The 112,900-nt window shown below is 33.4% G+C and overlaps 1 long non-coding RNA gene and 1 pseudogene across 3 annotated transcripts; one reads left to right on the top strand and one right to left on the bottom strand.

Annotated features, from left to right (window-relative positions):
- Positions 1–3,830: 3,830 nt before the first annotated feature.
- On the bottom strand, positions 3,831–72,176 carry LOC139868887 (uncharacterized; annotated as a pseudogene).
- Positions 72,177–82,025: 9,849 nt separating this feature from the next.
- LOC139866080 (uncharacterized) lies at positions 82,026–94,058 on the top strand. 3 transcript variants are annotated; one of them, XR_011765229.1, is made up of 6 exons: positions 82,026–82,583; positions 82,938–82,969; positions 83,153–83,264; positions 83,383–83,430; positions 83,511–84,199; positions 93,816–94,058. It is a non-coding gene; the product is annotated as an uncharacterized lncRNA (long non-coding RNA). The 3 variants fall into 3 exon arrangements; XR_011765230.1 differs by having other exon boundaries at positions 82,938–82,990; XR_011765231.1 differs by lacking the exon at positions 82,938–82,969.
- The last annotated feature ends 18,842 nt before the right edge of the window (positions 94,059–112,900 follow it).

Raw genomic sequence — 112,900 nt, 5'->3', positions numbered from 1 at the left:
GTACATTTTACTTGACTTTTCAATATATTTTTAATTGATATTATTTATTAACAAATATATTAATAATAATAATTTGATAATATTATTATTAATAATAAAAGTAATAATTTTGATAATAATAATAATAATAGAAATAATAATAATAAATAATTATAATGATAATGATAAATTATTATTCATGATAATAATAATAAATGGTATTGTTTTTATATTAATAATAATAACTATATTAATTATTAATGATAATGGTAATAATAATTATGATAATAATATTAATAATCATAATAATAACTAAAGTCAAAATTTTACTACTAATTATAATAATATTAATATTAATATTAATAATGGTATTAATAACTATAAAAATAATAATGCTAATCATGTAATAATTTACATGTATATATACAAATATAGAGTAGTTGATATATATATATATATATATATATATATATATATATATATATATATATATATATATATATATATATATATATACTTAGATTGATAATGTATCTATTTACAAATAGTTGTTCGTGAATCGTCGGAAACAGTCGAAGGATAATTGAATCTATATAAACAGTTTAAAAATTTTGAGGCTCAGTTTAACAGACTTTGCTTATCGTCTCAGAATTATTAAATCATATATAGATTTGGTTCAAATTAAGTCGAATTTTTTGGGTCATGACAGATGCTACAAGGCTTTGGCGTATTAAGAAAGCTTACTCATCTTCGTATTAGGACTAGTCTTTCCTAAGGCTCTGTTCTAGAGTCAAATTATAAATGAAAGGGAATGAAATGAAAGGAAATGAAAGGGAAGAGAGTTGGATCATTCCAATTTGGAAGGAAAGAATTGAAGGAAAATTAGGGGTGAGCAAAAATCCCGAAATACAGAAACCAAACTGGTACCGACGGGGATTCGGTTTCGGTTCTTGGTATTGAGAATTTTCGGTATTGGTATCGGTTCGGTATGGGAAAACCAAATCAAGAACCGATTTAAGGAATAATACAATTTATGGAAACCAAATGCTTGTATCTGCACTTGCCATTCATGTTTATATACGGAGTATAATATACTGGAAGTGAACAAATAAATTATTATATGGACGGTGCAATTTTATCGATCAAAAACAGTCATCTTTTTAAGGGAATTCAACATCAGTTACTTGTTTTGGAACCTCATCATCTCAAGTCTTAGTTTGGTACCTGTGTCATTCACTTTATAATCTATAATTAATCATCTTTATAATTCACATAATGGTTTATTGATTGTGATTAGCTTAGGAATCTATATTATATTACGATTATACTTTTAGCCAAAGAGTATACTTTAAGGGAGCACAAGAAAGCATTGACTTACATGTACGTATCTACGTATAGCATTGTATATTGTACTAGTATAATGACACGTAGAATTACGGGTTTGTTTAAACGAAACAGTATAATGATATATTGTATGTATTAAGTGAATGTAAATGCTAAGGTCATTTAGTTTAATGACCCGTGGGACCTTGATTATTTTTGAATTCTTCTATCATATTATATACCTTCATTTTAAATAGTCACAATATGATATGACGTATGTTATCGATTTTCATATTCTTGTTGTTTAACAAACATACAATAATAAAACATTTAAGGTGTGATAAATTTCATCATCAAACAACACATAAAAAAGAATTATTCTTTGAAAAAACCATTAACAATGACATGAAGGTTTGTACCTGCTTTTTGGAAACAAAAGGTTATTGGATAATATGGTGAAGATCGAGAAAAATAGTTGTAAATGTTTGTACATATTGAGAAAAAGAGTTGTGATAATATATGGTGGAGATGCTCCGAGATATATATTTATAAAACAATAATACCGTATTAAATATTAAATGATATTTTATTAAAAATTGTTGCCTTTCAAATCGTCATTCATATATTATCGGCATTTATTAGTTATTATTTTATATCTTTTTAAATTAGAATTAATATTAACATAATGTAAAAACATCATCATTATGAAAATTAAAGTGTAATTAGTGAAAGGATAACATAATCATTTTAGAGTTTTATATTTATTTTTATTTTGTATTTTTTTAATTAAAATAATATAAATATTAATATAAAATAATGACATCAACATTATGAAAATTAAAGGTAACAAAAAATTACGGAGTAATAATTTATTTAAGTTATTATATCATTAGTTATTATAAGTACATGTTTTTAATTATTAAATAATTAGGATTAATGACATCATCTAAGTGACTTAGATTTTTTTCTTTTGATTTTTGATTTTTTTCTTAACAAAAGAATTAGCCTAATAATAACATCATCATTATAGGATTTTAATAGAAACTATAGATACAATAAAGAGTATACTTCAATTAATGAATTTACTTGTTAATTATGCATATGATTTTAAAGGTGTATTTCCCAGTCTTCTTATAACATTTACTTAAATGTAGCCAAGAATTCGGAACCATTCGGTATTATAGCGAAAATACAGGTACCGATACCAAACCGGTACCGTTTTCTTAATTCGATATGGTATTCGGTTCTTGATTTTGGAAAATTTCAGTTTTAATACTTTCAATTTCGGTACGGTTCAGTACGGTATCCGTACCGATCTCATCCCTAAGGAAAATGCACAAAAATAATCCATCCCCTACATTTCCTTTCCACCGTCTTAAAACTCTGGAACACCATTCATTTTTAATTTCCCCTCACTTCCATTATTTTCTCTTCAAAACAAAACTTGAGAACAAAGCATAAAGCTTTTGACACCCAACTTTATGCTAACAATGAAATTATAAGATCAAATTTAATCAAGAAATTGTTAATTGGAAGCTTCATAACTAACAATGGAGTATTATGTATACTTACTCATCTCTGTTTTTGGCGATTCTGATAATACAAAACAAAAAATAGAACTTCTCTCTCAAAAAATGGATGCTGCCTGATAATAGAATCCAGCGGCTTTTTTTCATAAATTGGTTCATCATGATCACCTGATTTCGATTGTTGGATGATAAGGTTGAGGAATTAAAGGGATAAGCAACGAATTATATTTGAATTTGAATTTGAAATCAATCGGGATGAGCTAAAAAAAAGAGGCGTATAAATTAGTTTCGCTTCATTACCCTTACTGAATTTGTTATAATTTAAATTAGTTATAATTTAATGAATCTTGATAAAAACTCATCCGACAACTACAAAGTGTTCTCACCAAAATATATATATATATATATATATATATATATATATATATATATATATATATATATATATATATATATATATATATATATATATATATATATATATAAACAAGTATAATAAACAACCACTCTAACTACATAATGTTGATGGTTCCGTCCTTTTTAACGCGATATTCCTGGCGTTAAAAACGTGTGGGTCATTAGGTACAATAGGTACTAACCACGTGTATCCAAACACACCCGCAGCAACGCGTTTTTAAATCTATAAATACATAACGCTTTGTTAAATAATAATATGCAACCCGAAAGGCCCCGTAACATCGCGCGGGCCAATCCTACTAGTTTAATATCAAGCATCAAACATTTAAACATGTTACACATTTCAGCCAAATTCTGACCTGTACATTAGAATAGAAATACCGTAACTGTAATAACGGGAATAAAATGGAATTATCACGCCCTCTTAAAATAAACAAAATTAAATTGAATTAAAATGGGCCAAAAAACTATGTTATATTTCCTAAACCACTGTTTAAGCATTTTCTATACCTGGGGATATTAACTATATTATATTAATCAATATTAAAAAGGTGGATGTTTAACAAAACATTTATAATTTATATTCTATACCACTATATTTGCAAATGTTAACTGCCTATAAAATAACATCTTCTCATCACTTTCATCTAATCCAACTGAATCATCTCCACCATCATACTCCATAACCATACTCATTCTATCATCATCATTATCATCATCATCAAACAACCCGTACCTAGGTTTTTGTTCTTCCATTGTTTCCATCTCAGCTTCAATAATAGCTTCCATTTGAGCCCGTTCTTTATCTCTCAGATACGTTTTATACAAAAATAATTAAATAAAGCAACACAATGCCATTAGAACACCGATTGAAACGTAGAGCGCTTTAGCCAATGATGTTGCGTTACCTCGCTCTGTTTCAATACTTTCAGAACCTTTTTCAATTGGTATGTAACCGTACACGTGTTGGGCTAATAAGTCGACAAGAGGAGGAGCAAATGAGGCTAGTATTGACTCGAACGACCTGTCTAATGCGTAGATGCTCGTTCGTGATATCTCTGGTACAATTTCTGCAAAAATAGGACTGTAGATACAATGTTAGTATTACATATCTTAGAAGTGCAGGCCAATCCAAGTTGATAAGGATATAGGGTGACAAGATGGGCAGGTCAGATAACGGGTCAATTTTCTGTACACCATGGGTTGACCCCTTCCATATATAGAAAATCTTTTTTTAAAGTAAAAACTAATCCAAATTGAGCAATAAGTAATTTGGTCAATACTATCACCTCTGTCACAAAACATACATGTGGCAAACTAGGCGGGTCATACAGGTTGGTGCATCTCAAAAGTGAAAATGTGTATATTATTGCTTGCCAAAACAGATTGAATTGGTTTAACCCAAGGTTGCATTAATAGTTAATCAGGATTAATCGACCGGAACCTTGTACGGATTTACCGCCCAAATCGGAGATTAATCGGATTGAACTTTTTATACATTTAAATAATATATTTCAAAATTGTATGCGTAAATATAGAAGAAAAACCATAGACATAAACATGACGCAATTATTCACTTGTCCAAAAACTCTAAAATTTTAATTTGAATTCATATTAGACTTTAACCATTTGACCGACTAAATTCAACTTTGACCAACTAAATCCGATACGAATCCATTGATTTGTTGGCCGATTAATTATACGAATTTTGAAAAAATCTAATCGACCTGCTTCTAAAGAGGATTAGTCTGGGATTTTTCGGATCTTTAAAACAGTTAGTTAACCTAAATGTGCATTTCACAAACAATATTAAACTTATAATAATCATATGTAATAAAGAAATAATTTAGGAGGTTGTCAGCATTTGAATACACATTACTGAGTACAAGCTAACTTTTTTATGTTCAATTAATTTCCCACTTATTGTTCTGCTACTCCTTGACGTTAGTCAGTTATCTCGTTAGATACAAAGTGGGATACTTTAAAGTGATGGATCGAAACTTGTACTTCTAGGAAAACACAATGTCAAGAGAACGGGTCAAGAAAATTACTTGTTTGTGGCTGGCCCATTCCATGAAATGAAAAATCCCATAAGAGTGCTCCCAATGAAGACACTTCTTCATCTTAGTCCTCAGCGACACATCAGCACTTTCTTTCCACTTCCTTCTCAGGACTAAACCCATGACTAAACACTTCTAACCATGACACTCCTTCCTTCATTTTTTTTTTTAATTTTTAAATTTTTTATTTTTTCAAAAATAATATTAATTTACTTATATATATTAAATAATAAATATTTAATAACATAAAACTAAAATTTCATTGATAATTAAAAAAAACATTACAAATAATTAAAATTAAAACATAGAATTTAAAATAAAATTACATAAACACTTAATAATTATTCGTCTTCGTCTTCGTCTTCGTCATCGTTAACGTGTGAAGGTCCCGCCTCATCTTGATTGTTTGGATTTCTTGTTGGATCATGTCGAATTCGATAATTAGGTGGAATATTATAAACGTGTTCTACAAGCACATCTCTTAGTAGTCGATGAATGCCCACATCTCTTAATTCCGCGTCCGCCCGGATACGCGCGTCAACCTTTTCTTGGAATGTTCCTCGTGCACGTCGAATCGGACGATAATTCTCTTCAAGTCCACAAAATGCACGGTCGTTGTCCTCGGTTATGATATTGTTTAATATCACACATGTTAACATAATCCTTCTAATTTTTCGTATATAATATGGTCTTGTCGGATGTTGAACAATCGTCCATCGACCTTGTAGTATTCCAAATGCTCGTTCAATATCTTTTCTTGACGATTCTTGATACCTCTTGAACTTTGATTGTTTTGGATCAATCGGATTTCTGAACGACTTAACTAGTGTGGACCATTCTGGGTAAATTCCATCCGCCAAATAATTACCCTTATCAAACGTACACCCATTCACCGTAAACGTGCACGGTGGAGCCTCGCCGGCTAATAAGTCGTTAAACAAATCATATTGATTAAGTACATTGATATCATTATTTGATCCCGCAGTACCAAAAAAAGCGTGCCAAAACCATCCATCATAAGACGCTACTGCTTCAAGTATAATTGACGGGTAACCATGGTCACCTCGTGTATAATGACCCTTCCAACATTCTGGACAATTTCTCCATCTCCAATGCATACAATCGATGCTTCCTAACATCCCCGAAAATCCATGTATTTGAGCATGTTTAGTGGTCAAACGTTGCACATCTTTTGCAGTTGGTTTTCTCAAATATTCTGTTGCGTACACGTGAAAAATACATTTGCAAAATTTGTTTAAACAATCATATGAGGTTTGTTCACCCATATGCAAATAATCGTCAAAAAGATCGGCCATCGCAGCATACGCTTGTTGACGTATGGCTGATGTTACTTTTTGAACAATATTAAAACCAAGTAGCCCACAAGCATCACGTCTTTGATGAAAATAAGTAAAATAATCAGGAATCGGAGTTTGGAAAAAATTCATTATACCTTGACATATACGAAGAAACAAAGGTTTGCGTGTGACGCCCCGTACAAAACCATCATGTACGAATCGTCAACAACAGGTCCATTACACGGTATAATACTACATGCTGTTTTAAAACGAGTTTTGCATTCATGAAAAGATAACGTTTTACAAAAGATAGCTTGACACAAAGGTCGTTACAAAGCCATTATTCAAAATAACATATGTTGCAAATGAAAAATAAAAGTTCCATGATTGAGACATCTCTAAGTAATGCAGCGGAAGTCTAACACAGTGAGTCTGTAACAGCAAGTCTATAACACCAAGACTATAACAGCAAGTCTAACAGTGGAAGCAACAACGTCTAAGCACCTGAGAAACACATGCTTAAAAAGTCAACACGATCGTTGGTGAGCTATAGTTTGTTTGTAATCAGTAATGTAATGTAGACCACGAGATTTCAGTGCTTCAACCAGCAGTTTAAATCAGTATTTCAAATCAGTATGATAAAGTATATGCTTATCTGTGGGCACCCGGTAACTAACTTAACGTAATAATAATACCCCCTAAAAGTACATTTGGCGAGTGCGTATATTCTCGAAGTATCAAACACCCATTAAATGCTAGCGCGACTTGCCCGAGTGGGGATGTCAAACCCTATGGATCCATATATAATATTCGCATTCACCAGTTCAAAAACCAATGATTAAACGTTACCGTGATAAGGGGAATCTTTGTGCCGTTATATCACCCACACATATATAAAGTTTAAGTACTCGTGTCTAGTACGTAAAAACATAAAAAGCGCATGTATTCTCAGTCCCAAAAATAGTAAAGTAAAAAAGGAAGCTATAACTCACAGTTAATGTGCGGTAAAAGTCGCTATGAAAAGTATGCAAGTAGTAAGTCGGTCCGAAAGGTCCTCAACCTAAGTCAAAGGTTACTAGGTCAGTATATTGTCCCCAAAAGTTTAAAAGTGAATAAGTTAAGCCTTAAGTATCATCATCATCATCATCATCATTCGTAAAAGCTAAAGTAAGTTTTCAACAAGTATAGAGATCGAAACAAAAGGCTGAATTTGGACAGCTGTTACGACCTCTATAGAAAACGAAAAGACGCGTGGTCAGTGGCCAAGGCTCCGTATGTGAGTCCTCTAATCGCTGTTCAATTTTCAGATCCTAACCCGATGTCGTTTGACCGTGGCGACGGTTCAAGCACGAGTAGGTCAGAATTTTCAGCACGTCGTTACAAAGGCGTAGTGACTTTCGGAAGGCTATAAATCCTAAACCATATTTAAAATTTAGGTGAGTCTTGAACAAAAAGTCATCTACTCGAAACGAACTATCTGAAAATCAATTTTCCAGAAGTCCAGGAGTCTGATCAGACTCTGAAAAACAGTAAACAAGTGCTCCGGTGGGTTTCTTGGTGCTTGATGCTCATCACGGTTCTCATCCTTGATGCGTGTAAGCTTCAAGTGTACAACTCTTTGATGTTTTAGCATCACTTTGATCAAGTTTCAACCATCAACACACAACTAAGAGTAAAAGCTAACATTCTACAAGTTTTGAACATCAAGGTTGCCTCTTTATTGCATAAACGCCATAAAGCTTCAACCTTTGTCCTTTTGACACAAGTTTTATGCATCTTCATCATATGAGATGATGAAGACTTGATATTTATCATCACAACAATCACAAAAAGATTCCAAGTAAGTGAGATCTACAATGATAACTTAGATCTCAAGTATTAAGAAAACCCTAAGCTAGAATGCTTGGATCTTTACAAGATTAATGAGACCATAAGCTAGAAAGCTAAGATCTAGTGAAAGTAATGAGACCATAAGCTAAAAAGCTTAGATCTTTAACAAAATAATGAAACCCTAAGCTAGAAAGCTTGGATCTTTAATGTTCTTGAAGATCCTTAAAGCAAATGCTAGATCTACAAGTTACATGAAGATCATAAACACAAGTTTTGATCTTCTTAACAAAATAAAGAGATCATAAGCTAAAAAACTTAGATCCAACAAAGTAAATGAAGATTCAAAGCTAGAAAGCTTGAATCGTTCATGTTTTTGAAGAATTCAAATCAAAGTTTGAATCTACAAGATATAACAAGATCAAGAAGCTAAAAAGCTTGATCTTATGATGATGATGATGATGATGTCGTGTACATGAAGAAGAGAAGAAGAAGAAAATTTAAGACTTACACTTTTTAGAGTGAGAAAGACTAGAGAGAAAATTAGAGAGTAAGTGTGTCTAAAATGTGAATGAGATCAAGTGTAAAATGGAAGGAATAAGCTTGGTATTTATAGTGGGGAGGGTGGTGTTTGGCCGTGGGTATGGGGGGATAAAAGGGGGACAACTTTTATTTTTTGGTTAGTGGTGGTCTAAAGGTGGTGCTAGTTGTTAGGATCCCATGCAACATGTATGGTAATGGTGAACAAAAATGCTAGTATGTTGGCTCTTATTAATGGGTATTTGTCTTTCATATGAGTGGGTAATTAACTTATTAAAATTGGGCTAATTAAATGGTCCATTAGCTAGAGTAGGGTGGGCTAAAGTCCAACAAGGTAAAAAGTCCAACAAGACTAACTAGTATGCATTAGTAAATTACTAAGCATAATTAAGCATCCAATAACCCAAGTAATTGTTATTAGAAAATAACAATTAGTATTATGTAGTCATAATATTCCAATTATGACCAAAGTTAAACGTGTACCAAGTACATAGCTCGTTTCAAACGTCAAGTGACACCAACGGTCGTAAAAGCATTCGTGGATCAAGTTAAGTGATTAACCACTTAATAGCACGTTGTAAGATTTTAACCAAAGTAATTATCATGAAATAAGATCCCAGAGCATAAACTCGCTCAGTACGCACAAATACGCAGTTTCGCAGAAAGTAACAAGCACAAAAGTAAGTCGAAAAAGTCGGGTCGTTACATTACCCACCTGTTAATGAAAATTTCGTCCCGAAATTTTGAGAAGTGACCTACAACGGTACCGAATTTAAAAAAGAAGGAGCGTATCAAAGTTCCGAGAGACTCGTGGGCTCAGAAGTGAACTATTTACCTTAAAAGGTACTTGGGCGTATAAAAGTAAGAATAGGCATATGCCATTAATTAAGTCTCTTGTCCTAAGAGAGCAACAAATTGATTTCGTTTCTGGTTAACATGAGTATGTCATCTGAATATATACCCACCAAACGAAAGATGATGTTTTTAGCCTTATAGGCATCTTCAGTAAACTGGATGCATGAAATGCATCATGAATGTTACAACTCATCTAAAACATTGAGCTTTTATGTCGCAATACAAAGCTGACAGATAGAAAAACATGGTGATCACAACATACTGCGTGTGAACTTATCCTTGGATGGAATGAAAGCACAGTTCCATAATGTAACTATATCCTTTCAGTTAGATGCTGAAGTTAGGGTTAACATCAATTAGAACAACATATAGTTGCAACCAACGAAGGAAGGAATATATAGAGTAACCACATCAGTTTTATAGACGTTTTAAGCAGTCCCTTCCAAGAGGATAACAAGATTCATAGATTCTTAAAGTATTTTACATTACATTTTCGAAAGAAAATCACACGAAAGGTGTGATCTTTGAACGAGAGTGAGCTCTTCGAGCTGGTTGATCTGAATTTATCCTTATACTTAAGTGGATGCACGGATGAGAAGATACGTGAACCCTTGGTCAAAAAGAATGGTTTACTCTAAGTGAAAAGAATCTCAAAAATGATTCCTTGTACCTCAACCTACTGATTCATGGAGATGATGTTTACGAGGGGGGTTGCGATTAGCCGTGAAATATTGAGAGTAGAAACCCACCTAGTGCCCTTCCTACAATGGGGTGACCATTGAGTGTACCTTGGAAAACTGATTTATCGGCCCGCGTTTTTGCCATGTCTAACCTTAAAAGGAACATTTTACAAGAGTAAAGACTTCCTAACAAATTTTTATAAATCTGCCATCCAAAGTGGCTCAAGAGTTTTTAACAAAGATCTTAATAGTAAGCTTCATCCCTAACGGAGGGCGAGAAGAAGTGTGATCCATACATGGTGTAGTCTAATACGAAAACCTTTAATAAAATCAACCACGGAAGTTTTGAAAAACCTTTAAACGTTTGATGTGACAACATATACGGAACGAAGTTCCTAGTAAATTTAGAAGTATGTACAACGTGTAACATTTTGCACAAAACTATTTGACTTAAGTTAAACAACTCAATAAAGGAGCGATTTTTAAATAATTTGAAGGTATAACTTAGTATGTACTAACCCAAAATAAGTAAGGGTAAATTTATTAACTTAATTATATACATACATATATGATTTTATAAATCGCATAAGTGACAGAAAAATTTTATTACTTTCATTTTTCCATAAATCTCGTGAGAACCGCACAATAAACGTGTAAAAATTTTGATAAACATAGTTTTTCGTATTTCAGAGGTTACAAGTTGAAAAAGATAGGGTGAAAAATGTTTGAATCATCGGGTGACATGTTACTAGGTAATGAAAACTAATGGATTAAATGTAGTTTTGATAATTATCAGGACATAAGTCTTTGGGCCAAAAATGTTTACGTGTGAAGCCGAGCTAAAAAGTGAGGTATGAAGGATAGAGCATGAGGACGAGAAGTTAATCGCTTCTTGACTTTGAAAAATGCCAAACAGGTTATGGTTAATATTAAAGTCGGAATACTGATGGTGTCAATATCACTAAATGAGAATCTCCTAGAATAAGTCAGGACTTAGAGTTATGTAAGAAAGAGTATCGTTCCAACAGGTGTGGCAAATAAGATCATTGGGGTGACGCAATAGTTTCGAATGGTTTAAGTGTTAGTGGATGCCCGAAGGCCCTGCATGACGTGGCAGTAAGTGCCTTTATCACATACACACACACACACATGAATCTCTCGATTTTGATGGTTGTAAAGTCTTCATGATGACTTGGATAAGAATAACACGAAAAAAAATTATATAACAAGCAACGAAAATTTTATAGAAATCGTTTAAGGTGATAATGTAAGAAAAGAAACGAAGTTCTTAGTAAACTAGAGTTATGTACAACATGTACTATTCTAAGTAAAATATCTTTTGAATAAAAGAATTGATTTGTAAAAGCGAAAGTAAAATTTCATATGTACTGGTAAAAAATAAGTAATTATTTACTTTATTATATATATGATTTCTAAAATTTGTACAAATGGCAATAAAATAAATTTATTTTTATAAACTTCGAGGGGATCGCATAGTAAAATAGTGTGAGTAAAATTTTGGCAAACGAAATTTTCATATTTCGGAGGTTACAAGTTGGAAAAAGATTGATGAGGATTGGGTAAAAGATTTTTGAAAATTTCGGGTGATATTTGAGGTAATAAAAACTATTAAATTTAAATGTGGTTGACGACTATTAGTAGGACATAAGTCTTTTGACCAAAAATGCTTAAGTGTGAAGTTGCTGCTTATAAGTAAGATACGAATGGGAGAGTATGAGGATGAGAATTAACCACCCATTGATTTTAGAAAATTTTGAACTGGTATGACTAATATCGAAGTAAGAAGGAAGATGATGGTGTGATTATCATCGAATGAGGGATCTCTCGGAATAAGTTAGGATTTAGAGTCGCGTAAGAACGAGTATCAAATAAGACTCTCGGGTAGTCTTTAATATAGAATCTGAATCGCTGAAGTGATGAGATACAATTTATTTTATGTATCATTGTGCAAGTTTGTCCATTGCATCAGTTTCTTTTATGGCTAGAAAGTAAGCAGTTTTGGTGAGACGGTCAACAATAACTCAGATAGTGTCCTAACCGCCTACCGTTTTCGGTAGCTTCGTGATGAAATCCATTGTTATTCCTTCCCATTTTCATTGTGAGATTTTGGGTTGTTGACATGCAACTAATAAGGTTTAGCTTCGGGCTATTTCTCTCCCCGTAAACTATTAATGGCCTACCATTCTCGCGAGGTATACGAATAATCTTCTCACTATAAATAACTTTCACTTTCATCCTTGAAAGCCAGTCCGTTCCAACTATTTCATCAAAGCTTCCTAACTTGATGAGTATTAGGTTAATCCTGGAGTCCATTCCAACTATTACAACAAGCTTCTAAAATTGATGGGTGTTAGGTTAATCTTAGGGTTCATTCCAACCAAATCTTACTATACTACCGTGAAAAATTCTATCAATCTTCTCAAATAACATCTGCTTGTGCGTAGGTAACGAATCCTTTCCAAATACTTCTTTAAAACTTCCAAGTTTTGTTGACATGAGGTCATCTCCAAATGACCCACCTGTTAATTTTAAGTTACCACCTTAAATTATTCCTCTATCTCTGCCAGCTTACCATTAGCTTGTTGTGATAACCCGGAAATTTTCGGCGAAATTTAAACAAAATTTCTTATATGATTTCATTTAACTTCGAACAAACTCCGACGATTCACGAACCATTATTTATAAATAATTACACATTTATTTGATATATTAATATTATTATTATTAATATCCTTTTTAAATAATATATCAATAATTAATATCATTATTGTCAGTATTGTTATTGTTATTATGATTAAAAACAATATTATATTATTATTATTATGATTACTATGATTATTAATATCATTAACATAATTTATATTATTATTACAATTATTAAGAGTACTATCATTACTAATATTATTATTAGTATTATTATTATTGTTACATTAATACAACTTATTTATAATAATATTTATCATTATTAATATTATTATTATTATTAATGATATTAAAAGTATTATTATTATTATTATCAATATATTTTTACTTTTATCATTATACTTAATAATATTAAGAATTATTATTATCAATATTATTATAATCATTAATATTATTATTTTTATTAGTATTTTTATTAAAAAATATTAATAGTATTATTATTAATAATAATAATAAAAAATGCAGATAACAAAAATTGGTTTCGGAATCTGCTTTTATTTTATTTTTTTCCAGATCACGATCTGTTTTCTTTTTATTTATTTTTTCTTTCTTGATCTGCTTTTGATATTTTTAAATCACGATCCAGAATTTTATTTATTTATTCCTTGTCGCCAATTTTTTTATCAAATCATGTTATATTTTTTATCTCTTCTACTGGTTATGATTTTGTATCTAGTGACCACAATAATGCTATAACAATCATCACCTGCAAACACAATTGAGAAAACATATATTTTTTCCCATCGATATCTCTGTTCTTAAACTTTTTTAGCCAAAAATTGATTTCGAATTTAATTACAAAATTTAATATTGCAATCACGTTAGGATTCCTTTACTCAAACTATCTGCAAAAGATGAAGCTCCAATTCATTCTAACAATTCTTAATTTCGAAGTCAAAGTTTAAAAATAAAAAGTCAACCTTTTTGTTCATCAAGAAATTTGTAATCGTGTTAATGTTTCTGTTAAAATTGATGATTCCTAAAGTTTGTAGGAATGATTTAAAGCCTATTTCATTTTATAACTTTATTCTAAAACGTTCGAAAAATAGAAATCAAATATTATTTTTTTTAAAAGCTGCGACAACAGCATTTTTTGTTCTTCTTATTTTTTTTCCTTCTCTCTTTTGTTGTTAATCCAATTAATCTCATAATGTTTCTGTTTCAATATCACAATATAATTCAAACTTTAAATTAGCTGTTATGACTTTGATTTGGTTTTGGGTCGATTGAATTGAGAAGAAGATGAGGAACACATAAATAAATACGGGTTATAAATATTTGAGAGAGTTTTAAAACAGAAAAACGGGCAACAACCCAATGGTTCAAGGTGTTTGCAAGTTAACGAGAGGTCGCGGGTTCGAGTCCCGGCCATGGCGTAATTTTTTTGGGAACCTTTTTAAGGTAGTTTTTATTTTTAACAAAATAATTGTTATTACTATTGTTGTTATTATTATTATTATTATTATTATTATTATTATTATTATTATTATTATTATTATTATTATTATTATTATTATTATTGTTGTTGTTGTTGTTATTATTATTATCATTCATTTATTATTAATATGATTATTAACATAAGTATTAGTTATTATTATTATTATTATTATTATTATTTATTATGCTAATACTAAACTCCATATTATAATTATCATTATCATTAATATGATTATTATTATCATTACCATTATTATTACTAATAATATTGTTAGTATTATCATTAAAGTTATTAGTTTCATCATTACTAATAAAATTATTATTTTTATTACTAAATGTATCATTTTCATTATTACTATCATTATTACTATCATTTTTACTAGTATTAATTATTATTACTATCAATAATATTATTATCATCCTAAAATTTATTATTATCATTACTATTATGAAAATTAATATAATATTACCATTATTATTATTATTATTATTATTATTATTATTATTAACATTAGTATTGTTATTATTAAAATTATTATCGTTATTATCATTTATACAAAAATTAACATTTTTGCTATCATCAAAACTATATTATTATTATTTTTAAAACCTTATTATGATTATTATCATATTTACTACTAGCATTATTATTGTTATTACAAAATAATACAACTATTTATTCATTATCATTATTAAGATCATTTTATCAAACAAATACTTATATATGGAATATATATATATATATATATATATATATATATATATATATATATATATATATATATATATATATATATATATATATATATATATATATATATATATATATATATATATATATATAAGTGTATATATACAGAAATATATATAACAATTGAAATAATATATACAAACTTATTCGATTACAAGTATATGTGTTAATATATATACTTGATATAGGTTTGTGAATCCGAGGACAACTCTGCACTTGTTCAGTGCCATCATACTCGTGAAATACGAAATACAGTATCGTGAGTTTTCATAGCTCCCTTTTTATATATTTTTGGGTTGAGAATACATGCGCAACTTTTATAACTGTTTTACATTTAGACACAAGTACTCAAACTTTTATGCTATATACGTGCTTTGTCATGCTAAATCCCTGCCGTAATATCGTTAATTGCTGAGGTATAAGATGCAAACTTAGTTATTGTAAGTAGCGCTACTGAGAGTGACGTCTCTAGTCAGTTGACCATTGGTCTTTGACTACATAATAATGATTCAACGACACGAATAACAAGTGTCACGAGGTAACTTTTGTTTAGTCGCGATATTACAAACTCAACATTACTTTTAGATTGGTATTTCTATATCAATCAACACTTTATATTGATATTTCTATATCAACTTTATTAAATCTTGGGTCTAACACTATTGTTGAAATCATATTATGATAAACCTATGAACTCACCAACTTTTTGGTTGACACAATTTAGCATGTTTATTCTCAGGTCCTACATGATGTTTCCGCGGTGTATTTGCTAATTGAAAGCAACATTTCAACGAGTCATTCATGGATAATTTGAAGGACTTGCATTAGCTAATTTGATGATGATTGCTTGCTATGCTTGGAGTCTTCATTACATATCATATCAATTAAAGATATTTAATGTGTTGTTTATTAAATACAATGTAATCTATTTATCTTCCGCTGCAAAACTCAATAAAACGTCTCATATAGAGTCGTTCTCGTTTATACAACTGTGATTTGATATAATTAGTCACAAATACCCCAGGCCCTATTTGGGGGTGTGACAGATTGGTATCAGAGCAGTACTGTTGTAGAGAACCAGAATTGCATTTTAAGTATGCCTTATACAATTAGGTACCTTAGCAATGTAGGACTACAACTTTTCTTGACTATAGTGCCTTTAATTGTTGCCTTTAATTGTTAAATGCTACACTATACTTTAGAAACTTTACTTATCTTAGAATGCCAAGCCAATCTAAGAACTCTGTTCACTTTTCTAAGTACTATCCAATTACGCCACCGCGTTTAAATGCGACACTATGATTTCTGAAATTCTTGACATTCCTAAGTCATCTATCATGGTTTGTGTATTACATATGTATTACATGAAATATTATCCATGAATTTTGAAACTCCTATATTTGTTACTATTCATACTCAAACGTATATAACTCCCTATTATATCACGTACCTATATGCCTTATGCCTTTATGCATCGGTTTGTGAACCAGAAAATGTCATTGAGTTATCGAGAATCTCAAAAACATTATAATGTCATCACTATTCATATTCATTACTTTCTATGCTTTCTTATTGTTTTGATCATTGAATTTTCCTGCGGATGACATCTACGAAACTATAGAATAGAAAGTGTTTGGATTACTGATTTAAAGGATCATATAGCTCAAGCCCCCTGGACCTGAATAGGTCATTACGAATTGAAAATCTTTAATCAAAAGATTATCAGATTACATACTTATCATCTAGACACGTCATACTACCAATATTAGAGTATAGACACATCATATCTCATTATATCTTATCGTATCTATCCCAATAATCTTTGTCTAACACTTTTCCTAAATTTCCTCCGTAAATTACGGAAATCTTTTTGCTACATATACATATTCAAGGAGATAAATATATCATCCAGTATTCAATACTAATCTCATATCAAACCCTAATTCAAATCACATAATATGGATTTCTCAACTGATTCCTCGAGCTCCAATGGTAGCGTAACCGGAACAAACGAACCAATCAGCCATCATCTATTTTGGATGAATTGGGGATGGGTTCGTAGTAAATTTAATCAATGGAGACAAGAAGAAGGTAATCCCTTCCACCAACCAAATTCACCTCTTGGTGAAGAACCTGAAGCACTTACCGGCGAACCCGTTCGGAACACTATTTTCACCTTCATTTCCAGGATATCCAGTCACGAATATATAATATCTAAAATTCTAGATCTTATTCATCCACTTGTCCGAACCGCCAATCATCCCGGAATAATAGAAGAAGTCAACGAGCTTCGCGCTCGAGTGGTGGCTCTGGAGAATATGGTGCGAAACCTACGAACACCAGCAGCAGCACCAGTAGCATAACCAGTACCATCAGCATCACCACCAACAGCATCAGCTTCACCACCAACAACATCTGCATCCCACGCCTCAACATCACACTCAGTACCTCGGATATCAACATCATACGCCCCATAAATACCAAAGAATATTAGTAATAATGAGTTAAGATGTATTGACTCATTCTTCCTGAAGAATTATATGTATACTTTATGTATATATGGTTTGGAACAATAATAAATCTTTTTGTACTAAGCTATTACGTGTGAATCTTAACTAGTATGTACTACTTGGTTAATTCATATCACTAATATGCTATGATGTACATCCTTCGTTAATGACTTAACAGTCGTTAATAACTGCTTCAACACAATGAACTCCATTTCATAATAAACCAAGTGAATTACTCAAATACAAGATTGATTGTATACTTCCATTTTTGATATACTCGAAACTTTTTAGAAAAATATTATTCGTGTCTTGTGAATTTCACAAGGATTCCACGAGCACCAACATCATACACCAAGGTATATCTATAACAATGAACGATGAACTATTGAATCATAACTTCATTAGCGAAATATTTCGCGACGATTATTAAATCTCTAAGATTTTGGAGATTATTTATTCTCGTTTCAACAGTAAATTAAATGAGTTTAATATTATATTACTCATTAAACCTATATTATATCTGAAGAATACATATATGAACGTATATCTTCATAAAGATTGTAATTCTTTTGTACAAACTGTTAATTGTGAAAATATTTTAACGGGTAGGTAATACCCGAGAAATATTTAGATTTCACATTAATATGTTACACCGTACATTCTACAAATTCTGATTCAATAACCAGTAACTATACATCCACAAGATATATGTATCCGTTCACTAAAAAGAACAACCATCTTCATACAAATTCAATTACCTATTCTAATTTTGACATATCAGAATTCAAGTAAAGCTTTAGCAGGTGTTATCCTTCTAAAAATCACTACATTCATGAATTATATTCATTCGTATTCTATGATGAATTATCACATCAAACCACCAAAATTATCGTTCATTTCTTTTGAAATCAACAACGCCTATTCATCAACCATTAGATCCATTGACGATTACAATCAGCGTTTAATCACCTAAAAATGAAATTTCTTGAAACCATCTCGGATTGATAATCAATGATTCAAATATGGCTGCATTAAATGCAGAGGAAACAGCAAAATTGTAGATGGTCTCAATGGCCAAAAGTTTGATAATAAAGAATGGTACGTTGGAAAAGCTCAAAAGAAAATTTGGAACTGAAAAACGGATTGAGCTAACCATGGAGGAGACCAAGGACAAATACAAGGACCAAACCCTATATTCAAAGAATCCATGTAATTCTGGATCCGATGAAATCTTTAGAGAATATCTTGCTCCGAAGTCATGTTAAAAGCTTGCGAAAAATTTTTCTTCATCAACTTTCAAACTTAGAAAATCCAAAATATCATCATAAATATCTTCTATATTTCTGAAGATATCTTCATAATGATTCTTGTCCGCAATTAATTATCTCTTTGCGATATCTTTATCACATCATAAAGGAAACTGTTTTAGTTTCTATATTATGTAAAATTCAAGTTTAAATTATAAATGTTTTGAAGAACTGTTGGGAATTGAAGCATGAGTTAGTATAATATAATGACGTCAGGCCAACGTGATTATATTATAGTAAGTCATGCTAAATTTTTAATGGAAGATGATGATTCATAGACTTTATAATCACCATTTGCCATGTTACACGACTCTTACATTCTATTTAACCTTTAAACATATCAAGAAAATATTTTTCTTGATGATTCGGTCTTTTCCGGATATTCTGGTAATTTGACAAATCAAATCATGATATTATGTTCCTTTCTACTTTATATATATTATGATCATTCGAAACTTCATACCTACAAATGCTGGACCATTACTCGCTTTACTTAGAGTCGAGAGGAGAATAAAAAGGCAAAGAGCTCCGATATATAAGGGAAAATACAAAGTCCGATAACAACACGGAAATTACAAACCGTGTATATCAATGCGTATAGCAACATAAAGACACGAGAGAATTAAAAATACTATAACCTCAAGAGCATAGTAGAAGTAAACAGATTCCTCTGGTGGTAAAAGAAAAAGAAGAATGACTGCATATATGGTCAATATAATAACAAGTATCAATACAGGATTGACCATATTAACAAATCTTTTGGAAGTATGAATTCATTAAGAAAGTATAGAAGTGGTGAAGATAATGAAATGGAAGAAGATAATTTATAGCAAAATTTCCAAACACATCAATCGAGGCAATTCACCGCATTTAATCAAAGAAATCTCAAAATTTCGTAAATACCGGAGAATCAAATCTTATAGATTACGAAGATTTCCTTTAATCCCTTGAATTCTGGAAATCAATTGTGACTACGTCAAAAGTTAAGGCGAACATTTAATTTTCTCATTCACTCTTTTACGATAGCTTCGTTTATACGCTTCCTATAATCGAATCATTTTATCCATATTATTCAATAGTGATAAAACTTTATTTTTCAACTTATATTCATCATTATAATATTCTTGTTGTAAACAATGATGATATCTATCAAATTTCATAACTATAATTTTCATAAACTACTCTCTGTTTTGTCTGCCCTAATATTGTGGCATAAACGCTCAAAGTTTTAAATAAGATCAACACTATTCATAACACATTTTATGTATTCAATTTACTGAAATGACTTGTATAACATCATCATTTTGAATGATCTCCGCATTAATAATAAAATGTACTTCATCGAAGAACCTATAGAATTTATGGTTCGTATGAATTAAACGCTTGAAACAAAATAATATTCTATCCGTTGGAATTCACGAAAGGCCCCGAGAATACCTGGGAACATGAAAACCAAACAAAACGTAAATATCCTCGTCTATGTACGAACAACGCCGATTGATGGCAACAACTAAATTTCAGGACGAAATTTCTTTTAACGGGTAGGTACCGTGATAACCCGGAAATTTCCGGCAAAATTTAAACAAAATTTATTATATGATTTCATTTAACTTCGAACAAACTCCGACGATTCACGAACCATTATTTATAAATAATTACACATTTATTTGATATATTAATATTATTATTATTAATATCCTTTTTAAATAATATATCAATAATTAATATCATTATTGTCAGTATTGTTATTGTTATTATGATTAAAAACAATATTATATTATATTATTATTATTATTATTATTACTATGATTATTAATATCATTAACATAATTTATATTATTATTACAATTATTAAGAGTACTATCATTACTAATATTATTATTAGTATTATTATTATTGTTACATTAATACAACTTATTTATAATAATATTTATCATTATTAATATTATTATTATTATTATTATTATTATTAATGATATTAAAAGTATTATTATTAATATTGTCAATATATTTTTACTTTTATCATTATACTTAATAATATTAAGAATTATTATTATCAATATTATTATAATCATTAATATTATTATTATTATTAGTATTTTTATTAAAAAATATTAATAGTATTAATAGTATTATTATTAATATATTTATTATTAATATTAATAAAAAAATGCAGATAACAAAATTTGGTTTAGGAATCTGCTTTTATTTTATTTTTTTTTCCAGATCACGATCTGTTTTCTTTTTATTTTTTTCTTTCTTGATCTGCTTTTGATATTTTTAAATCACGATCCAGAATTTTATTTATTTATTCCCTGTCGCCAATTTTTTTTATCAAATCATGTTATATTTTTTATCTCTTCTACTGGTTATGATTTTGTATCTAGTGACCACAATAATTTTTTTCCCAATATCTCTGTTCTTAAACTTTTTTAGCCAAAAATTGATTTCGAATTTAATTACAAAATGTAATATTGCAATCATGTTAGGATTCCTTTACTCAAACTATCTGCAAAAGATGAAGCTCCGATTCATTCTAACAATTCTTAATTTCGAAGTCAAAGTTTAAAAATAAAAAGTCAACCTTTTTGTTCATCAAGAAATTCGTAATCGTGTTAATGTTTTTGTTAAAATTGATGATTCCTAAAGTTTGTAGGAATGATTTAAAGCCTATTTCATTTTATAACTTTATTCTAAAACGTTCAAAAAATAGAAATCAAATATTATTATTTTTTTAAAAGCTGCGACAGCAGCATTTTTTGTTCTTCTTATTTTTTATTTTTTTTCTCTCTTTTGTTGTTAATCCAATTAATCTCATAACGTTTCTGTTTCAATATCACAATATAATTCAAACTTTAAATTAGCTGTTATGACTTTGATTTGGTTTTGGGTCGATTGAATTGAGAAAAAGATGAGGAACACATAAATAAATACGGGTTATAAATATTTGAGAGAGTTTTAAAACAGAAAAACGGGCAACAGCCCAATGGTTTAAGGTGTTTACAAGTTAACGAGAGGTCGCGGGTTCGAGTCCCGGCCATGGCGTAATTTTTTTTGGGAACCTTTTTAAGGTAGTTTTTCTTTTTAACAAAATAATTGTTATTACTATTGTTATTATTATTATTATTATTATTATTATTATTATTATTATTATTATTATTATTATTATTGTTGTTGTTGTTATTGAAATGTCCCGTTCTTATTGATTAAAAACGTTCCATATTAATTGATTTCGTTGCGAGGTTTTGACCTCTATATGAGACGTTTTTCAAATACTGCATTCATTTTTAAAACGAACCATAACCTTTATTTCATAAATAAAGGTTTAAAAAGATTTACGTAGATTATCAAATAATGATAATCTAAAATATCCTGTTTACACACGACCATTACATAATGGTTTACAATACAAATATGTTACATCGAAATCAGTTTCTTGAATGCAATTTTTACACAATATCATACAAACATGGACTCCAAATCTTGTCCTTATTTTAGTATGAAACAGCGGAAGCTCTTAATATTCACCTGAGAATAAACATGCTTTAAACGTCAACAAAAATGTTGGTGAGTTATAGGTTTAACCTATATTTATCAAATCGTAACAATAGACCACAAGATTTCATATTTCAATATACATCCCATACATAGAGATAAAAATCATTCATATGGTGAACACCTGGTAACCGACATTAACAAGATGCATATATAAGAATATCCCCATCATTCCGGGACACCCTTCGGATATGATATAAATTTCGAAGTACTAAAGCATCCGGTACTTTGGATGGGGTTTGTTAGGCCCAATAGATCTATCTTTAGAATTCGCGTCAATTAGGGTGTCTGTTCCCTAATTCTTAGATTACCAGACTTAATAAAAAGGGGCATATTCGATTTCGATAATTCAACCATAGAATGTAGTTTCACGTACTTGTGTCTATTTTGTAAATCATTTATAAAACCTGCATGTATTCTCATCCCAAAAATATTAGATTTTAAAAGTGGGACTATAACTCACTTTCACAGATTTTTACTTCGTCGGGAAGTAAGACTTGGCCACTGGTTGATTCACGAACCTATAACAATATATACATATATATCAAAGTATGTTCAAAATATATTTACAACACTTTTAATATATTTTGATGTTTTAAGTTTATTAAGTCAGCTGTCCTCGTTAGTAACCTACAACTAGTTGTCCACAGTTAGATGTACAGAAATAAATCGATAAATATTATCTTGAATCAATCCACGACCCAGTGTATACGTATCTCAGTATTGATCACAACTCAAACTATATATATTTTAGAATCAACCTCAACCCTGTATAGCTAACTCCAACATTCACATATAGAGTGTCTATGGTTGTTCCGAAATATATATAGATGTGTCGACATGATAGGTCGAAACATTGTATACGTGTCTATGGTATCTCAAGATTACAAAATATACCATACAAGTTGATTAAGTTATGGTTGGAATAGATTTGTTACCAATTTTCACGTAGCTAAAATGATAAAAATTATCCAATCTTGTTTTACCCATAACTTCTTCATTTTAAATCCGTTTTGAGTGAATCAAATTGCTATGGTTTCATATTGAACTCTATTTTATGAATCTAAATATAAAAAGTATAGGTTCATAGTCGTAAAAATAAGTTACAAGTCGTTTTTGTAAAGGTAGTCATTTCAGTCTAAAGAACGACGTCTAGATGACCATTTTAGAAAACATACTTCCACTTTGAGTTTAACCATAATTTTTGGATATAGTTTCATGTTCATAATAAAAATCATTTTCGCAGAATAACAACTTTTAAATCAAAGTTTATCATAGTTTTTAATTAACTAACCCAAAACAGCCCGCGGTGTTACTACGACGGCGTAAATCCGGTTTTACGGTGTTTTTTGTGTTTCCAGGATTTAAATCATTAAGTTAGCATATCATATAGATATAGAACATGTGTTTAGTTGATTTTACAAGTCAAGTTAGAAGGATTAACTTTTGTTTGCGAACAAGTTTAGAATTAACTAAACTATGTTCTAGTGATTACAAGTTTAAACCTTCGAATAAGATAGCTTTATATGTATGAATCGAATGATGTTATGAACATCATTACTACCTTAAGTTCCTTGGATAAACCTACTGGAAAAGAGAAAAATGGATCTAGCTTCAACGGATCCTTGGATGGCTCGAAGTTCTTGAAGCAGAATCATGACACGAAAACAAGTTCAAGTAAGATCATCACTTGAAATAAGATTGTTATAGTTATAGAAATTGAACCAAAGTTTGAATATGATTATTACCTTGTATTAGAATGATAACCTACTGTAAGAAACAAAGATTTCTTGAGGTTGGATGATCACCTTACAAGATTGGAAGTGAGCTAGCAAACTTGAAAGTATTCTTGATTTTATGAAACTAGAACTTTTGGAATTTATGAAGAACACTTAGAACTTGAAGATAGAACTTGAGAGAGATTAATTAGATGAAGAAAATTGAAAAATGAAAGTGTTTGTAGGTGTTTTTGGTCGTTGGTGTATGGATCAGATATAAAGGATATGTAATTTTGTTTTCATGTAAATAAGTCATGAATGATTACTCATATTTTTGTAATTTTATGAGATATTTCATGCTAGTTGCCAAATGATGGTTCCCACATGTGTTAGGTGACTCACATGGGCTGCTAAGAGCTGATCATTGGAGTATATATACCAATAGTACATACATCTAAAAGCTGTGTATTGTACGAGTACGAATACGGGTGCATACGAGTAGAATTGTTGATGAAACTGAACGAGGATGTAATTGTAAGCATTTTTGTTAAGTAGAAGTATTTTGATAAGTGTCTTGAAGTCTTTCAAAAGTGTATGAATACATATTAAAACACTACATGTATATACATTTTAACTGAATCGTTAAGTCATCGTTAGTCGTTACATGTAAATGTTGTTTTGAAACCTTTAGGTTAACGATCTTGTTAAATGTTGTTAACCCAATGTTTATAATATCAAATGAGATTTTAAATTATTATATTATCATGATATTATCATGTATGAATATCTCTTAATATGATATATATACATTAAATGTCTTTACAACGATAATCGTTACATATATGTCTCGTTTAAAAATCATTAAGTTAGTAGTCTTGTTTTTACATATGTAGTTCATTGTTAATATACTTAATGATATGTTTACTTATCATAGTATCATGTTAACTATATATATATATCCATATATATTTCATCATATAGTTTTTACAAGTTTTAACGTTCGTGAATCACCGGTCAACTTGGGTGGTCAATTGTCTATATGAAACATATTTTAATTAATCAAGTCTTAACAAGTTTGATTTCTTAACATGTTGGAAACATTTAATCATGTAAATATCAATCTCAATTAATATATATAAACATGGAAAAGTTCGGGTCACTACAGTACCTACCCGTTAAATAAATTTCGTCCCGAAATTTTAAGCTGTTGAAGGTGTTGATGAATCTTCTGGAAATAGATGCGGGTATTTCTTCTTCATCTGATCTTCACGCTCCCAGGTGAGCTCGGGTCCTCTACGAGCATTCCATCAAACCTTAACAATTGGTATCTTGTTTTGCTTAAGTCTTTTAACCTCACGATCCATTATTTCGACGGGTTCTTCGATGAATTGAAGTTTTTCGTTGATTTGGATTTCATCTAATGGAATAGTGAGATCTTCTTTAGCAAAACATTTCTTCAAATTCGAGACGTGGAAAGTGTTATGTACACCCGCGAGTTCTTGAGGTAACTCAAGTCGGTAAGCTACTGGTCCGACACGATCAATAATCTTGAATGGTCCAATATACCTTGGATTTAATTTCCCTCGTTTACCAAATCGAACAACGCCTTTCCAAGGTGCAACTTTAAGCATGACCATCTCTCCAATTTCAAATTCTATATCTTTTCTTTTAATGTCAGCATAGCTCTTTTGTCGACTTTGGGCGGTTTTCAACCGTTGTTGTATTTGGATGATCTTCTCGGTAGTTTCTTGTATAATCTCCGGACCCGTAATCTGTCTATCCCCCACTTCACTCCAACAAATCGGAGACCTGCAATTTCTACCATAAAGTGCTTCAAACGGCGCCATCTCAATGCTTGAATGGTAGCTGTTGTTGTAGGAAAATTTTGCTAATGGTAGATGTCGATCCCAACTGTTTCCGAAATCAATAACACATGCTCGTAGCATGTCTTCAAGCGTTTGTATCGTCCTTTCACTCTGCCCATCAGTTTGTGGATGATAGGCAGTACTCATGTCTAGACGAGTTCCTAATGCTTGCTGTAATGTCTGCCAGAATCTTGAAATAAATCTGCCATCCCTATCAGAGATAATAGAGATTGGTATTCCATGTCTGGAGACGACTTCCTTCAAATACAGTCGTGCTAACTTCTCTATCTTGTCATCTTCTCTTATTGGCAGGAAGTGTGCTGATTTGGTGAGACGATCAACTATTACCCAAATAGTATCAAAACCACTTGCAGTCCTTGGCAATTTAGTGATGAAATCCATGGTAATGTTTTCCCATTTCCATTCTGGGATCTCGGGTTGTTGAAGTAGACCTGATGGTTTCTGATGCTCAGCTTTGACCTTAGAACACGTCAAACATTCTCCTACGTATTTAGCAACATCGGCTTTCATACCCGGCCACCAAAAATGTTTCTTGAGATCCTTGTACATCTTCCCCGTTCTAGGATGTATTGAGTATCTGGTTTTATGAGCTTCTCTAAGTACCATTTCTCTCATATCTCCAAATTTTGGTACCCAAATCCTTTCAGCCCTATACCGGGTTCCATCTTCCCGAATATTAAGATGCTTCTCCGATCCTTTGGGTATTTCATCCTTTAAATTTCCCTCTTTTAAAACTCCTTGTTGCGCCTCCTTTATTTGAGTAGTAAGGTTATTATGAATCATTATATTCATAGATTTTACTCGAATGGGTTCTCTGTCCTTCCTGCTCAAGGCATCGGCTACCACATTTGCCTTCCCCGGGTGGTAACGAATCTCAAAGTCGTAATCATTCAACAATTCAATCCACGTACGCTGCCTCATATTCAGTTGTTTCTGATTAAATATGTGTTGAAGACTTTTATGGTCGGTATATATAATACTTTTGACCCCATATAAGTAGTGCCTCCAAGTCTTTAATGCAAAAACAACCGCGCCTAATTCCAAATCATGCATCGTATAATTTTGCTCGTGAATCTTCAATTGTCTAGATGCATAAGCAATCACCTTCGTTCGTTGCATTAATACACAACCAAGACCTTGCTTTGATGCATCACAATAAATCACAAAATCATCATTCCCTTCAGGCAATGACAATATATGTGCCGTAGTTAGCTTTTTCTTCAATAACTGAAACGCTTTCTCTTGTTCATCATTCCATTCAAATTTCTTCCCTTTATGCGTTAATGCAGTCAAGGGTTTTGCTATTCTGGAAAAGTCTTGGATGAACCTTCTGTAGTAACTAGCTAGTCCTAAAAACTGGCGTATGTGTTTCGGAGTTTTCGGGGTTTCCCACTTTTCAACAGTTTCTATCTTTGCCGGATCCACCTTAATACCTTCTTTGTTCACTATGTGACCGAGGAATTGAACTTCTTCCAACCAAAATGCACACTTTGAAAACTTAGCGTACAATTCTTCCTTCCTCAATACTTCTAACACCTTTCTCAAATGTTCACCGTGTTCTTGGTCATTCTTTGAGTAAATAAGTATGTCATCAATGAAAACAATGACAAACTTGTCAAGGTATGGTCCACACACTCGGTTCATAAGGTCCATGAACACAGCTGGTGCATTAGTTAAACCAAACGGCATGACCATAAACTCGTAATGACTGTAACGTGTTCTGAAAGCAGTCTTTGGAATATCATCTTCTTTCACCCGCATTTGATGATACCCGGAACGTAAGTCAATCTTTGAATAAACCGACGAGCCTTGTAGTTGATCAAATAAGTCGTCAATTCTCGGTAGTGGGTAGCGGTTCTTGATGGTAAGTTTGTTCAACTCTCGGTAGTCGATACACAACCTGAATGTACCATCTTTCTTCTTGACAAACAAAACAGGAGCTCCCCACGGTGATGTGCTTGGTCGAATGAAACCACGCTCTAAAAGTTCTTGTAATTGGCTTTGCAGTTCTTTCATCTCGCTGGGTGCGAGTCTGTAAGGAGCACGAGCTATTGGTGCAGCTTCTGGTACAAGATCTATTTGAAATTCAACGGATCGATGTGGGGGTAATCCCGGTAATTCTTTCGGAAATACATCGGGAAATTCTTTTGCAATGGGAACATCATTGATGCTCTTTTATTCAGTTTGTACTTTCTCGACGTGTGCTAGAACAGCATAGCAACCTTTTCTTATTAGTTTTTGTGCCTTCAAATTACTAATAAGATGTAGCTTCGTGTTGCCCTTTTCTCCGTACACCATTAAGGGTTTTCCTTTTTCTCGTATAATGCGAATTGCATTTTTGTAACAAACGATCTCTGCTTTCACTTCTTTCAACCAGTCCATACCGATTATCACATCAAAACTCCCTAACTCTACTGGTATCAAATCAATCTTAAATGTTTCGCTAACCAGTTTAATTTCTCGATTCCGACATATATTATCTGCTGAAATTAATTTACCATTTGCTAATTCGAGTAAAAATTTACTATCCAAAGGTATCAATGGACAACTTAATTTAGCACAAAAATCTCTACTCATATAGCTTCTATCCGCACCCGAATCAAATAAAACGTAAGCAGATTTATTGTCAATAAGAAACGTACCCGTAACAAGCTCCGGGTCTTCTTGTGCCTCTGCCGCATTAATATTGAAAACTCTTCCGCGGCCTTGTCCATTCGTGTTCTCCTGGTTCGGGCAATTTCTAATAATGTGGCCCGGTTTTCCACATTTATAACAAACTACATTGGCATAACTTGCTCCGACACTACTTGCTCCGCCATTACTCGTTCCGACACCATTTGTTCCTTTCGTTCTATTAACCCCTGGTCCGTAGACCTCACACTTCACCGCGCTATGACCATTTCTTTTACACTTGTTGCAAAATTTGGTGCAGAACCCCGAGTGATACTTTTCACACCTTTGGCATAGCTGCTTCTGATTGTTGTTGTTATTGCGGTTATTATTGTTGTTGGGATGATTATTGTAGTTGCTGTTGTTGTTGTTGTTGTTGTTGTTGTTGGGCCGTTTGTTGTAGTTGCGATTGATGTTGCGATTGTTGGGATAATTGTTGCGATTATTGTTGTAATTGCTGTTGTTGTTGTATTGGTGATTCTTATCACCGTTTTCCTCCCACTTTCTTTTGACTTGCTTCACATTGGCCTCTTCAGCAGTCTGTTCTTTAATTCTTTCTTCAATCTGGTTCACTAGTTTGTGAGCCATTCTACATGCCTGTTGTATGGAGGCGGGCTCGTGTGAACTTATATCTTCTTGGATTCTTTTCGGTAATCCTTTCACAAACGCGTCGATCTTCTCTTCCTCATCTTCGAATGCTCCCGGACACAATAGGCACAATTCTGTGAATCGTCTTTTGTACGTGGTAATATCAAATCCTTGGGTTCATAACGCTCTAAGTTCTGTCTTGAGCTTATTGACCTCTGTTCTGGGACGGTACTTCTCGTTCATCAAGTGCTTGAATGCTGACCACGGTAGTGCGTACGCATCGTCTTGTCCCACTTGCTCTAGATAGGTATTCCACCACGTTAACGCAGAACCTGTGAAGGTATGCGTAGCGTACTTCACTTTGTCCTCTTCAGTACACTTACTTATGGCAAACACCGATTCGACCTTCTCGGTCCACCGTTTCAATCCGATCGGTCCTTCGGTTCCATCAAATTCCAAAGGTTTGCAGGCAGTGAATTCTTTGTAGGTGCATCCTACACGATTTCCTGTACTGCTAGATCCAAGGTTATTGTTGGTATGTAGCGCAGCCTGTACTGCGGCTATGTTTGAAGCTAGAAAAGTACGGAATTCCTCTTCATTCATATTCACGGTGTGTCGAGTAGTCGGTGCCATTTCCTTCAAAATAGTCAAATGGAACAAGTTAATCATACAGAATATTAAGAGTAGTTAATAGTATTTCGTAGCATAATATGAACTCATTTATAAAAGCTTTTTCTTCATATTAGCATTTTATAAGTTTAAATTCGGGTAGTACCTACCCGTTAAGTTCATACTTAGTAGCTAATATACAATTCAACTACTACAATTCTATATGAAAAACTGATTATAATAATATTTCGCGTTCAAACTTTTACACAATATTTTACAAACTTACAATACCGCTTATTTTACATATAACATGAAATATAGCACACAATAAATTTGATACAAGATGGTTGTGAAGATAATTCTAGCTAGTACACAAGTCGTTCAGCAAAGGCAATAAAGACACGTAATTCATACGTCCAGAAACAAGTCATGCATTCTGGTTTTACTAGGATTACTTCCCATCCTTGGTCTTGTGGAACATAACCGTTATGGCCGTTGATAAAACAGCGTGTTGTAACGTCGTCAAAGGGACGAGGGTTACGTAATGTCCAACAGTCCCGTAACAATCTAAAAACCTCATTTCTTACCCCAATTACCGACTCCGTCACTTGTGGGAACGTTTTGTTTAATAGTTGTAGCCCGATGTTCTTGTTCTCACTTTGGTGAGAAGCGAACATTACTAATCCGTAAGCATAACATGCTTCTTTATGTTGCATGCTAGCCGCTTTTTCTAAATCACGAAGTCCTATATTCGGATATACTGAGTCAAAATAATTTCTTAACCCGTTGCGTAAAATAGCATTTGGGTTCCCCGCAATATATGCGTCAAAGTAAACACATCGTAACTTATGGATTTCCCAATGTGATATCCCCCATCTTTCGAACGAAAGCCTTTTATAAACCAAGGCATTCTTAGAACGTTCTTCGAATGTCTTACAAACTGATCTCGCCTTAAATAGTTGTGCCGAGGAATTCTGACCGACTCTAGACAAGATTTCATCAATCATGTCTCCGGGTAGGTCTCTTAAAATATTGGGTTGTCTATCCATTTTGTGTTTTTAAACTGTAAAATAGACAAGAGTTAGATTCATAAAAAAATACTTATTAATACAAGCAATTTTTACATATATCATAAAGCATAAGCACACTATATTACATATATTACACCACACGAATACAACTATCTTATTCCGACTCGCTCGTTTCTTCTTCTTCAGTTTTGGTTCGTTTTGCCAAGTTTCTAGGGATATATGATGTTCCCCTAATACGAGCCGTAATTTTCCACATTGGTTTAGAAAAACCTGGTGGTTTAGAGGTTCCCGGGTCATTGTTACAACTTAAGGACTTCGGGGGTTGACGATACATATAAAGTTCATTGGGGTTGGAATTAGATTTCTCTATTTTTATGCCCTTTCCCTTATTATTTTCTTTTGCCTTTTTAAATTCAGTTGGGGTAATTTCTATAATATCATCGGAATTCTCGTCGGAATCCGATTCATCGGAGAATTGGTAATCCTCCCAATATTTTGCTTCCTTGGCGGAAACACCATTGACCATAATTAACCTTGGTCGGTTGGTTGAGGATTTTCTTTTACTTAACCGTTTTATTATTTCCCCCGCCGGTTCTATTTCTTCATCTGGTTCCGATTCTTCTTCCGGTTCCGATTCTTCTTCCGGTTCCGACTCTTCTTCCGGTTCCTCTTCGGGAACTTGTGAATCAGTCCACGAATCATTCCAATTTACATTTGGCTCTTCATTATTATTAGGTGAGTCAATGGGACTTGTTCTAGAGATAGACATCTATCACATAATATCAAACGCGTTAAGAGATTAATATATCACATAATATTCACATGTTAAAAATATATAGTTTCCAACAAAATTTGTTAAGCAATCATTTTTCAAGTAAACACGGTCGAAGTCCAGACTCACTAATGCATCCTAACAAACTCGATAAGACACACTAATGCAAAATTCTGGTTCTCTAAGACCAACGCTCGGATACCAACTGAAATGTCCCGTTCTTATTGATTAAAAACGTTCCATATTAATTGATTTCGTTGCGAGGTTTTGACCTCTATATGAGACGTTTTTCAAATACTGCATTCATTTTTAAAACGAACCATAACCTTTATTTCATAAATAAAGGTTTAAAAAGATTTACGTAGATTATCAAATAATGATAATCTAAAATACCTTGTTTACACACGACCATTACATAATGGTTTACAATACAAATATGTTACATCGAAATCAGTTTCTTGAATGCAATTTTTACATAATATCATACAAACATGGACTCCAAATCTTGTCCTTATTTTAGTATGAAACAGCGGAAGCTCTTAATATTCACCTGAGAATAAACATGCTTTAAACGCCAACAAAAATGTTGGTGAGTTATAGGTTTAACCTATATATATCAAATCGTAACAATAGACCACAAGATTTCATATTTCAATATACATCCCATACATAGAGATAAAAATCATTCATATGGTGAACACCTGGTAACCGACATTAACAAGATGCATATATAAGAATATCCCCATCATTCCGGGACACCCTTCGGATATGATATAAATTTCGAAGTACTAAAGCATCTGGTACTTTGGATGGGGTTTGTTAGGCCCAATAGATCTATCTTTAGAATTCGCGTCAATTAGGGTGTCTGTTCCCTAATTCTTAGATTACCAGACTTAATAAAAAGGGGCATATTCGATTTCGATAATTCAACCATAGAATGTAGTTTCACGTACTTGTGTCTATTTTGTAAATCATTTATAAAACCTGCATGTATTCTCATCCCAAAAATATTAGATTTTAAAAGTGGGACTATAACTCACTTTCACAGATTTTTACTTCGTCGGGAAGTAAGACTTGGCCACTGGTTGATTCACGAACCTATAACAATATATACATATATATCAAAGTATGTTCAAAATATATTTACAACACTTTTAATATATTTTGATGTTTTAAATTTATTAAGTCGGCTGTCCTCGTTAGTAACCTACAACTAGTTGTCCACAGTTAGATGTACAGAAATAAATCGATAAATATTATCTTGAATCAATCCACGACCCAGTGTATACGTATCTCAGTATTGATCACAACTTAAACTATATATATTTTGGAATCAACCTCAACCCTGTATAGCTAACTCCAACATTCACATATAGAGTGTCTATGGTTGTTCCGAAATATATATAGATGTGTCGACATGATAGGTCGAAACATTGTATACGTGTCTATGGTATCTCAAGATTACATAATATACAATACAAGTTGATTAAGTTATGGTTGGAATAGATTTGTTACCAATTTTCACGTAGCTAAAATGATAAAAATTATTCAATCTTGTTTTACCCATAACTTCTTCATTTTAAATCCGTTTTGAGTGAATCAAATTGCTATGGTTTCATATTGAACTCTATTTTATGAATCTAAATATAAAAAGTATAGGTTTATAGTCGGAAAAATAAGTTACAAGTCGTTTTTGTAAAGGTAGTCATTTCAGTCTAAAGAACGACGTCTAGATGACCATTTTAGAAAACATACTTCCACTTTGAGTTTAATCATAATTTTTGGATATAGTTTCATGTTCATAATAAAAATCATTTTCTCAGAATAACAACTTTTAAATCAAAGTTTATCATAGTTTTTAATTAACTAACCCAAAACAGCCCGCGGTGTTACTACGACGGCGTAAATCCGGTTTTACGGTGTTTTTCGTGTTTCCAGGTTTTAAATCATTAAGTTAGCATATCATATAGATATAGAACATGTGTTTAGTTGATTTTACAAGTCAAGTTAGAAGGATTAACTTTTGCTTGCGAACAAGTTTAGAATTAACTAAACTATGTTCTAGTGATTACAAGTTTAAACCTTCGAATAAGATAGCTTTATATGTATGAATCGAATGATGTTATGAACATCATTACTACCTTAAGTTCCTTGGATAAACCTACTGGAAAAGATAAAAATGGATCTAGCTTCAACGGATCCTTGGATGGCTCGAAGTTCTTGAAGCAGAATCATGACACGAAAACAAGTTCAAGTAAGATCATCACTTGAAATAAGATTGTTATAGTTATAGAAATTGAACCAAAGTTTGAATATGATTATTACCTTGTATTAGAATGATAACCTACTGTAAGAAACAAAGATTTCTTGAGGTTGGATGATCACCTTACAAGATTGGAAGTGAGCTAGCAAACTTGAAAGTATTCTTGATTTTATGAAACTAGAACTTTTGGAATTTATGAAGAACACTTAGAACTTGAAGATAGAACTTGAGAGAGATTAATTAGATGAAGAAAATTGAAGAATGAAAGTGTTTGTAGGTGTTTTTGGTTGTTGGTGTATGGATTAGATATAAAGGATATGTAATTTTGTTTTCATGTAAATAAGTCATGAATGATTACTCATATTTTTGTAATTTTATGAGATATTTCATGCTAGTTGCCAAATGATGGTTCCCACATGTGTTAGGTGACTCACATGGGCTGCTAAGAGATGATCATTGGAGTGTATATACCAATAGTACATACATCTAAAAGCTGTGTATTGTACGAGTACGAATACGGGTGCATACGAGTGGAATTGTTGATGAAACTGAACGAGGATGTAATTGTAAGCATTTTTGTTAAGTAGAAGTATTTTGATAAGTGTCTTGAAGTCTTTCAAAAGTGTATGAATACATATTAAAACACTACATGTATATACATTTTAACTGAGTCGTTAAGTCATCGTTAGTCGTTACATGTAAATGTTGTTTTGAAACCTTTAGGTTAACGATCTTGTTAAATGTTGTTAACCCAATGTTTATAATATCAAATGAGATTTTAAATTATTATATTATCATGATATTATCATGTATGAATATCTCTTAATATGATATATATACATTAAATGTCTTTACAACGATAATCGTTACATATATGTCTCGTTTAAAAATCATTAAGTTAGTAGTCTTGTTTTTACATATGTAGTTCATTGTTAATATACTTAATGATATGTTTACCTATCATAGTATCATGTTAACTATATATATATATATATCCATATATATGTCATCATATAGTTTTTACAAGTTTTAACGTTCGTGAATCACCGGTCAACTTGGGTGGTCAATTGTCTATATGAAACATATTTTAATTAATCAAGTCTTAACAAGTTTGATTGCTTAACATGTTGGAAACATTTAATCATGTAAATATCAATCTCAATTAATATATATATATAAACATGGAAAAGTTCGGGTCACTACAGTTATTATTATTATCATTCATTTATTATTAATATGATTATTAACATAAGTATTAGTTATTATTATTATTATTATTTATTATGCTAATACTAAACTCCATATTATAATTATCATTATCATTAATATGATTATTATTATCATTACCATTATTATTACTAATAATATTGTTAGTATTATCATTAAAGTTATTAGTTTCATCATTACTAATAAAATTATTATTTTTATTACTAAATGTATCATTTTCATTATTACTATCATTATTACTATCATTTTTACTAGTATTAATTATTATTACTATCAATAATATTATTATCATCCTAAAATTTATTATTATCATTGCTATTATGAAAATTAATATAATATTACCATTATTATTATTATAATTAACATTAGTATTGTTATTATTAAAATTATTATCGTTATTATCATTTATACAAAAATTAACATTTTTGCTATCATCAAAACTATATTATTATTATTTTTAAAACCTTATTATGATTATTATCATATTTACTACTAGCATTATTATTGTTATTACAAAATAATACAACTATTTATTCATTATCATTATTAAGATCATTTTATCAAATAAATACTTATATATATATATATATATATATATATATATATATATATATATATATATATATATATATATATATATATATATATATATATATATATACAGATATATATATAACAATTGAAATAATATATACAAACTTATTCAATTACAAGTATATGTATTAATATATATACTTGATATAGGTTCGTGAATCCGAGGACAACTCTGCACTTGTTCAGTGCCATCATACTCGTGAAATACGAAATACAGTATCGTGAGTTTTCATAGCTCCCCTTTTATATATTTTTGGGCTGAGAATACATGCGCAACTTTTATAATTGTTTTACATTTAGACACAAGTTCTCAAACTTTTATGCTATATACGTGCTTTGTCATGCTAAATCCCTGCCGTAATATCGTTAATTGCTGAGGTATAAGATGCAAACTTAGTTATTGTGAGTAGCGCTATTGAGAGTGACGTCTCTAGTCAGTTGACCGTTGGTCTTTGAATACATAATAATGATTCAACGACACGAATAACAAGTGTCACGGGGTAACTTTTGTTTAGTCGCGATATTACAAACTCAGCATTACTTTTAGATTGGTATTTCTATATCAATCAACACTTTATATTGATATTTCTATATCAACTTTATTAAATCTTGTGGTCTAACACTATTGTTGAAATCATATTATGATAAACCTATGAACTCACCAACCTTTTGGTTGACACTATTTAGCATGTTTATTCTCAGGTCCTACATGATGTTTCCGCTGTGTATTTGCTAATTGAAAGCAACATTTCAACGAGTCATTCATGGATAATTTGAAGGACTTGCATTTGCTAATTTGATGATGATTACTTGCTATGCTTGGAGTTTTCATTACATATCATATCAATTAAAGACATTTACTGCGTTGTTTATTAAATACAATGTAATCTATTTATCTTCCGCTGCAAAACTCAATAAAATGTCTCATATAGAGTCGTTCTCGTTTATACAACTATGATTTGATATAATTAGTCACAAATACCCCAGGCCCTATTTGGGGGTGTGACACTTGTCCTATAGAATACTTAACTCTCATGGTTGTTAATGGCATATTAGTCATAACACTAAGGTTCTTAGATATAAGGTTTATATCGCTCTAGTATTAAACAACTTCGAGACAATAAAACGTTGTGACGAAACGTACCCTAACTAAAATCAGGATCCATGCGAGTCTCCATAGCTGAGATAACGATTGCTCTACCTCAAGTAAGTCCAAAATTTTTCTTATTTGAGGACTTTTTCCTTAAGTGTCCAAGGTGCCTATATCTATAACAAATTTTCGGGTTATCAATTCTACAATCAAGGGCCTTCTTGTACAGTATCTGGGCTACGCGGTTATTCTTTCCCTACCTCTAATAGACCATAATGCATATACTCAAGTGGTTCCTACCAAAATTTTCTCTGAATCACTTCATATTCCTTATATAGTAACATTGGGACTTCTGCATAATTTACTTCAATATAATCACGCTGGCCTGACGTCATTATATTGTACTAAATCGTACGTTCATTCCAATATCACTCCATATGGTCAATGTAACATGATCACTTCAATTCCTACTCAATTTCACCTAACGGGGCTTTATCTATGCTATCTCAAAACAAATTCTACATAATTAATCTCACAGTTTTTCGGTGTGGGTGTGTTGGTTCCGTAGGTCATGCATCAATGCCTAAATGTCCCAAAATTTCTTCAAAATGTTCTGGTTCAGGTAATGTCGTTAGGTTCCTTTCTAGAAATTCAATCTGGGTCTCGTGTCGAGTTGTAGCAAGTAGTACTACGATATGTCTTGAGGCGACTCCCAAGTCTTTGGATATGGCTGAGCATCAGTGAAAGATACTATGACCTTGTGAAAGGAGATGCCTTCCCGACTTCTCCAATGCCTAAGAGTGTTAGGGACCTAAGTCCAGAAGTGTCGTTAGATCGTCGAGTAGTGGTGAAGAATGAAAGAGATTAGTGACGATCATGAAAGCGTACGGGATACGGGTCAACTTATGGAAAATGAATAATGTTGTACGTAGCTAATTAGGGTGAGCTTGGTGATGAGGTTACTCCAACAAGTCCTCACATATCTCCTTCTCCGAGGATCAACTTTAGCGGGCGTGTAACCCGAGGGGTACTCTTCCTAGATTGCGCGAAGTAATGTTTCAATCTCCGGAACGGTGGAAAGGTAGTAACAGATGGACTACAATACTAGTCCTTAGGGTTAGACGAGTGGGAAAAGGGTTCAGAAAAACATCTGAACTAGGAAAGATAAATTTTCCAAGTCGGTACAGCGAATACCAGACATGAAGCAAGCACGTAATCAGGAATAATAACTACAGCAGCCTAGATCGTCTACAACAGTACATAGCATGACAATAATAACAGTATTAAATAGAAGTATCATGGAAAAGCAGATAGTAGCATGCAGTAGCGAGAATAAGCAATAGCATACAGCAAGTTCACCTAGCAGTAAAAGTAAGCAGTAGCATGCAGCAGGTTCCGTAGAAATAAGTAAACGAGCAAGTTGTAGATTAGTCCTATTAGTAAATCCTACTCGACTCGGTCAAGACGCACTAATGCAACCTAATTCCCTACAACCAATGCTTTGATACCAAATGTGACGCCCCGTACAAAACCATCATGTACGAATTGTCAACAACAGGTCCATTACACGGTATAATACTACATGCTATTTTAAAACGAGTTTTGCATTCATTAAAAGATAACGTTTTACAAAAGATAACGTGATACAAAGGTCATTACAAAGCCATTATTCAAAATAACATATGTTGCGAATGCAAAATAAAAGTTCCATGATTGAGACATCTCTAAGTAATGCAGCGGAAGTCTAACACAGCGAGTCTGTAACAACAAGTCTATAACACCAAGACTATAACAGCAAGTCTAACAGCGGAAGCAACAACGTCTAAGCACCTGAGAAATACATGCTTAAAAAGTCAACACGAATGTTGGTGAGCTATAGTTTGTTTGTAATCAGTAATGTAATGTAGACCACGAAATTTCAGTGCTTCAACCAGCAGTTTAAATCAGTATTTCAAATCAGTATGATAAAGTATATGCTTATCCGTGGGCACCCAGTAACTAACTTAACGTAATAATAATACCCCCTAAAAGTACACTTGGCGAGTGGTATGTTCTCGAAGTATCAAACACCCGTTAATGCGAGCGCGACTAGCCCGAGTGGTGATGTCAAACCCTATGGATCCATATCTAATATTCGCGTTCACCGGTTCAAAAACCAATGATTAAACGTTACCGTGCTAAGGGGAATCTTTGTGTCGTTATATCACCCACACATATATAAAGTTTAAGTACTCATGTCTAGTACGTAAAAACATAAAAAGCGCATGTATTCTCAGTCCCAAAAATAGTAAAGTAAAAAAGGGAAGCTATAACTCACAGTGAATGTGCGGTAAAAGTTGCTATGAAAAGTATGCAAGTAGTAAGTCGGTCCGAAAGGTCCTCAACCTAAGTCAAAGGTTACTAGGTCCTCATCATCATTCGTAAAAGCTAAAGTAAGTTTTCAACAAGTATAGAGATCGAAACAAAAGGCTGACTTCGGACAGCTGTTACGACCTCTATACAAAACAAAAACACGCGTGGTTAGTGGCCAAGGCTCCGTATGTGAGTCCTCTAACTGCTGTCCAATTTTCAGATCCTAACTCGATGTCGTTTGACCGTGGCGATGGTTCAAGCGCGAGTAGGTCAGAATTTTCAGCACGTCGTTACAAAGGCGTAGTGACTTTCGGAAGGTTATAAATCCTAAACCGTATATCGGATTTAGGCGAGTCTTGAACGAAAAGTCATCTACTCAAAACAAACTATCTGAAAATCAATTTTACAGAAGTCCAGGAGTCTGATCATGCCCTGAAAAACAGTAAACAAGTGGTCCGGTGTGTTTCTTGGTGCTTGATGCTCATCGCGGTTTCAAGTGTACAACTCTTTGATGTTTTAGCATCACTTTGAACAAGTTTCAACCATCAACACACAACTAAGAGTAAAAGCTAATATTCTACAAGTTTTGAACATCAAGGTTGCCTCTTTATTGCATAAACGCCATAAAGCTTCAACCTTTGTCCTTTTGACACAAATTTTATGCATCTTCATCATATGAGATGATGAAGACTTGATCTTTATCATCACAACAATCACAAAAAGGTTCCAAGTAAGTGAGATCTACAATGATAACTTAGATCTCAAGTATTAAGAAAACCCTAAGCTAGAAAGCTTGGATCTTTACAAGATTAATGAGACCATAAGCTAGAAAGCTAAGATCTAGTGAAAGTAATGAGACCATAAGCTAAAAAGCTTAGATCTTTAACAAAAATAATGAAACCCTAAACTAGAAAGCTTGGATCTTTAATGTTCTTGAAGATCCTTAAAGCAAAAAGCTAGATCTACAAGTTACATGAAGATCATAAACACAAGTTTTGATCTTTTTAACAAAATAAAGAGATCATAAGCTAGAAAACTTAGATCCAACAAAGTAAATGAAGATTCAAAGCTAGAAAGCTTGAATCTTTCATGTTCTTGAAGAATTCAAATCAAAGTTTGAATCTACAAGATATAACATGATCAAGAAGCTAAAAAGCTTGATCTTATGATGATGATGATGATGTCGTGTACATGAAGAAGAGAAGAAGAAGAAAATTTAAAACTTACACTTTTTAGAGTGAGAAAGACTAGAGAGAAAATTAGAGAGTAAGTGTGTGTAAAATGTGAATGAGATCAAGTATAAAATGGAAGGAATAAGCTTGATATATATAGTGGGGAGGGTGGTGTTTGGCCGTGGGTATGGGGGGACAAAAGGGGGACAACTTTTGCTTTTTGGTTAGTGGTGGTTTAAATGTGGTGCTAGTTGTTAGGATCCCATGCAACATGTATGGTAATGGTGAACAAAAATGATAGTATGTTGACTCTTAATAATGGGTATTTGTCTTTCATATTAGTGGGTCATTAACTTATTAAAAGTGGGCTAATTAAATGGTCCATTAGCTAGAGTAGGGTGGGCTAAAGTCCAACAAGGCAAAAAGGCCAACAAGACTAACTAGTGTGCATTAGTAAATTACTAAGCGTAATTAAGCATCCAATAACCCAAGTAATTGTTATTAGAAAATAACAATTAGTATTATGTAGTCATAATATTCCAATTATGACCAAAGTTAAACGTGTACCAAGTACATAGCTCGTTTCAAATGTCAAGTGACACCAACGGTCGTAAAAGCATTCGGGGATCAAGTTAAGTGATTAAACACTTAATAGCACGTTGTAAGATGTTAACCAAAGTAATTATCATGAAATAATATCCCAGAGCATAAACTCGCTCAGTACGCACAAATACGCAGTTTCGCAGAAAGTAACAAGCACAAAAGTAAGTCAAAAAAGTCGGGTCGTTACATTGCGCATTCGATAACGTCTACGAAAATAATTGTCTGGAAACGTACAATTGTCGAAAAAATAATCATTCCATAAAGCTTTTGCGCGGCCATCACGATCTCTGTATATATATCTTTTAGGTGCCCTTGGTACGGATTCAACTTCTTGTGACGATCACTCCAAATCCATATGGACGAACATGTCATTCATCGATTTCATTGTGAGGTATTTGACCTCTATATGATACGTTTTGTAAACATTTCATTCTTTTGAAAAGGTACACCATAAATGAATATTTAAATCAAAGGTTTTCGACATCTGATGATTTCTACAAATAGACAATCACCGTAAATAATAGTTTACAATAGTACTACCATTGACAATGCAGTCAAAATAAGATACATGGTGATAATTTGGTGAATGCAACGTTTCCTTGAAAAATATGCCATGTAAAACTCCATGCACATAGCTTGTCTAACATATAAGCAAACAGCGTAAGACTTCTAGGGAACCTGAGAATAAACATGCTAACAAGTGTCAACACAAAGGTTGGTGAGTTCATAGTTTTAATATTTTGCATAATTTGTTTTTTTTTTTTTGAACGGCAAGCTTGCATCAGTCCGGACCGAAGCCTAGTCATCATTTTAATATTTTGCATAATATGTACATAAAGGTGGATCACAAGATTTCAGTTATTTCATCCAGAAACGTTTATCATAATATTCTACAAGATTGAGCACCCTGGTAACTAAACTTAACGAATATATAATTTATACCCTTTATATAATCATCTTAATAATACACGCAAACCAACGTGTACGCTTCTCAAATAGCATACGTCCGTTAAAAGGCTAGTACTCTAGCTCGGACGGGGATATCAAGCCCTATGGATCCATATACTACTACTCGCGCCCACCAGTTCTTAAACTGGCAGTTACTAGTTACCAAAGCTAAGGGATTTTCGGTTCAAACTCAGTGTAGAATTTAGTATGTACTTGTATCCATTGTGTTTAAAATAAAGTGCATGTATTCTAAACCCAAAAATATATATTGCCAAAGCATTTAAAAAGGGAGCAAATGAAACTCACCTTAGCAGCATATAAAGTCGTTCACCAAAATGTGACCGAAACTTGGATTACCAAATAACCGTAGATCTCAACCTAGAAAAAATATGTTGGTCAATAAATGTCTATCAAGCTAGGTCATGTCATAGTGTATCACAATCCTAATGCTCGAAATCGACATACAAAAGTTATCCAAAGTCGTTTCAAAAGGTCAATTTTGACAATAGTTCAACAAAACGAGACGTACATTATATAAGGATTCATTTACTCGGTTGGTAATATTCAAAAATCTAATTTATCAATCTTACAAACAAGTTGTTTAAATATTAATTGCAGATTCAAAAGCAATTCCAATTAACATCAATCATAATTCAGTTGACCATATCTTTTAATTCGTTCATCGAAATTACGCGATTTCTAAATGAAAAGTTATTGATTTTTCGCCAGCTTTCCAAAAACATGTATATCATATACCTTTTACCAGTAATATATGTATTTAATTCGTGATTCATTATAAACTTTTTAACGACAAAAATTAGCATACAAGCATGCATAAATATATATACTCGAGCACTAGACATTGATACACAATTAATATATAAAAGATAAGATATGAATGCTCACGTATCAATATTGGGATTCAATATTGCAGGAAAGTACGTAGACGCAACAGAGATGATAAACACTAGGTTTGACTTATGAACAATACCCATGAGTATTACCCATAACCTCCATAGCTATAACCCATAGTTTCCTTATCTCTATCCCACTCGAAAACCTATTTTGAAAGTGACACGCTCATAACCTCGTCGTAGTATTTTATGTATAATACTACTAATAATAATAATAAGATTAATAATAATAATATTAATCTTAATAATAATAATAATAATAATAATAAAAATAATAATAATAATAATAATAATAATAATAATAATAATAATAATAATAATAATAAATATATATACGGAGATAGAGAGGAGTGAATGAGCAAACAAAACAAAGAATTCGATCGAATTTATAGCACTTGGCCTGTCCCAGTGTAACGACCCGGATTTTTCCGATCGTTTTACACTTATAAGATTAATATTTACATAAATTAAAACTTACCAACATGATAAGCAATCTAAATTGTTGAGATTTATGATTTTGAAAAGAGTTTTACATAACGTTTAACCGTCTAGTTTGACCGATGATATCACGAACTATACAATATATGTTAATTATACGTTTGTGTATATATATGTATATATACATATTTAACATGATTTAAGGATGTTTAAATATCTCATTTTGTATTAATAACAATAAGTTATAAGTATATTTTGAAACTACTAACTTAAGCTTTCAAAACGATAACTATACGTAACGTTATTTGACATAAATACTTACGACCTATAATGTTTATACATATATCGTATATATAATGTATTTAATCACTTTTAAAGACTTAAATACATAAAACAATATAAGTATATTCACAAAAGATAGCTATATTTGAATCCTCATTCCATTTTTCACAAGATTTCTATACGTATATCTAGAGTATATGTACTCGTATCATACCTAGCTTCTATACGTATTTACTATTGGTATATACACATCAAATCACCACCAACCAGCCCTTGTTCATGCCTTATGTATAAGGTAACTACTTTTGTTATTTAGTATGACAATTTCACATGATTAAAAGATCTTTTCACAAAATTACAAATTTATACACCTTTTACACCACCATAAATACATGCATCCATTTTCAATTTTTGGAACATCATTTCTCTAGCTAAACACACACACTTACTTGCCTCATGTCCCTCTAAGAACTCCAGCAAAAATCCTCTCAAGAATCACCTTAAACACCACCATAAAAAGATCAACAAAAACACTACAAAAATACAACTTTCAATTCAAGTTTATGTCTTAAGTTGCTTCCAATCTTTCATCCAATTTCATCACTCTTTTGGTTCTAGGTTTTTACTCCTCTTTTACAGCAATCTTGTCCAAGTAACTTGAGGTAGTAACTTTGTTCATAACCTTATTTGATTCATATATATATAGCTATCTTATTGTATGGTATACAATTTTAACAACAAAAACATAGTTTGAATGATTTCAAACTTGTTTGCAAACTAAAGAGATCCTTCTAACTTAACTTTTAAAATACTTCAAGACCTGTAATATAACTTAAATATATGCTAATTTAACAAGGTATAACTTGGTTTTTCAAAGAATACCTTAAAAAAACTGTTTTTATGACGTCGGAGTGCAACCGGGGGCTGTTTTGGGTTGGATAATTAAAAACCATCTTGAACTTTGAATTGGAGGTTTATATTCTGGAAAAATGATATTTCTTATGAATATGTTAACACATAAAAATTTCATGATTTAATTCATAGTATAAGTATTTTTAGAAAAATGGTCATTAAATGATGTTTTTGTAACAAAAATGATTAACTTCATAAGTTTCACCAAAATTTGACCTATGACCTATGATTTCGAATACAAACTAAGGTATTTACAGTTCATATTCTTAAAGAGGGACTCGATCCAAGGAAGTGGAAAGTTGAATCAACGAAAACGGAGTTGTAACGAAGAAATTATGACCAAAACAAAATCGGATATCCAAGACTAGTTTAGCCACGAAAATAATTGGAGAAAATTAAATAAATCACATCTTCCTAAAGTAACATGATATTTTATACATATGTACTCATAATTTAATTTTATATGGTTCAGGATCACCCGTAAATAATACGAGAAGATTAATCATAAGATCCCATGATTGTACGCAACACGTCATTTGACAACACCGGTACTTTATGTACGCAACACGTCATTTGACAACACCGGTACCATGGGTCAAGATTAATCTCGACCAATACATATACGATGGGGGTTTTATTTATTTCATTGAGGGTTTATTAAACAACTAAATATGAACCATTAAAATTGAATTACTAACATCGTAGTGCTAACTACGGACTAAGGAATTATTAAAAGTATTAAAAGTATTATAAGTATATATATGTGACGATTGTTTAAAAAGAAAAGGTATTGATATATTATATATGGATAGGTTCGTGATATCAATCGGAGACCAAGTCGAAATTACATATCTTCAAGACAAAAGTGAGTATATAGTCCCACTTTTAAACTCTAAATATTTCGGGATGAGAATACATGTATTTTATGTTTTACGCTATGGACACAAGTAACTGAAAAATATATTCTACGTTGAGTTGTACCACTGGCATACTTCCCTGTAGCTTGGTAACTAATATTTACAGCGGTATTGTAAACGCGAATCCTGTTGATAGATCTATCGGGCCTGACAACCCCAACCGGACTGGACGACCAGTATTCAACGGTTGCACAGTACTTCGTTTCGTGACTACACCTTGGTACGGTGTAGTAAGATTTCATAATAAAGGGAATATGCGACGTGATTAAATGTTAAGTATGGTTACCAAGTGCTCAACCACTTAGAATATTTTTATTAAAATGTTTATATATGAAATCTTGTGTTCCATTGTTATAACGCTGCTAGCATCAAACCAATATATCTCACCAACTTTATGTTGACGTTTTAAAGCATGTTATTCTCAGGTATGAATTAAGTCTTCCGCTGTGCATTAGCTCATGTTAAGGATACTACTTGGGACCTTTTAAGCCATGATACAAAGACGTTGCATTCGAGTCATTGGAGTTCAATAGAGAATATAAATAAGTAAATGACAGATTAGGTCATTTGGATATTATGAAATGTTAGACGAAAATGTCAAATATTGATGTAATGATAGTTTGCCTTTTAAGAATAAATGCAATGTTTGTAAAATGTATCATATAGAGGTCAAGTACCTCGCAATGTTATCATATGTTATTGTATTCGTCCCTATAGATTGGGTCGGGTCGTCTCATGTGGTATCAGAGCGTTGGTCTTAGCGAACCAGGCCTTGCATTAGTGTGTCTAACTGGTAGTTGTTAGGATGCATTAGTGAGTCTGGACTTTGACCGTGTCTACATGTCAAAAGTTTTGCTTATCATATCTAGTCGAAAATCATCTGCTTATCATCCTTAAGAATTGCCTGCTTAGTATTCTTAAGTCTAGACACGTCTTACTGCATTTGGTGCATCGATAGTGTATAGACAAAATTCGTATCCTAGCGTATCTGTTGCTATAGACATTGCCTGACGAATTTCAAAGATTCTCCGTAATTCACGGGATTTTGAGTATTATAAATACATATGTAAATTATGTATTGAAGAATACCAAACCCAACTCCTATAATCTATTCCAAACCAAAAATTCATTTCCCCGACTGTACAAGATGAACTCCGCGTCCAGCTCGAATTCCTCCGACTCCGACAGCTACGCTGATATGGATTTCCATTCGGGCTCCGAAGGCAGCGTCACTGGAATGGATCAACCAACTTCTCATCATCTATTCTGGATGAATTGGGGATGGGTTCGTAGTATACTAAATTATTGGAGACAAGAAGAAGTGATCCCTTTCACCCACCGAATTGCCCCATTGGCGACGAACCTGAAGCACTTACCGGCGAACCTGTTCGAGAAACCATTTTCTCTCTCATTTCTCGAGTATCTCGTCACGATTATATCCTATCCCATATTTCGGATCTTGTTCATTCGCTCACTCCAACCGCCAATCATCCTGGTGTACTAGCAGAAATTAACGAACTTCGCGCTCGTGTGACGGCTTTGGAGAACACGGTGCGAAGGTTACAAACACCAGCAGCAGCACCAGCAGCATAACCAGTACCGTTAACAACATCAACCTCGCAATCTTCAGTACCAGTAGCATCATCGACGTCAACGACATCATCAGCATCAACACCAACCGTATCATTACCACCACCAACAATCACATCCGCACCACGTACCTCAACATCATCATCTGAACTTCGAATATGATCTTTGTTCTATATATCATTCTACACCGATTACCTCTTCTTTACGTATCGTTCTTCGTTCGACATGACGATTATGTAATCTCTAATGTTTTGGAGATTATGTAATCTAGTAATAACGATAAATCAAATGAGTTGAATATTTTATTGACTCATTAAATTCATAGTTACCTCCGAAGAAAATATATATGCAAATATATTTTCATAAAGATTGTAATTAAAAATTTCATTCGTACAAACTGTTAATGATGAAAATATTTTAACGGGTGGGTAGTACCCAAGGAATATTTAAAATTCACATTAACAAGTTACACTGTACATTCTTCGAATCTTATTCAACGATCATTTATTATCCTACTTACAATTACCGATATACGTATCCGTTCACCCCAGATTAACCATTTCCATTTAAATTTCATATTTGGATTTTTACCTATCCGAATCCAACAAGTGGCATAATGAAGAAACATTGGCAAAATAAAAATTGTTAGAAACAGATGAATTAATTAATTAAAATTGTGATAGGATTACACGCTAACTGTTCCGGCTAACTGTTCCCAGCTAACTGATTAATATTTAATTTATCGCAATTTACATTCTTGCAATTTTAATTTCTGTACTTTACATACCGTCGTGACACATGTACAACAACACGTCGGATTAATTCTGAGACAACACGTTGTATAATGGGTCATGATATATATTTATTTATTTTACGCATTTTAAATAACGGGACACGTATACAAGGTTTCGACTTATCATATTGATCCATCTATATATATATATTTCGGAACAACCATAGACACTCTATATGTGAAGGTGGGAGTTGGCTATACAGGGTCGGAGTTGATTCCAAAATATATATATACTTTGAGTTGTGATCGACACCGAGACCAGTACACGGGTCACGATACGTATTAAGTAATTCGAATATTATATATTTAGTTCATATATGAATTTATTGAACCATTGGACAATCGGACTATTGGACTGCTAACTTTGGACAATTAAAAATGAGTTAAAATGATGATTATTACATATGAAACTAAACAATCCTTCAAGTTTGCCACTTGATTCTATTTTAAACCTCATTTGTATCTTGACGATTACAATTCGCATTCACAACTTTTCATGATTCTTGAAAACATCTCGATCGAGAAGTTCAACCAGCCGCACCTCGTCTACGGAATAAAGATTTATGCATACAGTTATGCACCTAAAAATTTTTGAACTCGAAGTTATAGTTAAAACGTATCCGCATCGAATTCCTTATCATCCATTAGCAAAAACAATCACGCGATTCCTTTTCAATTAACTAATTTTGTCACAGCTCCACTTCGATATCTCAGTAAGACTACTCTTATTACAATCTCGATATATATATACGTTGTTCTTTCGCCATCGTTACCGGAGAACCTTTTATATTCCATCATATTACCATCAGCGTTTAATCATCTAAAAATACAATCCTCCTTAAACCATCTTGGTTTGATAACCAATGACCTAGATCCGATAACTTTGAAAATACTGACGAAGCAGCATGTTGTAGAAGGTCTTAATGACTAAATGTTGATGATAAAAGAAGGAAGTGTTAGGAACGCTCGATAGAAAATTGGTACTGAAAACCGGATTGAACAAACCATGAAGGAGACTCTGAACAAGTTACAAGGACTAAACTTGTACATAAAGAATTATGACGATTCTGTAGCAAACACCTTGCTTCTGAATCTAAACCCTTACGGGTCAATCTTCATCATCATTCTTCGACATTAGAAATTCCAAGATATTATCATATCTTTCATTATAAATATCCTCAATATTTCTGAAGATATTTTCACCACTATCCTTATCTGAAATCATTTATCTCTCTGTAATATTTGCGTTACAATATAAAGGAAACTGTGTTAGTTTCTAAATCCTTCAAGTTTAAAATAGGAATGTTCTGAAGCAGTGTTGGGAACTGATGCATGAACTAGTATAATATAATGAAACTTGATCAACTTCATTATATTACAGTAAGTCATGTTAAGTTTCTAATGGAATATGATGATTCACAGTACCGTCATCATGTGCCATGTTACACGACTTTTACATTCTATCCAATTCCGAAACATATTAAGAACAAATCATCTTGATAGTTCTATTTTCCTGGATATTCTGGTAATTTGACAAATCAAAATCGTGCCATTACCATTCCTTTCTTAGAGCATTAGCTATGTTCATTCCGAATTTTATACCTACGAATTTCGAACTATTGATCGCTTGACTCAAGGACGGGAAGAAGAAACGAAGGGACAAAGTCCCAAAATAGAAATTGGGGTATAGATTACAGCAAATAGGAGAGAGTATTAACTATGGATGACAACGATTATGGAAAACAGAAGCAGGAGCATGGAAATATAAGGAAAGATATCAAACCCAATAACCACCCAGAAACTACAAACCGTGTGTATCAATACGTATGGCGACGTAAAGACACGGGAGAATTAGAAACATTATAATTCCAAGAAAATCATAAAAGTGAATAGATTCTTCTAGCGGTAGATGAAAGAGAAGAATGAAAGATATGAAAGTTAGAAGTATAATAAAAATCAGAACGGGATGAAGCATTTTAAAGGATACCTTAAGTTATGAATTAGAGGAGGAAGAGTAAGAGATGTGAGGTATGGAAGTAAGAAAGGGAAGGAGGTGGATTTATAGTGAAATATCCGACAAAGAAATCGAAACAGATTATCGCATTAAATCAAAGGAGATCCTGTTTTCTAAATCATCGAAAAACCAAATCTTATTACATAAGATTTTCTTTAAATCCCTTAAATTCTGGAAATCAATCCTAATCTCGACATCGGTTAAAACAATTCTATATTCACTCATTTCATTCTTTTGTGATAGCTTCACTCGTGCGCTTCACATGACCGAATCGTTTTATCCATATCTTCCAATAATGATAAAACTCTATTAATACCTCATATTCGTCATGAAAACATTCCTATTGTTAATTATGACAACCTCTACCAAATTTCGGGACGAAATTTCTTTAACGGGTGGGTACTGTAACGACCCGGATTTTTCCGATCGTTTTACACTTATAAGATTAATATTTAGATAAATTAAAACTTACCAACATGATAAGCAATCTAAATTGTTGAGATTTATGATTTTGAAAAGAGTTTTACATAACGTTTAACCGTCTAGTTTGACCGATGATATCACGAACTATACAATATATGTTAATTATACGTTTGTGTATATATATGTATATATACATATTTAACATGATTTAAGGATGTTTAAATATCTCATTTTGTATTAATAACAATAAGTTATAAGTATATTTTGAAACTACTAACTTAAGCTTTCAAAACGATAACTATACGTAACGTTATTTGACATAAATACTTACGACCTATAATGTTTATACATATATCGTATATATAATGTATTTAATCACTTTTAAAGACTTAAATACATAAAACAATATAAGTATATTCACAAAAGATAGCTATATTTGAATCCTCATTCCATTTTTCACAAGATTTCTATACGTATATCTAGAGTATATGTACTCGTATCATACCTAGCTTCTATACGTATTTACTATTGGTATATACACATCAAATCACCACCAACCAGCCCTTGTTCATGCCTTATGTATAAGGTAACTACTTTTGTTATTTAGTATGACAATTTCACATGATTAAAAGATCTTTTCACAAAATTACAAATTTATACACCTTTTACACCACCATAAATACATGCATCCATTTTCAATTTTTGGAACATCATTTCTCTAGCTAAACACACACACTTACTTGCCTCATGTCCCTCTAAGAACTCCAGCAAAAATCCTCTCAAGAATCACCTTAAACACCACCATAAAAAGATCAACAAAAACACTACAAAAATACAACTTTCAATTCAAGTTTATGTCTTAAGTTGCTTCCAATCTTTCATCCAATTTCATCACTCTTTTGGTTCTAGGTTTTTACTCCTCTTTTACAGCAATCTTGTCCAAGTAACTTGAGGTAGTAACTTTGTTCATAACCTTATTTGATTCATATATATATAGCTATCTTATTGTATGGTATACAATTTTAACAACAAAAACATAGTTTGAATGATTTCAAACTTGTTTGCAAACTAAAGAGATCCTTCTAACTTAACTTTTAAAATACTTCAAGACCTGTAATATAACTTAAATATATGCTAATTTAACAAGGTATAACTTGGTTTTTCAAAGAATACCTTAAAAAAACTGTTTTTATGACGTCGGAGTGCAACCGGGGGCTGTTTTGGGTTGGATAATTAAAAACCATCTTGAACTTTGAATTGGAGGTTTATATTCTGGAAAAATGATATTTCTTATGAATATGTTAACACATAAAAATTTCATGATTTAATTCATAGTATAAGTATTTTTAGAAAAATGGTCATTAAATGATGTTTTTGTAACAAAAATGATTAACTTCATAAGTTTCACCAAAATTTGACCTATGACCTATGATTTCGAATACAAACTAAGGTATTTACAGTTCATATTCTTAAAGAGGGACTCGATCCAAGGAAGTGGAAAGTTGAATCAACGAAAACGGAGTTGTAACGAAGAAATTATGACCAAAACAAAATCGGATATCCAAGACTAGTTTAGTCACGAAAATAATTGGAGAAAATTAAATAAATCACATCTTCCTAAAGTAACATGATATTTTATACATATGTACTCATAATTTAATTTTATATGGTTCAGGATCACCCGTAAATAATACGAGAAGATTAATCATAAGATCCCATGATTGTACGCAACACGTCATTTGACAACACCGGTACTTTATGTACGCAACACGTCATTTGACAACACCGGTACCATGGGTCAAGATTAATCTCGACCAATACATATACGATGGGGGTTTTATTTATTTCATTGAGGGTTTATTAAACAACTAAATATGAACCATTAAAATTGAATTACTAACATCGTACTGCTAACTACGGACTAAGGAATTATTAAAAGTATTAAAAGTATTATAAGTATATATATGTGACGATTGTTTAAAAAGAAAAGGTATTGATATATTATATATGGATAGGTTCGTGATATCAATCGGAGACCAAGTCGAAATTACATATCTTCAAGACAAAAGTGAGTATATAGTCCCACTTTTAAACTCTAAATATTTCGGGATGAGAATACATGTATTTTATGTTTTACGCTATGGACACAAGTAACTGAAAAATATATTCTACGTTGAGTTGTACCACTGGCATACTTCCCTGTAGCTTGGTAACTAATATTTACAGCGGTATTGTAAACGCGAATCCTGTTGATAGATCTATCGGGCCTGACAACCCCAACCGGACTGGACGACCAGTATTCAACGGTTGCACAGTACTTCGTTTCGTGACTACACCTTGGTACGGTGTAGTAAGATTTCATAATAAAGGGAATATGCGACGTGATTAAATGTTAAGTATGGTTACCAAGTGCTCAACCACTTAGAATATTTTTATTAAAATGTTTATATATGAAATCTTGTGTTCCATTGTTATAACGCTGCTAGCATCAAACCAATATATCTCACCAACTTTATGTTGACGTTTTAAAGCATGTTATTCTCAGGTATGAATTAAGTCTTCCGCTGTGCATTAGCTCATGTTAAGGATACTACTTGGGACCTTTTAAGCCATGATACAAAGACGTTGCATTCGAGTCATTGGAGTTCAATAGAGAATATAAATAAGTAAATGACAGATTAGGTCATTTGGATATTATGAAATGTTAGACGAAAATGTCAAATATTGATGTAATGATAGTTTGCCTTTTAAGAATAAATGCAATGTTTGTAAAATGTATCATATAGAGGTCAAGTACCTCGCAATGTTATCATATGTTATTGTATTCGTCCCTATAGATTGGGTCGGGTCGTCTCACCCAGCCCTCCATGCGATCGCATGGTTTTTGGGCATCATGGCAATGCGATCGCATGGCCCTCTGATCCAGCTCACATTCGTTTAACTTCTAGTTTGTCGACATATTTAAATATTAATATAATATATATAATTTAAATTAATTAATTATATATTATATTATATTCTCGTGCATATGTGTCTTGTAATTTTCGTTCCGATATCTTGTACGTTTACGTTCGACTTATGTCCCGTTTCCGGTTTCTCGAACGCATTTTCGTACGCTTAGAAAACTAGTACTTTTCGTTACGCGACGTGTACCTTTATCAAAAATTAAACTTAATCATTGATAAACTATGTCACTCGAAGTGTAACTTTAATCAATTAAGTGTTTTGGTTATTTGCTTCTATAAATCATCATCTCGTAGTATATACATATACATATATATATTTTTATTTTGAAATAGTGTTTACTGTAGCAAAGTTACTGTAGCAAAGTTGTTTTATTGTAGCAAATAGTGATTTTCGAAAACACTGTAGCTTTCCGGGTACTGTAGCAATTCAAAAATACTGTAGCAAATTAGTGTTTTACTGGTTCATCTTAAACGTTTTAGTTAACTTATTAAAATATCAATCGAATCAATAATCGAATGTTACTATCGTTTACTAAATAACTTGAAATCATATATATATATATATATATATATATATATATATATATATATATATATATATATATATATATATATATATATATATATATATATAATATATATATGCACATTAAGTTATATATATATATATATATATATATATATATATATATATATATATATATATATATATATATATATATATATATATTGTTCGTGAATCTTCGAGAACAGTCAAAGAATAATTGATTACATGAATATAGTTCCAAAACTTTCGTGACTCAACATTACAGACTTTGCTTATCGTGTCGGAAACGTTATAGATTAAGTTTAAATTTGGTCAGAAATTTCCGGGTCATCACACTTCTTCATCATCGTTTAACTCATCTAAATGATCAAGTCTTGCGATATCTTCAAGCGCTCGATTATTTGTGTTATTCAAGATCGTTAATGCCAAATTTATACCGGGATCGGAATTTGGGTTATTTGGATTTATTTTAATTTATAAAATGATTGATAATTTGAGATAGTTTTGATGTTGAGTATGAAATGTATGTGTATGAGATGTGTGTGTACGAAATGTATATGAAATATGTGTGAATATATAGAGTTTAAAAGAGAAAAAAAAAATAAAATAAAAATATATTAATCTCCAACGGCCAAAAATTTGACCGTTGGAGTCCTGATTTCATTCGAATGATCCGTCCACAAATATGACCAAAAAGCACGAACTGGAGCACGATGGCCGCCTGGGCGGATTACTGCCAACGGCGCCCAGGTGGGCGGTGGCCTGGGCGGCTGGGTGGACGGCAACGTTGGGAGCAATCTAACACTCAATACGATAGCATGAGAAAACATAGTTGACGGATCATCTTTCAACGCCAGCAAAAGCAACGCCGCTAAAGGAATTGCGGACCCCGAGCTGATTTGGGCCAAAATAATCCTCCCCGAATTCGGAAACCGTTTTGAGAAAACGTCACCGACCCGCCCTCCAAACAAACCACCAAAAGAATTACCAATTATAAATAAAGTAATCAAGAATTACCAACGTCTCAAGCCCTCAAGTTTATTTAACACACAAGATGGGGCTTTAAAAAGTGAGAAAAAATAAAGGGGAAGACTAAATATTACCGATTTAATTAATATGAGCCTTCCACCAAAAAATAACGATTTTAGCCTTCCAATTATTTAACATACACTCCCAAATTACAAAGGCCTTATATATCTATATCTATATAGTCTAATAAACCTTTAAAATGATGACATCATCATTAATCTAAATTACACTTTACTTTTCATAATGATAATGTCATAATTATATATTAATTTAATTAAAAAAATAATACAAAATCTTTTATAAAAGAAAATATTAATCTCTCATAAATTGTAATTTTTAAAAAAAAAAAATTTAAAAGACATTTATTATTATTAATAATAATAATTATTAAAAATATAAATATAAGTATTCAACTTTGAGCGAACTTTATGTTTATAAAATCAACGACAAGTTTCTTAGTCGGAATTCGTGGTTCCATGGGACAATAAACTAAATGACTTTAACATTTACATTCACTTAATACCTAAAACATATCATTAAACTGTTTCGTTTAAATAAACCCGTATTTCCACGGGTCATTTCACTAGTTTAATAATATTTCTCTTTAGAAAACTCTATTAAAATTAGATTCACGTGTTTTCATATTATGTCTTTTTTAAACATATCGTAAAATGAATAATACAAACCAAATATTTAAGTTGAAGTATATGTATAATACATGTTGTGTCTTTTTTAAACGAAATCGTAAAATGGTCCTTGCCTTAAAAGAAAAATATAAGTATAAAATCTGTCTATATTTTTTTTTCCACCGAAAAATAGAATTATATTAAAACAGGTAACTTCATTAAAATAATGAAGACTACCAAGAACAAAATACAAGAAAACAAAGACAGAGGCTTCATAAGCCTAAAATAAAATTACAATACATCATGAATGATTGAAAGCCTAATGCTTAGATAAAAAAGGATTGATGGATGCAGATAAAAACTTGTTATTCCACACGACTTTAGGCCAATTTGAGATCGATTGATTGCGTGAATACAACATGAAACAAATGGCAGATAGCATCGGAAACGAAAGACCAAACAACCATCTTCCTCCTGATCTATCAACTTGAAACCTCAATGTAGAAGCGATCCATTGTTTATGCTTCCAACAATTAAGCAAAGTGAAAAAGAAAAAAAAAATAACTTTTCAAATGGAGATCAACCCTCATGATCTACCGACGGTTATGACTTGTGCCACATCAAAAGTTCCATGTATCCGTATTTCATATATAGTAGGTTGTGAGTTTTCTTTCATCATTGTCCCTAGTATATGTTGGGTTTTAATGAGTTTTACAAATATGAGGAATATTATAGTCCAAGCCCAAAGCCCAACAATTTGGCCCATATGCAAGTTTGACTTGGTCTTGCATATTAGGGCATATACATACTCAAGTTGCAGCCACTTTGTTCATTAAGAGAGAAGAGAGTTCAAGAAAAAGAGAGAAAAAATCCCAATTTCCGTCACTTCTTACAGCAGTCCAGAAAACCTTCGATCCCCGGAGATCCAACCGTTGAATCTTTACCATTTTTGGGCTGTGTCTTCCTAACATCAGTGCCAAGGTTTTCAACCGTTGAATTCGTCTAAAAAGGCCTGTAGGTCGAGTTATTGCTGCTGGAGCAGAGAGCAGTTTTTGGGTGATTTATTCCTCTTTTGTCTTTATTTATTTCATATACTTGTTGATTGTTCTTGTTCAAGAGTATGATGATGTTGTATGCCTCTAGTTGATCTAGAGAAGACTTATTGTATTGCTCTTTTGTTGGTGATAGTGGAATTTAAGTGGCCTACGGGTCCCGTGGTTTTTTACTCTCGTTTTGAGACGTTTTTCCACGTAAAAAGCTCGTGTCTTTTGTGTGTGCTTTATTATTTTGTATTTGCTGATTTGGGACTGATTTGGGTTGGATTTGATATAGCTTGTTTGTTAGTTTTCCTCACGGGTTCATATGGGTCGGGAAAGTGTTGGTCAAACGGGTTTGTTTCCGCTTTGTAGATTGTCCGTTGTGACCATTTTCCCATCAAATTGGTATCAAGAGCTAGGTTATTTGATTTGACTTGTGTGAAAGATGGAAGCTAATACAAGTAAAATGATTAGTTTAAATGGTTCAAATTATCATGTTTGGAAAGGCAAGATGGAGGATCTTCTTTATGTGAAAGATTATTATTTGCCTGTTTTTACTGAGGATAAACCTGAGGAAAAATCTGATGCTCAATGGAAAATTTTGCATAGACAAGTATGTGGGTATATTCGGCAGTGGGTTGATGATAATGTTGTGAATCATATTACTGGGGAGACTGATGCTAAAGCCTTATGGAAAAAGCTTGAGCAGTTATATGAACGAAAGACTGGGAATAACAAGTTGTTCTTAATTAAGCAGATGATGGCTTTGAAGTATCATGATGGGACTCCTATTACAGATCACCTAAATGCATATCAGGGTATTATAAATCAGCTTGCAGGTATGGGTATCAAGTTTGAGGATGAGATTCAGGGTCTCTGGTTACTTGGTACATTACCGGACTCTTGGGAGACTTTTAGGACATCTTTGTCCAACTCTGCACCAAATGGTACTATCACCATGGAATTGGCTAAGGGTAGTATTTTGAATGAAGAAATGAGAAGAAAGTCACAAGGTTCCTCTTCACAGTCAGATATCTTGGTCACAGAAACGCGGGGAAGAAGTCATAGTAGAGGTCAGGGTAAAAGAGGCAATCATCGTAGCAGCTCACGCAAAGGCAAATTTGCTAACGTTGAGTGTTATAATTGTCATGAAAAGGGGCACACAAAGTGGTATTGTCCAAAGTTGAAGAATGAGAAGAAAAAGGCATATGACAAGAATAAATAAAAGAAAAGTGATGGTGGTGATGATGATAAGGTTGAAGTTAACGCTATCACAGATGAGTTCTTTGTTTGTATTGATTATGATATGATCAATCTTACTCATGATGACACGAGTTGGATTGTTGATAGTGGTGCTACATGTCATGTTGCAATTTGTAGAGATCACTTCTCATCTTACACTCCAGGTGACTATGGATTTGCTAGGATGGGTAATGCCGGGTTATCAAAGATCGTTGGTATTGGAGATGTTTGTTTGAAATTTGACACGGGAATGGAGTTAGTTTTGCATAATGTAAAACATGTTCCGGATATGAGACTTAATGTTATTTCAACAGGCATTCTTGATGATGATGGTTATTATAACGGTTTTGGTAATGGTATTTGGAAACTAACTCTTGGTTCTATGATAGTGGGAAGAGGCAAGAAAGACTCAAGATTATACATCAAGCGTCCGAAGATCATCCAGAACATTGTTAACGCAGTGGACAATGTTGATTCTACTGAGTTGTGGCATAAAAGACTTGGCCACATGAGTGAAAAGGGGATGTCTATCTTGTTCAAGAAGAATGTGTTGTCGGGTGTTAGTGGTATTGATTTGAGTAAGTGTTCTCACTGTTTGGCAGGGAAACAGACCAGAGTTGCGTTTAAGAGTCATTCTCCTTTTCGAATGGAGAACATACTTGATCTAGTTCATTCGGATGTTTGTGGGCCTATGAAGACTAGGACACTTGGTGGATGTTCCTACTTTGTTACATTCATCGATGATCATTCCAGGAAGGTGTGGGTTTATACCTTAAAGTCAAAGGATCAAGTATTTGAAAAGTTTAAGGAATTTCATACACTAGTTGAAAGGCAAACGGGGAAGAAACTCAAGTGTATTCGGACTGATAATGGCGGTGAATACATTGGCAGATTTGATGCTTATTGTAAGGAGAATGGTATTCGGCATCAAAAGACTCCACCAAAGACACCTCAGTTGAATGGCTTAGCAGAGAGGATGAACAGAACTTTGGTTGAGAGAGTTAGATGTTTGCTTTCACATGCAGGGTTGTCCGATTCCTTTTGGGGTGAGGCTTTAAATACGGTAGTTCATATTATTAATCTAACTCCTTGTGTTCCTTTGCATTTTGATGTTCCTAACAGGGTTTGGAGCGGCAAAGATGTTTCTTACCGTCATTTACGAGTTTTTGGATGTAAAGCTTTTGTTCATGTTCCCAAAGATGAGAGGTCAAAGCTTGATATGAAGACTAAGCCATGTGTATTCCTCGGCTATGGTGAAGATGATTTTGGGTACAGGTTATATGATCCAGTTCAGAAGAAACTCGTACGAAGCCGAGATGTTGTATTTACAGAAGATCAGATGTTAAAAGATGTTGATAAGACAGATTCAGTTCCTCAACCTAGTGCTGATCTTGTTGATTTGGATCCAGTTACTCCACAACATGTTGGAGATGATGTTCATAATGATGAACATGGTACTGATGATGATTATGCTTCAGAGCAGGTAGAGATTCCAGTACCAGATGTGCCCCCATTTGTCCCACTTAGGCGGTCTACCCGAGACCGTCATCCTTCTGTTAGATATTCTGCTGATGAGTATGTATTAGTTACTGATGGGGGAGAGCCAGAATGTTATTCAGAAGCAATGAAAGATGAGCATAAGAAAGAGTGGGGTGAAGCTATGCAAGATGAGATGAATTCCTTGCATGAGAACAATACTTATGAGCTGGTGAAGTTACCTAAAGGCAAGAGAGCTTTGAGAAACAAATGGGTATTCAAAGTGAAGACAGATGAGCTTTGTGACGATCGCTCCAAATCCATATGGACGAACACGTCATTCGTTGATTTCATTGCGAGGTATTTGACCTCTATATGATACGTTTTGTAAACATTGCATTCTTTTGAAAAGGAACACCATAAATGTATATTTAAATCAAAGGTTTTCGACAACTGATGATTTCTACATATAGACAATCACCGTATATAATAGTTTACAATAGTGCTTTCGTTGACAATACAGTCAAATAAGGTACATGGTGATGAATTGGTGAATGCAACGTTTTCTTGAAAAATATGTCAGGTAAGACTCCATTGTATATCATATAAGCAAACAGCGGAAGACTTCTAGGGAACCTGAGAATAAACATGCTAACAAGTGTCAACACAAAGGTTGGTGAGTTCATAGTTTATATGTTTCGCATAATCTGTATATAAAGATGGATCACAAGATTTCAGTTGTTTCTTCCATAAATGGTTATCAAAATATTCTACAAGAATGAGCACCCTGGTAACTAAGCTTTAACGTCTATATAATAAGTACCCCTCGTTTAACATGCAACCAACATGTACAATACACTCAAATAGCATACGTCTGTTTTATAGTTCAGGATAGGATTTCTATACCTGGAACAGACGGGGATGTCAAACCCTATGGATCCATATACTACTACTCGCGCCCACCAGTTCTTATAACTGGCAGTTAACAGTTACCAAAGCTAAGGGATTTTCGGTTCAAACTCAGTGTAGAATTTAGTATGTACTTGTATCCATTGCGTTTAAAATAAAGTGCATGTATTCTCAGCCCAAAAATATATATTGCAAAAGCAATTAAAAAGGGATCAATGAAACTCACGCATATATATATTGTAAATCAGTTAATAAAGCATTTGCATGTATTCTCAGCCCAAAAATGTAGAGAGTAAAAGGGATCATATGAAACTCACCCATATAAATATTGTAATCAGTTAATAAAGCATTTGCATGTATTCTCAGCCCAAAAATATTGAGAGAAAAAGGGTTCTTATGAAACTCACATTTCAATATTGTGGTTCAATATTGTAGGCAAAATATGTAGATGCAATGACAACAACGAATGCATAGTTGGTCTGAGATTCACGAACAATACACCCGAACATTATCCATAACCTCCTTAGCTATAACCCACTTGAAACTCGTTTTCAAAATCACCCGAACATAACCCCGTCGTTGTATTTTATGTATATTATTATTTTTGTATCATAAAAATAATAATACTAATAGTAATAAAATTGATAATAATAATATTAAGTATAATAATAAAATATTGATACTATGAAGTAACAAGTGTGTTTTATAAAAAAAAAATGATTGAGTGTAATCCATCTATCTATCCATATGCGTATATATATAGAGATATAGATGTAGATATTTTAAATTTAATAATATAATAAAACATTAATATAATATAATAAAATAATAATCATTTTTGTTGTTTTCCTTGTCGACATATTTAAATATAATATATATAATAATATAATAATATTGAAATAAAATATAATAATATAATAATATATTTAGAATCAAATTTGAATCGTAAATGTTTAAAAAAAGTCGTATTTATTAAATACTTCAGGGTTATATTATGTAACTTATAATTAATAATTTCTATCATGTCGCTTTCATGTGAATAGTAAATTAATTAATTTCGTTTCATTTACTATTCAATGAATAGTAAATGAATTAATTTAAATTCAACTATTTAAGCTACACGTTGTTGTACGTTATGCTTTACAAATTGTACATTTTTAATTTAACTTCGTTTCTTAAAAAAAATTACAAAAATTATATCATAAAAATAAAACGACTTAATACGTAAAATTTTTAAATATAAAAAGCATCGTTTAATAGTAAATTTTTATCATTTCATATATAAATATTATAAAATTTAGTTTTCTAGAACTAATTATATTCAATATTCATAACCACGTTTTAAATATACGTCGCAAGTTATTCATACAATTACTATTCCAACTTATCATATATATTCAAATAGATATATAAACCAATAAGTTCAATGTACGGTATCATACAATTAATACCTTATTACGCTTTCAGGTTATAGTATATATAGTATCTATTTACATATAATTGTTCGCGAATCATCGAGAACAGTCGAAGGGTAATTGTATAGTTCAAAATTTTGAGATTCAAATTCATAGACTTTGCTTATCGTGTCGGAAACGTTAAAGATTAAGTTTAAATTTGGTCAGAAATTTCCGGGTCATCACAGTATCCCCCCGTTAAAGAAATTTCGTCTCGAAATTTGAGTGAGGTCGTAATGGCTAACAATAACAATGTTTTCATGATGTATATGAGTCGATAAATAGAGTTTTATCACCGTTGAATAATATGGATATAACAATCCGATTACTCGAAGCGTAAGAGAGAAGTTATCGCATAATAGTGAATTTGAAGGAATAGAGATTCGTCTTAACTTTTGATGTAGTAACGATTGATTTCCGGAATTTAAGGAATAAAAAATCTTCATAATCTAAATAAGATTTGATTCTTCGGGAATTAGGAAAATTAAGTTTTCCTTTGATTGAATGCGTAATCTACCTCGATTGCTATATCTGATATTTCGCTATAAATTGACCACTTCCGTTTCATTTATTTTCACCACTCCTATAATCTTCTTCCTTATTTCATACTTTCAACAGATTGTGAAATGCTTAATCCAGTTCTGATTCTTGATATACTCCTAACTTTCATATCTGTCATTCTTCTTTTTCATCTACCACCAGAGGAAGTTACTTTCTTCTACCATTACCTTGGGGTTATAGTGTTTTTCATTCTCCCGTGTCTTTATATTGCTATACGTATTGATATACACGGTTTGTAATTTCGGGGTTGTTCCAGGGTTTTATATCCTCCGTTATATTTCGGAGCTCCATGCTTTCGTTCTCTCTTCCCGACTTTAAGTCAAGCGAATAATGGTCCAGAATTCGTAGGTATGGATTTCGGAATGAACATAATTAATGTTCAAGGAAAGAAATTGTAATGGCACGATCTTGATTTGTCAAATTACCAGAATATCTGGAAAAGGCCGAATCATCAAGAAATATGTTTTCTTGATAATTTAAGAGGTTAAATAGAATGAAAGAGTTATGTAACATGGTTCATGATGAGGGTGGGATCTGTGAACCTTCATCACGTTCCATTAGAAACTCAGCATGACTTACTGTAATATAATCACGTTGGCCTGACGTCATTATATTATACTAATTCATGCTTCAGTTCTCAACACTACTTCATAACATTCATATTTTAAACTTGAATTTTTCAGAATTTAGAAACTAACACAGTTTCTTTTATGATGTAACACAGATAGCGTGAAGGAATGAATAATTTCAGATAGTCACGAAATTATCCTCAGAAATATTGAGGATATTTATAATGAAAGATACGATGATATCTTAGAATATTCAAGATAAGATGATGATGAAGAATATTATCCGTAAGGGTTTTAGAGTAAGGAGTAAGGTATTCGTTAATGGCTTCGGCAGATACTGAATCATTTGAATTCTTTGAAGGCAGGTTCAATCTTTGTGATTTATCCTCCTTCATACTTTGCTCAATCCGTTTTCCAGTTCCAACCTCCTCTTTTCTCAGCTTTACCATCATACCATTCTTTATCATCAAACTTTTGACTGTTAAAGTCGTTTACAGTTTTTGCTGCTTCATCAGCATTTCTAGAACTAGTTCGCAGTTCAGGGTGTTTTTCAGAAACTTCACATTCAAAGTATGTAACTGTTGGCGTAGAGGTGCTGCAAGATTTCAAAATACTGATTGCTAATTTCCTTTAATTCGTATGGCAATTATTGTTAAGAGATGTGGATGAGTACATGATAGGGTTATAATGAGTATACGGATTTTTCAGAAGGTCAAGAACAAATGAAGTTGTTGGTAAATGTGGTGGAACATAAAAGGTTCCCCGGTAACAATATCATATATGTCAAGGTTACAAATCTGAAAGGTCGAAATTTACTGGTTGCAAGGGTGATAACACTAGATACCTTGAAAAGGAATTGCAAGATTATTTTCGGTAAAAACAACGCTAAAGGATCTTGCACGGTTTTGAAGTCAAAGTATAGCTTTGAAAGATGTAGAGATCTAAGAATGATGTCACCGGTTCAGAGTTATGAATTGGATTCTGATCCGTCAATATCAGAATGTGTAATTGAATTTGTATGAGATGATTGGGTATCATTGTGAGCATGATTAATAGATTTGTGAATCAAAGTTGAAGAATGTACAATCTAACATATTAATTGCGAACTTATATATTTCCCGAGTATTACCTACCCGTTAAAGATTTCACAATTAACATTTTGTACAAAAGAATTTTTATTACAGTCTTTATGAAAATATATGTATGTATATTTTCTTCAGATGTAATACAGATTTAATGAGTTAATATCATATTAAGCTCATTTGATTTTTGGCTTGAATTAGAAATGAATAATCTCTAAAACATTAGAGATTGCATAATCTTCGCGGAGTATTTCACTAATGAAATCAATACTTCATTATTTATTCTTATTAATATTCCTCAATAAAGGATGTTGGTATTCGTGGAATTCTTGCTAACTTTGCAAGGTGCAATTGATGTTTTCTAGAAAGTTTCGAGTGCATCGAAGATGAAAGTGTAAAATCAACCATGTTATTGAATAATACACTTGGTTTATTATGAAACGAAATTCATTGAATTGAAACAGAGATTGTAGTTAACGAAGGTTGTACATCATATCATATTAGTAATATGAATTAACAGAGTAGTTAAGTTTCATACATAATAGCTTAGCACAGAAAGATTTAGTAGGGTTTAAAATTTATATATATATAAGATATACATATAATTTCTTCGGAGGGAATGAGTTATTATTTTATAACTCGTTGATTCAATATACGCGTTATTGATTCGTAATGATGTCCACGGTAATTCTTGACCTAGAGGAGCTTGTGATGTTAGAGGTGCTGACGATTCTAACGATATTGACAGCACTGACTGTGCTGGTGAGGCTAAGGGTATTGTTGTTATTGTGATATAACAAGTCTAACTTGTAAATCATTCACTATTCCGATCAAGGTTTCTAATCTATCTGATTTATGGTTAAGGCTTGAATAGATAATCTCTAAACTTTAGAAATTACATAATCGCCGTAGAATGTTTCTCCGATGAAGTTATGAATCAATACTTCATCGTGTATTGTTGTTGATACTCCTTGGTATCTATGGTGCGTATGATGTTGATATCCGAGGTACAGATCGTGATGTTGAGGCGTGTGATGTGGATGTTGTTGATGGTGGTAATGGTACTGTTGGTGTTGTTGTCAGTGGTACTAGTGCTGTTGGTGCTGAGGATGGTGATGTTACTGGTGTTGGTGATACTGCTGGTGTTTGTAAATTGTGTACCGTGCTCTCTAAAGTTAACACTCGAGCTCGAAGTTCTTTAACTTCTTCTACTAACCCTGGTTGGTTATCGGTGTGAGGTCGGATATCTTTTCTGGTTCCGTTAATGGTAGCTTCAAGATGAAAAATTCTCGCAAAAAGAGTATAAACGGTGTTGCGAACAGGTTCGCCAGTAAGTGGATCGAGTACTCCGACGTTAGGCGGTAGGTTCGGCTCGTGGTATGGAGTACCTTCTTCATTTCTCCATAGGGTAAGTATTTCGCTAACCCATCTCCACTTTCTAAAGAAATCACGGTAGTTGATCGGTCGATGCGGTCCCGTCACGCTGTCTTCGGAGTTGGAGGGACTTGGTCTATTCGAGGAGGCCATCTTACGTGTTCACAGAAAGTTATGAAATGATTCTTGGTATAAATTGAGGGTTGAATACTGGATGATACCTTCGTCTTCTCGCATACGTATATATAGTAAAAGGATTCCGTAATTTACGGAGGAAATTTCAAAAAGCGCCAAATAAGATTCACTGTAGTAGATATGATAGGATATGATTTGTATATACACCGTGTATGCAATAAATGCAAAAACACGTGTCAAGAAGTAAGATTGATAAACAGGTAATTTCCGACAAGAAATGATAGGCAAAACTTTTTACATGCAGACACGGTCAAAGTCCAGACTTACGAATGCATCCTAACATCTATCAGTTAGACACATTAATGCAAGACCTGATTCGCTAAGACCAACGCTCTGATACCAACTGTGACGATCGCTCCAAATCCATATGGACGAACACGTCATTCGTTGATTTCATTGCGAGGTATTTGACCTCTATATGATACGTTTTGTAAACATTGCATTCTTTTGAAAAGGAACACCATAAATGTATATTTAAATCAAAGGTTTTCGACAACTGATGATTTCTACATATAGACAATCACCGTATATAATAGTTTACAATAGTGCTTTCGTTGACAATACAGTCAAATAAGGTACATGGTGATGAATTGGTGAATGCAACGTTTTCTTGAAAAATATGTCAGGTAAGACTCCATTGTATATCATATAAGCAAACAGCGGAAGACTTCTAGGGAACCTGAGAATAAACATGCTAACAAGTGTCAACACAAAGGTTGGTGAGTTCATAGTTTATATGTTTCGCATAATCTGTATATAAAGATGGATCACAAGATTTCAGTTGTTTCTTCCATAAATGGTTATCAAAATATTCTACAAGAATGAGCACCCTGGTAACTAAGCTTTAACGTCTATATAATAAGTACCCCTCGTTTAACATGCAACCAACATGTACAATACACTCAAATAGCATACGTCTGTTTTATAGTTCAGGATAGGATTTCTATACCTGGAACAGACGGGGATGTCAAACCCTATGGATCCATATACTACTACTCGCGCCCACCAGTTCTTATAACTGGCAGTTAACAGTTACCAAAGCTAAGGGATTTTCGGTTCAAACTCAGTGTAGAATTTAGTATGTACTTGTATCCATTGCGTTTAAAATAAAGTGCATGTATTCTCAGCCCAAAAATATATATTGCAAAAGCAATTAAAAAGGGATCAATGAAACTCACGCATATATATATTGTAAATCAGTTAATAAAGCATTTGCATGTATTCTCAGCCCAAAAATGTAGAGAGTAAAAGGGATCATATGAAACTCACCCATATAAATATTGTAATCAGTTAATAAAGCATTTGCATGTATTCTCAGCCCAAAAATATTGAGAGAAAAAGGGTTCTTATGAAACTCACATTTCAATATTGTGGTTCAATATTGTAGGCAAAATATGTAGATGCAATGACAACAACGAATGCATAGTTGGTCTGAGATTCACGAACAATACACCCGAACATTATCCATAACCTCCTTAGCTATAACCCACTTGAAACTCGTTTTCAAAATCACCCGAACATAACCCCGTCGTTGTATTTTATGTATATTATTATTTTTGTATCATAAAAATAATAATACTAATAGTAATAAAATTGATAATAATAATATTAAGTATAATAATAAAATATTGATACTATGAAGTAACAAGTGTGTTTTATAAAAAAAAAATGATTGAGTGTAATCCATCTATCTATCCATATGCGTATATATATAGAGATATAGATGTAGATATTTTAAATTTAATAATATAATAAAACATTAATATAATATAATAAAATAATAATCATTTTTGTTGTTTTCCTTGTCGACATATTTAAATATAATATATATAATAATATAATAATATTGAAATAAAATATAATAATATAATAATATATTTAGAATCAAATTTGAATCGTAAATGTTTAAAAAAAGTCGTATTTATTAAATACTTCAGGGTTATATTATGTAACTTATAATTAATAATTTCTATCATGTCGCTTTCATGTGAATAGTAAATTAATTAATTTCGTTTCATTTACTATTCAATGAATAGTAAATGAATTAATTTAAATTCAACTATTTAAGCTACACGTTGTTGTACGTTATGCTTTACAAATTGTACATTTTTAATTTAACTTCGTTTCTTAAAAAAAATTACAAAAATTATATCATAAAAATAAAACGACTTAATACGTAAAATTTTTAAATATAAAAAGCATCGTTTAATAGTAAATTTTTATCATTTCATATATAAATATTATAAAATTTAGTTTTCTAGAACTAATTATATTCAATATTCATAACCACGTTTTAAATATACGTCGCAAGTTATTCATACAATTACTATTCCAACTTATCATATATATTCAAATAGATATATAAACCAATAAGTTCAATGTACGGTATCATACAATTAATACCTTATTACGCTTTCAGGTTATAGTATACATAGTATCTATTTACATATAATTGTTCGCGAATCATCGAGAACAGTCGAAGGGTAATTGTATAGTTCAAAATTTTGAGATTCAAATTCATAGACTTTGCTTATCGTGTCGGAAACGTTAAAGATTAAGTTTAAATTTGGTCAGAAATTTCCGGGTCATCACAAGCTTACTTCACAACCAAGGTACAAAGCTAGGTTAGTCGTTAAAGGATTCAGCCAGAAAAAGGGTATTGATTTTGATGAGATTTTCTCACCGGTTGTGAAGATGGGATCTATTCGAGTGGTTCTTGGATTAGCTGCTAGTCTTGATCTTGAGGTTGAACAGATGGATGTCAAGACTGCTTTTCTTCATGGTGATTTGGATAAGGAAATCTACATGATGCAACCTGAAGGTTTTCGGGTTAAGGGTAAAGAAAATTATGTTTGTAGACTTCAGAAAAGTTTATATGGGTTGAAGCAAGCACCGAGACAGTGGTATAAGAAGTTTGAGTCGGTTATAGGAAAGCAAGGCTACCGAAAGACAACTTCAGATCATTGTGTTTTCTTTCAGAGGTTTGGTGATGATGATTTCATCATATTGTTGTTATACGTTGATGATATGTTGATTGTTGGTAAAAATATTAAAAGAATTGCGCAGTTGAAGCGAGAATTGAGCAAGTCTTTTGCTATGAAAGACTTGGGGCCAGCAAAACAGATTCTTGGCATTCGGATTTCTAGAGATAGAGATGCTAAGACGTTACATATATCACAAGAGCAATACATTGAAAAGGTGCTAAGTAGATTCAACATGAAGAATGCTAAAGTGGTTAGTTCCCCTCTTACAAACAACTTTAAGCTAACAGAAAGAGATTGTCCTACTTCAAAGGAGGATGTTGAGGAGATGGATAAAGTTCCATATGCTTCAGCGGTTGGTAGCTTGATGTATGCTATGGTGTGTACTAGGCCTGATATAGCTCATGCGGTAGGTGTTGTTAGTCGGTTTATGTCAAATCCGGGTAAGAAGCATTGGGAAGCAGTTAAATGGATCATGAGATACTTACGAGGTACTTCAAAGTTGGGTATCACATTTGGAAATGGAGAACCGATGCTTGTTGGTTATACAGACTCAGATATGGCAGGAAACAAAGATAACATGAAATTCACTTCTGGATATTTGATGACTTTCGCAGGGGGAGCAGTTTCATGGCAATCAAGATTGCAAAAGTGTGTTGCCTTATCTACGACCGAGGCTGAGTATATGGCAGCAACAGAAGCGTGCAAAGAACTTTTGTGGATGAAAAGATTTTTACAAGACCTTGGGTTTAAGCAATCAAGATATGCGGTTCTTTGTGACAATGAGAGTGCGATTCACTTGGCTAGAAACTCTATGTTTCATAAGCGGACAAAACATATTGATGTGCGGTATCATTGGATTAGAGAATGTCTTGAAGATGGGTTGTTTGAACTTGATAAAGTTCATACTGATGATAATGGTTCCGATATGCTCACGAAGGCTTTGGCGAGTGAGAAGCTCAAGATATGTTGCTCGATCGTCGGGATGGCGATCCTTCCTCATAATTGAAAAGGGGGAGATTTGTTGGGTTTTAATGAGTTTTACAAATATGAGGAATATTATAGTCCAAGCCCAAAGCCCAACAATTTGGCCCATATGCAAGTTTGACTTGGTCTTGCATATTAGGGTATATACATACTCAAGTTGCAGCCACTTTGTTCATTAAGAGAGAAGAGAGTTCAAGAAAAAGAGAGAAAAAATCCCAATTTCCGTCACTTCTTACAGCAGTCCAGAAAACCTTCGATCCCCGGAGATCCAACCGTTGAATCTTTACCATTTTTGGGCTGTGTCTTCCTGACATCAGTGCCAAGGTTTTCAACCGTTGAATTCGTCTAAAAAGGCCTGTAGGTCGAGTTATTGCTGCTGGAGCAGAGAGCAGTTTTTGGGTGATTTATTCCTCTTTTGTCTTTATTTATTTCATATACTTGTTGATTGTTCTTGTTCAAGAGTATGATGATGTTGTATGCCTCTAGTTGATCTAGAGAAGACTTATTGTATTGCTCTTTTGTTGGTGATAGTGGAATTTAAGTGGCCTACGGGTCCCGTGGTTTTTTACTCTCGTTTTGAGACGTTTTTCCACGTAAAAAGCTCGTGTCTTTTGTGTGTGCTTTATTATTTTGTATTTGCTGATTTGGGACTGATTTGGGTTGGATTTGATATAGCTTGTTTGTTAGTTTTCCTCACGGGTTCATACGGGTCGGGAAAGTGTTGGTCAAACGGGTTTGTTTTCGCTTTGTAGATTGTCCGTTGTGACCATTTTCCCATCAGTATAGCATGGCTAAAAGTAGAACTTGCAAGAGGTTAACTAAATTACCAACCCTTCGACCTCTTGACTTGTTGTCGAGGCTTCGGGTATTCCATGAGGTGATTCTCATAGCGTTGGCAATTTAGTAGGAGTGTCATCTTCTACCATACTCTATCTATATAGAGACAATTAAAAATAGTTAAATAATTTTAATTTCTAATTAAAATCTATCTATATATTCATATTCTTATTATTAATTTTAATTTCTAAATTTAAATTAAAATTAAGTTAAATAATTATAATTATAATTATTGAAAATTAAAATTAGATAATAAATAAATATTATATTATAATTTATAATACACCGTATAGAGTGATGATATGTACACAACTTTTTTTTTATTATGTACACAGCTAACATGCTTTAAAGTGTTGTATAAAAATATATTAGTTGTGTATGTAAAAAAAGAGGTTGTATACGTAAATCCCCCACCGTATAATATACAATGTACTTTATTTTAAGGGTGCGTTTGATAAAACTGAATGGTTTAGCAGTGAATGGTTCAGAGCTCTGAATGGTTCAGAAAATCTGAATCAATATGATTCTGAATGAAAATTTACTGTTTGATAAGAGTCCTAAATCAACACTCTGAATGAGCTAAATTACAATTTTATCCCTGTATATATATGTAACTTTAAATAAATAAAAAACGATATTCACTTAAATACAACATTGTAAGCCTACCAATTATATAGATACAGTGACAACTTTCTAAGCGATTGATGTAAATAATTACAAACCAAATTTTCCAAACAATTCCTTTCTAACTACGATCAACACAATTAAGCCCGAGACTTCTGTCACTTTATTATTTTATGAAAAAATCAATTATACAGAGAAGTTCGCAAACAATTATACTCACCAAAACATGATCAGTAAATGCATAATTAGCCCAAACATAAAAGGATAAACCTTCGCAGCAGATAGAATTCACCTAATTAGCCCAAAAAATCCTTAAAATACAACAGAGGCTAAAATCAAAAGTTTTTGGGTCTATCCATAAATAATAATAATAAAAAAAGGATTGATAGAAATATTGGGTCTATTGATAAATAGTAAAAAAGGATATAAGCATTATAAAGAAAGATCATGTAACAGAGTATAATCGATGGAAACATATAAGGAAGAAAATAAATTGTTACAGTATTTTGTAAGAAATCACTAGAATCATATAAACACTTATGATAAATAAATATACATCTAAGAAGGAAAATTAAAAATATTAGGGTTTCAAAGTAGATGATTATTAAGGGTGAAGAATAATTACCTGAAGAAAGGATATCAACCAGTGGAAGATTTGAGAATCACGATTGTGATTAGAAAGACATGAAAACTAGTGAGAAATAAAAGGGTATTTAGGGGAGAAGTGGGATCTAAACTATATAGAGACATTTCAGGATATGAATGGTTCGGAAGTCGTTCAAAGGAAGCTTTTCATTCAGATGTACATGTCAAACACACTGAACACTGACCGATTCAGTGCTCAGATCTGAATGGTTCCATTCAGAAGCAAACAAACACACCCTAAGTCTGGCACGTTGAATGGACACAACATATACTTTCACCCTATCATCAACATATCAAGATATCAAGATATCAAGATATCTTCTTTAAATAAATGTGTTTTCCTTGGGACCTTGTAATTTCACCTACCTCCCTTCTTCTTTGCTGCTCTTTCGGTTTCCGATCTTTGACTTCACCACCGAGGCATTATGGATCTTCATATCTTTTATATACATAAATCACCATACTAATTCGGACACGTGGCGCCTCCTGATTAATCCTCAGCAATTCAAATTTTCTCAGAATTTTGAATTAAAAAATACACTAATTATGTATGACTGACACGTGTCCTCTATATTAGTCCGCTTAATTGGGGTTTTCAAAATTAGGGTTAACAACCCTTCAAACCATCAAACCGTGCCCCTCGCTCTCTCTCTTCAATCACGATTCAACCATCAAACCGTCCCATCAAACCTGATCCACCACCGCCGCTACCGCCGCTACAAACCAGCGACACCACTTCCACTCAGCTGTTTGCTCCAAATGCCATGCCGGACAATTGACAATACGAGGAACATTTGAAGCATAAATCGGTTCCATCGACCTTTTCTTTAATTTTCGATTCAAATTGTAATCAGGTAAAATTTATATATCTGGATGTTGATTCATTTGATAATTTTGCGGTAGTAAGACGGCAGTTCAATTTGTGTTGTCTAGATATGACTATTACTTTTATTTGTAAAAAAAAAAAAAAAAACTGGGCGTTTCAATTATGTTATGTTTGGTAGTTTTGAACAACATGGTTGTTCATCAATTGGATCTTCAAATGTTAGAGGTAACCTTAGAATTTTGTTCAGAGTTTTTTTTTTTAATTAAAAAAACTGACATTGAATCAAAGGAAAGTGTAGAAACACTACACAAAGATGACATCCAAGAAGGACCCAACGACTTACACAGGTACACAGAAGTTTTTCAACCTAATGACTTATGCTAGATTTTCAGATTCATATATTCACGTTGATGTTTAACGGTTAATTATATCGAACGATTTTAGTTCAAAGAAAACGAATCAATTCAAACAACCGTATCGACTTTGTAAATCCAGACATCGAACGATTCAGATTATTCTCCAATGCGTCAAGAAACTTATGATTAGCGGGTTAATCACGAAAGATTTCCAAGCAAAGTAAGAAACATCCTTATTGAGTTCCTAAATCCATACATCGTATGATTCAGGTCATGATACATGGCGTAAAGAACCTAATCAATCATTAAAAGGTATGTTTACAAGTTTTATATGCTTTCTAATACTAAAACCATTCATTAACAAAAATACATTGTTATTATGTGTTTAACGTTGGTAGATAAACAAAATGTCATTATTTGTTCCTATGAATTTATAGCATTTACATTGAATGGCATCTGTTTTTTAAGTAGTTTCATGCACCAAGTTAATTTCCTATACACCAGTGAAACATGAATGTAGCGGTATGAATTCACTTCCTAATGTTTTGTTAATGTTTGTTATACTGATATAAAAAAAATCATGAAATCGATTTTTGTAATCCCTGTTTCTATGCAGTTTTATCTGCCACAAATAAAAACAATACAAAGCTTGGTTTTCCAGAAGATTTGACTAAATCAGTTGATTATAATTTCTTTTAAAAAAAATTCTTCATTCTTTAAGAATTTTTATTTTTTTTATGTTTTTTTAATTGTGTGTGGAGGCGATGACACTCTTCAATATGATTAATGTTGAATCTTAAAGTATCGTGACTTAACTTTAAAAGTTGTATCCGTGTTTACCTTCGTGATTAATGTCAACCATGAAATCTTCAAATTTTGTTTCGTTGTTTCTTAATTACATATATTCTTTCCATCTGGATTACTGTTTCGTCTCGAATTAGGGACGCAAATTCAGTCGATCAATTTTGGATTAATTTGGTTCTTATACATTTCAATTTATGCACATCACTAACATTACAATCTTCATGTTTTGTCTTTTTGTAATTGTATAGAAGATTTGTCATTGCAATTATAATCTGCATCTAACTGTAAATATTGTTTTATTTGTATGTGTTTTCAAGGTTTAATTGGTAGGTATCCGTAGATGTTTTCTGCTAGGGTTTTTTAACTGTTTGTGTTATGTTTTATTGTTTACATTAGTTTTAAGGTTTGTTGATATTATATTAACTGTTTGTGCTATGTCGATAGTATCATAATCGTTAGCGGCCTTCGAATTGAGTGTTAGGATTTTTAAAATCAAGCTCACAACTCTGTTTTGCCCTGTGTAACCATGTTTGCTGATTTATATGCGTTCCTTCATATAATATTTACAGCTCTAAGTAGCTGACACATTTCGCAGACAAGTACTTGTATTGAGATACAATTATTTGTTTTCAATACCTGCTTCCTTCTCAAATTTTACATTTACTAATTTTCCAATTTGATTGGTATTGGTGCTTACATTGTGACCCATTTCCTTATAAATGTGTCAACTACAGTCGTGATTTATCTCAAGTGGTTCAATATTAAAATATAGCTATTATTGGAACATAGGAAAAATGGGTCGAGTGGGTTCCCACAATGTATTTGCCTACGACTTCCTAAATGTTTTGTAACAGATTTGGATTATGGTCCATGCTATTTAGCTTTTGGTATTATACTTGGTGAATTATGAAATTATTTTTGTTTTGTACACTAATTTGGTTTTTATGTCACTGATTAACAATATCGAAACTTTTGTTTTGTTTTGGGTGTGATTGCAGGTTTTAGAAATAATATAAGATTAACCGTATTTAAGATGTGGTTGATATTACTATTTTTGATTTTAAAATGTCCCGAGATGATCTTCTAATATAGTGTTTCTTCAAATATCAAGGTAAGGTAACAAAGTAAGATTAACCTTATTTGTGTTTGATGTCGTTGATTAACAATTTTCAAACTTTTATTTTTTTGGGTGTGATTTCAGGTTTTAGAAAGAAAATAAATAAGATTTAGCTTATTTTTGTTTCTTCAACTCTTCATATAAGGTAACAAATAATTTTTATTATTTTCAAAATTTTATAGTAAAAAATAAAAATACTATTTTCATGCCACCAAGTTCTTATGCTAATTTGCTTTCATGGCATTTATTAACAATACTGAAACTGTTGATTTGTTTTAGGTCTGATTGCAGATTTTAGGGGGAAAAAAAGATTTTCTTGGCACTGAGTGCTTATTCTAATTTGCTTTCATAATTGAATGCACTTTCGAATAAAATTTAGGTACCCCATATTGTTTGATAGCAACACATGATGGTGATTAAAAAAAAAGGTGTTAACATATTATAGGGGCTGATTATCTTGATGCTTTGATAATGTTATCAAATGTTGTGCTCTTGGTTAATTTAAAAACTGAAAAGGCTGATTATCTTGATAGTTTGATAGTTGAAGAGTTTAAAATAGAAGGAGGCTGAATACTCTTATGTTTGTTAGAAAACAGTGATGTTTTTGGTGATTAATCTCACTAGGCGTATAGTGCTCCAATCACTGGCTACCATATTACGGAGTATCATTATCCATAGTAAGTGCTTTCTTGATCTTTTGGTTTTCACTCTTTCCAATTTTAGTTAACTATTTATTCATAATAGTAAATAATAATTGTGTATCGTATGCTCTTTTAATAGTGTATCATATGCTCTTTTATATTTGTTAGGATTTTTGCTTTTAAAGTTGCACCTAAACTATAAATGAACATTATGAGCCGTAAACTTTTTTTTTTTGAATTCCGGTGATTGATATTGTTTTTATGCCTTTAAAGTTGCACCTAAGCTATAAATGAATATTATGACCCATGACCCGTTTTGACCCAAACACATTTGGTTCTCGACCCAACCCGACCCGTTTTTTCAGGCTTAATAATTTAAGAGTGATAATCTTTTCAATTTGGATTAGGAACGGGTCATAATCAATGACTCTGATTGGTTTTGATATGATGTTACATGATTATATATAAGTTAACAAAGCATATATAGAAGTAGTATATAATACTAATGGATGTTGTGGTTGGTATGTTTGATGTATGCATGTGAACAACTATGCATTAACAATGCATTTAAAGCAAGCTCAGGAAGGCAGCTCAATGCTGGGATGTTTCCACCCAGATGTGTTTTAATAAAATAGATGGATGGATGGATACGATTTGATAGCTATGCAGATGAGCTTTCGACAACAATTAGAATGCTGATTAGTAGAAGTGTTTAGATGCAAAACTGTTTGTAATGTGTAGCCCTGTAGATGAACTTTTGCCATGTATAGCACTGTAGAATGTAAGCTTTATATTGTTTTAGAACATTGATTGAAAGGTTGATATACCGGACAAGACCTATGTTATACTTCTAATCTGATGTCAGAGTTTACATCTCGCTTTTAATTTATAGTCGTGTTGCTTTGTAATGTTATTTTAGATAGTTCATGAATTTGCAGATCTTTAAAGATGAAATGACCTGCTTAAAGTCTCAGGATGGCTAAGAGGGTAACTAATCTATGTTTCCCTTGCTGACACTTTGGTGATTATATGATTCGCCAAAGCGAAATTTTTACGTGATAAAACTATCATTTTACCTTGTCACTTTGGTTATGTGTTTAGTTTAGAAAAACATATTTAACGAATTCACCCATTAAATTACTTGTGGTAATGAATATATGATATGGTTAATTGATATATCACTTTAAGGTTCAAGATTGTTTGTGGAAGAGTCCCCGTGCAACGCACTGGCTCTTAAATCTAGTAGTATATATATACCATCCATATCTTTCTCTCTTTATTTTATATTTATTTAATTTAATATTTAATTATCTAGCATAGTATATAAATATATGTATGGATCTGGTTTTTTTGTTTTTATTTTTCAATCGCAATACAACTAATCAGATCTGGATGTTTTTTAATTACAATCTTTATTTTCGTCGTCGGAATAAAGATAACATCTTTTATTTTCTTTGTTTTAAACATCTTTTGATGGTTTATTGTTTCATCTGAATAGCAATTCAAGATCCATTATACATATGCTAGATAAAATGTAAATGGTATGATATTTGCAGTTTGATATCGATGGATCGCGAATGAATTGTGTTCTAAAAATTTTTAATCGATTTATTATATTATTTACCTATATCTAAAAGGCAAAGGAGAAATGAATAGTACTATTCCTTTTTCCCTTTACGCAAACTTACCCCTCCAACTTTTATAAAAACCACAAATCGCACCCCCACTTTATACTCTTATTTAAATACAAATCGCACCCCCACTTTATACGTATATTTTTTCCTAAATTTCACAAACTTAACCCCCTAACTTTTATTAAAATACAAATCGAACCTCCACTTTACTAATTTTTTTTTTTTTTACTAATATTCAATTTTCACAAACTTAACCCCCTAACTTTTATTAAAATAGAAATCGAACTCCCACTTTATACGTATATTTTTTTCAAATTTCACAAACTTAACCCCTTAACTTTTATTAAAATACAAATCGAACCCCCACTTTACTAACTTTTTTTTTAAATAAAATTCGAACGCTAAAAGAAGCAACTTTCACAAAAGGAACAACCCTTCAATGTTAGATGTCGAAAAAATTTCTTTTTTACAAAATAGATCAAGACTTTTTTTTTAACTCGCATTCAAAACGGAGCCCCCGGCGCGAAACGAGGGCTCCACACCTAGTTATAAACTAAAATATATTAGTATTTAACTTAATTTTACTTTATTTTTATACATAGATTTGACATTTGACATTTTGTTGTTGTTGTGTAAATTGAAACAGGAATCGGCTAGTGATACTTTAACCCAATGGTGCGTAGAGTTTTATTATTTTTGGGTTAAAGAACGGTGCTCAGATTTTGTGCTCAACATGTCGAGTTTTATTTTTTTGGGTTATTCTACAAATTCAAGGTACATTTTATTTCTTTTTGTTAGACATTAATCTTTTTAATAAAAAATAGACGTGTGTTTGGTTTGGGGTATTATGAGATGTGTATGTGTGTATATATATGACGTTGTTTGGTTTGAACAAGTTAATACTATCATTACTAATTATTGAGTAATCCATTATTTCTTATAATTTTGATTGTAATGGACTAAGGAATGGATTGATTGAAATTTGAACTATACTCAACTTATACTGTTGCTAATAGATAAAAAACATGACTGACACGCAATTGTGAATTCTTACATTATACAGTAGTTTTTATGTAATGATTGTTTTTTAAATATCTATTTTTTGTTTAAAATACACATATAAGCAAAAGTTTTAATCTATTTCTTAATGCATCTTAACACACCCATACTCAGAAAAAGCTCAGTCTTATTTGATTTTAAAATTTTTAATTTCTTTGTTATTTTAACCAAACAAACCCTTATTACGGTACCATTGAGAAAACCCCCAATTTTAATTGCCCTATAAAAGCCCTTTTTATCACAACGATTACATCACAGTTCTTTACCCCCAAATTTATTTGAAATTAAAATATGCTGCTACTATAATCCAATACGATTGATTCTTTCCAAATTATAGCTTCATTTAATCAGGTACGAATGATTTGGATGATTGATCTATAGATTATCATAGTATTTACGTTATAATTAGTTATGATTACTGTATTTTGTGATTATTTACCATTTATGAAAATTATAATTACTGTATTTTCTGATGATTCATTAATAATTATTGGAATGCTTGATTTATGTACGTTATTGATTTTATTGGATCTACTTCTGTTTTCTTTAATTTTCAGATTGCAAATTATGATAATACTGTATGAATCTCAATTATGTATTGTTAATTCAATCAGATCTAGTATTTTTTGATCATTTTCAGTTGCAATTCACGATGTTATGCAAATTCGTTTATGTTTCCATCGGATCTGTTCTTATAATCTACTTTTATGTTTATTAGATCTGTTAAAGCATTTTATGTTATATGAGTTTTAATTTAACACAATAATAATAACTTTTTGCCATGTAAAATGTTTAGATTGATGACAATGAGAAGGTGCTACACCTCTGTTTCTTATAGAGTATGTGAGATTTTGTTTTTTAGGCATGAATTGGCTGCTTGTTACGCCACATTCACAAAAGACATTTCGCCTAAATCGCCTAAAAAGTGGTAGATTAGGCGAAAAGTTTGAAAAAAAATAGCGGAAATATTGGGATAACGTGGCAGGTTCTCATTGGGTCTTAAACTTTTCGCCTAAGACTGTTTCCCAACTATGACAGTGATGTCAGAGGCGAATAATGCAATTTCTGGTGAAAAAGTGGGTTTTTGACTGTGACTGTATTTGACCTCCGTTAACCCAAAATGTCAAGTTTTTTTGTCAAATATTTTAAGGGTGATGGTAAAATCTGATTGGAAATTGGGTGGGAAAAAAAATAAGTTAAATAATAAATATAAATGTAGAAAACATATGATTGGCTCAATGTAAATTTCACGTAAGAAGTTTGTACCGTCAAAAAAGGAACGAAGGGAAAAGTGCGTCAAAAATTGACGCCGTGTTAATGGCGTTAAATGCTGTCATCTCCTGCCACGTTTGTTGACTGACGCAGCGCTAGTACAAGTCTAATACGCCTATGTTTAGGCGAAAAGAATGCTTACTTTTGTAAACTTTCGTCTGACAGTGATTATTTTTGAGAGAGAAGTCTATTTTTGCTTATTTCAGTAATTTTCTCTTAACAGAAACATTCTTTACAAAACAAGTGGATCCCAAGGCCAAAAAAAAAAAAATACAAGCTAAGCCCTATTAATTTAGCTATGAATGGTCAACATCAAAGATCATTCTACTATTCTTCCACTTTAGCTTTCATATCTTCACAGCTTTTGACACAAAAATAGACTTTTTGACTTTAAAGTCAACCAAATTTTCAACTTGACAGTATTAACAATCATTTTAGCCAATTGAATATGGAAGACTATTCATTTCTAAAAATTGTAGTAATAACACAATAAGATGCTTACGAGATGCTTGTTTACTTTGCCAAAAATGTTTTTGTACAATTCCACAGCTAAACAGCCCACAACCTCATTGTTTGTTAAAATTTCAGCAACAAACAATACCCCTGATTCGGGGTTTTGATGTAGCCGAGCTAGATAAGAATGCAACTGCAGCAGACATTTAGACATTCATTGTTATACTTATTTATAAATAAATATAAATAGATATATGTAATATAACTATACTAAACTTACATTGGGTTGATTAATTGGAGTCTCTTTTTTATACTGAGTTTGCTTAACATTGCAAGTAGTTAGCAACTTCTCAATTTTCTGTCAAACATTTATTTTATATTAACATAATGTTAATTAGAAAAAAAAACTTAATTATACAAAATATTATATTAATACATACATTAAGATAATTTTGCCCAAAAGCTCTCCGAATAGTAAATTTTTTATAATAAAAATCTTATCATCGAAAGAGTAGGCTCTTATTTGACCAGAATTCTGAATTGATTAGAACAACTGTATTAATAATAACTTTTTTGCCAGGTAAAATGTTCAGATTGATGACAATGAAAAGGTGCTACACCTCTGTTTCTTATAGACTATGTGAGATTTTGTTTTTCAGGTATGAATTGGCTGCTTGTTTCGTTTACTTTTTTTCAGTTTTGTAATATTTAGTTATTTTTTATTCAGATTGCTGCAGGTTTAAGAAACCACTCATTTGCTAACAGTCTGTTTAATCAAACCCGATTGCTTACAACAGCTAAGCATCTATTTGATAATGGACATTTGCTCCCTTCTTGCACACCATTTAGTAGTATTGTATGTGATTAATTTTTAATTAATGATTTCGCTGTTAATTATATTTGCTGCTTTTCATTGGATTTTTAATAATTATTTTCATTGAATAAGAATAAGAACTATAATTATTAAAAATCCAATAAAAAGCAGCAAATATAAAAAATTAATCACATACAACACTACTAAATGGTGTTCAAGAAGGGCTCAAATGTCCATTATCAAATGGATGCTTAGCAGTTGTAAGCAATCGGGCATGATTAAACAGACTGTTAGCAAATGAGTGGTTTCTCAAACCTGCAGCAATCTGAATAAAAAATAACTAAATATTACAAAACTGAAAAAAAGTAAACGAAACAAGCAGCCAATTCATGCCTGAAAAACAAAATCTCACATACTCTATAAGAAACAGAGGTGTAGCACCTTTTCATTGTCATCAATCTAAACATTTTATCTGGCAAAAAAGTTATTATTAATACAGTTGTTGTTCTAATCAATTCAGAATTCTGGTCAAATAAGAGCCTACTTTTTCGATGATAAGATTTTTATTATAAGAAGTTTACTATTCGGATATCTTTTGGGCAGAATTATCTTAATGTATGTATTAATATAATATTTTGTATGATTAAGTTTTTTTTTTCTAATTAACATTATGTTAATATAAAATCAATGTTTGACAGACAATTGAGAAGTTGCTAACTACTTGCAATGTTAAGCAAACTCAGTATAAAAAAAGAGACTCTAGTTAATCAACCCAATGTAAATTTTGTATAGTTATATTACATATGTCTATTTATATTTATTTATACATAAGTATAACAATAACAATGAATGTCTAAATGCAGCTCTGCTACAGTTGCATTCTTATCTAGCTCATCTAGATCAAAACCCCGAATTAGGGGTATTGTTTGTTGCTGAAATTTTAACAAACAATGAGGTTGTGGGCTGTTTAGCTGTGGAACTGAACAAAAACATTTTTGGTGAAGTAAGCAAGCATCTGGTAAGCATCTTATTGTCTTATTACTGCAATTTTTAGAAATGCATAGTCTTCCATATTCAATTAGCTAAAATGATTGTAAAAACTGTCAAATTGAAATTTTGGTTGACTTTAAAGTCAAAAGGTCTATTTTTGTGTCAAAAGCTGTGAAGATATGGAATCTAAAGTGGAAGAATAGTAGAATGATCTTTGATGTTTGACCATTCATAGCTAAATTAATAGGCCTTAGCTTGTATTTTTGTTTTTGTGGGCCTTGGGATCCACTTGTTTTGTAAAAGATGTTTCTGTTAAGAGACTTCTCTCTCAAAAATAATCACTGTGAGACGAAAGTTTACAAAAGTAAGCATTCTTTTCGCCTAAACATAGGCGTATTAGGCAAAAAGTTTAAGATCCAATGAGAATCTGCCACCTGCCACGTTATCCCAATATTTCCGTTTTTTTTTTCAAACTTTTCGCCTAATCTACCACTTTTTAGGCTTTAGGTGAAATGTCTTTGGTGAATGTGCGAAAAGGTAAAAAAACCACCAAAACACATATGTTTCTGCATCTCGCTATCACTTATGCTCTTTTTTTATCTCTTCGGATACGGCACCGTACTCCACCTTCTACCACCGTACTCAAACTTCTACCACCTTATCTCAACAACTAAGGCCAACAACCACCGGCGGATGCATAATTTCGACCGACAGATGCATAATTTCGACCGGCGGCCAACAACTACGGACAACAACCTCCTTGCAGGGTTGTAGTGTTCCGACAACAGATCACGGTTGTAGGGTTCCGACGTTGTTCTTGGTTAGGGTTCCGGCGGTTGTGGTGATGTATAATAGAGTAATCGAAGGCTTCTTAAAAGGTCAGTCATCTTCCATGTTTAAACCTAATTGTTAGTTAAATTTCATGTTTAAACCTATAATGAAATTGTACAAGTCCTTGCTTTGGTGTAGTATGCAACGCGACTAAGAGACATAAAGTTAAAAGAACCTTAAAACCTTTGTTTGTATGGCGTTAGACCTTGTTTTGTGTTACTCAATACATGTCTTTGAATCTCCCAAAAGATTTACTTTGTAATGCAACAAAAGTAATACGTAGTATAATAGTTTAAAAAGCCATTTCAATTTTATAAGCATCAGTTGGTGAGATTTTAATAAGAGCTATTATATTAGTAGATGATTTGTTTATCTTACATGTTTCTGCAAATGGTATGTAGGAATTGTCATCCGATTCTTCTCAACATGTTAGGTCTGCTTTATTACATGTCAGGTCTTCTCAACATGTTAGGAATATATATATATATATATATATATATATATATATATATATATATATATATATATATATATATATTTGTACATGCATTTTTTGCTATGTTATCCAATCATCAATATTTTGAAACTTATACACGTTCATTTTAATTGTTTTAAGGTTATGCACAAGTTTGAACTAAGATTGTTGGACATGCTTAAGGATTTTGGTAGTGTACTTATGCAAATCAATGTACTTTATGCTTAGTGCTTACTTGATCTCCACATTGCAGGTACTTAACTAAATTTTTTTTTATTATTTTTTTTTATATTTTTTTTAAAGACATCTTGTCGGTGTTGTTATTTACTGTTTTTTAGTTGTATACATATTGACCGTTGTATGATTTCCAGTTATATAGGTGGTTGTTGGTGGTTATAATGGCTTCAAAAATGAATATAGTGAGTTTTTTATACATATAAAAAAATATTATTAACATATTTTATATCGAATTTTAGAGATAAATTGTTGTCTTATTAAGGGAAAATACTATTACGCGGATGTACAACTAAGAGCCAAGATCAACATTGTCGGTAAAATAGCGAAGCTAATCTATGGTGATAGGTTTAGTTGTGGGAAGCTGTTTTATGAAACATGTTTCGGCTATTCCGTGTTTACGGACTGCAAATTTCGAGAACCTTCGTTGATACATTTTTATGATTTCTAATTTAGTTCATGTTAATCGTAAGACGGAAGAGTTAATTTTTGAGGTTGCCGGGAAAAAACTATTTTTTGGCCCGAAGGAATTCATGTTAATTACTGGTTTGCAATTTGGAAAGGTTCTTAGAATTCCAGGTTTTGGTGGCGGACAGTTTAGAAAACGGGTCTTCGCATTTGTGGATAAGAAACGTTACGTACTCGTGTCTGATCTTATACATGCTTTTGAACGTCATTATGATTACACAGATGATGATGTAGTTCGAATTTGTTTGTTATTGGTTTTGGTTCATGGTTTTATTGATTCTTAGGCCGAGTTTGTTGTTGATGATGAGTTACTAAGACTAGTTGAAGATTTGAATGCGTGGAATAGTTTTCCTTGGGGTAGCTATGTTTGGCATCACACTTTCATACAATTGTCTCAATGTCCTAGACGTCCTGTAACGTTTTTTTCCTGACACATCTACAAAAAATCCGGTGTACGGTCTTCAAGGTTTTATCTCAGCCTTCAAGGTTCATGGTTATTTCAATATTTAGTTTAATATTATTTGTATTTGTATCATTTGTAGCGACCCGACAAAATCGTCATTGACGGCGCCGTCTACTTAGGTCCCGTTACGTGGTCATAAGTCTTTAAAACAACGTTTGACCAAAAGATATGTCGCATTCATTTCAAATGTAAAGATTGTTCAAAGTTTACGAGAATAGTTCCACCACAAGTTACGTTACAAAGTTATAAGTACAAATGAAACTTATGCGACACAATTTAAAAGTAGCCAAAAGACGCTCTGTGTATGCATATATACTCGACATCCAATGCAAGTATCAAAATAATGAGCGGAAGCATGTATCATGTATCGTTCAAGGACCTGAGAAAAACATAGAAATCTGTCAACGAAAACGTTGGTGAAATCATAGGTTTAAGTAAGTAAGTACAAGTGAACCACAAGATTTGCATCAATGAAGTAATAGTAATACATTCCAAAAGTTTGTTTCACGAGCACCCAATTATCAATGCTTAACATTCCTTCCATAGAACCCCATCACTTAGTGCTAGAACATACACTGTTTCTCGAAAATATATTTCATTCGTAAACGGTAGCGAACCGTTTGAATGAGGGTTTGTCAAACCCATATGGATCCATACAACATAAGTTCTCGCTTACACCCGGCAAGTGTAACTAATGATAATCGAATTGAGGATTTTGTTCTAAACTCGTATGTAGAATGTTTGTTTTCCTGTACTTGTGTTCACTTAGTAAAGAAATGTTTATGTTTTCTCATCCCAAATGTAAGTTCAAAAAGAGTAAAAGTGGGACTATGATCTCACCTTGAGTGCACGAGTAGTAAAGTACTTCAACAAGTAAACGTGTGCAAAGAACAATGCTAGTCTTGACCTAAACAATAGGTTGTATCAATAACGGTAAACACGATAGGTCAAAGATGTTCAATTAGTCCTATGGCTCGTTAAGACTCGATCATAATAGCATGTGAATCAAATTGTCATGTTTCATGCAAGGTACAAGTATAAAAACATGTTAGAACGATTGCACAAATATTTGGTTAAGTTTGATTAAAAGTCAACTTGGTCGGGTCAAAGTCAACGAAAAAGTCAACATGTTCGGGTCGGGTCCCGAACTATTTTTCTGAGGTTTTTAATCATATATGAGCATGTTAGAACAAGTTTCATGTGAATCGGAGGTCCGTAGTATGCCAAACATTTTTCGTATTTTGGACATGGAGGTCAGAACCTGACCACGGCTTATGTCGCGCCGCGACATAAGCTGGCCGCGCCGCGACATTGGCCGTGCGCTGGTACCTGGTCAGTCTCAATTGTTCAAGTCCCAAATCAAAACTCTTTCAAGTATAAATTACAAACCGCTAACTCTTAGAACTCGCACCTTATATCGTTGGAAAGGTAATTTGACAAAGAACACAACTAAATATATTTCACCAACCAAAAACATTATTTGTAACAATCGGCTTTCCAAAATAAATGATCGATTAATGCACACATTTAATACTCGAATTTGATAAGTGCACATTTATGATTCGGGCATTTAATGCATACATACAACACGCCGTTTTGTAGGTAATCGAGCATACAATACAACTAACTACTTACTAACAATAATTCATGGCATTCAATGTATCATCTATTCATTTCAAGCTTATCAAACCCTAACTCAAATTCACCAAAAATCACTAATCAAGTTTATGGAGTTTTCTCAAGCAACCTACACATCAAATTGAAGCTAGTGATACTAGGAACACAATTAGAACGTGAACTTTTAACATCTAACAACATATGATCATCCAAAATTCAAGAACAACACACCAAAATTCAAGTTCATGCTAGTTATACTAAAACAACGAGATCGAGCATACAAATTACATACACGACATCACAATGAGCCATAGACACTAACTAACACCATTTCAAGTCAAAAACACGAATTTAGAGAAATCTAGAGTTTTAGAAATGTTACCCAAACGAGATGAAGTTGGTACCAAAATGAAGAGGATGAAGAGAGGATCACGAATATGTAATTTATTTTGTTGTAAGCCTCCTAGGTCGAATTTAGATGATGATTGAATGAATTTGGTAAATGTGTGTGTGTTCTTGCTAGAGAGAAAGAGAGAGAGAGGGAGATGGTTGAATGGTGGTGATTGGGACCTAGTCAACTAGTTTGCCCCGTGTCAATTTTAGTCCCTCGAGTTTGTAGTCGGGTGCGGAAAATACCTAAACGAAATATTTTAAAACGCGTATTAACGGGAGATGTTATAAACATATAACGGAGTTTAAATTAGTATAACGGAAAAGTAAATGGAAAAAGGCGGGATGTTACATTACCTACTCCTTAAAAGAAATTTCGTCCCGAAATTTAAGTAGGCGTAGTAGTCGTTGTTTCTTCCTCGAGATCTTGCGTTTCTGAATTCACGAATAGATGAGGATATTTCCTTTGCATTTGATCTTGTCTTTTCCAAGTAAACTCGGGTCCCCTTTTGGCGTTCCAACGGACTTTAACAATCGGGATTCGGCTTTGTTTCAATGTCTTGACGGAGGTGTCCACAATTTCAACCGGTTCCTCCACAAAATGAAGTTTGTCATCAATAGTAAGTTCCTCGAGAGGGATGACGATATCGGGTTCGGCTAGACACTTTTTCAAGTTAGATACATGGAAGGTAGGATGAACGGAACTCAGTTGAGGCGGAAGATCTAAACGATAAGCAACGGTTCCAATACGCTCCAAGATTTCGAAAGGACCAATATACCGCGGATTTAGCTTCCCGCGTTTCCCAAAACGGATTACACCCTTCCAAGGTGCGACTTTTAACATTACTCGGTCACCGACTTGAAATTCAAGATCGTTGCGTCGTTTGTCGGTATAGCTCTTTTGACGACTTCGGGCCGTCCTAAGCCTATCTCGGATTTGAACGATTTTCTCGGTGGTTTCGTGAATGAGTTCGGGTCCGGTGATTTGCATGTCGCCTACCTCGGCCCAACAAAGAGGTGAACGACATTTGCGGCCATATAGCGCTTCAAAAGGTGCGGCTTTAATGCTCGCGTGATAACTATTGTTATAAGAGAACTCGGCGCGAGGTAAGTGCTTGTCCCAAGCTTTTCCGAAATCAACCACGCAAGCTCGTAACATGTCTTCCAAGGTTTGAATTGTACGTTCGCTTTGTCCATCGGTTTGAGGATGATATGCGGTGCTCATGTCTAAACGCGTTCCCAACGCTTCTTGCAATGTACGCCAAAATCTAGAAACGAAACGGCCATCTCGGTCGGAGATAATCGATAAAGGTACACCGTGTCGGGCTACGATCTCCTTAATGTAAAGTTGTGCAAGTTTCTCCATTTTGTCCGTTTCTTTCATGGCAAGGAAGTGTGCGGATTTGGTGAGACGGTCAACAATAACCCAAATGGTATCATAACCGCCCGTCGTTTTTGGTAGTTTGGTGATAAAATCCATCGTTATTCTTTCCCACTTCCATTGCGGGATCTCGGGTTGTTGAAGTAGTCCGGACGGTCTTTGGTGTTCGGCTTTGACTTTGGAACATGTCAAACACTTGGAAACATAAGTAGCTACGTCCCTTTTGATGTTCGGCCACCAATATAGTTGTTTAAGGTCGTGGTACATCTTATTGGCACCGGGGTGAATCGAGTATCGTGACTTATGGGCTTCATCTAAAATAAGGCTTCGTAGGTCCCCATAACTAGGCACCCAAATCCTTCCAGCGAAATATCGGAGTCCGGTCTCCCTAATTTCGAATCGAGAGATGAGAATGTTCAAGAGCTCGTGTGAAAGGTTTTCATCCTTGAGGGCCTCATCTTGGGCTACACGAATTTGACTATTGAGGTTGCTGTGAATGGTGATGTTTAAAGCTCGGACACGAAGAGGCACCGCTCTTTCTTTTCGACTTAAGGCATCGGCTACTACGTTTGCCTTCCCGGGATGGTAACGAAGCTCGCAATCGTAATCGTTCAAAGTTTCAATCCACCGTCGTTGTCTCATGTTTAGTTGCTTTTGATCGAAAATGTGTTGGAGACTTTTGTGGTCGGTAAAGATAGTACTCTTGGTTCCATAAAGATAGTGTCTCCACATTTTAAGTGCAAAGACAACGGCTCCGAGTTCGAGATCATGCGTCGTGTAGTTTCGTTCATGAATTTTGAGTTGTCGGGAGGCATAAGCAATGACTTTCTTTCGTTGCATCAATACACACCCAAAACCATGTTTCGAGGCATCGCAATATACAACAGAATCATCATTGCCTTCGGGAAGTGACAAGATAGGAGCGGTGGTTAGCTTTGTCTTCAAGATTTGGAACGCGGATTCTTGCTCGGTCGCCCAAATGAATTTCTTTCCCTTGTGAGTTAATGCGGTTAGAGGACGTGCAACCAAAGAGAAGTTTTCGATGAATCTACGATAGTACCCGGCGAGACCCAAGAATTGATGAATGTGAGTAGGAGTAGTAGGAGTCTCCCATTTACTAATGGCTTCGATCTTCGTGGGATCGACTTTAATACCTTGATCACTTACAACATGACCAAGAAATTGAACTTCCTTCAACCAAAATTCACACTTGGAGAATTTGGCATAAAGTCGTTCTTGTCTCAAGAGTTCAAGCACAAGTCGGAGATGTTGTTCGTGCTCTTTTTCATTTTTAGAATAGATCAATATATCATCGATGAACACAATAACGAATTTATCGAGATACGGTTTGCACACGCGGTTCATAAGATCCATGAACACCGCCGGTGCGTTAGTGAGACCAAATGGCATGGCGAGGAATTCATAACTACCATAACGAGTCCGGAAAGCGGTTTTGGAGACATCTTCCCCCTTAACCCTTAATTGATGATAACCCGAGCGGAGATCGATTTTCGAATATACACAAGACCCTTGTAGTTGATCAAAGAGGTCATCGATGCGAGGAAGAGGATATCAGTTCTTAACCGTCAATTTATTTAGTTCACGATAATCAATGCACATTCGTAGGGATCCGTCTTTCTTTTTAACAAACAAAATCGGAGCGCCCCAAGGTGAATGGCTAGGTTGGATAAAACCACGGTCAAGTAGTTCTTGGATTTAACTTTGCAATTCTTGCATTTCGGATGGAGCAAGTCTATACGGTGCACGTGCTACGGGTGCGGCTCCCGGAATAAGATCGATTTGGAATTCAACCGGTCGATGAGGTGGAAGACCCGGCAATTCGTCGGGAAATACATCGGAAAAGTCACTAACAATTGACACATCATCGATATGCTTCTCATCGGACTCGACTTTCTTAACGTGGGCAAGGATCGCAAAACAACCCTTACGGAGTAGTTTTCTAACTTTAAGGCACGAAACGAGGTTGAGTCTGGTGCAACTCTTATCGCCATAAACAATCAAAGGTTCACCATTCTCGATAGGAATTCGGATTGCGTTAAGATCACAAAGGATGTGAGATTTCGTTTTGACTAACCAATTCATACCGATTATTACATCAAAGCTTCCTAGTTCCATGGGTATCAAATCAATTTCAAATTCCTTACCCAAAATGTTTAACGTACACCCCCGGTAATATGTGTCGGCACTTAATAGTTTCCCGTTAGCCACTTCAATGGTATAAGTGGTATCTAATGGAAGAGGTGGAGTGCTAAAAGAATGAGTCAAAGTCTTGGATACAAAGCATTTATCGGCACCCGAATCGAATAAGCAAGAGACATAAGAATTGTTGAGAAGAAACGTACCCGTGACTAGTTCAGTGTCATCCCGGGCTTCCTCGGTGTTGATGTTGAAAGCTCGGCCGCGCGTATTGGGGTTATCTTTCCTCTTCGGGCATGCATTTCTATAATGGCCCGTTTGGCCACATTCGTAACAAGTGCCCGTCTTTGGTGCATTGGGCCACTTTCGAGCGACGGGAGTGGCACTTTTACAATCGTTGGCCTTATGACCAATTCCTTGGCACCGATGGCAAATTAGCTTACTACATTCGCCAAAGTGATGTTTGTTGCATTTGTTGCAAAGAGGTAGAATTCCGGCATAACCCTTCTTGCCGTCGGAGGTGAAAGATTTCTTGGCAAAGTTGTTGTTGCTTGATTGGGGAGCTTCCCATTTTCTTTTGTTGTTACCCGACTTGTCCTCGGCTTTAGGTGCCGGTACTACGATTTCGTCCACTGTCTCTATCAATTTGCGGGCCCTGTTCAAAGCTTCTTGATGATTAGGGGGTTTGGATGACATTACTCCGTGTTTGATGCTCTTTGGAAGACCATCCATGTAAAGTTCAACCCTTAAAGCTTCGGGGTTCACAAGATTTGGGCACATCAAGGCTAGTTCGGAAAATCGTTGATTATAAGCCTTGAGATCATTTCCGATCGCCTTTAAAGTTCTTAGCTCTTGTTCGAGCCTTCGGGTTTCTTCACAAGGGAAATATTCGACAATCATCTTTTCCCTCAAGTCGGCCCAAGAGAGGGCGTGAGCTTCATCGGTACCCACCGATTGTACATAAGTATTCCACCATGTAAGAGCGACACCGGCGAAGGTGTGAGTGGAGTATTTGACCTTGTCTTGGTCCCGACAACCGCTTATGCTAAAGACGGCTTCCGTTTGCTCAAACCATCGGGTGAGCACGACCGGTCCCCCGGTTCCATCAAAAGTGTGAGGTTTGCACCCCATGAAAGCTTTATAGGAGCATCCTTCGTTTGAGTTACCGGCTCCATTGTTGTTGTTGTTGTTATTGTTGTTGTTGTGGTTGTTATTATTATTGTTGTTGGATGAGTGACCGGCCATGGCCGCATCTACGGCGGTAGTTATCATCCGTTCGAGAGCTTGTTCGGGAGTTTCATTGCGGCGTACACGACGAGGAGCCATTGTTCCTTCAAGACACAAGAATATCATTGATTAGTATTCTCAATAATACTAACCGTGATATAGAATAAAGATAAAGAGAAGTTTTTCCTCGACTCGCCTTAAATTCTTTATGTCATAATGTCGGAACGTTCATATGAGTCACCGTAATATAATCCCGGAAATTATATTACCCTGATTCATATGTGCATTCGACATCATTTCATATAGTCAAGGTGGCGTGTCAATCAAATTAAACAACGTGAGATTAAGATGAACTAAGAGTAGATATGAGTAGAAGCGTTCGAGTATAAATGCACAAGTAGTCAAGTAATTCCTACTTCAAGTCTATATGCCGGTTGTAGTCTAGACTCACCAACGTACCCTATGACTCGGGGTCGACACCAATGAACTCTAAATCCCTACAACCAACGCTCTGATACCATCTGTAGCGACCCGACAAAATCGTCATTGACGGCGCCGTCTACTTAGGTCCCGTTACGTGGTCATAAGTCTTTAAAACAACGTTTGACCAAAAGATATGTCGCATTCATTTCAAATGTAAAGATTGTTCAAAGTTTACGAGAATAGTTCCACCACAAGTTACGTTACAAAGTTATAAGTACAAATGAAACTTATGCGACACAATTTAAAAGTAGCCAAAAGACGCTCCGTGTATGCATATATACTCGACATCCAATGCAAGTATCAAAATAATGAGCGGAAGCATGTATCATGTATCGTTCAAGGACCTGAGAAAAACATAGAAATCTGTCAACGAAAACGTTGGTGAAATCATAGGTTTAAGTAAGTAAGTACAAGTGAACCACAAGATTTGCATCAATGAAGTAATAGTAATACATTCCAAAAGTTTGTTTCACGAGCACCCAATTATCAATGCTTAACATTCCTTCCATAGAACCCCATCACTTAGTGCTAGAACATACACTGTTTCTCGAAAATATATTTCATTCGTAAACGGTAGCGAACCGTTTGAATGAGGGTTTGTCAAACCCATATGGATCCATACAACATAAGTTCTCGCTTACACCCGGCAAGTGTAACTAATGATAATCGAATTGAGGATTTTGTTCTAAACTCGTATGTAGAATGTTTGTTTTCCTGTACTTGTGTTCACTTAGTAAAGAAATGTTTATGTTTTCTCATCCCAAATGTAAGTTCAAAAAGAGTAAAAGTGGGACTATGATCTCACCTTGAGTGCACGAGTAGTAAAGTACTTCAACAAGTAAACGTGTGCAAAGAACAATGCTAGTCTTGACCTAAACAATAGGTTGTATCAATAACGGTAAACACGATAGGTCAAAGATGTTCAATTAGTCCTATGGCTCGTTAAGACTCGATCATAATAGCATGTGAATCAAATTGTCATGTTTCATGCAAGGTACAAGTATAAAAACATGTTAGAACGATTGCACAAATATTTGGTTAAGTTTGATTAAAAGTCAACTTGGTCGGGTTAAAGTCAACGAAAAAGTCAACATGTTCGGGTCGGGTCCCGAACTATTTTTCTGAGGTTTTTAATCATATATGAGCATGTTAGAACAAGTTTCATGTGAATCGGAGGTCCGTAGTATGCCAAACATTTTTCGTATTTTGGACATGGAGGTCAGAACCTAACCACGGCTTATGTCGCGCCGCGACATAAGCTTGCCGCGCCGCGACATTGGCCGTGCGCTGGTACCTGGTCAGTCTCAATTGTTCAAGTCCCAAATCAAAACTCTTTCAAGTATAAATTACAAACCGCTAACTCTTAGAACTCGCACCTTATATCGTTGGAAAGGTAATTTGACAAAGAACACAACTAAATATATTTCACCAACCAAAAACATTATTTGTAACAATCGGCTTTCCAAAATAAATGATCGATTAATGCACACATTTAATACTCGAATTTGATAAGTGCACATTTATGATTCGGGCATTTAATGCATACATACAACACGCCGTTTTGTAGGTAATCGAGCATACAATACAACTAACTACTTACTAACAATAATTCATGGCATTCAATGTATCATCTATTCATTTCAAGCTTATCAAACCCTAACCCAAATTCACCAAAAATCACTAATCAAGTTTATGGAGTTTTCTCAAGCAACCTACACATCAAATTGAAGCTAGTGATACTAGGAACACAATTAGAACATGAACTTTTAACATCTAACAACATATGATCATTCAAAATTCAAGAACAACACACCAAAATTCAAGTTCATGCTAGTTATACTAAAACAACGAGATCGAGCATACAAATTACATACACGACATCACAATGAGCCATAGACACTAACTAACACCATTTCAAGTCAAAAACACGAATTTAGAGAAATCTAGAGTTTTAGAAATGTTACCCAAACGAGATGAAGTTGGTACCAAAATGAAGAGGATGAAGAGAGGATCACGAATATGTAATTTATTTTGTTGTAAGCCTCCTAGGTCGAATTTAGATGATGATTGAATGAATTTGGTAAATGTGTGTGTGTTCTTGCTAGAGAGAAAGAGAGAGGGAGGGAGATGGTTGAATGGTGGTGATTGGGGTGGACTAGTTGACCTAGTCAACTAGTTTGCCCCGTGTCAATTTTAGTCCCTCGAGTTTGTAGTCGGGTGCGGAAAATACCTAAACGGAATATTTTAAAACGCGTATTAACGGGAGATGTAATAAACATATAACGGAGTTTAAATTAGTATAACGGAAAAGTAAATGGAAAAAGGCGGGATGTTACATCATTATTGTTAATAAAACCATATATGTGTATCATTTGGATAAATAGATATGGATTTTTGAAGTGCTTCCGTTTATAAGTCGATATGCTACAAAGGACCGATGTGATTATCATCCTCGAATTCTTGATTGGAAACAAAGGGAAGAAATTGGTTGGGTAGGATGTGTAGAGTTGGAAAAGATGTCTATTGAAGTATTTTTCCTTTGCAGAGAAATATCATGATAACATCTACTTTTTGTAAGTAGCGATTTGTATTGATACATGTTTTTTTATTATTATTTAATTTGTTTGAGCGAGTATAGACCGAGACCAATGGTGGCGACGCCTCTTGAAATAAAACGTGATTACTATAAGTATAGCATGTTGTTTTTAGCCGGTGAAAGTGAAGCAGAATTACTAGCTAAATTTGAACGCCGCTTCAATGATCTGAGAAGAAGGCCTAAAAAACGAAATTCAGGAACATCCCGGAGCTTTTTGAGGTATGTCAAACATCAACACTGACGCCTTCATTCAATCTCGATCTATTATAGTGTAGAACCGGTCATTAGGTATTTTAATATAATAGTTTCTTTGGGAGAAAGCGTACCCGACTATAATGTGGCCCGACGGTATAGTAGTAAGGTTGAAAGATGGTGAAAAGGATGATTATCACGATGATGGTGCTAATTTTAATGTCGACCATCAACATGAAGATAGGAATTTGGATATTTCAGATGAAGCTGTGTCTCAACTTTTTGATGCTTTTGAAAACAATCCAACGAAATTTACCACCGACGTTGCGAAAAAAAAAAACACTGTCTCAATTAGGGCTGTTAACAAACCGAGCAGGAAGAATTTGAGCTCGACTCGTTTAACTATTACTCGGTTCGAACTCGACTCGAGCTCGATTAAAAAATTTCATACTTTGTTCGTGTTCGAACTCTATTATTTTTTCTATGTTCGAATTCGAACTCGATGTTCGTTTAAAATTTTTTAAGTTTGATGCTCGAATTTTAAGTCAAACTCAAGCTCGTTTAAGCTCGAACTCGAGGTCAATTAAGCTCGAACTCAAGCTCGATTAAGCTAACTTAGATCTTAAAAAGATATTTTTCATAGTTAAAAAGAAGTTAAAATATTAGTATAAAAATAACTCAAAGATTAAAGATAGTTATCATATTGAATAACTAAATGTATGCATTTATTTATAGCTAATACATTTTAAATATTCTTCAAATTGATAAGCTTGTTTAACCTCTATAATTATACTTGAGTCCCTTTTTATAAGTTTCTTTCACCATCCAATGTGAAATGGAACTTCTTCACTTATATTTTTTTCATAGTTAACAATAATAATTTTTTGAATAATATCACATAGATTACTTAAAATTTTATATAAATCCTTTTCTTGTGTATAAATTCACTGAATCGTAGAAATCAAATAAAATAAATTTACGTACAGTTACTTTTCATGTATAGTTACTTTTCTTGTATAGTTATTTTTCTTTGGGTTGAGTTAATATTTAACACAGTTAATATTTAAGACGTTTTTTCCGGAAATAAAATATAAATGGTAAAACATATAACTACCATCAATCACAATTACAATAATAAAATATCTTGTAGCTTAGTGGTAAAGTGTTGAGAAGTTATCCAAGTGGTCTTGCGTTCGAAACTTGCATACTATACGTTACTTTATATTTTTCTGCAAGTCTCTTGGCATGTATTGATCAACTCTACTCGACTATCAAACAAGTATTCGAGCATATAAACTCGAGTAACTTGTTGACTATTAATCGGGTATATTCGAGTCATATAAGCTCGAATACTCGTTCAACTATTAAACGAGTATTCGAGCGAGCCTAGTCAAATATTAATTTTTTATAGTCGGCTCGTGAAAGTAATCGAATAATATTTTTTATTCGAATTCGACTCGAGTTCGAAATCGTTAACGCTCGAATTCGAAATAAACGAGCTCGAACTCGAGTAGCTCATTAAAAACTCGGTTTGTTAACAACCATAGTCTCAATTGAACAGTCTGATTTAGACCTACTAATGGATTTACAAAGTTGGGATGGTAATGATAACGATGAAGTAAGTATGTGTTTAATTCCTCGTTAAATTAAATACAAAATTAGAACATATATTACAGTTTTATGTATACTTTTTTATTATAGTCACTCATTTGCGAGAATGCGGAAAAAAGATATGTTTTAGTTGAAGATACGGCACTGGAGTTTTACAATAACGGTAAATCAGAAACTATAACATTAAATGGAATAACTAAGCGTGCTGATCGTTATTGCCTTATTAAAGGCTTTCCATACCATTTAAATTTGGATTTTTGGGAAAAACTTCTCAACTTTGAGGGTAGTGGCTGGCTGGAAAATGAGGTATGTTATAAGCTTCATTTAATTATTTATTTATTATATAATTTAAGATAATTTGATTAGTTAACAAACTTTAATTGGCATGTGTTGTAGCACATTGATATATGGTCGATGATTGTTGCTTTATCATCCACTAAGGATCCAAGGTGCGGCATCCTTCCAGTCCTATTTCATACGATATTAGAGGACTATCCAAAGATACATGAATTGGCAACGGCACAAGGGGACCTTGTCCTCCTTGTTGGACTCTCGATAGGGTCAGTATTATGTTACTAATAGACTTGGCAATTGTGACCCATACACTCAAATTCGGGTCGAATGGGTCAAGCTTTCAGGTCAATTGAGTCTTGAGAAAAATTAAGTCTAACAATGTAAATCAAAACTTAAAAAAAGATCAAAATGGGTTTCTCTCCAACCTATTGAGTCCTATAAAAAAAAAATGAAGGAACGGGTCTAATGGGTATCAATACTCAAAGATCAATAAATAGAAATGGGTCTAATGGGTTTTGTGAATGAGTCAAATGGGTCGAGCACAAAAAATTTCATCCGTAAAAAATTTATGAAAACATTCATGGTTATATCATTTATTATGTATATTAATAGTTCTTATGTATATATAATAAATAATAATAACTAATATAATGTAATAAATGTAAAAAAAAAGTGATGTAACCCATTTGACCCAACTGACCTATGACCCGTTTCGACCCGTTACCCAAACCGACCCAACCTGACCCATTTTGACCCGTTTAAAAAGTTGAGCCGTTTGACCTATGACCCATTTCAACCCAAAATCATTTTGACCCGTTACCGAAACCGACTCAACCTGACCCGTTTGCCAGACATAGTTACTAATTTAGATATTCATGGATAAATCAAGTGATCTTATATACGTTTGTTTTTCAGGTTCTTATCCCGTTAAATCAGGGTAATAAGCATTGGTTACTGGCAGAATTAGATTTGCGTACTTGGGTTGTTAAATTTTTTGATAGTATGTTCAAGCATTGTGGTGGAACTGGGCAAATGTCGGAGTTTGTAACTCATATTGGAGGTCAATTATTAAGCTTAATGCCTATATTTTTAGACAATCTTGATTATTAGAGAAGAGCAAAAGTTAAGAGAATCAAAAATTTACAAGTAACCATTGAAGTAGCAACCGATGTTCCTCAGCAGATTGATGGTTGTAGTTTTGGAGTTTATGTATGTCATTTTTTGGAAATGTTAGCACACGGTTGCTCGGTCCGATTAAATTGTGATTCCAACGAGTTTGAACAAGCGTACCGGCATTATTTGACCGACACTATTTATTCTAATGGTTGCAAGTAAAGTGTGTGTGTTTACTCTTATGTTTAACTTGTGCGCATTGATGTCAGAAACAATAACTCAAAGATATTGCAATTTACGATGGGATAAATAACATACTAATCAAATTTCAACCTTCTTGAACATCCGGTCGAAGGAGCACTTGAGTTTCTTAGCCCTTCCATGTATGCGTTTCTTGAAGCGTCATAAAGTGAGCTGACTTTAGTACTAGGCACATAAACCTCAATTTGTCTAACATTTTCTTCTATAAGCAAAATCATTTCTAGGGTTCCATTGATCTCGTCCACCATGGGTTTTAGACCAACAGTTAAGTCGTCTTTTGGATTCTTAAAATAAAAAAATCTAGTTGAATTCTCAGCATATCCTAAACCTTCATATATCATATTGAGTTGATCATACCAAATGTTTCTGCATTCTAGTCTACGTAGGTAACCACTTCATCTTCAAAAGTCCGTGTTGGCAATTGCGTGAATGATCCATAGTGGTGAAGTTTGATTGAGAAATATGTTGGATTTTCACATACAATCACGTTACGATTCATATATGTAACTAATAAAGTATAGACCAAACAATGATTTAAGAAAAATTATAAAGTAACTTTACTTACGATAGTCGTGTTCATGAAACTTTGGTTCACCAGGTGATCTAAACACATGCTCATAAACCATGTTTTGCATTTGTCATATACTGCGGAGACCAACATTTGATCTAGGTTGTTTATATAGATATTTTTTAGATTTTGCTTCAGTATTAAACAGTACTATAATTTGGCAAAGTTGTTGAGTTGTCAATATCAGTTTGTACAAAAAATTCGCTTAAAAGTTGAGTTGTCAAATCAGTTTGTACCAAAATTTCGCTTAAAAGATGAGTTGTCAATATCAGTTTGTACCAAAAATTCGCTTAAAATTTGAGTTGTCAAATCAGTTTGTACAAAAAAATTCGCTTAAAAGTTGAGTTGTCAAATCAGTTTGTACCAAAATTTCGCTTAAAAGATGAGTCGTCAATATCAGATTGTACCAAAAATTCGCTTAAAAGTTGAGTTGTCAACGGTGAGCTTTCCGATAACCGCCAGTATTCGCTTAAAAAACCTCCTAAATTACTTCAATAAATAACATCCTAAATTACTTTATTAAAACAAATACATAACCTAATCAGAATGATAGGATTCGTGTTCAGGTGAATCATATTCAGGTGAATCATATTTTAAAAGATACAACTTAAGTGTATCGTCAGCCATTAACTTCGCCTTTTCTAATTTAGGTTTGTGTGTAGTATATATATTGTGAAAAAATTACTTCCACCGAATATGGGTGGGGTATTTTTAAATTCTTTTTCATCATTATTTCATTTTTATTGATTTTAATTTATTTCGTTTAATTACTTTATATTATTATTTTGTAATTTATAAAAAAACAAATAAATATAATAAAACACACTAAAATTAAAATTAAAATAATACGATTACATTTAATAAAAAGGTTCTAAATTACTTTATTTAAAATTCCTAAAAAAGAAAAGTACATTAATTTAAAAATTCCTAAATTACTTTATTTAAAAGTCCTAAATACAAGTTTAATATTTTTCGTCGAATGAGTCCCAACTCACGTAACCTGACTCAAGGCTACTCGAATCGGAGCGCTGATTGTAACTTAATTGGCCCATGTTTACAAGATATAACTCAATTCGACAAGGTCGTGCCTTGGCTCGCTCTTTTTGCGCATCCCATTGCTCATCCGTAAACAGAAACATCAACACTTTATGCTCTTCGTCGAAATACACAATTTGCGTAAATACGTATGGTGTTTATTTTTAGAGGAACTCTTTCAACTTTGACCAATTAGAAACATCAGAAACGTCGACATCTTCAAAAGCTTTTTTTTTCTCCGCCAACGTATGACTTCCAGTCATACTCAGCTTTACCCCCGTAATGTACATCAATGGAAACTTTGTTCGAATTCATAGTTTGTGTTTAATAGAATGTATTTGTTTTTAAAAGGTATATGGATGGTTTGTGTTTGATAAAATGTATGTGTGTGTGTGTGTGTGTATATATATATATATATATATATATATATATATATATATATATATATATATATATAATATTCACAAATTCGTTGCAAATTAATTTCATATATCTGTTGCAAGTTGAGCTATCATTATATGTTCATACCAAAAATTCGCTTAAAAGTTGAGTTGTCAAATCAGTTTATACCAAAAATTCGCTTAAAAGTTGAGTTGTCAAAAGCAGTTTGTAACAAAAATTCGCTTAAAAGTTGAGTTTTCAAATCAGTTTGTACGAAAAATTCGCTTAAAAGTTGAGTTGTCAATATCTGTTTGTACCAAATTTCGCATAAAAGTTGAGTTGTCAATATCAATTGTACGACACTTTCGATTTAAAGTTGAGTTGTCAATATCAGTTGTACGACGCTTTAAAGATGACTAGTATTGTCAAAATATACATTATAAACATAAATCCACAAGATTTTAACACAAACAACACTTAATCAAGCAAATTTGACCCAAAATTATACTTTTAACAAACTCACACAAAAATCCAATTTTAACAACGATTCGAGCATGAAAACACATGAATCTTACCTCAAAAGAATCAGTAAACTACAAGGAACAAGATGATATGATTAATTCGAGCTCAAGAACAAGTTTTAGCAATTAGGGTTTTAGTAGGTGAAAAATAAAGAACGGGAGGAGTAATTGGGAAGAAATGAGAAATATCTCCCCTACCTATCTCTTAAGGGTTTAAACCTCATACTCCACAACACACGAGTATTTACCAGTTATCTGATATCTTTCGTACATCATTTGGCAACCCAAACGAAGTCCAAATTAAATAAACAAACCTGTTCTGTGACCCTTGTCACAAACTGATCCTAACCACATCATCAAATAATAATAATCATATATAATAACACAACATATACTTAAGGGCAAACTAGTAATCTTACAGCTAGGCCCAGTCGAGGATGTTACAAATCTACCCCCTTAAGAAGATTCCGTCCTCGGAATCAGGTCAAGGTCAAACAAATGGGGATAGCGCGCCTTCATTAACTCCTCGGTTTCCCATGTTAGGTTGAAACCTAAGCTGTGCCGCCACTCCACTAATACCATTGGAATCTGTTTCTTCCTTAACTTTGTGACTTTCTTGTCCACTATTCTAATCGGCTCTTCGATTAATTTCTTGCTCAAATCCACTTTCAAGTCCTTCAACGGGAGAATTAAACTTTCATCGTCTGCTTTACACTTCCTTAAATAACATACATTGAATGTGTTGTGAATTTCCAATAATTCTGAAGGAAGATCTAAAACTACCGTTTGATCGTTCAAAATTTCTATGATCGGAAATGGCCCAATAAACCTTGGTGCTAGTTTACCAAGTTTACCAAACCTGATCACCCCTTTCCATGGCGAGACTTTCAGATATATATGATCACCTACATTAAATATCACCGGACGTCTGCGCGGATCAGCATACATCTTTTGTCGGTCTCTGGCTACTTTTAACTTCTCACGTGCAATTTCGACCTTTTTTGCGGTTATCTGAACAATTTCGGGACCTGCAAATTGTTTCTCACCCGCCTCTAACCAACATGTCGGAGTTCTACACTTACGACCATACAACATTTCATATGGCGGCATTTCGATACTCGAATGATATGAATTGTTGTAAGCAAACTCTATCAGTGGAAGATGCGAATTCCAAGAACCACCTTATTCTAAGACACATGCTCTCAACATATCTTCTAGTGTCTGGATTGTACATTCACTTTGACCGTCTGTCTGTGGGTGATAAGCTGTACTTAGATTCACGCGTGTACCCAGATTCTGCTGTAAATTGTTCCAGAAGTTAGATACAAATCTAGTATCACTGTCGGAAACTATTGACAACGGTACACCATGACGACTAACGATCTCTTTCAAATACAATTCTGCCAAATCACTTTATGAAGCGGTTTCACGAGTAGCTAAGAAGTGTGCACTCTTGGTTAAACGATCCACTATCACACAGATCATGTCGTGTCCTTTCTGGGTTCAGGGTAACTTGGTTACAAAATCCATCGTTATGATCCCATTTCCACTGAGGAATTTCTAGCTGTCGTAGAGACCCATACGGTTTCTGGTGTTCTGCTTTAACTTGCGCACAAATATGACATTTTTCAACCTAAACTTGCAACATCTGTCTTCATTATAGGCCACCAATACAACGTTTTCAAATCTCTATACATCTTAGTACTACCCGGATGTACTGTCAATCTCAATTTATGTGCTTCAGTAAGGATTAAATCCCTCAAATCTCCAAGCATAGGCACCCAAATTCTGTCTTTATAGGTCTTTAATCCTCTAGAATCATTGCCTAGGTTAAATTTTCTTTTGGTCATTTGCTCAGTCTTTAGGTTTTCATCATTCAATGCTGCTAATTGAACTGTTTTCAATCGATCGATCAAGTCTGAAACCATCTCAATTCTCATAAATCTGACATTTTTGACGGTTTTCTTTCGACTCAGAGCATCTGCGACCACATTTGCTTTTTCCGGGTGGTATTTAATCTCACAATCATAATCTTTAATCAATTCTTGACATCGACGTTGACGCATATTTAATTCTTTCTGTGAAAATATGTACTGAAGACTCTTATGATCTGTATAGATTTCACAATGTGTGCCATACAAATAATGTCTCCAAAGCTTCAAAGCAAACACAACTGCAGTTAACTCTAAATCAGGAGTAGGGTAGTTTCGTTCATGATTCTTCAACTGTCGTGAAGCATACGCTATGAATTTATTTCTCTGCAGCAAAACACAACCTAGACCAGTGCGTGACGCATCACAATAAACGACAAAATCTTCTAATCCCTCTAGTAAATCTAAAACTGGCACTTGACATAACAACTTCTTAAGAGTCTGAAAGGCTTTTTCTTGTTCATCAGTCCATCGAAAGGCTACATCTTTTCTGGTTAGTTTATTTAATGGACCTGCTATTTTAGAGAAGTCTTTGATAAATCGGCGGTAATAACCTGCTAAACCCAGAAAACTCTTAATTTCTGTCGGCGTTTTCGGCGAGTTCCAATTCATTACAGCTTCTATCTTAGACTGATCTACTTTGATACCCTGTTCATAAATCACATGACCCAGAAACTATATTTCCCGCAGCCAAAATTCACACTTGGAGAACTTAGCGTACAACTGTTCATGTTTCAGAAGCTCTAACACCAACCTCAGATGCGTAGCATGATCTTTCTTGATTTTCGAATATATCAAGATATCATCTACGAAGACAATCACAAACTTGTCAAGATACTGACGACACACTCTGTTCATTAAATCCTAACACTCCTGGCGCGTTGGTTAACTCGAATGGCATAACTAAAAATTCATAATGACCATATCTAGTTCTAAACGCTGTTTTCGGTATATCGTTCTCTGCAACACGTACCTGATGATACCCTGAACGTAAATCAATCTTTGAAAAGTAAGAAGCACCCTGTAACTGATCGAATAAATCATCTATTCTCGGTAACGGATACTTATTCTTTATTGTTCTCTTATTCAAATCGCGGTAATCTATACACATACGAAGTGACCCATCCTTCTTTTTCACGAATAAAATAGGGGCACCCCACGGGGAAGAACTTGGTTGAATAAATTTCTTATCTAACAATTCCTGTATCTGAGACATCATTTCTCGGATTTCTGACGGAGCTAATCTGTAAGGAGCTTTTGCAACTGGCGTAGCACCTGGAACCAAATCAATTTTATACTCTACTTCACGTACTGGAGGTAACCCTGGTAGATCATCCGGGAATACTTCGGGAAATTCTGACACAATAGGAATATCGGTCACCTGCTTCTTTTCTTTTTTAACATCGATCACGTAGGCTAAGAATGAGTCACACCCCTTCGATATTGCCTTTTAAGCTTTCATTAGGAAATCATAGGGAAGTTAAATCCACTGCGCTCTCCCCTAGGTATCACTCGGGATCCATCGGCCAAACGGAAAGAAATCATCTTCTTATCACACTTAATATTAGCCCTATTAGTTCTTAACCAATTCATGCCTATGACTACATCAAAGCTAGGTATAGGCATCAACAAACAGGTTAAAGGGAAGGAATGGCCATCGATTTCTATGGTAACTCCAGACACAGATGATGTGCATGGAACCATTTTACCATCAGCTACTTCTATTCCCAAAGGCGCATCTAACATCCTAACAGACAACTTCAACTTATCACAGAAGCCTAAGGACATAAAAGAAAAATTCACTCCTGAATCAAACAACACACGGGCTGGCAAGGAATTAACCACGAACATACTGATAATGATGTCATCGATAGCGGTTGCAGCGTCTACCGTCATCTGAAACGCCCTTGCCTCTACTATTGGAGGATTCTTTCTCTTCTGCCCGACGGTAGAAGCAGAAGATCCCCTAGAAGTTGTTGACCTCACCCTGACCCTGCCCCAGAACTGGCTCTTGACGCAGATGGGTAAATTGCAGATCTATGCTGAAATGTCCCGTTCTTATTGATTAAAAACGTTCCATATTAATTGATTTCGTTGCGAGGTTTTGACCTCTATATGAGACGTTTTTCAAAGACTACATTCATTTTAAAACAAACCATAACCTTTATTTCATCAATAAAGGTTTAAAAGCTTTACGTAGATTATCAAATAATGATAATCTAAAATATCCTGTTTACACACGACTATTACATAATGGTTTACAATACAAATATGTTACAACAAAATAAGTTTCTTGAATGCAGTTTTTACACAATATCATACAAGCATGGACTCCAAATCTTGTCCTTATTTAAGTATGCGACAGCGGAAGCTCTTAATAATCACCTAAGAATAAACATGCTTAAAACGTCAACAAAAAATGTTGGTGAGTTATAGGTTTAACCTATATATATTAAATCGTAACAATAGACCACAAGATTTCATATTTCAATATACATCCCATACATAGAGATAAAAATCATTCATATGGTGAATACCTGGTAACCGACATTAACAAGATGCATATATAAGAATATCCCCATCATTCTGGGACACCCTTCGGATATGATATAAATTTCGAAGTAGTAAAGCATCCGGTACTTTGGATGGGGCTTGTTGGGCCCGATAGATCTATCTTTAGGATTCGCGTCAATTAGGGTGTCTGTCCCCTAATTCTTAGATTACCAGACTTAATAAAAAGGGGCATATTCGATTTCGATAATTCAACCATAGAATGTAGTTTCACGTACTTGTGTCTATTTTGTAAATCATTTATAAAACCTGCATGTATTCTCATCCCAAAAATATTAAATTTTAAAAGTGGGACTATAACTCACTTTCACAGATTTTTACTTCGTCGGGAAGTAAGACTTGGCCACTGGTCGATTCACGAACCTATAACAAATATGTACATATATATCAAAGTATATTCAAAATATAATTACAACACTTCTAAGACATTTTGATATTTTAAGTTTATTAAGTCAGCTGTCCTCGTTAGTAACCTACAACTAGTTGTCCAACGTTAGATGTACAGAAAAAAATTGATATATATTATCTTGAATCAATCCACGACCCAGTGTATACACATCTCAGGCTAGATCACAACTCAAAGTATATATATTTTTGGAATCAACCTCAACCCTGTATAGCTAACTCCCACATTACTGCATATAGAGTGTCTATGGTTGTTCCAAATAATATATACACATGGGTCGATATGATATGTCAAAACATTTGCATACGTGTCTATGGTATCCCAAGATTACATAATATATTAGAATACATGTATAATACAATATAAGTTAGCTAGGATATGATTAATATAGCTTTGTTACCAATTTTCACGTTGCTACAACAAGAAAAATTATCCAATCTTGTTTTACCCATAACTTCTTCATTTTAAATCCGTTTTGAGTGAATCAAATTGCTATGGTTTCATATTGAACTCTATTTTATGAATCTAAACAGAAAAAGTATAGGTTTATAGTCGGAAATATAAGTTACAAGTCGTTTTTGTAAAGGTAGTCATTTCAGTCGAAAGAACGACGTCTAGATGACCATTTTAGAAAACATACTTCCACTTTGAGTTTAACCATGATTTTTGGATATAGTTTCATGTTCATAAGAAAAATCATTTTCCCAGAAGAACAACTTTTAAATAAAAGTTTATCATAGTTTTTAATTAACTAACCCAAAACAGCCCGCGGTGTTACTACGACGGCGTAAATCCTGTTTTACGGTATTTTTCGTGTTTCCAGGTTTTAAATCATTAAGTTAGCATATCATATAGATATAGAACATGTGTTTAGTTGATTTTAAAAGTCAAGTTAGAAGGATTAACTTTTGTTTACGAACAAGTTTAGAATTAACTAAACTATGTTCTAGTGATTACAAGTTTAAACCTTCGAATAAGATAGCTTTATATGTATGAATCGAATGATGTTATGAACATCATTACTACCTCAAGTTTTCTGGATAAAGATACTGGAAATGAGAAAAATAGATCTAGCTTCAAAGGATCCTTGGATGGCTTGAAAGTTCTTGAAGCAGAATCATGACACGAAAACAGTTCAAGTAAGATTTTCACTCGAAATAAGATTGTTATAGTTATAGAAATTGAATCAAAGTTTGAATATGAGTATTACCTTGTATTATAAAGATATCTTACTGTAAATAAGAAAGATTTCTTGAGGTTGGATGATCACTCTACAAGATTGGAAGTAAGCTAGCAAACTTGGAAGTATTCTTGATTTTATGAAACTAGAACTTGTAGAATTTATGAAGAACACTTAGAACTTGAAGATAGAACTTGAGAGAGAACAATTATATGAAGAAAATTGAAGAATGAAAGTGTTTTTAGGTGTTTTTGGTCGTTGGTGTATGGATTAGATATAAAGGATATGTAATTTTGTTTTCATGTAAATAAGTCATGAATGATTACTCATATTTTTGTAATTTTATGAGATATTTCATGCTAGTTGTCAAATGATGGTTCTCACATGGGTTAGGTGACTCACATGGGCTGCTAAGAGCTGATCATTGGAGTGTATATACCAATAGTACATACATCTAAAAGCTGTGTATTGTACGAGTACGAATACGGGTGCATACGAGTAGAATTGTTGATGAAACTGAACGAGGATGTAATTGTAAGCATTTTTGTTAAGTAGAAGTATTTTGATAAGTGTCTTGAAGTCTTTCAAAAGTGTATGAATACATATTAAAATACTACATGTATATACATTTTAACTGAGTCGTTAAGTCATCGTTAGTCGTTACATGTAAGTGTTGTTTTGAAACCTTTAGGTTAACGATCTTGTTAAATGTTGTTAACCCAATGTTTATAATATCAAATGAGATTTTAAATTATTATATTATCATGATATTATGATGTACGCATATCTCTTAATATGATATATATACATTAAATGTCGTTACAACGATAATCGTTACATATATGTCTCGTTTCAAAATCATTAAGTTAGTAGTCTTGTTTTTACATATGTAGTTCATTATTAATATACTTAATGATATGTTTACTTATCATAATATCATGTTAACTATATATAGAACCATATATATGTCATCATATAGTTTTTACAAGTTTTAACGTTCGTGAATCACCGGTCAACTTGGTTGGTCAATTGTCTATATGAAACCTATTTTAATTAATCAAGTCTTAACAAGTTTGATTGCTTAACATGTTGGAAACACTTAATCATGTAAATAACAATTTCATTTAATATATATATAAACATGGAAAAGTTCGGGTCACTACAGTACCTACCCGTTAAATAAATTTCGTCCCGAAATTTTAAGCTGTTGAAAGTGTTGACGAATCTTCTGGAAATAGATGCGGGTATTTCTTCTTCATCTGATCTTCACTCTCCCAGGTGAACTCGGGTCCTCTACGAGCATTCCATCAAACCTTAACAATCTGTATCTTGTTTTGTTTAAGTCTCTTAACCTCACGATCCATTATTTCGATGGGTTCTTCAACGAATTGAAGTTTTTCATCGATTTGGATTTCGTCCAATGGAATAGTGAGATCTTCTTTAGCAAAACATTTCTTCAAATTCGAGACGTGGAAAGTGTTATGTACAGCCGCGAGTTGTTGAGGTAACTCAAGTCGGTAAGCTACTGGTCCGACACGATCAATAATCAATATACCTTGGATTTAATTTCCCTCATTTACCAAATCGAACAACACCTTTCCAAGGTGCAACCTTAAGCATGACCATCTCTCCAATTTCAAATTCTATGTCTTTTCTTTTAATGTCGGCGTAGCTCTTTTGTCGACTTTGGGCAGTTTTCAACCGTTGTTGAATTTGGATGATCTTCTCGGTAGTTTCTTGTATTATATCCGGACCCGTAATGTATCTATCCCCCACTTCACTCCAACAAATCGGAGACCTGCACTTTCTACCATAAAGTGCTTCAAACGGCGCCATCTCAATGCTTGAATGATAGCTGTTGTTGTAGGAAAATTCTGCTAACGGTAGATGTCGATCCCAACTATTTCCGAAATCAATAACACATGCTCGTAGCATGTCTTCAAGCGTTTGTATCGTCCTTTCGCTCTGCTCATCAGTTTGTGGATGATAGGCAGTACTCATGTCTAGACGAGTTCCTAATGCTTGCTGTAATGTCTGCCAGAATCTTGAAATAAATCTGCCATCCCTATCAGAGATAATAGAGATTGGTATTCCATGTCTGGAGACGACTTCCTTCAAATACAGTCGTACTAACTTCTCCATCTTGTCATCTTCTCTTATTGGCAGGAAGTGTGCTGATTTGGTGAGACGATCAACTATTACCCAAATAGTATCAAAACCACTTGCAGTCCTTGGCAATTTAGTGATGAAATCCATGGTAATGTTTTCCCATTTCCATTCCGGGATTTCGGGTTGTTGAAGTAGACCTGATGGTTTCTGATGCTCAGCTTTGACCTTAGAACACGTCAAACATTCTCCTACGTATTTAGCAACATCGACTTTCATACTCGGCCACCAAAAATGTTTCTTGAGATCCTTGTACATCTTCCCCGTTCCAGGATGTATTGAGTATCTGGTTTTATGAGCTTCTCTAAGTACCATTTCTCTCATATCTCCAAATTTTGGTACCCAAATTCTTTCAGCCCTATACCGGGTTCCGTCTTCCCGAATATTAAGATGCTTCTCCGATCCTTTGGGTATTTCATCCTTTAAATTTACCTCTTTTAAAACTCCTTGTTGCGCCTCCTTTATTTGAGTAGTAAGGTTAGTACGAATAATTATATTCATAGCTTTTACCCGTATAGGTTCTCTGTCCTTTCTACTCAAAGCGTCGGCTACCACATTCGCCTTCCCCGAGTGGTATCGAATCTCAAAATCATAATCATTCAACAGTTCAATCCACCTGCGTTGTCTCATATTCAGTTGCTTCTGATTAAATATATATTGGAGACTTTTGTGGTCGGTATATATAATACTTTTGACCCCATATAAATAATGCCTCCAAGTCTTTAATGCAAAAACAACAGCACCCAATTCCAAATCGTGAGTTGTATAATTTTGCTCGTGAATCTTCAATTGTCTAGACTCATAAGCAATCATCTTCGTTCGTTGCATTAATACACAACCGAGACCTTGCTTTGATGCGTCACAATAAATCACAAAATCATCATTCCCTTCAGGCAATGACAATATAGGTGCCGTAGTTAGCTTTTTCTTCAATAACTGAAACGCCTTCTCTTGTTCATCCTTCCATTCAAATTTCTTCCCTTTATGCGTTAATGCAGTTAAGGGTTTTGCTATTTTGGAGAAATCTTGGATGAATCTTCTGTAGTAACCAGCCAATCCTAAAAATTGACGTATATGTTTCGGAGTTTTTGGGGTTTCCCACTTTTCAACGGTTTCGATCTTTGCCGGGTCCACCTGGATACCTTCTTTGTTCACTATGTGACCGAGGAATTGAACTTCTTCCAACCAAAATGCACACTTTGAAAACTTAGCGTACAGTTTTTCTTTACTTAATACTTCTAGTACTTTTCTCAAATGTTCTTCGTGCTCTTGATCATTCTTTGAGTAAATAAGTATGTCATCGATGAAAACAATGACAAACTTGTCAAGATATGGCCCACACACTCGGTTTATAAGGTCCATGAACAAAGCTGGTGCGTTATTCAATCCAAACGGCATAACCATAAACTCGTAATGACCATAACGCGTCCTAAAAGCAGTTTTTGGAATATCATCCTCCTTTACTCGCATTTGATGATATCCAGAACGTAAATCGATTTTCGAATAAACCGACGAGCCTTGTAGTTGATCAAATAAGTCGTCAATTCTCGGCAGTGGATAACGGTTTTTGATGGTAAGTTTATTCAACTCTCTGTAGTCAACACACAACCTAAATGTACCATCCTTCTTCTTGACAAACAAAGCTGGAGCTCCCCATGATGATGTGCTTGGTCGAATGAAACCACGTTCTAATAGTTCTTGCAGTTGGCTTTGCAGTTCTTTCATCTCGCTGGGTGCGAGTCTGTAAGGAGCACGAGCTATTGGTGCAGCTCCTGGTACAAGATCTATTTGAAATTCAACAGATCGATGTGGAGGTAGTCCCGGTAATTCTTTCGGAAATACATCGGGAAATTCTTTTGCGACGGGAACATCATTGATGCTCTTTTCTTCAGTTTGTACTTTCTCGACGTGTGCTAGAACAGCATAGCAACCTTTTCTTATTAGTTTTTGTGCCTTCAAATTACTAATAAGATGTAGCTTCGTGTTTCCCTTTTCTCCATACACCATTAAGGGTTCTCCTTCTTCTCGTACAATACGAATTGCATTTTTGTAACACACAATCTCTGCTTTCATCTTCTTCAGCCAGTCCATGCCAACTATTACATCAAAACTCCATAACTCTACTGGTATCAAATCAATCTTAAATGTTTCGCTAACCAGTTTAATTTCTTGATTCCGACATATATTATCTGCTGAAATTAATTTACCATTTGCTAATTCGATTAAAAATTTACTATCCAAAGGTGTCAATGGACAACTTAATTTAGCACAAAAATCTCTACTCATATAGCTTCTATCCGCACCCGAATCAAATAAAACGTAAGCAGATTTATTGTCAATAAGAAACGTACCCGTAACAAGCTCCGGGTCTTCCTGTGCCTCTGCCGCATTAATATTGAAAACTCTTCCGCGGCCTTGTCCATTCGTGTTCTCCTGGTTCGGGAAATTTCTAATAATGTGGCCCGGTTTTCCACATTTATAACAAAGTACATTGGCATAACTTGCTCCGACACTACTTGCTCCGCCATTACTCGTTCCGACACCATTTGTTCCTTTCGTTCTGTTAACACCTGGTCCGTAGACCTCACACTTCGCCGCGCTATGACCATTTCTTTTACACTTATTGCAAAATTTGGTGCAGAACCCCGAGTGATACTTTCACACCTTTGGCATAGCTGCTTCTGATTGTTGTTGTTGTTGCAGTTGTTATTGTTATTGGGATGATTGTTGTTGTTGTTGTTGTTGTTGTTGTTGTTGTTGTTGTTGTTGGGCCGTTTGTTGTAGTTGCGATTGATGTTGCGATTGTTGGGATATTGTTGCGATTATTGTTGTAATTGCTGTTGTGGTTGTATTGGTGATTCTTATCACCGTTTTCCTCCCACTTTCTTTTGACTTGCTTCACATTGGCCTCTTCAGCCGTCTATTCTTTAATTCTTTCCTCAATCTGGTTCACTAGTTTGTGAGCCATTCTACATGCCTGTTGTATAGAGGCGGGCTCGTGTGAACTTATATCTTCTTGGATTCTTTCCGGTAATCCTTTCACAAACGCGTCGATCTTCTCTTCCTCATCTTCGAACGCTCCCGGACACAATATGCATAATTCTGTTAATCGTCTTTCGTACGTGGTAATATCTAATCCTTAGGTTCGTAACCCTCTAAGTTCTATCTTGAGCTTATTGACCTCGGTTCTGGGATGGTACTTCTCGTTCATCAAGTGCTTGAATGCTGACCACGGTAGTGCGTAAGTATCATCTTGTCCCACTTGCTCTAAATAGGTATTCCACCATGTTAACGCAGAACCTGTGAAGGTATGCGTAGCGTACTTCAGTTTGTCCTCTTCAGTACACTTACTTATGGCAAACACCGATTCGACCTTCTCGGTCCACCGTTTCAATCCGATCGGTCCTTCGGTTCCATCAAATTCCAAAGGTTTGCAGGCAGTGAATTCTTTGTAGGTGCATCCTACACGATTTCCTGTACTGCTAGATCCAAGGTTATTGTTGGTATGTAGCGCGGCCTATACTGTGGCTATGTTTGAAGCAAGAAAGGCACGAAATTCCTGTTCACTCATATTCAAGGTGTGTCGAGTAGTCGGTGCCATTTCCTTCAAAATAGTCAAATGAAATGGGTTAATCATATAGAATATCAAGAGTAGTCAATAGTATTTCGTAGCGTAATATGAACTTATTTATAAAAGCTCTTTCTTCATATTAGCGTTTTATACTCTTTAATTCGGGTAGTACCTACCCGTTAAGTTTATACTTAGTAGCTAACATACCATTTCAACTACTACAATTCTATATGAAAAACTAATCACAAAAAAAATAAAATATATCATATTCAAACCTTTATACAATAACTTGCAAACTTACAATACCGCTATTTTACATATAGCATGAAATATAGCACATAAAACTTTGATATAAAGTAGTTGCGAAGATAATTCTAGTTAATAAATAAGGTGTTCAGCAAAGGCAACAAAGACACGTAATTCATACGTCCAGAAACAAGTCATGCATTCTGGTTTTACTAATACCACTTCCCATCCTTGGTCTTGTGGAACGTAACAGTTGTGACCGATAGTATGACAACGTGTTGTAACGTCGTCAAAAAGGCGAAGGTTACGTAATGACCAACAGTCTCGTAATAACCTAAAAACCTCATTTCTTACCCCAATTACCGACTCCGTCACTTGTGGGAACGTTTTGTTTAATAGTTGTAGCCCGATGTTCTTTTTCTCACTTTGGTGAGAAGCGAACATTACTAACCCGTAAGCATAACATGCTTCTTTATGTTGCATGTTAGCCGCTTTTTCAAAATCATGAAGTCCTATATTCGGATACATTGAGTCAAAATAATTTCTTAACCCGTTGCGTAAAATAGCGTTTGGGTTCCCCGCAATATATGCGTCAAAGTAAACACATCGTAACTTATGGGTTTTCCAATGTGATATCCCCCATCTTTCAAACGAAAGACTTTTATAAACCAAGGCATTCTTGAAACGTTCTTCGAATGTCTTACAAACTGATTTTGCCATAAATAGTTGTGCCGAGGAATTCTGACCGACTCTAGACAAGATTTCATCAATCATGTCTCCGGGTAAGTCTTCTAAAATATTGGGTTGTCTATCCATTTTGTGTTTT

The sequence above is a fragment of the Rutidosis leptorrhynchoides genome, chromosome 9 (genome assembly GCF_046630445.1).
Source record: "Rutidosis leptorrhynchoides isolate AG116_Rl617_1_P2 chromosome 9, CSIRO_AGI_Rlap_v1, whole genome shotgun sequence".
Taxonomy (NCBI): domain Eukaryota; kingdom Viridiplantae; phylum Streptophyta; class Magnoliopsida; order Asterales; family Asteraceae; genus Rutidosis; species Rutidosis leptorrhynchoides.
The sequence above is the reverse complement of the archived record's forward strand: the minus strand, read 5'-3'. Positions and strand labels throughout refer to the sequence as shown.